The sequence below is a fragment of the Pelophylax lessonae genome, assembly GCF_965119305.1.
Source record: "Pelophylax lessonae genome assembly, chromosome: 4".
Lineage (NCBI taxonomy): Eukaryota > Metazoa > Chordata > Amphibia > Anura > Ranidae > Pelophylax > Pelophylax lessonae.
Window position 1 is genome coordinate 354,350,960 of NC_138771.1, and position 144,179 is coordinate 354,495,138.

Sequence of the window (144,179 nt, forward strand, 5' to 3'; positions counted from 1 at the left end):
TCACATACCACTATATTTCGTTTTGGCTGCTGATTTGGATATTTTTTATAGCTTGAATAAACACACTGTTTATTTATCATGCACTAATTTCTCAATGAGTTTTTACTCACAATAGTTGGTGACACTTTGATATTTGTTTTATGCTTTATTTCTCACTAATAATTTCACTCACGCCAGTTTGTGGCACTTTACTATTTAATCACCTTAAGGTAGCGCCGATACCAATCGTCACATCCTAAATCTCTCACTTTCACCCTTGCACTTAAGGGTTGATTGGTGGCAGTTTACACCTTTTTCTTAATTCACACTCTCTTCATATATAACAAATCCATAGCGCTGGTCGTTTCTCTTTAATATGGTGGTATTTGATCACCTGTGCGATTTTTACTTTTTGCGCTATAAACAAAAAAAGAGCATAAATTTTGAAAAAAATAATATTTTTCACATTTTTTTTATATGAAATTCCCCCCCAAAAAAATGTAAAAATGTAAATTTTTAAACATTTTAGGCTAATTTGTTTTCTGCTACATATTTTTGGCAAAAAAAAAAATCGCAATAAGCGTATTTTGATTGGTTTGCGCACAAGTTAGTGCGTTTACTAAAGGAAAGATTTATGTCATTTTTATTGTTTTTGTTTTTTAACTAGTAATGGCGGCGATTTACGATTTTTTTGCAGGACTGCGACATTGCGGTGGACAAATCGGACCCCTGACTAAAATTTTTGACACTTTTGGGGGTACCAGTGACATTACTACAGTAATCAGTGCTATACATATGCACAGTTACTGTAAAAATGACACAGGCAGGGAAGGGGTTAACTTTATTAGTGATTAAGGGGTTAGTGTGTCCCTAGGGGCGTGATTCTAACTGTAAAGGGGCGTGGCTTGTGACGTAACCACAGAGACATACGATCCTACCTAGCAGGGTCGTATGATCTCTGCAGTTACACCAGGGAGAATGACAGGCGGCTTTGTTTACATCAGCCGCCTGCCTTTCTCCCTCTCCAGCGGGGGATCGCGAGTGACCTGCGGACATCGGAGCCACCGGTCACTCGCGCGGGGATGTCCCTGAACAAGGGGCGGGAGCGCGCCTCCGGCAGCGTACGCTCGCCCCCTGCAGGCTCCTGGGCGAGCGACGTAGTACTACGGCGCTTTGCCCAGGAGGGGCTGACTGACGCAGTAAATATACTGTGGGCGGTCGGCAAGTGGTTAAGGGTCAGGTTCCTCCTTTCCTTTAAGGCTCATTCTACGAGGGTGCTCAGTTTCTCCTGGGCCTTCCGTCATCAGGCCTCAGTGGTTCAGGTTTGCAAAGCAGCCATTTGGTCGTCTGTGCACATGTTCACTAAAGGCCCGTACACACGTACCGATCGTCGGCCGAAAAGCTTCGGCCGACGACCGATCTGACGATTGTAGGCTTGTTAGTATGATGCTTCCGACAGCCGACAGCGCACTTTCGGCCGAAAAGAATCTGTCTTGCAAGCATGAAAATTTTTGTATGCCGACACCAGAGCGGCCGATTGTTCGCCAGTCAGTACAGAATTCGGCCGACAGACAGCAGATTTGAAAGACTGGGCATGCTCAGAAAAGAAAAAACACAGGGAAAGTTAACCATTACATGACATCACTTCTGCAGTCGGCTGTAGTCGGCGTGTGTACGGGGCTTTAGTTTTACAAAGTGGATATTTTTGCATCTGCAGATGCTGCTTTTGGTCGCAAGGTTTTGCAGGCCGTGGTGGCAGAGAATTCTGCTTCTTGAGGGTGTTTTTTTCCTGGTATGTGAGCTCCAGTTGTTCCTGGTTGATCTCCTGGGTTAACTGGTTGGCTATGTTTAGCCCAGTTGGGAATTATTTCTTGCTGTGTTTGTTTCCCACCCTTCATGCTGATACCTCTTTGGAACGTCCCATTCGACTAATGTAGATATGTCGCTGTGTCTGTCAATGAACGAAAGAGAAAACTGGATTTTTTCTTACCGTAAAATCCTTTTCTCTGATGTTCATTGACAGACACAGCATCCACCCCTCTGTGGAGTTGGGTTATGAATTCTTCTGACACTGCTTGTTACAAAACTGAATCCTAGAGCAGGAAGTGGGAGTATACCACCTGGGACTGCCCCATGGACGTAGTTAAAGTTCTGTTAACTTTGTTAACCCTTTTCCGCCTAGTGTCCTACTCCTAGGAAGCACAGCATAACCCGTTCAACTAATGATATGTTGCTGTGTCCGTCAATAAACATCAGAGAAAAGGATTTTACGATAAGACAAAAATTGAGTTTTTTCATGAGATCATATTGGCTGGCCCATGTACACACTTTACAGTAAGTGTATTCACCTCGAATAAGACTGGGGTGGCAAAGCACTTGCTGCATACTAACTGGGAGCCAAATGCTGTACAGAATGAAGCATTGCTATCTACCTACATCGCAGCTTGTTGTACACAGCATTTGGCAATTCAGGCATGCATATTTCTGCAAAAGGTAAAGCAATATGTTAGCTGGTCACTGTAAAGCCCAGCCCTGGGCAAAGGAAAAATTATCCCTTGCAGTGGGGGCTGTGCCTACGCTGCAAGAGTTAATAGCTCCCATTTTGTCTGGAACAACAGTTTTACTTACCTGATCTTTTGCTGGGCTTTAAAATCACATATACAGTACAACCTCCTTTTATATGTATCCTGCTTCATAGCTAAACATTTCTAAATAAGTAGTGTAATCCCGATTCCCTTCCACAAAGAGCTATGCATTTATTTAGATGCAGATACAAGCATTGAGAACAGACCACTATGAGTTAGTTTTAAAAGTTTTATTTTGCTTGGGTTAGGAAGAAACAATCGAAATACAGGATCTTATTCTTTATACCAGACACCTAACCCATCCTGGAATCATCCAGATCATTGTGATGCTTATGTAGCCTAACATCAAATGTCAAAATGTTACATTTTCTGAAGGGCTGATGGTTTTCTCCAAAAGGAAAATTTACAGTTGTCAGCATAATTTAGAACTCAGTGATAGAAAACTAAAAAAACATGTAATGGCCTTTTCCCCACCCGTTCTGTTTTATGGAATCACAGATCAACAATGTTGAGGAAAGCAAATACAAAAGCAGCTATCTAAAGAGGTGAGTAAAACCTCTCAGTCTTTTACATTTTGAACTTTTAAAAGATTTAAACTGAGCATGATGATGATCAACTTGAAAACAAAGGTTAGCTTTGGTCAAAACAGAAAGTGAAAATGATCTGTAGATTCAAATATGTGAGTAGCTGATATATGTGAATATGTACAGTAAATGTCATCGCTGCACCACAAACCAAGGAAAGTGCCTTAGCTATCAGTAATGATGCTCCTATAGGTTTGTAGGATGACAGAGCTATGGCAAAGCAAAGCTCAGAATTACATTTAAAATGTAGTTATATTTTCACTTCAAGATATGGCAAGGATTCCTCTCTACTCCTCATAACAAATACACTGTACATACACGATAGATGCAGCTCAGATGCACTGTACACTGCTGCAGCATCTTCTGCACTTGGCAATGTTCACAGCCTGTATGGTTCCGGGCACCTCTGATATTATAGAGACCATAGGAGCACCTTCCTGTGCCCAGATCCAGATGGACTGTAAACACTGCCCAGCGTAGTCATTATTTGGACTGCAGTTACCATGAATTAATGGGAGCAACAGCAGCAAGCTATCAAAGCTGAGCTGGCTGCAGGCATAAGGCAGTCAAAAGTGCATGTTAAAAAGGTGTTAATATACACTGCTCAAAAAATTAAAGGAACTCTTTGAAAACACATCAAATCTCAATGGGAAAAAATATCTTCCTGGACATCTATACCAATATGGACTGGGTAATGTGTTAAGAATAAAAGGATACCACATAGTTTGATGGAAATAAAAATTATAAACCTACAGAGGGCTAAATTCAAAGACACACCGAAAATCAAAGTGAAAAAATGATGCAGCAGACTAGTCCATTTTGCTGAAATTGCATTGCAGCAACTCAAAATGGTACTCAGTAGTTTGCATGGCCCACACTTGCTTATATGCATGCCTGACAATGTGGGGGCATCCTCCTAATGAGATAACAGATGACGTCCTGGGGTATTGCGTCTCAGATGTGAACCAGGGCATCACTGAACACCTGAACAGACTGACGTGCAACCTATCAGCATCGGATGGACCGAAACATAATGTCCCAGATGTGTTCTATTGGATTTAGGTCAGATGAGCGTGGCGGCCCTTCAATGGTATCAATTCCTTCATCCTCCAGGAACTGGTTGCATACTCTCACCACATGAGGCCGGGCATTGTCCTGCACCAGGAAGAACCCAGGACCCACTGCACCAGCATAGGGTCTGACAATGGGTCCAAGGATTTCATCCCGATACCTAATGGCAGTCAGGATGCCATTGTCTAGCCTGTAGAGGTCTGTGCATCCCTCCATGGATATGCCTCCCCAGACCATCACTGACCCACCCCCAAACCGGTCATGCTGAATGATGTTACAGGCAGCATAACGTCCTCCATGGCTTCTCCAGACCCTTTCACATCTGTCACATGTGCTCAAGGTGAACCTGCTCTCATCTGTGAAAAGCACAGTGCGCCAGTGGCGGACCTTCCAGTTCTGGTGTTGTGGCAAATGCCAATTGAGCTCTATGGTGCCAGGCAGTGAGGACAGGGCCCACTAGAGGATGTTGGGCCCTTAGGCCACCCTCGTGAAGTCTGTTTCTGATTGTTTGGTAGGAGGACTTTCCCACCAGTGGCCTGCTGGAGGTCATTTTGTAGGACTCTGGCAGTGCTAATCCTGTTTCTCCTTTCACAAAGGAGCAGATACCGGTCCTGCTAATGGGTTAAGGACCTTCTGCGGCCCTGTCCAGCTCTCCTAGAGTAACTGCTGGTCTCCTGGAATCTCCTCCATGCTCCTGAGACTGTGCTGGGAGACACAGCAAACCTTCTGGCAATGGCACGTATTGATGTGCCATCCTGGAGGAGTTGGACTGCCTGTGCAACTTCTATAGGATCCAGGTTTTGCCTCATGTTACCAGTAGTGACACTGACCTTAGCAAAATGCAAAACTACTGAAAAACAGCCAGAAAAGATTCTGTCTTGGAGGTTGTCTCATTGTTGCCCATCTAGTGCACCTGTTGTTAATTTCATTAACACCAAAGCAGCTGGAACTGATTAATAACCCCCTCTGCTACTTAACTGGCCAGATCAATATTTCAGGAGTTTAACTGACTTGATTCTATACTCTGATTAAAAAGTGTTCCTTTAATTTTTTTGAGCGGTGTAGAAAGGAGAAGATCACGCAGACAACCCCTAGAACTAGCCTTATCTTGAAGGGAAAACACTAGCTATTCAAAATGTATTCCTACCCAAAATAAGCTGACTTTGTATGATGCGGTTTAAGTACTCACTTCGGCAAAAGAAAAATCACTAGATCATTGGACAATTATCTTCTAGTTCAGTAGATGGCATGGTATTTGTCAGTATAGGTTTGATATCAACAGGTTCGCCTAAGCAGTAGACGCATTTAGCAAGAATGTCAAGTAAGTGTTCCTGCGAGCTAAATAGGTCTAGCACTTCTCTCTCGATATTACTGCGAGCGCAGCACTCTCTCTAAAGTGTAAATAATCAAAAAAAATTTAAGTAATGCCGTGCAATATAAAGTGCTCCAAAAACGTATACGTATGTATATGTGCAAAATATAATCAATAGGTAAAAGATATAAATGTGATTATATAAAGTGCCTTCAATAATAATAATAGTATTATGATAACTATATGAATAATAAAATATACAATAAAAGGTGGCTTCAATATTTTTGGTGCAAAGTGCAATTAATATTTCTACAGTGACAATAAATAAATAGTAAAGTATATCAATATTTATAGTGATAATCAATCAAAAAATAATAAAGTGCATAGCGTGCCTATATAATATATAGCGAATGATATAGTACAATACGTCCGGGCTTATCATATCCCCCTTAGAAGACACGGTGACCCTGTGTCGAGCGAGTAGGGGAGGGGCCCGGATGGTATCACTGCCAATTCCAATCAGGAAAGGAGCAGCACACAGAGGATCCCCATTCTCACCAGATCGCCATCACATCCAATTGATACTAAAGATGCTTGTATGATTGGTGCGCTTGAAGCACCCACTAAATGTGAGTACAATATTGCTTTTATTTAATAAAACTTGTTTGAAAGATATAAGCACTATCGGAGTCCCCCCATTTCTTTCATGTGACATTGCATGGTACTATGAGGGACATCAATTAAGGAGAAATAATCCCCTGGGAGACCAGCAGACCACCAACTCCACGAAAGGTGACCCTAAATAGGGCAATCCGCGCTATAAGACCTAGCTTAACCACTAGATCACACGAGTGGAGGTGAGAACCCAGACTCACAGGGTGTTGCGATGGAGGTCACTATAGATTGTTATTGGATGCACATTTTTAAATGGACTATTCTTCAGAAACCGATGGGAAGTGCAATATCCAAAACTGAAAAATAGCACTAGACACTTTTTCACTATTTATTTCTTAATAAAAGCTTTCACTTGGTTAATTTGCACATGTTTTCCAATTGTACTATATCATTCGATATATATTATATAGGCACGCTATGCATTTTATTATTTTTTGATTGATTATCACTATAAATATTGATATACTTTACTATTTATTTATTGTCACTGTAGAAATATTAATTTCACTTTGCACCAAAAATATTGAAGCCACCTTTTATTGTATATTTTATTATTCATATTGTTATCATAATACTATTATTATTATTATTATTGAAGGCACTTTATTAAATCAAATTTATATCTTTTACCTATTGATTATATTTTGCACATATACAGATCATATTTGCACATGTATACATACGTATACGTTTTTGAAGCACTTTATATTGCGCGGCATTATTTAAATTTATTTAGCAAGAATGTGCTGTTATAGAAGTCAAACAATTCCCACATTGGACTCTTTACTGACAAAATGACATGCTTTTCCATCCCCTGATTTAGTAGTAGGGTAAGAGCAGGATGTTTTTTTGCTGATATGCTTTACTGATATTAATAGTAAGTAGCAGGGCAGAAACAAGATTTTCCAAGAAGAAGAAACTATAAAATAATCTGCACCAGTATGACACAGCCAGGTTCAAATCTAAAAGGGTTTTTTTTTTAACAGCGAAAAGGCACTTGACAGGCAGAGGTAAACAAAGTGAAAAAGTAAAATGTCTGTACTTTAGCTTCATATGAGGACTATATGTATACTTTCAATTATCTACTGTCTTGTGATTGTAAATGTCTGAAAGAAGAAATGCATTGCCCTGTAAGGTTATCCCCTAAATTTTGCAATTGGCAATAGAAATATGAAAGGGAAAGTGAATTCTGTTAGCAACACAGTATTTTTTTCAGACACTTGCAACAATAAAGCGTGGTGTTTAATGATTTTTTTTTCCAGTGTAAATAAATGCAGGGCTCAAATAATTAAATTATCCCTTATGTTTTTCAAAAAAGTAAAAAAAAAAAAAAAAATCAAGTGAATAATAATCAATGATGTAGTCAAAAACTGTTGAGACGCAGTGTTACACCATATACATGGTGCGAGAAAAAATTGTTCACAGATAATAAAGTTCATAAGAAAACAAAGGTGATCAGCAATGTGGTAACCTCCACATTAGAACTATCTTACATGCCCGAGGTCCAGCCACCATTTTGTCTTAGGGTGGTGGCACCCGATGTAAGTTGTTTGTTACCAGCATTTACTCTGACTATACATATGAAGATGTTTTGATGTACTGTGATACGCCTGAGGTCCAGCCGCCATTCTTTCTGTAGTTTGGTGGCATGAGATGCAAGATGGTGTGACTCAGCAGCCTATGTCATAGCATTTTATTTTTGGGGACCACTGTGTGTTTGTTATGGTTTTATATACTAAGTAAGCGCCGGTTCACACTACCGCGACGCTACTTCCCGGGGCGACCTCCGAGATCGCGGTGCGAGCAGAGCGCCGCGACCTCGGAGCGGCCGCCACGGACTTCATAACATTGAAGTCTATGGCGGTCGCCTCCTGGTCGCCCCAAAGAAGCTCCGGACCCTTTTTCTAGGTCGGAGCGACTTGTGTCGCTCCTATTAGAACGGGTCCGCAGCTTCCCTATGGGAGGTGACCTGCGGCGACCTGTGAGGCGACCAGGTCGCCTCACAGGTTGCCCTAGTGTGAACCGAGGCTTAATGCTAAGCTATAAGCCTTTTCTCTCTGGTATTGGTGATTCACTGTCTAGATGTATGCAAATTAATTTTCCCTCTGATGTCCATGTCTAACGTCAGAAGAATGTTAATATCTAGTGAATGCTGCATATACCCCTTGAGAGGAGAAACCGATAGTAATGAACAAGTTTTGCTCATCTATATGCTGGACAGCAATTGGTTCTGGTGAGTTTGCATTCTTTATGTTTGGTAAAGACAAGAACACCAAGGTGGAGGTTTCCACATTGCTGATCCCTTTTCTTTTCTTAAGAACTTTATCTGTCAACATTTTAAAGAACAATTTTTTCTTGCACTATGTATATGGTGTAGCACTACGTCACTACAGTTTTTGACTACATCATTGATTATTATTCACTTGATTATTTATACTTTTTTGATACATGAGGGATAATTGTAATTATTTAAGTGCTGCATTTATTTATACCTATTATTTAGTGTTTGTATATTTACACATATTGCACGCTGCCACACATTGACTAACTTAGCGCTGACACACAATTTTTTGCAGTTAATGATTTCTTTTGCTTGTCTTTCCTTTAAGTGCAAACAATATCACTTTCAATGACTGTTTTAACAACATGAAACAAGTAAAAATTGTTGGGGTGAAAACTTGAAACCCACAGCAATCAGCAGTAAATTATTTGTTTTAATTGGTTATTGTATGATAAACTGAAAAATATTCTGTTTGCTAACGGTTAACTTTGTTTTGGAAAAAAAAAAAAAACAGCCAAAATCTTCTAAAGTCACCATGACACATTTTTAAGACAAAGTAAAACCTCTACATTTATCTGATGATTCCAGTGGGTTTTTTTTCTTTATTTAGCCTAATTCAGACAATTATAATAAAGTTGTATTCATATAAAAATATTATATATGATCTACATTCTTTTCTGTGCAAATAAAGTGACTTTATGGTTGGATCTCCAATCTCCTGCATGTCAGTCTTCTTCATCAAAAAAATCCTGATCCATGTCAACTCCACGAAACAAGCTGAAATATACACAAAAGTAAGGTTATCATCCACTAATCAGGCTTTGCCATTAGTAGGTTTGAATTACAGTATAAATTGGATACCACTCTTCAAAAAAGTTTTATTAATCCAGATAGTGTACTATGTTAAAAGGAGAAGTATTACCAAAGCTCTTTTGGCTGTACTTCTCCAGGGGATCAGAGGAGTGCACTTTGGCCCACTCAGCATCACTCATCTGGTCTAGGCTCTGAAGAGCTCCTATACACCAAAAATAAGTGTAGTGCCAGATAAATAACTAAATGATCGATGAATATTCAAGATGACTAAAAAACTACTAAAATATAAATACAGTGAACTGAAATAAAGTGTATAAATTACACAGTATAAGCCTCTCTAGTAAATATATAGTGCTAAAGGGCTCCGTCAATCTCCTGCTGCAATAAATCAATAGTCAAAAAATCAGATAAATCACTGTAAAAACATAAAAAAAAAACAAATAAATCAGAGTGAAAAAGTGTGTAAAAAAAGTCCACAATGTGATCCACTAAAGTGAATAAATTATGCAAAAGTGCTCTGTGCTTCTCCTTCACCCATGATGCTAAGCCTCTCACCTCACATTCAGACCCCTCAAGGTATGGATTGTCCTACCCACATAGTGTAAGCCACAGGGGCAAGATAGATAGTATATTACAAACTCTGTGGAACAATTTAAACAATTCTTAATAGGATAAGTACGATTTTTAACTATAAATTATTTTTGTCCATGGGTAACATGTTTGCATGTTAGGCACAGTGCTTTTCGACATTGGTACATGCCTATCAGTGGGAAAAGGCAGGGCCTAGTATGGTTCGGTCCTGGTGTACATTTCAATTTGCTGGGGGCCACTAAGCTTTTAATGTTCCTAGCTTTCCTGTAAGCTACTTTGGGTTTTGGTGCTAATGAATCTTTAAGATGCGGGTCCTCCATAAGTATTGGCCAATGCTTGGTCAGCAGTTTTTTCCATCTGTTTGAATTTAGCAGTTGTACTTATCCTATTAATAATTTTTTTAATTGTTCCACAGAGTTTATAATATACGGTCTATCCTGCCCCTGTGGCTTACACTACGTGGGCAGGACAATCCGCACCTTGGGGAAAAGATTTGGGGAACACCGACGCATTATAGAGGGTGGTAACGACAAGCACAGTGTTCCCCGACATTTTTTACAATACTTCCAAAAATCCTCTCTGGGCCTCAAGGTGTGGATCATTGAATCCATTCCAAACACATTCCCAACAGCAGAACATTTTAAACATCTCTGCCAAAGACAAACATACTGGATCTATTCCTTGGATACTTTGGTAAACGGGGAAAGGGAGGGGGAGAGGGGGAGGGGCGAACAAGGAAATCGAAACTAACACGTTAATTTAATTGCATATTCCACATTAACATCCATATTGATATTTAGAGCTAATTTTTAGACACCCACTCCATAAACATAATTAATGGTTCATTTGAGATGTAATATTTATTTCTATCAGTATTTTTTTTTTATCTTTTATTTTTATATTTATTTTAAATTCATTTTACTATTTTTTTAATATCTATATTTATTTGAATATACATACATATATATATATATATATATATATATATATATATATACACACAGCTGCAAGAAAAAGTATGTGAACCCTTTGGAATGATATGGATTTCTGCACAAATTGGACATAAAATGTGATCTGATCATCATCTAAATCACAACAATAGACACTCACAGTCTGCTTAAACTAATACCACACAAAGAATGAAATGTTGCCCTGTTTTTATTGAACACACCATGTAAACATTCACAGTGCAGGTGGAAAAAGTATGTGAACCCCTAGACTAATGACATCTCCGAGAGCTAATTGGAGTGAGATGTCAGCCAACTGGAGTCCAATCAATGAGATGAGATTGGAAGTGTTGGTTACAGCTGCCCTGCCCTATAAAAAACACACCAGTTCTGGGTTTGCTTTTTACAAGAAGCATTGCCTGATGTGAATGATGCCTCGCACAAAAGAGCTCTCAGAAGACCTACGATTAAGAATTGTTGACTTGCATAAAGCTGGAAAGGGTTATAAAAGTATCTCCAAAAGCCTTACTGTTCATCAGTCCACGGTAGGACAAATTGTCTATTAATGGAGAAAGTTTAGCACTGCTGCTACTCTCCCTAGGAGTGGCCGTCCTGTAAAAATGACTGCAAGAGCACAGCGCAGACTGCTCAATGAGGTGAAGAAGAATCCTAGAGCGTCAGCTAAAGACTTACAAAAGTCACTGGCAAATGCTAACATCCCTGTTAGCGAATCTACAATACGTAAAACACTAAACAAGAATGGATTTCATGGGAGGATACCACAGAGGAAGCCACTGCTGTCTAAACAAAACATTGCTGCACGTTTACAGTTTGCAGAAGAGCACCTGGATGTTCCACAGCAGTACTGGCAAAATATTCTGTGGACAGATGAAACCAAAGTTGAGTTGTTTGGAAGAAACACACAACACTATGTGTGGCAAAAAGAGGCACAGCACACCAACATCAAAACCTCATCCCAACTGTGAAGTATGGTTTAGGGGGCATCATGGTTTGGGGCTGCTTTGCTGCGTCAGGGCCTGGGCGGATTGCTATCATCGAAGAAAAAATGAATTCCCAAGTTTATCAAGACATTTTGCAGGAGAACTTAAGGCCATCTCTCTACCAGCTGAAGCTCAACAGAAGATGGGTGTTGCAACAGGACAATGACCCAAAGCATAGAAGTAAATAAACAACAGAATGGCTTAAACAGAAGCAAATACGCCTTCTGAAGTGGCCCAGGCAAAGTCCTGACCTCAACCCGATTTAGATGCTGTGGCATGACCTCAAGAAAGTGATTCACACCAGACATCCCAAGAATATTGCTGAACTGAAACAGTTCTGTAAAGAGGAATGGTCAAGAATTACTCCTGACCGTTGTGCACGTCTGATCTGCAACTACAGGAAACGTTTGGTTGAAGTTATTGCTGCCAAAGGAGGTTCAACCAGTTATTAAATCCAAAGGTTTGCATACTTTTTCCACCTGCACTATGAATGTTTACATGGTGTGTTCAATAAAAACATGGCAACATTTCATTCTTTGTGTGTTATTAGTTTAAGCAGACTGTGATTGTCTATTGCTGTGACTTAGATGATGATCAGATCACATTTTATGACAAATTTGTGCAGAAATCCATATCATTCCAAAGGGTTCACATACTTTTTCTTGCAGTTGTATATATATATATATTTAATATCCTTCCAATATTTCCTTAAAAATAACCTTACAAATAATTTTATATTTTCCACATTTCGTTTGGCATGTCTTCACATCTCTCTATATATGTTTTTAATTTTACTGCATAACTGTTATTTGGACAGTCCAGTTCTTCACTGAAACGATCATTGCCAGCTTTGATAGTTAGGACCCAGGGGACACTGCTCCAGTCCTATTCAAGCCCACAACAGACATGGCATTGTTAGGCCTGAAGAAGAAGCGCATGCTGCGTAAACGCGTCGCCTTGGCAACTCCCCTGCACCCAAAAGCGGATGACACGAGAAGCGACATGGACTCCTTGCCATACTACGGAAGGGCTGACATCCATCAGCCGTATCCTGCTCAGCTGCCGGGGCCATCCTGAGTCATCCATCCCTGCAGGGGAAAATTGATACATAACGCCACAAGCTTTGTTTCTTATTTAAGTGTGAGTACATGTATACTTTTGCCCAAATAAATACTTGATGTGCTACACAGTTACAAAGTTAGTCAGGTAAAAGACACAAGCCCATCCGGTTCAACCAAAAAAAAAAAAAAAAAACAGTATTGAAAACCCAACCATACAATCCCCTAAACTCAGATGGAGCTTGTGTTTCCTCCCCGGTTAGCCACAAGCCCCTTCTTGTTTGCACACTGAGCAGCTGTCTTAAAGAGCCAGCACACGAACATCATCTCCAATCAACCTTGAACGATTCATTTTTATTCTTTGATGGATTATATCTGAACCTTTATTGAACTTACCAATCCTTCCATTCCCATTTCACCACCTATAAGGACTAGCCCCTCTCTTCATTGCGCCAGTATGACCATTTTATGTTTACATATCTTCCACAGCTTCCACCTCTTCCTCATTCTGAGCAATTTCCCCAAATGCAACATTTTCACTCAAAATGGGACATAACTGTGCATGTGCACTGCCCTGGACTGCCCATTTTGCACTCCACTACTGCAATATGTCAATCCTTTAAAACTGTCTGGAAATGCCTCAATACAAGGAAACATGGTCCAAGGAACTCACACATTGTTCCACTATAAGCAGAGGCACTGATCACGCCCAGTCTTCTGCCATCATGGAGGCGCATGGCCTTTTGGGACTCCACTTCCCTTCAGAGAGATCACTAGCCTAGGCTTGCATAGCCATCTGCCAGCAAGGTCACTAGATACACTGTACACTGAAGATCTCTGCCCACAGGATGAAGAGCCAACCCACACTGTCCCCGCTCTTGTATGTGGAGTCCAGTTCCTTTTGGCCAGCTGCCAGTAGCAACTGACCTAGATAAAGCCTATCTCTGCTAGAAGGGGTGTGAGGAACAAGCTAGAAATCATAAGAACAGAGTCCACAAGAGAGATCTTCAGAAAGATCCTTACCTACAGACACCAGCTAAAAAATGAGGCTTAGATGAGCTTTTGAGGTGTTATGCCGAAGCAGATATTCTTGCCTTTGTTTCACTTGAAGTTGGCAGCATAGCCCACATAGTCAAATATAACTCCTCTGTTTCCTGAGATGTAGGTTTAAGAAAATGGATTTTTATACTTAAAATTATTTTCTTGGAGTCTATTGAGGGACAAAGTGTTTAACCTTTGGAATATACAGCTGCCAAAGAGGGACACTAGCAAACTGTAGATCAGCCCAACTACCAGCATGCATTAGGTTTGTAGTGGTGGGACATGTGTCTCCCAATGGTCTTGGAGATAAGGAATTTAATGGTAAGTAGAAAAATTATTTTGTGCTTTCTTGTCCATTGAGGGACACAGGAAGTCCTTAACATTTGGGACATGAAAAAGCAGTCCAAATGAGGAGTGGGAAACACAGCAAAGAAATGGTGAGGTCTTTTTTACATGGGCGGTGCCTGGGGAAAGTAAAAATAGGTAGTTGAGCCACTGTTTTACTGCCTCCGTACTGTTCAGCCACAGGTTAACATGGTCATCAGCTAAACTGTGGCAACATTTATACAGCAGGTTGTGTTTGGCAGCAATATAACCGCCAAATGTGACCTATTCAATTGAATGGGACCACGCCGCAATTGTGAGGCAAACAGAGGCACTATATTCCCATTCAAAATGCCCGTTAGGCTGCAAAATCTTTTTTTAAAAACAGGCATACGAGAGGAAGCAGTATTCCTGCCTGATTGCTTGACAGTCATTGCTCCTAAACCTACCTGAAAATTGATCCACTGCAGATCGCTTTTCAGAGAATATTGCTCATATAAACAAACCCTAACAGGCCCAAGAAGAAAACTGGTGACTGCCTGCAGCCTAAAAAGCTGCCTAAAGAACTTGAAGTGGCATCAGATGTAGCCAAAACAGCCACTTGGTAGAACATGCAAACAGAAGACCGGGTGGCAGCCTTGCAAATCTGGGAGATAGTTGGCTGCACAGCTCTAGTAGAGTGCGCCTAGACAGGAAAGGATGGAACCTTATCCTTGAGACCATAAGCTTGAATGATGGTTTGTCTGAGCCCCCTAAAAATGGTTGAATAAAAAACTGCTGCACCCTCTTGGGGGTCCATATGACCAAAAGGGAATCGGTCTTTCTTAAAGAAGCAGTGGTTGAGAGATAGACTTGCCATGCCCAAAACACATCCAAACAATGGAGGGATATTGCCTGTTCATGAAGGACAGAAAGACAGAAGAATAGTATCTTGGTTGAAATGAAAGGTTGAAGCTATCTAAGGCAATAAGGAAGTTCTGTCCTCAACACCAACTTGTCCTTTTGCAAAAACATATAATTCTTAGCAGGATAAAGCCACCAGCTCACTCGCCGTGTAGAAATGCTGGCTGGAAGAAAAACAGAGGTGTACGTGAGAGCGGAGAGAAGAGCATCTCTAATGGCTTCAAACGGGTTTCTGAGAAAACCAGATTCAGGTATCATGAAGTCATTGGGGAACAGATGATGAGAACTCCATGGCAGCCCACTGGTAGAAATCTTAATCAAGGAGTTGAAACCAGACCTTTGAATGTCCTGAGAGTCAAACAATGGTCCAGACCCAGCTGGAAGGAGATGATTTGTCCACCAGAGAAACTCCTGGGGTGGGAGCCCTGTGACTTACACTAGGTGATGTATGCCTACCACATCAATAACAGACCTTGTTATAAGTAGGCTTCCTAGCATTCGGCATTGTAGGAATCACAAATTTAGAGATGTCACTGCCCCTCAGAACCTGGGCCTTTAACAGCAACACAATTACAGTCAACCACCAAGTATCAGCCCTAGACACAGAAGATCCCGATAATATGCCAGTATCCACAGAGTCTTCCAGAAGTCTTACCCTCTCAGCTTGAGCCAATCTGGAACAATAAGGATCATCAAAATGCCCTCCATCTTGATTTTACAGGGCAGCTGAGGAAGAAGTTTTAAAGGAGAAAATGTATAGATCATGATTGTTCTGATCTCATGGAGACACTAGAGCATTTACTGCTTCTGCTAGAGCAGTGGTTCTCAACTCCTGTCCTCAGGACCCACTAACAGGCCAGATTTTAGGTACCTTGGGCAGATGCAGACTAGAATACTGCAATCACTGAGCAGCAAATGAGATCACCTGTGATGTATTTTAGTTATCTTGCAAACCTGGCCTATTAGTGGGTCCTGAGGACAGGAGTTGAGAACCACTGTGCTAGAGGATCCCTGTGCCTGGATACAAACCTATCCAGTTTGTTGTTGAGCCTAAAGGCCAGGAGGTCCACATCTGGCATCCCTCACCACTCATCCGGGTCCAGTTGAGGAAATCTACTTGCCAACGGTCTGCCTCTGGAATTTACATGGCTGACAAGGTTGGAACGTGAAATACTGATAACAAAAGATCAGAACTACCTCTCTTTCTACAGCAATTACTCTGGTTTCTCCCTGATCTTTGATGTTCCCCACCGCCATGGTTCTGTATGACTGAATTAGGTTTAGATGACCCTCCATTGGGATGGTACAATGCTGCAGAGAAAGCCAAAATTGCCCAATTCTCCAGGATGTTTATCAGGAGACAAGATTTCTCTGTTATTTCAGGACTCCTCTCCAGCACAATAGGCCGGTGTCCATTGGGAGGATCTTCCAAAAAACAGGAAGGTAGAACTTTCACAACTTCAGAATTGGATATCTGCGCCACCCAGCCAGGGATGTCCTTGCCATAGCCCAAGACTTGTCTCACAAAGTCAGAATTCTGTGTTGCAGATATATGGTGAGGAACTAGGCAAAGGAAACGGACTTGAAGGAGGTTCCCATCAGGCCCAAGAACCAATGCAAAAGCAGAGAGTCAGACAGCTTCTAGACTGAAGAGGTTGAGAGTTGAGGTTGAAGAGTTAGAGACAGGAGAGACTCAAGTTTTCCTTGGAGAAGGAACTTTCTGGTTTGAAATATGGTCAGGTCTAGAAACAGATACTCAAAGTGATAAGTCAGTTCCAGCAATGATTTCTGCAGCTTCAGGGCCGCCTGAACCACTGTTAACATCTACAGTCAGAGAAATGTTGAACAACAGAGCTTTCACCGACTGTTCCCTCAACAGGTCGTCTAAGTATCCTATAAGAGGAATACCAACAGAGCACTGTAGGGCTAATACTGGGGGGCCAGCCTCTTGGTGTATACTCCAGGTGCAGACAAAAGATCAAAAGGCAAGGCCACAAACTTGTAGTGTAAGGGTACAAAAAGCAAAAAACTGAATTTTGTAAAATCTTACCGTAAAATTCCTTTCTCTGAGTCCTCCGACAGTCGCCGCCCACACACAAGTCTTCAACAATGGGTATTGACCTTTGCTCCGCAGGAGTAGCTAGGCACAAGATTTGTTAATAACAAAAGCTTTTAGCATAGACACACCCCTAGAGGCTGTCCCCTTAGTCAATACCTCCCTGCACCAGCATTCCCAACTCAGTTTGGTAGCATAGCAGTAAGAGTACACAAAAACCCCAAAAGAGGGGCGGGGGGCGGCGACTGTCGGAGGACTCAGAGAAAGGAATTTTACGGTAAGATTTTACAAAAATTCAGTTTTCTCTTACGTCCTCCGACAGTCGCCGCCCACACACAAGTCTTCACCAATGGGATGTCCCAAAGAGGGGTAGACATGAGGGGTGGGAGACGCAGCCGCATATCAAGCAACGCAGTACCCACATCAGAGAAAGGAACCTTACCATAGTAAGAGAACCACCCGGGCAACAGGAAAAACGTGCTCAACAAGAGCAACAACCCAGGAAAACAAGTAACCCAGGGGCAAAACACCCCAACAGCCAAGGACCCAAAAACAAGGGTCCCTAAGGCACTGCCGCACTTAGAACTTTACGGCCAAAGGAGGCATCGGCCGATGCCTGAACATCCACCTTATAAAACTTGGAGAAGGTGTGAACGGTCCGACCAAGTCGCCGCCTTACACACCTGGGCCACAGAAGCCTGATGCCGGTAAGCCCAAGACGTACTCAAAGACCTGGTAGAGTGCGCTTTCACAGGGAAGGGTGGAACCCTCTCCTTCAAGGCATAGGCTTGCACAATGGTTTGTCGAATCCATTTGGCGATGGTCGCAGCCGACGCCGCCATGCCCTTCCGAGGACCCTCAGGAAGGACAAAGAGGGAGTCCGACTTGCGAAAAGACTTAGTGGACGACAGGTTAACCCTGATCGCCCGGACAACATCCAAGGAATGCAAGGCAACCTCCTTCGGATGCTTCGGTTTCGCGCAGAGCGAAGGCAAGACAATGTCTTCATTGAGGTGAAAATCCACTTCGGAAGACCACTTTCGGAAGAAAGGACGGAACAGGTCGCAAGACCACCTTATCCTTGTGAATCACCAGGTAGGGAGAGCTGCAGGACAAAGCCGCCAGCTCCGACACCCTGCGAGCCGAAGTGATCGCCACCAAAAAAGCCACCTTTTTGGACAACAGAGGCAACGAGATCTCCCTGATCTTTTCAAAGGGAGCCTGTTGTAACATGGACAGAACTAGGTTCAAGTCCCATGGAGGCAAAGGCTCCCTCCTAGGAGGGGCCAAATGTCACACCCCCTGAACGAAGGTGCGAATCAAGGAATTTGACGCCACAGGGTGCTGAAAAAGAACAGCCAGCGCAGAAATCTGGCCCTTAATCGTGGCCAGCGCCAAACGCTGGTCCACTCCAGTTTGGAGGAAAGCCAACACTCTCGACACCGAGTATGAGCGAGGAGAATACCCCCTGGACTCACACCAGTCAAAGTATGCTTTCCAAGTACGGTAGTAAATCTTCCCCGAAGAGGCTTTTCTAGCCTTGATCAAAGTGGGAATGACCTCAGGGGAGAGACCTCTATCCTTTAGGACCTGGCTTTCAACAGCCAGGCCATTAAAGCCAGCGACTGTAAAGCAGGATGGAATATCGGCCCTTGAGACAGAAGGTCTTCCCGAAGCGGCAGGCGCCACGGAGCTTCGACTGCTAGATTGACGAGGTCTGCGTACCAAGACCGGCGAGGCCAGTTCGGTGCCACCAGAATCACCGTATGCGGTTCCGAGGCTAAACTGCGAAGGAGCCTGGACAGCAGCTGAATCGGTGGAAAGGCATACATCAGACGATACTGATGCCAGGGCGCCACCAACGCGTCCGAGGCGTCCGCCCGAGGATCGCGCGTTCTTGCCACGGAACCTTTCCACCTTGTTGTTTAGACGAGACGCGAACAGGTCCACATCTGGGGAACCCCACTTCGCGCACAACATCTGGAAGACATCCGGGTGAAGGGACCATTCCCCCTGATCCAGGGTCTGGCGACTCAGATAATCCGCCTGCCAGTTCTCCACCCCCGGAATGTGAACAGCCGTTATCGCCGGGACGTGCGTCTCGGCCCAAGACAGAATGTCGGCCACTTCCTGAGCCGCTCGGGCACTCCTGGTGCCCCCTTGATGGTTGATGTAGGCCACCGCGGTGGCATTGTCCGTCTGAACCCGAACCGGACGGCCCAGAAGCCGTTCCGATCAATGCAGCAGGCAAAGCTTTATCGCTCGCAACTCCAGAATGTTGATCGGGAGGGAGGACTCCTCCTCCGACCAAGTTCCCTGGGCGGACAGAACGCCCAGGACACCACCCCAGCCCGACAGGCTGGCATCCGTGGTGACCACCGTCCACAACAACGGACGGAAAGACTTGCCCCCCGACACTGTCGGGGACTGGAGCCACAGAAGACTCCTTCTGGTGCGGTGACTCAACGAGATCCGCAGATCCAAGGACTGCGGACGCCCGTCCCACTTGGCAAGATTTTCCGCCTGGAGACCCCGCGTGTGAAACTGGGCAAAGGGGATCGCCTCGAAGGCTGAGACCATCAACCCCAGACATCTCATGCATGTCCGGAGGGACGAGCTTTGGCAGTCCCTGAGGGACCTGACCTCGTCCTGAAGCGTCCGGAGCTTGTCCTCCGGTAGGAAAACCCTCGCCTGAACAGAGTCCAGAATCATCCCCAGATAGGGAAGGCGAACCGAAGGACACAGAGTTGACTTCGGAATGTTTATGGTCCAACCGAACTCCTGTAGCGTCTGCACCGTGGTGGACAGGTCGGTCACCAGGCTCTGGCTGGCATTTGACCGTATCAGGAGATCGTCTAGATACCCCAAGACGGCAATGCCCTGTGCCCGTAACAGGACCGGCGCCAGCACCTTGGTAAAAACCCGCGGAGCCGAAGCGAGACCGAAAGGTAACGCCACGAATTGGTAGTGATCCTCCGCAATGGCGAATCGAAGGTATCTCTGATGACCCTCGAAGATGGGGATGTGTAGGTACGCATCCTTCAGATCGGTGGAGGCCATGAACTCCCCCGGACTCAGGGCAGCCACCACTGAGCGCAGGGATTCCATGCGGAACTTACGAACCCGCACAAAGCGGTTCAGAGCTTTCAAGTCCAGAATCGGACGCACCTTGCCCTCCTTTCTGGGCAGTGAACAGATTGGAGTAAAACCCCCGAAATCTGTCCCGATGAGGCACCGGAACCACTACTCCTTGGGCCCGCACCGCCAGGTGCAGATCCTGCAAGCGCTCCGGAGACAGCTGTAGATTTGAGGGAAAAAATCTGCCCGCCGGCCGAGAGAGAAATTCGATCTTGTAACCAGATCGAACGATTTCCTGAACCCATCTGTCCTGAATGTGGAGCAGCCAAGGCTGGAGGAAGCCGCGCAGACGTCCCCCCACCCCAGAAACGGGTGAGGGCGCCCCTTCAGGCGGAATTGGTGTGGGTTGTCGAACCGGACTGGCCGGATTTTTGCTTACCCGCCCACGGCCTCTTCTGGGGCGACCGAAAAGACCCCTGAGAGGGCCTAAACGAGGAGTTCCGTTTGCCACGGAAAGATTTGTGCTTGGGATTCTGGGGTAAGAGAGTACTCTTGCCCCCCGTAACTCCTTTGATCAGAGTATCCAAAGCCTCGCCAAAAAGGCGAGATCCCACGTAGGGAAAATCCGCCAACGTCTTGCGAGAAGATTGGTCGACCGACCAACTTTTCAGCCATATCAGGCGACGGTTGAGCACTGCCACACTAGACAGGCGTGCAGCCAAAGGAACTAAATTCAAGTCCGCATCACACAAGTACATGACTCCTTGATGGATTTGATCCACCATAGCCAATGTGGTAGGCGGAGCCGAATCAGCCACCAGAGTGCGCCTGAGCACCTTCGTCCAATCGGCATCCGCCTGGGCCGCCATAACCGAAGCAAAAATAGGTTTTAGCATAGAACCAGCAACCATATAGGCATGACGGGCAAGAGACTCTAACCTCCTGTCCGTAGGGTCCCGGAAAACCGGGGTATCCTCAGAAGGAACCGCAGTAGCTTTGTTTAAAACGGCTACCGCGTGATCCACCTGAGGCGCCACACACCAACGCTCGTCAGTGGATGGCGCAAAAGGATAAAGCAGTTTAAACTTATTCGGCACTGTAAAGGGCTTCCTTAAATTGCGCCACTGCTCATTAACAGTATGATGAAATTCTGCAGGGCAGGGAAAAACCTGCGCTGATTTGCGGGTCCTTTGCGTCCCAAAGGAGGACACCCTAGCAGGAGGAGTGGGCTCATCCTCCAGGTGCAACGTATCTTTAATGGAGGCAATCAGCTCATCCATGAGTGCAAGCTCTTCAGGCGAGCCAGGGGGAGAAACATCAACCCCTTCCACCTCCGCCTCCCCCTCAGACCCCATAAGGTCCAGAGATGAGCGAGACCCTGAGAAGGGCACGCCAGCCACATCGCCCTCTGAATCAGAGGAAATGGATAACCTGGCCCTTTTTGCGGATCGTTCAGCCATCAGCATATGCACCTGAGAAACTAATGACGCCACTACGGTGGCCAGATCAGCCCCCTTTGGGGGGTGCAGCAGCCCCCTGGTCCCCCACCAGGGCGGGGGGAAACTTGCTATCTTGAGAATCCATGCCCACAGCAATGAAAGGAAAAAAAGGTACTGGCCCTTTAACACCACGGCGAGCGCAGCCCACCGTACACTACTGTATGCACCGATCCTGCAGGGATAGAGAACACTGAACAAGGAATGACAGGACAATGAAGGAAAAACCTGGAGAGAGCACAAACAGGCTGCTGCCACCGATCGCTGTTCCAGAGAAAGAGGAAGTGATGCAATAACCGGCTGACTTATATAGCCTATGAAGGCTCCGCAAAAATAGCCGCTCGGCTGAGGGATAGAGGCTACAAGAAAATGGCGCCGACATGTGCTCGAACGAGCGCGGCCCGCCAAAATGGCAGCGATTGGCGCCAAAACACAGCGCTGTACAGGGACAGGGCCGTCCATAGTATTTCTGCAAAAAAATGGCGGACCGCAACAGCGGACGCCGCACAAGCATGTCTGCACCCAATCTGCCCCAGATAGAACTCACAGCAGAGCGGGAGGGCCCCCCCCCTCGCAGCCCACAAGGCATGCAAACCCATACAGGGAGACTGACAGGGAGCCCGCAATTTACCCAGACATGGGGGTACACACAGCCACAGACTGAAACCCACACAGATGGTCCCCACACAGAAGGTGCTTACCGTACCGGATGGCGTGGGGAGCCGTCTCCAGCGACAAACCGCTATCAGGGTGACAGGGAGTGCCGCAGCCAGGACGCTGTGGACTGCAGCACGAGACCGCAGAATGGCGTCCAGTGAGGTAGCCACCTCACAGGCAGCATCCCTGCAGCGAACAGGGATGGGTCGTTCATGGCGCCAGGGCGAACCGTAGCTGAACGCTCGATGGCAGGCTGGGGATCCATCTGGCCCTCAGCCCTGGGATGCAGGGCGGCCAGTCCGAGACCCAGCTCCGCATGATCATCTTCATCCGAAGATCCCTAAACTAAAGCTGACAAAATAACAGCTAGTAAAGAAAAGAAAAATACTTGAAATAAAATCAAAAAAGGGTAGAAGGCTGAGACTGAAGCCCCAGCACAGGAAAGCCTGCTACTCCTAAGCTAGGCAAGATCAAACTGAGTTGGGAATGCTGGTGCAGGGAGGTATTGACTAAGGGGACAGCCTCTAGGGGTGTGTCTATGCTAAAAGCTTTTGTTATTAACAAATCTTGTGCCTAGCTACTCCTGCGGTCAATACCCATTGGTGAAGACTTGTGTGTGGGCGGCGACTGTTGGAGGACGTAAGAGAAAGTAGGAATCGCTAATAGAAAGATGAGATCATAAAGGTAAGCATCTTTAATGTACACAGAAACCAGAAAGTCTCCCTGGTGACGGTAGGTCCTGACATATCTGGTGGATTCCAATCAGAATTTTTGGATGTAAATGAAGACATTTACAACCTTGAACTCCAAGGTGGTATGAATGCCCCCTCTGGGTTTAGAAGTAGTGAACAGGTTGGATTAAAAACCCTAAACCATAAGGAAGGAACTAAAGTAACCAAGGAAATGAAACCTTGATGCAGAAGACCTGAGAAGACTTGATAGTAAGAAACTCAACAGAAGGCAGGGACAGAAACTCTAGTTTGTAGTACCGGATGATTACCTCCTGCACCCAAACATCTGAAATGCAAGTTGTCCAAGAACCCACAAAGCCCCCCCCCCCCCACTCTGGAAAGTGGGAAACCACCTTCAAGCAGAGGAAGGCCTGTTTTAAGATTTGGCAGACTTTGATTTCCAGACTTTGTGCATGGGCAGAAGGGCTGAGCTGGGATGGTCTCGGCGAACAGGTCAAGAGAGTAGAAAATCAAAAAGGGACATTTAGCATTCATTTGGCTTCTTCCGCTTAGGAAGATGGGTGCTCTTGCCAGAATAGGCATCCTTGATAATATTTTCAAGAGCTGGTTCGAAAAGATTCTCAAAGTCCATGTGGATCAAGAGCTTCTTGCAGAATGGTTCCTCAGTACAGCACGAGTTTCAGAGTGTTGCGCATTCAATTACGAGTCAAAATAGTCTCCATTCATTTCAGAGTAACTCCTGCTGTCTGACATCCCCATTCTCCCCCAGTCATGTCCCCGAGCTCACCTGTCCCTCCTGGGTGCCAGGAACGTCATGGGGTGTGTCAGGGTTGAAAGCAGTGGGAGATAAGAAATCATTAGTTTGTTGACTTCTTATTTGAAGTATTAACCTGGAAGTGTTCACCCCTGAGCACTTCCAGGTACAGCGCTACCAAATCTCAGCTGCTTTGGCCAGGGAAGAAGCGGATCAATTAATAAAATAAAAAAATAACCTCACGCACATATGAGCACAAATGAGTAATTTGGGTGCACAAGCGCTATAAAACGGCAATGTTTCAAGCATATTAAATAGAGCAATAATTCTAGGGCCAGCAATCAATGGATGAGCTGTAAAAGCTTTTAAAGCCTTGCCTATGTACCATAGTGTTCTACTTTCATGCAATTTTGAGGCTTGACATATTTGGTATCTATTTACTTGACGCAAACTCATCTTTTTTATATTACCAAGAAACGAGGTATTATATTGTATTTGTGTGCACTAAAATCTTAAATGTACTCCTTAGTGAAAAATAGAATTTTTTGTAAGAACTTACCGTAAAGTTCTTTTCTCTGAGTCCTCTGACAGTCTGCACTTCTGGGTATTGGTCTTATCCACAGGAGTAAGCTAGGCATAAGATTTTGTTAGAAAACATTCACAAAACCTTTGTATAGACACACCTACAGGGGGCTGTCCCTCTGGTCTAATACCCCCAGCTAGCAGCATTCCCAAATCAGTTTGGTAGCAAGCAGTATAGAGATCCATGAAGCCCCCACCCCTCTTTTGGGGTTCATGGATCTCTGCGAGCAGATGTGATCGCCACCAGAAAGTCAACTTTCAGTGACAGCACCGGCAGAGGAATCTCCCGGATGTTCTCAAAGGGAGGAACAAATAAAAAGCTAATATTGTAAAGAAAAATCACTTTCTCAGAGAGAAAAAATAATAAGAAATAAAAAGGCTGAGACTGCAGCCCCAGCCAGGGAAAAGCCAGCCTGCTCCTATGCTAAGCAAAGACAAACTGATTTGGGAATGCTGCTAGCTGGGGGTATTGGATCAGAGGGACAGCCTCCTGTAGGTGTGTCTATACAAAGGTTTTGCGAATGTTTTTTAACAAAATCTTATGCCTAGCTTACTCCTGTGGATAAGACCAATACCCAGAAGTGCAGACTGTATGAGTGGGTGGCGACTGTCAGAGGACGTAAGAGAAAAACTGTTTCGATAAACAGTAGTCAAATTATGGCATAAAAAATGTAAGCTGCCACCATTTTATTTTCTACACGATCTCTAGTTTCAAAAAATATATACTGTTTGGGGGGTTACCTAATCTTCAAGCCCAAAATGGGCAAAAGGAGGCTCTGGCAGAAAATTAGTTAAAATGTGTGTCTCTAGTCTAACAGCTAAATCCACTGCCAGATTTTTTTGTTTCCCTCTGTATCCCCTTGAGGTTATTCCTTCCCAGAGACACAAGCAGTAAGAGGAAATCACTGCAAATTAAGATTAGTACCTCCTATAAAAAATCTCCCATTGGACAACCATAACATTTTACCCCCTACTTTTTCCAGCGACAACCATAACATTTTGGATTTCAATGACTTTCTGTCTCTGGTTATATTGGGTAGGAAGACAAATAGTTTGGGCTTTAGACACACTTTAAAGCGGAGATCTCCAAACTATGGCCCTGCAGCGGTTGCGGAGCTACATGAGCCCCATAGAGGCATTTTCAAGCTCTGACATTCACAGACATGACTAGTCATGATGGGAGCTGTAGTTCCTGAAAAACTGAAGGGCCATAGTTTGGAGACCCCTGTTTTAAAGTAAAACCGAGCTGAGAAACTAAAGCCTCGTACACACACATCGATAGTTGGCCGTGAATTTTCGGCCAACATCCGATCGGCCGATTTTCGGCTTGTTAGTATGATGCTTTCGACTACTGACTTCGACTTTTCGGCCGAACAAAATCTGGTGTGCAGGCTATAAAATTTTTATTGGCCGTCAACAGACCGGCCGATTTTCCGTCAGTCAGTACAGATTTCGGCAGACAAAAATCTGATGAGCAAGACTGGGCATGCTCAGAGAAGAAAAAACACACAGTAAGTAAACCAGCACATGACATCACTTCTGAAGTTGGTTTTTGTTGGCCGAGAAAATTTGTGTGCAGTCTACAGCACATTTCAACCAACACAACAACACTGGACAAAAGACGGCCGATAATTGTTGCGTGTGTACGAGGCATAAGTTTTGCTATGGTTAGGGGATTTTTTTTTAGAAATGTTAATGGTATCTAAGCAGTACCCTGAAAAAATGTCCCTTTTGTCCATACATCTTCTAGAAAAAAGAACAGTGCACTCCCTGGTATATAAGGGTGCCTAGGCAATTCTGGGTTCACAGCCTCATAGCAGTATATCTACAGTGTGATATTAATGTGCTGCTATCTTTGACTGCAGGTTTCACAAAATATAGAGTGAGATCTGGTGATGTCACTACTGTGCTGCTCACTGTTGTGCTTGCTTGAGGCTCTAACTAGAGGAAGCAAAGCCCTGTCTCTGCCATAATGGCAGCCCCACTTGTACAGAACAAGACATGTAATTTGGTAATGGAGAAAGATCACTTGTAGGGAGAAAGACAATACTAGGGACTAGCCCTTTGCCTTTCCTTTTTCAGGCACAGCTTCTAGAGTTCAATTCCTCTTTTAGTCTGGTGTGCAGATAACATTTAGACATGGTAGGGCAAAATATGGTAGCAATGTATACTATTCACAAACAACTTAAAATGAAGACATATACATACAGATTAAAACAGCCTGAAGAAGGGTCATTAAAGTGGTCGTATGGACTTCCTCTGGACAACATGTTCTTACACAGCCAGCAGAAGTACTGTTTACACCCAGTGCATGTCATTTTGTTGCACCCATCAATTTTCTGTAGGAAAAAAAAAACACATATTACTTTGTCATCTTGGAAAAATACACAAAATTACCTAAAAACTAACCATACACTATGAATCTACTTGCAATAAGGCTACATCAGAAAGATGGAGTCGCTGGCACATGACTATTACCCAAGCCAGATATATTGATGTTCATGAAGACAGCATAAAATTGTAAGAAAAATATATAAACATAAGCAGCCACAGATACGTTAAAATTTCTACAACCTCCTCCAGAATGCTGACCTGGATTTGCATCATATAACCAGTAGGAAATTTAGAAGACACCCATGCAAAGAACAGTAGACTTTACTAAAATAAAATCTGGTTACAGCCTGGCTATAATAGGTGGGGTAAGGCCAGCACTACTGGTTCAGGAATTACAACACGGGAAAACATGAGATCAGCTGTTTGTGTATTTGCCAAGCACGTGAAAAAATGAAGCGCTCGGCGGGAAGTTCGCCCTCCGATGAGCGCTCCATGATGCACAGTGAAATGATTGCTGATGACTGGCCAAAGTATGCACCTGACCTGTATGCTTTGGCCAATCACAGCACAATGTCCTGTCAGAGCCATGATTGGCCTAAGGCAGGGTGTCTTTAGCCAATCATGGCTCAGGGGCTAAGTCCACGCCCCACACTATATAAGGCTGCGGCTTACACAGCAGCCGTGTATAGTGTGTGACAATAGAAATTAGGCAGGTAGTTAGTGGATAGTGTGTTCAGACAGTTTAGTGTAGTGTACAGGTATACCCCACTTTTAAAATGTAGGGATATGTTGTAGTCCTGAGTCCCCTCTTGGTGCTCCCCAAACTTGGTGTCCCTGGCACTTATGGTCCGGGAGCAGTGCCATGTCACGCTGACCAATATTTCTACTTTTTTGGTGAATGGGTAGGGGTACCATGTACCTGATACCCATTCACATGGGGGGGGCGCGATGTGGGGATGTTCCAGATTCCGATAAACCCTCACCTGCAGACCAGGACAACCACAGCCCAGGGTTGTTGGGAAGAGGCCCTTGTCCCCATCAACATGGCAGTGCCCCAAAGCACCCACCCCCCCCCCCCATGTTGAGGGCATGTGGCCTGGTCTGGTTCAGGCGCTTGCTCGTCCCCCCTCTTTTTTGACCTGCCAGGCTGCATGCTCGGTTAAGGGTCTGATATGGATTTTGGGGGGGACCCCACAAGTTTTGTTTTTACATTTTTTGTGGGGTTCCCCTTAAAATCCATACCAGACCAGATGGCCTGGTATGGATGGGGGACCCTACACCATTTTTTTCATTTTTTTTATCTGTATTGCCAGTAGGCAGCAATACATTACAGCCGCGAGCAAATTTAAATTACATTTTTTCCTTTAGAAATATCAGTATTGCGGCAAAGCAGGCTCCATACATTGTACAGATGCGCCATTTTACAGGCACACTAAAGGGGACCCCAAGGCACAATATTTAATGGCAATTTTAATTTTTATTGTTTCACTTCAAGCATCAATAAAATCACTGCTCCTTTAAAAACGATAGTTTTAAAAAACTGAATTTTTGTAAAATCTTACCTGTAAAATTCCTTTCTCTGAGTCCTCCGACAGTCGCCACCTCTTCATATTCGTCACATATGGGGTATTAGACTTTGCTCCGAAGGAGTAGCTAGGCAACAGAATATGTTTACATTAAAGCTTTTAACATATCCCATCCTCAAGGGGTGGTTCCCTCAGTCAATACCCTCCTACTTCCTGCAACCATATCTCAGTTTCAGTGGAATAGCAGTAGAGTATACAACCAAACCCCAAAAGAGGGGCGGGGGCGGCGACTGTCGGAGGACTCAGAGAAAGGAATTTTACAGGTAAGATTTTACAAAAATTCAGTTTTCTCTTACGTCCTCCGACAGTCACCGCCTCTTCATATTCGTCACATATGGGGACGTCCCAAAGCAGTGCAAACATGAGGGGTGGGAAACGCATCCGCGCCGAAAGGCAACGCAGTCTCCGCATCAAAGAAAGGAACCTTACCAAAGGAAGGAAACCAGCTGGGCTACAGGAAAAACAAGTGCTCAACAGGAGCAACAACCCAGGAAAAGACAAATACCCAGGGGATAAAAAACTTATCCCAACAGCCAGAGGTCCCCAACAAGGGACCCTAGGGAATTGCCGCACTAAGAACCTTGCGGCCAAAGGAAGCATCCGCCGATGCCTGAACATCTACTTTGTAGAATTTTGTGAAAGTGTGCACGGTCGACCAGGTCGCCGCCTTACACACCTGGGCTACAGAAGCCCCACGACGACAGGCCCAAGACGTACTCAGAGATCTAGTAGAGTGCACCTCCACAGGCACAGGGGGAACCTTCCCCTGCAAAGCATAGGCCTGTTCAATGGTCTGCCTGATCCATTTGGCGAGGGTAGAGGCCGACGCCGCCATGCCCTTCCGAGGACCCTCTGGAAGAACAAACAAGGAGTCCGTCTTTTGAAAAGACTCAGTCGATTTAAGGTAAACCCTTATCGCCCGAACAACATCCAAAGAATGTAATCTCACCTCCTTTGGATGTTTAGGCTTCGCGCACAGCGAAGGCAAGACAATATCCTCATTAAGATGGAATTCCGAAACTCGCTTCGGAAGAAAAGAAGGATTAGGTCGCAAGACCACCTTATCCAAATGAACAACCAGATACGGAGACTTGCAGGACAAAGCCGCCAGCTCCAACACTCTGCGAGCCGAAGTGATCGCAACCAAAAAGGCGACCTTTTTGGACAACATAGACAACGAGATCTCCCTGATCTGTTCAAAAGGAGCACGTTGTAACACAGATAGAACGAGATTCAAGTCCCAAGGGGGCAGAGGATCCCTCCTAGGAGGAACCAGATGCCGCACTCCCTGAACAAAAGTGCCAACCAAGGAGTTGGAAGCCACGGGACGTTGAAACAGAACGGCCAGCGCAGACACCTGACCCTTTATCGTAGCCAGCGCCAAACGCTGATCGACACCCGTTTGAAGGAAGGACAGCACTCGGGAAACCGAGTACGTGCGGGGTGAAAACCCCCTGGACTCACACCAGGCAAAATAGGCCTTCCAAGTACGGTAATAAACCTTCCCCGAGGAAGACTTCCTCGCGTTGATCAAGGTATGAACGACCTCTGGGGAGAGACCCTTCTCCTTCAGGACCTCGGTCTCAACAGCCAGGCCGTCAAAGCCAGCGACTGTAAAGCAGGATGGTATATCGGTCCTTGAGACAGGAGATCGTCTCGAAGAGGCAGACGCAATGGGGCATCGACCGCCAGATTCACGAGGTCTGCGTACCAGGACCGGCGAGGCCAGTCCGGTGCCACAAGAATCACCGTGCTGGGCCCGAGTGTAACCTGCGAAGGAACCTGGACAGCAACTGAATCGGTGGAAACGCGTACATCAGCCTGTACTGATGCCACGGGGCCACTAACGCGTCCGACGCGTCTGCCCGAGGGTCGCGCGTCCTTGCCACGAACCTTCTCACCTTGTTGTTGAGACGAGACGCGAACAGGTCCACATCTGGAAGACCCCACTTCGCGCACAACATCTGGAATACAGCCAGGTGGAGAGACCATTCCCCCTGATCCAGGGTCTGGCGACTCAGATAGTCCGCCTGCCAGTTCTCCACCCCCGGAATGTGAACCGCCGTTATCGCCGGGACATGAGTCTCGGCCCAAGACAGAATGTCGGCCACTTCTCGAGCCGCTCGGGCACTCCTGGTGCCCCCTTGGTGGTTGATGTAGGCCACCGCCGTGGCATTGTCCGTCTGCACCCGAACCGGGCAGCCCTGCAGCCGGTCCGTCCAGCGATGAAGACAGAGATTTATCGCACGCAATTCCAGAATGTTGATCGGAAGGGAGGACTCCCCCTCTGACCAAGTCCCCTGGGCGGACAGAACGCCCAGAACACCACCCCAGCCCGACAGGCTGGCATCCGTGGTGATTACCGTCCACGAGATAGGACGAAACGACTTGCCCCCGGACACCATCGGGGACTGGAGCCACCACAGAAGGTCTCTTCTGGTGCGATGACTCAACGAGATTTGAAGATCCAGAGATTGAGGTCGCCCGTCCCACATGGACAGGATCTCCGCTTGGAGACCCCGCGTGTGAAACTGGGCGAAGGGAATCGCCTCGAAGGCCGAGACCATCAATCCCAGACATCTCATGCACGTCCGCAGAGACGAGTGCGGAACGTCCCCGAGGGACCTGACTTCCTCCTGAAGAGTTCTGAGTTTGTCTTCCGGCAGGAAGACCTTCGCCTGCACCGAGTCCAGAATCATTCCCAGGTAGGGAAGACGAACCGACGGACTCAGTGTCGACTTTGGAAAATTTATCGTCCAACCAAACTCCTGCAGAGTTTGCATCGTGACAGACAGGTCCTTCTCCAGACCCTGGCTGGTCGCAGACCGAACCAGAATGTCGTCCAGATACCCCAGGACAGAAATGCCCTGGGCCCTCAATAAAGCCAGAACCAGTGCATGCACCTTGGTGAAGACCCGCGGAGCCGAGGCAAGACCAAAAGGCAACGCCACGAACTGGTAGTGATCCTCCGCAATGGCAAATCGAAGGTACCTCTGGTGACCCTCGAAAATGGGGATGTGAAGATACGCATCCTTCAAATCGATGGAGGCCATGAATTCCCCCGGAACCAGGGCAGCCACCACCGACCGCAGGGATTCCATGCGGAACTTGCGAACCCGCACAGAGCGGTTCAGAGCCTTCAAGTCCAGAATTGGACGAACCTTGCCCTCCTTTCTGGGCACGGTGAACAGATTGGAACAAAACCCCCAAAATCTGTCCCGATGAGGCACCGGAACTACCACTCCCTGAGCCCTCAGGTCCCGCACCGCCAGGTGCAGGTCCCGTAAACGCTCTGGAGACAGTTGAAGATTTGAGGGAAAAAAAAAATCTGCTCTCCGGCCGAGAGAGAAACTCGATCTTGTAACCAGATCGAACGATCTCCTGAACCCATCTGTCCCACACGCGGGCCAACCAGGGCTGAAGAAAACCGAGCAAGCGTCCCCCCACCCCAAAACTGGGTGAGGGCGCCCCTTCAGGCCGCACTGTTATGGGCTGCGGATCCGGATTGACCGGACTTCTGTTTTCCAGACCAGGGCTTCTTCTGAGAGCCTTGACCTTTGAACGGTTTGCCCTTGTAGTGCGACCGAAAGGCATGAAAGGACCCCTGAGGGGGCCGAAAATTAGCATGCTTCTTCCCAGAAGCCCCCTTAGCCTTGGGGAAATGGGGCAAGAGAGTGCTCTTACCTCCGGTGATCCCCTTAATCAACACATCCAAGGACTCCCCAAAAAGGCGAGACCCATCATAAGGCAGATTGGCTAAGGTCTTACGTGAAGACTGGTCCACCGACCAACATTTCAACCAAACCAGGCTGAGAGACAACACCGCCACGCTGTGCACACGTGCAGCCAACGAGACTAGGTCCAAGTCCGCATCACACAGATACATGACACCCTGGTGGATTTGATCCACCATATCCAGGGTCGCCGGCGAGGCCGAATCGGCCACTAGGACGCGCCTAAGCATCTGCGTCCAACTTGCGACCGCCTGGGCCGCCATGAGAGAGGCAAACAGAGCCTTAAGCATAGAACCCGTAACAGAATAAGTATGACGGGCAAGAGACTCCAATCTCCTATCCGTGGCATCACGGAACACAGGGGAATCCTCTGCAGGAATCGCAGTGGATTTGTTTAAAACCGCAATTGTGTGATCCACTGGGGGTGGCACACACCACCTTTCATCAGTGGAAGGCGAGAAAGGATAACGCAGCTTGAACCTACTTGGTACAGCAAAAGGTTTGCGCAGATTGCGCCATTGTTCCTTAACAGCGCGCTGAAAATCATCATTGCAGGGAAAAACCTGCGGCGTCCTGCGTTTTCTCTGCGTCCCATAAGCCGCCAAGGCAGCGGGGACACACACTTCATCCTGCAAACGCAGCGTTTGTTTGGAAGCAATCAATTCATCCATGATTGCAAGCTCTTCAGGCGAGCCAGGGGGAGAATTATCAACCCCTTCAACTTCAGCCTCCACCTCGGACCCCACTAGATCCAGGGAGGAGCGGGACCCCGATAAGGAGGCCCCCGCCATAACAGCCCCATCACCTTCACCCTCAGAATCAGAGGAAAGAGAAACTCTGGGTCTTTTAGTAGATTGAGCAGCCACCAGCATCTGCACCTGAGCAGCAAGGCCAGCCACAATAGTGGCTAAATCCCCCCCTGGGGGGGAAACAGCGGTCCCCTGGCTTTCCACCAAGGCGGTAGGAAATTTGCCCTCCTGAGAATCCTTTGCCCCTATTACAAATGCCGGATAATAAAGGGTTAACTGCCCCTTTAACAAGCGCGGCGAGCGCGGCCCACCGCACCACACACAAGCACATTGAGACCCCCACAGGGACAATAAAACTGACACAGGCAATGGATAAGAAGGATATAACCTGAGGAGACCCTCGCCGCTGCTGCTGCCTCGATCGGTGTTCCTGGAAAAGAGGAAGTGATGCTGCCAGGGCGCTCTATGAAAGCCTATGGGAGGCTACAAGAAAATGGCCGCCATGCATGTAGAACATGCGGCCGGAGCGAGTGTAGGCAAAATGGCGCCGTTTGGCGCCGAAACCGCCGCTCCACAGTACAGTAATGCACACATGTCATCCATGTATAAAAAACATGTCAGATCGCCGCAGCGATCGCTGTATAGTGCCCAAACATGCCCAAAACATGCCCCACAGCACACAGCTTCTCACACTGACAAGGCTGACACACACAGTGTCACACAGCCCCCCCCCCCCTTGCAGCCCACAGCATGCAGCCGAGTGATAGGGAGACAAACAGTGTGAACAGAGGCAGGTTACACAGTCCCAGACTGACACCCCCCCCAGACAGACAGGTCCCCACATAGATACACTTACCTCACAATGGCGTGGGGGACCCGCACAGGCGAACAAGCCGCTGCACATGAGGCAGGGAGAGTCGCATACAAGACGCACAGAATGGGGGTTAAGAAACCGCACAGCGTCCAGTGAGGTAGCCACCTCACCAATCATCCCTGCACCGAACAGGGATGGGTCGTTCACTGTGCCAGGAGCGTTACCTGGCTGAACGCTCGATGGCAGGCTGGGAAGCCACTGACCCACGACCTGCTACCAGGGGGATCAGCCCGAGACCCAGCCCGCATGATCCTCTTCATCCTCTTCATACAGCTAAGTAAAGGTAGAGAGAAAACTCAAACAAAAAATCAAAAAAGAAGAAAGAGTCTGGGGCACAAAGCCCCAGCACAGAGAGAGCCAGCCACTCCTGACAAGCTAGACATTGAAACTGGGATATGGTTGCAGGAAGTAGGAGGGTATTGACTGAGGGGACCACCCCTTGAGGGTGGGATATGTTAAAAGCTTTAATGTTAACATATTCTGTTGCCTAGCTACTCCTTCGGAGCAAAGTCTAATACCCCATATGTGACGAATATGAAGAGGCGGCGACTGTCGGAGGACGTAAGAGAAACTTTTTTTTTGCATTGATACATGTCCCCCAGGGCAGTACCTAGGTCCCCCATACATTTTTTTATGGCAATAACTTATATTTAAGCCTTTAAAATGATTTTAGGTTGTTTCCATGTTCGTGTTCCATAGACTTTAATAGAGCCTGCATGTTCGCTAGAACTTTTTCTCTGTTCGAGATGATCTGGTGCGAACCAAACAGGGGGGGGGGGGGGGTGTTCGGCCCATCCCTAGTCAGACCTGTATTTTCCTCAAGAAGCTCAGTGAGTGCTTAAAGTGTTTCTAAAGGCACATGCACAGGGCGGCCCTGAACCTCCTCTTCTGGGGTCCCATGCTGGTGATCTTGGCTTCTCCTCTTCTTTATCTGCCACCAAATCAAGCCGCTTGCTATGGGGACAGACATGTGGGCTCCATCCCAAGCCTGGCTGTGTGCATCCACAGACACACACACCCTGTCCCCTGCTTGAGAGCAGCAGGAGCCTCGGTCCCTGTGAGCAGGGGGGGGGGGAGGGGAGAGAAGAATTTCAGCCGTGCAAAGCACTGGATCAATTGAAGACTCGGTTAAGCATTTAGGGATGTGGGGGAGCACATTCATTTAAGTTTTACCTTTAGAGCCACCTTAAAATGTAACTAAAGGCAAAACATTTTTTTTTTTTTTTTTAATTTTGGATAGAGTAAGGGGGGGTTAACACCATCGTCTTTTTTATTTTTGCCATCTGTGTCCAGATGGGAAGATTTCACATCCTGTCCCATAGCCAAATCAGGAAGTGAGTAGAAATCCCTACAAAGTTAGGGAATCCAATTGTGTCCCCAGAACTAAAGTCCCCATTGGAAGATGTCTCCTCTATAAGTGTAATGATGTCAACCCAAAATGTTGTATTTGATTTTACTTTGACTTTCAGTTTCATTGGTAAACAGGACAAATGCAGAGGGTGCATCTCCCTAATGGGGGACAGACAGCAAAAAAAAAACTGACAGAGGTTATAATCCCTCTCCACTCTATCGAAAAAAAAGTTTTACCTTTAGATGCACTTTAGGCCTATCTAAACCCAAAAGTAAAAATTAAATATATTGCAGCTTACCAATCCTCAAATAGAGTGGCTGCATTCTTTGTCAGCCTATGGAGAGGGTAATGTACTAGCAAATTTAGATGGACTTGAACAGTTACACACTAGTTATCTTTACGGGAGAAGTACAGCCATAGCTCGTTAGGCTGTACTTCTGCACTCCTGAGGTTCGTTCTGCACTCCTGTGACCCATTTTCAGCAGACAGCGGGCTGAAGCCCCTCTGTTTCAGTGCCATCTATGATCAGCATATCAGGGTCTGACAGGTAGAAAAATGTGAGAGGCAGGGTGTTTTTTTTTTTTGTTTTGAAAAATTATTTTCATCGATTTATGTAAAGCATACAAAACAGAGTATCAGAACTACCTCCAAACAAAAAAGAACAAAACAAAAAGCACAGTCAGATGCAGAGGAAAAACAAAACAACCAGAACAGCCTTTTTAATACCAACAACCCCCCCTCCCCTTTCCCTCACCTAGTGCAATACCCACAGAAGGAAACACATACAATTATAGTTAAGATACATCCTAGGAGAATTCAGCATGACAATGTCACCTTCACATGAGCTCACGTCTATGTCAGCATATTGACATCACCTGTCCTCACTAGACAGCTATCTAGGTACTTGACAAGATTGCTGCAACAGTCAGGAGGCATCCCCATCTCTCAACTTAAGTGACCACTTCAGGTAAGGGTGGATGAGTCCGAAATCCAGCTCTGCCATACCTTTTTGAATTTTTTGGGGCAGCCTCTATTTTGGTAAGTTGCCTTAGAATGGTAAGGACTTATTAATTAGGGTTTTCCAGTACGTTAGTGAAGGTATCTCTGCTTTCTTCCAGTATAGGAGGATAGCCTTATGCGCATAGAACAGAGTGATGGACAATAAAGTCCTTTGTGCCCTGAGGGGGCGCTAATTTTTCCACTAGGTCAAGCAAACACACAGTCAGTCATCGCCTTGAAAATTGGGTATCACAGACATTCACCACTCCCTACATTTGTTAATCAGCTTTGGACGTGTTGTAAATAATTCTTTGAAGACTAAGGACAGCATCTTAGGGAGTTGTTCCGATGCCAGCAACTGTTCCAAGTATGAGGATTGGATCAGTAGAGTGGTGCTTCCAAATTGGGAAAGGAGAGCATGGCGCAGCTGCAAGTAACTGAAAAAGTACAAATTATGAAGTTGGAATTTGGACTTCAGTTCATCAAATGTAAGCAGTTGCCCTCTTCCCACAATTCCTTTTAACTGCTTAATTCCCTTCTCTGTCCACACAATAAAATCTGGTATAGTGGCAAAATGGGGCAAATGGTGATTAAACCAAAGTAGCGTGGAGCCCTCTGGTTGCATAATATTTCGTACCCTATCATAAGCCTTAATCACGACCCTCATGGAACCAGTTAGTGCCCTATAGCTTTGCTGTCCCGGAAAAATGTTTGTAAGAACTTACCGTAAATTATTTTCTCTGAGTCCTCTGACAAGACGCAGTCACTTCCTCACAAATGGGTAACGCGCCACCTACAGGAGTAGACTAGGCAGTGAAACTATTTCGAAAAACTTTTCACTAGACACACCCTTAGAGGCTGTCCCCTTCGACATTACCCCCAGGCACATCCAGCTTACTTATCACGTCCCCTGACAGACGCAGCAGTCCCAAAGCAGTGTAGGAATGAGGGGTGGGAAGAAACGCAACCACTAAACGGTAACGATCCATCAAGGCTAGAAAAAAAACGTAGCCAACAGGGCAACAAAAGCTCAATCAACAGAAGCTAACCCCATAATTAAAATTCACCCCAAGAAGAGAAAAACAAGTCTCTTCAGCAAACAGCATCCTGCAAAACCTTGTGGCAAAAAGGAAGCATCCGAGGATGCCAATAAGTCAATCTTGTAAAATTTTGCAAAAGTGTGTACTGACAACCAGGTCGCCTCCTTACACACCTGAGCCACAGAAGCCTGATGGCGAAAAGCCCAAGAGGCACTCATGGCTCTAGTAGAATGTGCCCTCACAGGGAAAGTAGGAACCTGACCCTTTTGTGAATAGGCCTGAACAATAGTCTCTCTGATCCACTTGGAAATGGTTGCAGCGGACACAGTCGAACCCATACAAGGTCCCTCAGCAAGGACAAACAGGGAATCAGACTTCCAAAAAGATTCCGTGGCCGATAGGTAAACCCTGACCACATCCAGAGTATGCAGAGCAAATTCCTTGGGATGCTTGGGCTTCGCACAAAGCGAAGGCAACAGAATATCTTCACTGAGGTGATAAGCAGACGCCACCTTAGGAAGAAAAGATTGGTTGTGTCGCAGAGCAACCTTATCCCTATGAACGACCAGATAAGGCGAATGGCAATACAGCGCCGCCAACTCAGACATCCTGCGAGCAGAGGTGATAGCCACCAGAAAGGCAACCTTCTGGGACAACACAGGCATAGAGACTTCTCTGATATTCTCAAAGGGAGGTAGTTGCAAAGAGGCCAAAACCAAATTTAGATCCCACGGATGCAAGGGGGATCTCCTTGGAGGAGCCAGGTGACGCACCCCTTGAACAAAGGTGCGAATGAAGGAACTAGTCGCCAAGGGAAGCTGGAAGTAAATGGCCAAGGCCGACACCTGACCCTTAAGCGTGCCCAAAGACAAACCTTGTTCCACACCTTTCTGCAAGAAAGCTAAGACCCTCGCCACCGAAAAGGAACGAGCATGCAACCCTTGCGACTCACACCAGGCAATATACGCCTTTCAGGTACGATGATAAATCTTCCTGGAGGTAGCCTTTCGAGCCTTCAACAAAGGTAGGAATCACGGCATCAGAGAGACCTCTATCTCTCAACACCTGGCTTTCAACAGCCACACTGTTAAAGCCAGAGACCGTAAAGCAGGATGGAAGATCGCCCCTTGAGAAAGTAGATCTTTCCGCAGAGGCAGCCGCCTGGGAGGCTCGATGACCATCCATACGGGGTCCGCGTACCAAGACCGACGAGGCCAGTCTGGAGCAACCAGAATCACCTGCACCTGTTCCAATGCGAATCTGTGGAAGAACTTGGACAACAGTTGAATCGGAGGGAAGGCATAAAGCAGCTGATACCGGTGCCAAGGCACCACCAACACGTCAGGGTCGTCCGCCAGAGGATCTCGAGCCCTGGCCACGAACCTGTCCACCTTTCTGTTGAGATGAGACGCAAACAGATCCACGTCCGGTGTCCCCCACCGGGCACACAGGAGGCGAAACACCTTTGGATGCAGGGACCATTCCCTCTGATCCAAGGACTGACGACTCAGATAGCCTGCCAGTTCGCCACTCAAGGAATGTGAACAGTGGAGAGAGCTGGAATGAGCCTCTCGGCCCAAGTCAGAATCTCGGCCACTTCCCTGGCCGCCTGGGCATTCCTGGTGCCCCCTTGGTGACTGATGTAAGCCACAGCCATGGCATTGTCGGTTTGAACCCGAACCGGGTGACCGTGCAACTGAGACGCCCAATGTAGCAGGCAGAGTTTTATTTCCCTGAGGTCCAGGACATTTATCGGCAAGGAAGAGTCCTCCCTTCCTACCTTGGGCACAAAGAACTCCAGCCCGTCATGCTGGCATCCGTGGTGATCACTGTCCACAACAGCGGCAGAAAAGACTTGCCCTGGCTCAGAGTGGGCGACAGAAGCCACCACGAAAGCTCCGACCTCGTGAGACGGCTCAAACGAACCATGCTGTCCAAGGACTAAGGGTCCTTGTTCCATTTTGCAAGAATTTCCACTTGCAGAGTCCTTCTATGAAACTTGGCAAATGGGATCGCCTCAAAGGCCGACACCATCCGCCGCAGGGACCGCATGCAGGTCTTCAGGAAGAAGAGATTGCTGTCCCTGAGGACTCTGATCTCGCCCTGCAAGGTCTGAAGTTTCTCCTCCGGGAGGAAAACTTTCACTTGAGCGGAGTCCAAGACCATGCCCAGATAATTCAGACGCACTGACGGGGTCAGAGCCAACTTCTGGACGTTGATGGTCCACTCAAACTCCTGGAGCGTCTGAACCGTGACTGTCAGATCGCCCGACAGGGTGGCACACCAGCTGGCCCGTAGCAGGAGATCGTCCAGATAACCGAGGACCGCAATTCCCTTCTTGCACAGCAGAGCCAGCACAGGGGCCAAAACTTTGGTGAAGACCCTGGGAGCCGAAGCTAGACCAAAGGGTAATGCCACAAATTGAAAATGTTCCTCCACTACTGCAAAGTGGAAAATCCGCTGGTGACCTTCGTAGATAGGGATGTGCAGGTACGCATGCCTTAAATCGATGGAGGCCAGAAAATCCCCTTGATTTAAAGACGCCACCACCGACCGGACGGATTCCATCCGGAACTTCTGCACCCGTACAAAGCGGTTCAGATATTTGAGGTCCAGGATAGGACGCACTTTGCCCTCCTTCCTGGGAACCGTGAACAGGTTCGAGTAGAAGCCTCTGCCTTCGCTGAGGAACCGGGACGACGCCCTGTGCGAGAGATCCCTTAAATCATCCGGGGAGTACTTATACCCCCTGTGAGACCCTTGATCATCTCATCCAAGGAGTCACCAAAAAGGCGTTCCCCCTAAAAGGGAGATCAGACACGGCCTTTTTAGAGGCTTGGTCCGCCGACCAGCTCTTCAGCCAGATCATGCGGCAAATAGCAATCCCCACCGCAGACAATCTCGCGATCAGGGCCGCGTCACACAGATACACCATGGCATGCGCCATTTGGTCCGTGAACTCGATGAGAGTCAGGGGTACTGAATCCGCCAGCAGGTTGCTCTTAAGCACCTTAATCCATTCCGTGACCGTCCGAGACCAGCACGGATGCGAATACAGGCTTGAGAAGCGAGCCCGCCACCAGATGTTGGTGGCGAGAAAGAGATTCCAAGCACCTGTCCACCGGGTCCTTAAACCCCGGGGAGTCCTATACGGGAACCACCGTGGATTTATTCAACCAGGATACAGTGTGGTCCACTTTAGGTGACACAGTCCAACAAGTGGAAACTGCATCTGCAAAAGGGTAGCAACGCTGAAAACGCTTAGGCACTGCCAGCATGTCCTTAATGCGCCGCCATTGCTCGTTCACGGTCTCGTGAAACTCCTCGGGGCAAGGGAAAACCTGACCCGACTTCAGGGCTTTGCGTGATCTGAAGACAACCCGCTTTCCTGACTTTGTGGGCTCATCATCAATATGCAAAGTCTCCCTGACGGAGTGAATCAGTGCTTTCACCAAAGCGCGTTCCCGTGCTGCAGCGGAGGAGGACTCATCCTCCTCGCCGTCCGAGTGTGAGGACAGGGAACCCTCAGGGAGGGCAGTGTCGGTGGCAACCACTTCAAGCTCAGATTCAGAAGATTGAGAGGGCATCGGCCTTTTTTAATAGGAACTTGTGACATGACAAGATCAACTTTGGATGCCAGAGCTTCCACGACTGCAGACAGGGATGCTAGGGAATGAGATCCGGATGAACCAGATGCACACACAAGATCAGCGGGGAAGTTTTCACTCTGGGACTCCATTTTGACAAAATGACAAAAAAAAGTTACACTGGCCCTTAAAATTTGCGCTAGCGGCCTGCACCGCCAAATTGCGCTACCGCTGGAGTTCCCTTTTAGCAGGCAGACCCACTGACAAAGGCTAAATGTGTCTGAAGAATGCCCAAAAGGACTAAAAAACTCCCTTACAGTGTCCAGAGAAACAGGATGAGCAGCTGCTCTCCACGTTGTCAGCAGAAAGTGAAACTTCTGGGTGGAAGTGACCTCAGATCACTAGAGGCCAAACTCCCCCTGAGCCACCAGAAAATGGTGCCATAATAAAGAATAGTAGAAGCACAGGGAAAATGGCCGCTGCCCATACAATGCGGCCTGCCCACATCCAAGATGGCGCCCGAAAACGGCGCCAAAACACTCAGCAAGGCAGAAAATGGGTGCTGCCCTCACAGTGATGCAGCATGGCTGCCCACACCCAAAATGGCAGCCGAATATGGCGCCAGCGATCAGGAGCCCAGGGAACAAAGCCACCACGGGAATCCACCTCAGGGACCCCCTCCAGGACAAGGTAGTGGTCATACACCCCCCCCCCCAGGCATGAAACACCGCTACAGTGCCCCCATTAGGAGCAGGGAAGGCAGGACCTGTCCAGGGTGATCTTACAGAGACCGCAGCTCTGACATTCCAGGAGTGGGCCCAGACCCCCCCAACGATGATTGTCCCAGGGACACGGGGGGGGGGCAGTATCACTCACCATGGACCTCGGGCTGCGCTCGAGGCGGCTCGTCTCCCAGCTGGGGGTGCTGCCAGCCAAGAAGGGCACGCTGCAATCAGGGTGTTCCAGGGTGATGCGTCCCAGCGAAAAAAATCAGTTTGCAGGCTCGTCCCCGTCGTGGCGAGGCCTGGGTGGACCACAACCTGCACACGCTCGCTGGCCCGGCTGGGAGACCATAAGGATCTAGATTATTCAGTGCGAAACCTCAGCCTGGCTGTTGCTTGTAGTTCCCCAGGAGGACCCCCCTGACACTAGCTAGCTATAGTGAGTAAAGAAAAATAAACAGAAAAAATTCTCAAAGAAAATAAAAAACTGAGACCGCAGGGAAACCTAGGTCCTTCAGGGAAACCTAGGTCCTACACCTAACACTAGGCAGCAAGAAACTGATTAGTAAGTAGTTAGTAAGCTGGATGGGACTGCTGCGTCTGTCAGAGGACGTGATAAGTAAGCTGGATGTGTCTGGGGGTAATGTCTAAGGGGACAACCCCTAACGGTGTGTCTAGTGAAAAGTTTTTCTAAATAGTTTCACTGCCTAGTCTACTCCTGTAGGTGGCGCATTACCCATTTGTGAGGAAACTATGAAGTGGCTGCGTCTGTCAGAGGAGGTAAGAGAAAAGTAGATGATGCAATCCTTCATATAAACCCACCAGTGCCGCCTCTAAAACAGTGGCCGCATCTCGATCATCTTTCGTTAACCATCTACGTGCATATACCATCTGACTTGCCAAAAAGTACTTCTATAGATCAGGCAATGCTAGGCCCGTCTGATCTAAAGGTTCCTGAAGAACTTGTATTCTAGGGTAAAAAGAGGACCACAGAAAGGAGCTGAACAACCCCTCAATCCTTTTGAAGTATGAGCTAGGGATCCACACTGGTGATATTTGAAGGAAATATAAAATAATGGGTAGAATCTTCATTTCAAGTAAATTTATTCTTCCTAGCAATGACAGGGGCAGATTTTTTCACGCCTCCAAACTTCTTTTAAATGCAGGAATTAAGGGATGGAGATTAAGGGCCAAGAAATGCAGTACTCTGGCATCAGCAACACCAAAAAATTTAATTTGAGCCACCTAAGGTATGGGTATATCAGGAGCAGCAAGCACCTGAGCGCCACTATCAATAGGCAGAATACTGGACTTAACCCAATTTTTTTTTTTTCAAAATAGTTTAATTGGGTATAAATGTGAAGTATACAGCATTTTAAGTTAACAGATAACATAACAATCAAAGTTTGATTCGGCTAATACATAACAATTGTGTATCAAACATACAGGCAGGTATGATCATCTAAAGCTCTAGTAGTATTATGTGAATGATGCGACATCTATCAAAACCGGATTAATAGTATGTCACTTAGATCCAAGCAACAATGAACAGTATTAAACTTTCTTTCTCTTCCTCCTCATGATAGAACGGAAGGTCTCTTATAGTTGGGATTAGGGGAGGAGTTAATGAAATTAGTGTACTCTGATTGTACCCCAATTTACTCTTAGTCCTGAATAAGTAGAAAAGGTGTTTAATATCCCAAAACCCACCTGCAGGGAAGGACCAGGGTCCTGTAGGAATAGTAGAAGATCATCTGCATAGAGGGCTGCACATTCCCTGACTCCTGACACCAGCAAAGCTCCTACTGCAGTGGACTTCCTGAGAGCAATAGCTATTGGCTCCATGACAAGAGGAAATCAAAAGGGTGAAAGTGGGCATCCCTGATGCGTCCCCCGCCCTATTGCAAACGGAGCAGAAAGCCCATTACCTATCTTCAGTGATTCTTTAGGACACCGATATAATAAGGAGATCCAGGCCATGAAAAGGGGTCCAAAGCCCAAATGACCCAGCACCAAGGCCATATAGTCCCAGTCCACTAAGTCAAAGCCTTTTCCATATCCAAAGAGACCACCACCTGGGCCCCTGCATTATCATGTGTGCTCTGTAAATGGGTAAATAGCCTCCTAAGGTTGATATCAATGGATTTTCCAGGGATGAACCCAGTTTGATCTATATCCACTAGAGCAGTAATGACCTACCATTAAAGTTTATATGTATGTAAAGGCAAGCACCCCAATACTTTTGGCAATATAGTGTGGATGCAGAGAATTCTGCTTTTGTCAAATAGGCCACTTGTGTGCATGAAGAAGAACTACGATCAGATGCTGTAGCCGGTGGTAAGACTGGTTCCTGCTGCAGTGCAAGGGACGCATTGTCACTTTAAGGGTGTATGTTGGGCAGGCCTTCAGCAGAGCAAACATTCACTTGCTTTTTAGATTTAGCTCACTTTGCCTGGTATCTGCCATAGCTACCAGTGAGGGTATTCCCCTGTGGAATACTTAAAATAGTGTGGGAGATAGGGTAAGCGTGTCCAGAAGGAATACGAGGTAACCCAGGTGTAGACCGAATCCTAATGGTGGGAGGAAGCACCTGAGTACCTTATAAGGGCTCTAGGCAGAAGAGGCCTTAAAGTGTGAGACCAGTGGTGTGATGTCCACCACCATCCATCAATCCACCTGAGACAGAACTCTTCGTGGAAGAATTTTAGCACCAAGTTTGAAAAGTTTACACCATAAAGTGAATACACATAGCCCGGTTTTAGACAGTAGCAGTCAAAAATACAGGTTTGCCCTGTCTTACCTGTTCACGATGCTGTGTATAAAACCCAGGCTTCACCTGTCATGGTAGCATACCCCCAAAAGGGGTCTGCAGGGACTGGGTTCCCTAGCACGCTGTGGCAAACAACACCCTGCACTAAGTGTCAAGGTAAGCACCTCATGCAAGATCCAGTGCGTGAAGCAACATTACGGGGTCCAGGTACGGTTCCCAAGATTGCACTGATCTGGATACACTACTTCTGTCAGTGAGGTTGATTGAGAAATCTTTAGAAAAAAAATTTCCTGGGAAGAAGGGGTCTAGCACCTACAGACCCTAGTACAAAACTGAGGTCTCACAGAGTGGGGTTGAGTTATAATGGAGTAGCCCTGAAGGGCATGTCCTCAAAAGCTTGCCAGTGTCCAATCACCTAAAGGTAAGTTCCTATAACCTATGATGTATGAATATGTCACAGAACCTTTAAAAAAATATTCATACCCCTTGAAATTTTCCACATTTTGTCATGTTACAACCAAAAACGTAAATGTATTTTATTGGGACTTTATGTGATAGACCAACACAAAGTGGCACATAATTGTGAAGTGAAAGGAAAATGATAAATGGTTTTCCAAATTTTTTTACAAATAAATATATGAAACTGTGGCGTGCATTTGTATTAAGCCCCATTTACTCTGATACCCCTAACTAAAATCTAGTGTAACCAATTAGTAAATAAGAGTCCACCTGTGGGTAATTTAATCTCAGTATAAATACAGCTGTTCTGTAAGCCCTTAAGAAGTTTGTTAGAGAACCTTAGTGGACAAACAGCATCATGAAGGCCAAGGAACACACCAGACAGGTCAGGGATAAAGTTGTTGAGAAGTGTAAAGCAGGGTTAGGTTATAAAAAAAAAATGTCAAGCCTTGGACATCTTACGGAGTAGATTATCCGAAAATGGAAAGAGTATGGCACAACTGTAAACCTACCAAGACATGGCTGTCCACCTAAACTGACAGGCCAAGCAAGGAGAGCATTAATCAGAGAAGCAGCCAAGAGGCCCATGGTAACTCTGGAGGAGCTGCAGAGATCCACAGCTCGGGTGGAGGAAGCTGTCCACAGGACAACTATTAGCTGTGTACTCCACAAATCTCGCCTTTATGGAAAAGTGGGAAGAAGAAAGCCATTGTTGAAAGAAAGCCATAAGAAGCCCTATTTGCAGTTTGTGAAAATCCATGTGGAGGACACAGCAAACATGGAAGAAGGTGTTCTGGTCAGATGAGACCAAAATTGAACTTCTTGGCCTAAAAGCAAAACGTTAGGTGTGGTGAAAAACTAACACTGCACATCACCCTGAACACATCATCCCCACCGTGAAACGTGGTGGCATCATAATGTGGGGATGCTTTTCTTCAGCAGGGACAGGGAAGCTGGTCAGAATTGATGGGAAGATTGATGAAGCCAAATACAGGGCAATCTTAGAAGAAAACCTGTTAGAGTCTCCAAAGACTTGAGACTGGGGCGGAGGTTCACTTTCCAGCAGGACAATGACCCTAAACATACAGCCAGAGCTACAATGGAATGGTTTAGATTAATGCATATTCATGTGTTATAATGGCCCAGTCAAAGTCCAGACCTAAATCCAATTGAGAATCTGTGGAAAGACTTGAAAATTGCTGTTCACATCCAATCTGACAAAGCTTGAGCAACAATGCAAAGAAGAATGGGCAAAAAATGCCACTCTCTAGATCCGCAAAGCTGGCAGAGACATATTTAAAAAGACTTGCAGCTGTAATTGCAGTGAAAGGTGGTTCTACAAAGTATTAACTCAAGGGGGCTGATTACAAATGCACGCCACACTTTTCAGATATTTGTAAAAAAATTTGAAAGCCATTTATCATTTTCCTTACACTTCACAATAATGTGCCACTGTGTTGGTCTATCACATAAAATCCCAATAAAATACATTTACATTTTTGATTGTAACATGAAAAAATTTCAGGGAGTATGAATACTTTTTCAAGGCAGTGCATCTGTCCTGTACTGTGCAATTAAGATACATGGCTTTGAAACAGGAACAGAAAATTGGCAGGGGCCCTGCAACCCTCGCTGTAAGGAACCCAAGAACCCCAACCTTTTGGGGGAATGAGTTCAGGAAAGGAAGGGACACATTTCCTGAGGGCAGAGGTCCTAGAAGGGCAAATTGATCACTCAGCCAGGTGGAGAGGAGGGAGGAATTCCAAAGAGGGATCAGTTTGCAATGGGGTAAATGGCATGCTGCTAAGTCCTGACCTCAGCTATAAAGCGAATCTTAAGTGTGACATGCCTTTAAGGCAGGACACAAGGAGGGAGAATGACATTCCCACAAAAGGTAATAAAAGGAAACCCAGGAAAGCAAGGACAGGCTTCCAGGATACGTCATCCCTATATAGCATAAGAAAAAGAGGGGTCCCTAAGGAAGAATGCAGGGGGAGCCAAGGCAGAATTACGGCTGTTAGGGTTAATGGAGAGAAGAATGTCCCATTCTTACAGAGCCCCTTATAAATAGAAACCCCTATGAGCACAAAGGGAACCCTCTGCATAGGCAAAATCACCTGAGGAAGGTCCCAGAGAGGCCAACATCTTGCAGAATGGAGTGCACAAGGAGAATGAACACAAAAAGTGTTAGGAAGAGGATATACAAGGCCTAGCAAAAGTAACCTGGTAATCCTTGACAATGATACGGGAAAGGAGGGAGGGCATACTAAAACTAATGGCAGAGTCTGAGTCTGGAGGCCTGTGTAGGAAAAAGGAGGTCCGTGTAATGGAGATAACCTCAGCATATACAGGAATACAGTTTCAATGACCTAGAGTGGAGAAGTCAGAACTTCCTCTTTTTCTGTGGAGAGCTGCTCAGTGTCTGTGGACATTTCCATCCAGGATTATTCATACATCGACTTCATGGTATTCTTTTTTCCATCCATTTTTGATTATTTATTTGTTTTGTTTTTTCCCCTCCCCCTCCCTGCTGTCTACATTTAATCATTCACTCCTCATATGCTGGTGGTTCTTTTAGCGCTCTAGTATTGTTGTTTTAGAGTGGAGAAGTCAGATACGGACTGTCCCAAAGTAGTTTGCCAATAAAACCTAAGGGATAGTCTCTGAGATGCGAGTGCCAGTGGCTGTGTTCCTGAACATGAGTTCATTAACCCAAAGTACATTGAAATACAGGTGTAGCATCAATAAATAATGAATAAATAATATTGCTGCGCTAAGTGAATGCACATAAAAAATTGCTTAATATAACGTAATACTGTGACAAGAAATTAATATAATGATCATAAATTAATATGAATCAAACAAAACGTGATATTGAATGACCCAATAACACAGTGAAAATAAAGTGACACAGTAATATTGTGATAAAAAGTCCCAATACACAGTGCAACTACAGTGACAAAATGAATGAACGAATAAACAAATCTTCATCTGTGAATAAAGTGCTGCATGCTTCACTCCAAGTGCTCCACGTGACAAATAGTGAGATTAGCAGCTCACCTCAGAGGAAGACTCATAAGAGTCTAAACTGGCATTATGGTAAAATTCACAGTCGTCTGGTAAGCCCTTCTGCCTCCGCCTCCAAACAATCTCTCAGGTTGTATATGGAATCAGTGAAAGACATAAAGAAAGGAGATCTAGTGCTCTCTGTCTTGATAAGGGGCTATTTATTCAGAAAAATGCTGGAATCGCACTTACATTACAAGGCACTTAAGCAGTGCCAGCTCATAACAGCCTTCAGATGCTTCCTGGTACCTCTGGGATCGGCGTAATGACATGCAGGCTCCTCCCCTGTACGCGTTGCGTCATCGACTTAGGCTTAGCATCTCACCTTATTATGTCAATTGCATGCTTGTTTCTATGGCCAGATGTGTGCTATGTATTATTTCTTCTTTATTTGCATATACCGACTGGGACTGTTTTGAACTACTTTGCAATGTTATTGTTTTTGGGGTTCCCTACCCCTTTTTTGTTCATTAGCCTTGTTTATATTTTCAATAAAAATTACAATTATTAAAAAAAAAAAAAAAAAAAAAAGAATAGATGCTTTGAGGAGCATAATGGGACAAGTATTGTTGAGTGGAAAAGGGTCCATGTGCAAGATGTTTAAATATCCTTGTAAACCTCCTTAAGAGGGAATGAGATTACTACCCCCTATTATTTTAAGCTGCAAGGTGGTGTAAGAAAACCAGTCTGCCTTGTGAAGCAGCAAATAGGAAACCTGTAACAGAGGAAGAAGCAACAGAGAGGGTGGCAAAAGAGCTTCTTTGTATACCACCTCTAAGAACAGAGTGAAGTAAAAGGCCAGGATTTATTATGTCTAATGTGGAGCAACTGTACCAATACATTCCTCTCCCTACCACTTTTGTCAAGGGTGGGGGTTACTTTTAATGAGAAGAAGGTTTTTGAGCATGTCTGGTGGACTTAGCAGTGAGGGGTTTGCCATAAGGTAAAGGACCTGTAGTTGCTAATGACTCCATGGGTAGACGAACAGATCATATCTGTACGGTAGAGAAGGGCCTTAAGGGAAGTTCCAAAGAGGAGCTCACCTGAAAAGGGCATGCACAAAAGACACTTTGACAAGGGCATTCTGCCAACCAAGCTTTAAGCCAAAAATTCCTGAGCATATGCACAGAAAATAAGAACATTTTGGAGATCTGAATGATTACGTTCTCTATGGCATTTACAAAGCAGAACAGTGCTGAGAGAAAACATGGTACTCTTGCAGCAAGATTAGGATCATCTATAATCGTAGAAAGCTCACTATTGATTTCTCAAGTTCAGTTTGCCGTGACCTGGGCAATCAAGATGACAATAGCTGTTTGCAGGACTGGGCCTGCCAAGACAAAGGAGGGCTTCAAAAGAGTCTCTAGATGCCCATCAACAGAATCCCTAAAGGAGGGAATACCATTGATTGAAATGCTAGGCTGATCATTTAGTGCAAGAAAAACTGGGTAAATAGTGGAAACAGTCAAGCTCTTCCTAAACTCCCCTTTTATGGCGTTAAAATTATCAGGCATACATTAGGGGGAATAACCTCTCTGAGTTGGGCCAATCATTATATATGACCCACTCGGCTTGACCAAGAAAAGGAAAAGGCTTTCTGAATTTTAATTGCCTTCTTTTTTGTGCTTGAAAGAAAATGTGGGGTGTGAGCAGCACTAGATGTATCAATCCAGAGACTAGAACACTCCTTTCACCAGTGAGTCCAAAGTAGTAAGCATGTGGCAAGAAGCTGAAGAAGTAACTTCATGGTGGTGAAGAATCACCTGCAGCCTCTGCTAAAAAGTAATAATCCTCTTACATTCTGCAAATGGACATGAACTAGGCAGTTCAGGCTGTAATATAAGATATTACATCTACAGCGCATACCTTGTAGCAGGATGATATAGGGGATTGGGAATTTCCTGTGTTAAGTAGTGTGAAATTATGCAATTATTTTGGTATTGACACCAAAGGATCTACCTGTAATTCTAGGGATATGTTGTTACCAGTAGCCCTGAAAAGCACGTAGCCTCGCTTTCATTGTGGTACGTGGAACGCAAGCCGAGTCTAAACCCGGAAGCTCCGTGTAGACAGCGGGCGGACCTTCACAGGGGTCCCGCACGGCTTCCCTAAGCTCAGGTTTTGCGGTATTCCACCTTTTATTATTTACCTGTACCACCAACGCTGTATACTTTGAACCTTTTAGCATTACTTGCACATTTTTTTCGGTTGAAAATAAAACATTGGAATTTTAAACTACTACACCATGAGGAGTGCGATTTTTTATGACAACTAATAGGATCCAGGACCACCCGGACACGGACGGCTGGGACCCCGCTGGACACTCACCACACAAGCGCAATTGACCCACTTGCTGTATGGTAATGGGGGTCAACAACATCTGGTGAATTTGCACTACCTACCTCATACCCACAGGAGCACAGAGGGTGATAGCACCAATGCACTTTTCTCTTTGAATTTCAACATCAATTTTGATTAGTTTTCTTTGAACTTTTACCACTTCTTGGAACTAATGGACATTATTTCTTTGCACTGAGCACCATTTCCTGGTCCCATTGGACCTCGCTTTTTTTCACGGGAACTTTTTTATTGTATTATGAACTTTATATATCATCTTTTTATAATCAATTGAAATCGGCACAGTTGATGCACTTTATATATTGTGATTAGCACAGTTGATGTATTTTATATCTTACTAAGCACACACAAAAGTTTTCTATATGTGCAAGCTTACTGTTTCACAGACAAGTCATATATATTTTAACACTTGTATTTATATGTATTGGTGGTGTCACATACAGCATATGGGAAACATTTAGGGGACACAAAATACTCCCCACACCATAGTATATGCTGTAGGTACATAACACTACACTACCTAGTACCATTTGTACAATTTTGAGGGCTACTGGTAACAACATATCCCTAGAATTACAGGTAGATCCTTTGGTGTCAATACCAAAATAATTGCATAATTTCACACTACTTAACACAGGAAATTCCCAATCCCCTATATCATCCTGCTACAAGGTATGCGCTGTAGATGTAATATCTTATATTACAAATAACTTTCCAACTTTGCCACACATAGATGGTTTATCACAGCAGCAACCAATTTCCTCTAATAACAAATAATTGGCGCGAGTGTTTTTTCTATTCTCAAACAGTTCAGGCTGTAACATCTAAAGATAAGGGGGTGGGGAGGCAGAGGACCGTTTATGGACGTTATTGAACGTTATTTATGTTAATAAGCAGAGATGGTGATAGCCATTTGGAATAAATCCAACATAGAAGCAAACTATTCTGCTTTAGTCAGACAGGCCACAAGTTGGGTTTCTGTGGAACAGCCCGATTTAGGGGGCTGCAATGGTGTCAGTGTAGGACCCTGCTCCAGAACAGGAGCAGGGTCCTACACCCTTTATCAACATGAGAGGTACTTGGAGTTTCCTCAGGGCCTACTGTGGAATCACTATTGTTTGTCCCTTGTGTTCCAGCTCCCGAGTGCCTGTAATCTGCCATTGCTAATTAAAGATCTTCCCCTGCGGGGCACTTACAGAATGGATGTGGACTGAGGAGTTTCAGCGTGTTGGATATGAAGGAATCACAATAACTCAGTCGCTAACTAGATTCCTGTGACCAAGTACCTCTATCAATGTGAGAGGTGCTTGCAGTTTCCTCAGGGCCTGCTGTGGAATCACCATTGTGTGTCCTTCGTGCTCCAGCTCCAGAGGGCCTGTAATCAATCTGCCATTGCTAATTGAAGATCTTCCCCTGCGGGGCACTTACAGAATGGATGTGGACTGAGGAGTTTCAGCGTGTCAGATATGAAGGAATCACAATAACTTAGTCGCTAACTGGATTCTGGTGACCACGTCCTCTTGAGTATCAAGCAACAGGTGAGATGGCAAATTATCAGCTTGTGTCCCCGGCGGGCAGAAGTCTTAGCACTACATTACTAGCCAGAGAGGAACTTCTGGTAGTGAGATGGAAGAAAAGACGGCCAATTTTTATTTTATTTATTTTATAAGATAGGGCCAGGGATTATTCAGAGGATTCAGATATATTGGGCAGACTAGATGGGCCAAATGGTTCTTATCTGCCGACACATTCTATGTTTCTATGTTTAAATAGATAAATATTATAACAAGGTTTACCTACAGTGCCTTGCGAAAGTATTCGGCCCCCTTGAACTTTGCGACCTTTTGCCACATTTCAAGCTTCAAACATAAAGATATAAAACTGTAATTTTTTGTGAAGAATCAACAACAAGTGGGACACAATTGTGAAGTAGAACGAAATTTATTGGATATTTCAAACTTTGTTAACAAATAAAAAACTGAAAAATTGGGCGTGCAAAATTATTCAGCCCCTTTACTTTCAGTGCAGCAAACTCTCTCCAGAAGTTCAGTGAGGATCTCTGAACGATCCAATGTTGACCTAAATGACGAATGATGATAAATAGAATCCACCTGTGTGTAATCAAGTCTCCGTATAAATGCACCTGCACTGTGATAGTCTCAGAGGTCCGTTTAAAGCGCAGAGAGCATCATGAAGAACAAGGAACACACCAGGCAGGTCCGAGATACTGTTGTAAAGAGGTTTAAAGCCACATTTGGATACAAAAAGATTTCCCAAGCTTTAAACATCTCAAGGAGCACTGTGCAAGCGATAATATTGAAATGGAAGGAGTATCAGACCACTGCAAATCTAATAAGACCTGGCCATCCCTCTAAACTTTCAGCTCATACAAGGAGAAGACTGATCAGAGATGCAGCCAAGAGGCCCATGATCACTCTGGATGAACTGAAGAGATCTACAGCTGAGGTGGGAGACTCTGTCCATAGGACAACAATCAGTTGTATACTGCACAAATATGGCCTTTATGGAAGAGTGGCAAGAAGAAAGCCATTTCTTGAAGATATCCATAAAAAGTGTCGTTTAAAGTTTGCCACAAGCCACCTGGGAGACACACCAAACATGTGGAAGAAGGTGCTCTGGTCAGATGAAACCAAAATCTAACTTTTTGGCAACAATGCAAAATGTTATGTTTGGCGTAAAAGCAACACAGCTCATCACCCTGAACACACCATCCCCACTGTAAAACATGGTGGTGGCAGCATCATGGTTTGGGCCTGCTTTTCTTCAGCAGGGACAGGGAAGATGGTTAAAATTGATGGGAAGATGGATGGAGCCGAATACAGGACCATTCTGGAAGAAAACCTGATGGAGTCTGCAAAAGACCTGAGACTGGGACGGAGGTTTGTCTTCCAACAAGACAATGATCCAAAACATAAAGCAAAATCTACAATGGAATGGTTCACAAATAAACATATCCAGGTGTTAGAATGGCCAAGTCAAAGTGCAGACCTAAATCCAATCGAGAATCTGTGGAAAGAACTGAAAACTGCTGTTCACAAATGCTCTCCATCCAACCTCACTCAGCTCGAGCTGTTTTGCAAGGAGGAATGGGCAAAAATTTCAGTCTCTCGATGTGCAAAACGGATAGAGACATACCCCAAGTGACTTCCAGCTGTAATCGTAGCAAAAGGTGGCGCTACAAAGTATTAACTTAAGAGGGCTGAATAATTTTGCACGCCCAATTTTTCAGTTTTTTATTTGTTAAAAAAGTTTGAAATATCCAATAAATTTCGTTCCACTTTATGATTGTGTCCCACTTGTTGTTGATTCTTCAAAAAAGATTACAGTTTTATATCTTTATGTTTGAAGCCTGAAATGTGGCAAAAGGTCGAAAAGTTCAGGGGGCCGAATTCACAATGCACTGTATAAGGCGAGGCAATAACAGTTACGGCAGAAACTTTAGAGTAAAGTGTAGATTACCCTAAAAATCTCGAAAAATTGGAGAAACACATATAGGAAGGAGAAGGCTGCACACCCCAAACAATTACAAAAAAGGAAGAAGGAATTTCCACAGTGGTTTTTTTTTTTTAGCAGCAAATGAGTCTTAAAGACAAGATTGTAAAAGTATTGTTTTTTTATTGACGCGTTTCAACCTAATTCCGTAAGGGTTTTCTTCAGGGGGTATGTAATGTCTACGAAATATATTATAGAGTTAGAAATATGGTGTACATAGCATATCAAAAAGGCTATAAGGTTATGGCCTATATATTTACTATTGAAACAGATGGATGTCTTTCTACCAGAGATTTTTCCATTGGTCCAGAACTATTCCAGAGAAGTCCTCCCAGCGCCCAGAGCGGGTAAAGAAAGAAACTGACTTGCAAGGAGTCACGTTTGGAATACCCTGTGAATTAGTGGGGAGACCTATCTAAAAAAACATTCCCAGTATAATATATATAGAAAATTTGAATCAGTTAATAGAGGAAAGCGATTAATACAGAGTAATCTAGTGGATGCACATAGGGTGAGCAGCTTTTTAGGCCTTATTACTAATGAAATAGAAAAATTCACCAAAAAGTTATGTAAACCCATAAGTCTGGAAGAATAAAAATAGAAAAAGGGTGGTGCAAAAATAGTAAAGTGAGAATCGATTATATAAAAAAGTTACCAACAAAATAAAAATGGTATAACGTAGAAGGTGACTGTATCGTGCTAAATCAGAAAGTTAAAATGTAGAAGCTTGCAAACAAGTGACATTGAAATTGTGAATGTGAGAGAAAAAAAAATAAAAAGGGGGGGTAATGATGATAGTTTAATAGTATTGATATCTATAAGATTGTTAGAAACAAAAATGTGTATCCATTGCCATGAATGGCCTCATGGGCAGATTCAGTAGTGAATCCTGGATTTAAAAAATGAAGGTAAGAAAATCAAACAAAAGAGCTATGTGAAAAAAGTAAAAAAGGGGCAAGGCAATTATAAAGAAGCTTTTACTCACATGCGCGGCCACAGAGAGCACTCATCCACAACCTTCTTTGCTGGATCCCAAACAGAAATATTTTGCAGATATCTGCTCTACTATGGTTTATATATTCCCCAGGAGAGTTTAATTAATTGAATAGAAATGTAGTGCAGGTGTCTCCCACCTCTCACAGAGTCTAAGTCCGCATGTCGGACATTGCGTGGCTCCCTCGGCATTCTGGAAGGAGAACCTCAGTTTTAATTTCTGAGTAGCCGATGACTCGGCAGGCAAACCCGTTGCCAAGGATAGTGACGCCACGTAGTAGTCTAGGCAGGAAAATTTGAATACACGCGCTCAGGGGGCTGTCCCTCCAAGCATAAACCCCCACTGCACAACCCAGCTCAACAGTTTAGTTCAAAAGCAGTGAAGACAACAGAACCAACACCAAACAGAGGGATGGGTGCTGCGTCTGTTGATGAACATCAGAGAAAAAGATTTCACTGTAAGATCTTACAAAAATCTTATTTTCTTTATCGTCCATCGACAGACGAAGCCTCATCTCCATGAGCTGAGTGGGACGTACCAAAGCAGTATAGGCATGAGGGGTGGGAAAACACAACCAGACAGTAACATAAACTCGAAAAAGCTAAAGTTGCCAACTGGGCAACATGGAACGCAACCAAACAGGAGCTCACCCAGATATAAGACCCCGAAGAGAAGTACAAACAAACATTCTTTTATGAAACAGCAGCCTGCAAAACCTTGCAGCCAACAAAGGCATCCGAAGAAGCCAACAAATCCACCTTGTAAAATTTAACTTGTACAACAGAGGCCTGATGGCGAAAAGCCCAAGAGACACTCAGCACTCTAGTAGAATGTGCCTTCACAGGGAAAGGAGGAACCTGACCCTTGATCGAATAAGCCTGAACAACTGTCTGTCTAATCCATCTCGAAATGGTCGCAACGGACACAGTCAAACATTTGCGAGGACCGTCCGGAAGGACAAAGAGAGAGTCCGACTTCCTGAAGAACTCAGTAACCGTCAGATAAACCCTTATCACCCAAACCACATCCAAAGAGTGCAAGGCAACTTCCTTGTGATATTTAGGCTAATGACATAAGGAAAGCAACACAATGCCTTCATTCAGGTGAAAATCTGACACATCCTTAGGAAGAAAGGACGGATTAGGTCGGAGGACCACTTTATCCCTGTGGACCACAAAATAAGGCGAACGACAGGACAACGTCGCCAACTCATAGACTCTGCGGGCAGAAGTGATAGCCACTAGGAAGGCAACCTTTTGCGACAAAGCAGAGAAATCTCCCTAATATTTTCAAAAGGAGACTTTTGAAGAAGGGACAAAACCAGATTAAGATTCCACGGCGGAAACAGGGATCTTCTCAGAGGGGCCAGATGACGCACCCCCTGAACGAAGGTGTGAATCAAACTCTGAGTAGCCAACGGCTGTTGGAAGTAAATAGCCAAGGCCGAAAACCTGGCCCTTGATAGTACCCAATGCCAAGCGCTGCTCAACCCCTTTTTGTAAAAAGGCCAAAACCCTAGCTATAGAAAACAAGTAAGGGTGCAGCTGCAGCGATTCACACCATGAAATGTACGATTTCCATGTACGATGATAGATCTTCCTAGATGTCGACTTCATTGCCTTCAAAAGGGTAGGAATCACCAAATCAGAAAGACCTCTATCACTCAATACCTTGCTTTCAACAGCCAAGCCGTTAAAGCCAGCGATCGTAAAGCAGGATGGAAGATTGGTCTTTGAGATAGTAGATCCTTCCGCAAAGGAAGATGCCATGGAGGATCCACGACCATTTTTACCAGCTCTGCGTACCAAGACCACGAGGCCAGTCTGGTGCCACCAGAACGACTGGAATGCCTTCCATTGCCACCCTGCGAAGAAACCTTGGTAGGAGAATGAGCGGAGGGAAGGCATAGATCAGGCGATACTGACTCCAAGGAGCCACCAGAGCGTCTGTGGGATCGGCCAGAGGATCCAGAAACCTGGCCACAAACCTCTGAACTTTCCTGTTGAGGCTAGACGCAAACAGATCCACGTCCGGGGTCCCCTACCGGACACACAGGAGATGAAACACCTCTGGATGCAGGGACCACTCCCCCTGATCCAACACCTGACGACTCAGGTTATCCCCCCACCAATTCTCCACACCCGGAATGTGGACTGCAGAAAGAGCCGAAACATTGTGTTCCGCCCATACCAGAAGCTCGGCCACCTCCTTGGCTGCCAGGGCACTCCTGGTGCCCCCTTGATGATTGATGTAAGCCACGGCTGTGGCATTGTCCAACTGGACCTGAATCGGACTGCTTCGAAGGTCGAGACCATCAGACCCATGCAAGCCCGCAAGGAGGACTGATCGTCCTCCATCAGCAATTGGACCGCCCTTTGCAACTTCTGAAGCTTGTCCAAGGGAAGGAAGACCCTAACCAGAGCAGAGTCGAGGATCAGCCCCAGATAGGTGACCGGCAGATTTGGTGACATTGATCATCTACCCGAAGTCCTGAAGGGTCCAATTGGAGATGGAGATGTTTTCCAGCAGATCTGAATGGGAAACTGCTCGCAACAGGAGATCATCCAGATACCCTACAATGGAGATACCTCGTTGATGCGACAAGGCCAGCAAAGGGGCTAGGACCTTGGTTACAAATTTGGGAGCCGAGGCGAGACCAAAGGGTAACGCCACTAATTGAAAGTGCTCCTCTGCCACTGCAAAGCGGAATCGCTGATGCCCCTCGCATATGGGGATGTGGAGATATGATGGAAGCCAGAAAATCCCCCTGATTCAAAGATGCCACCACCGACCGAATGGACTCTATTCAAAATTTCTGCACCCGCACAAAGCGGTTCAGAGTCTTGAGGTCCAGGATTGGATGCCCCTTGACCTCCTTTCTGGGTACGGGGGAACAATTTGATAGAAACCTTGAGAGCGTTCCTGTTGGGGAACTCGCACAGCCTCCTGTTGATCCTTCAAACGCTCCGGAGACAGGCGAAGATTTGACTGAAAAAACCTGTCCCCTGGCTGGGACCAGAATTCGATCTTGTACCCAGAACAAATCAGTTTGCGAACCCATTCGTCCTGAATGAAGTCCAGGGTTCCTGGAAGAAGCGCAAACATCCCCCCACCCCTAAGACGGGTGAGGGCGCCCCTTCATGCTGAAGAGGACTTGTCTGTAGCACCGGACTGACCGTCCTTGGACTTGACCCAGGGTTTCTTAGCACCTCCAAAATCTCTGAACGGCTTACCTTTTTCTTGCGCCCCGGAGGCATGAAAAAAACGTTTATGCACAAAAAAGGAGGGACCCCGCTTAGGACGGGGTGTCTTACCCTTGGAGGATTGAGGAAGAAGAGTAATCTTCCCGCCAGTCAGGTCCTTGATCAACTCATCCAATGAGTCGCCAGACAACTGTTCACCCAAAAAGGGGAGATCAGCTAGGGGAGATCTTAGAAGCTTGGTCAGCCGACCAGCTCTTCAACCAAACCATGCATTTTAAAACAATGCCCACGGCCGAGACCCTGGCCACCAGGGGAGCCGCATTCATAGACGCATCACACAGGAACACCAGAGCCTGGATTACCTGGTCCAACAGTTCCGGAGGAACAGTCTCGGGGTCCAAAGACTCCCACAAACTCCTAATCCATTCCGTCACTGTCTGTGAAACTAGCACAGACACAAAAAATGTTTCAAAATGGAACCCACCAACACGTAAAGATGGCAGGAAAGGGATTCCACTAGCCTGTCCACTGGATCCGTAAAAACTGGGGAATCCTTCACAGGCACAAGAGTAGATTTGTTTAATCTGGAAACAGGATGATCTACTTTAGGTGGCACCGTCCAACGGTTAGAAATCTTTTCAGCAAAAGGATACCGGTGTTTAAATAGTTTTGGCACCACTATCACGTGCCGCCATTGGTCATTCACAATATTGTGAAAAGTGTCGGGACAAGGGAAAACCCTGTCAACTTTTGGAGACTTCTGGGGGCGTCCCTGCCGGCGCTGGCTCATCAGCCAATTTTAAAGTATCCCGCACTGAAATATCCATGGCTTCCACCAAAGTGTGTTCCCAAGCTGCAGCTGAAGAAAACCGGTCCTCTTCACCATCTGACTGCGAGGACAGTGACCCCTCGGGAAGGGGAGCATCCGGGGCAACCACATCAGCCACAGAATCAGAGGACACCTCCACAGAAGGAGAAGGCAGCGGCCGTTTAAGGCTATCAACCTTTTTCATGACTAAATCAACTTTAGTCTCTAGGCTTTCCAGGGCAGCTGAAATCGTGGCCAGCGACTGTGATCTGGACTGTCTGGGAGTCGCACAGTGTGGGTCTGAGGGTGAAATTCCAGTTTGGGAATCCATAGTGCAATTTGCAAAAAACAGAGTACTGTAGCTTTAAGAACGCCGATCGCGTTATTCACCACCGATCGCAGCGGTCTGCAGGGAGCCCCTTTAAACCAAACTGATAGCAGAAAGTGTAAGGATATGCCCGCAGGGACCCTCGATACTTTACCACCTCAGACGCACAGCCTCCTGAATCTTTCACATCATGGAGAGGGAAGCAGGAAGTGACCTTGGCTCAGCAGCAGGAAATGACCACACAGGAAGTGAGGTCGTCTGATAGGGATACACTGCCCAGTATAGCACCAGGGCTACACAAAGATGGATGCCCATACAAAACAATAGGAAGCTGCAGGGAAAATGGCTGCCCTATACAAGTCTATGGGGAAAAAATTCCATTGCCCACACCTAAGATGGTGGCGCCCACGGCACACCATGCGGCCAGGGACCGACATATGAAGGCCTCAGAAACCACAACAGGGACCAGCAAGCCCAAGGTACCATGTCACTCCCCCCCCCCCGAGCGCCAGAGCACTACAGACACACAGCCCCCGCAGGGACAGGGAGAGGGAAGGATACACAGAAAAGGGGGATCTCTTGGGAGGCACAAATCCCATTATCCCCAGGGGAGGGCCCACATCCCCCCAAGGCCAGCAGGGGCAGGGGGGGCAGAGTTACCATACCATGGACCGGGTGGGCTCCGCTCCCGAAGTGGGGGTGCTGCCAGCCAAGGGGTACACTGCGACTCAGGGCTTTCCAGGTTGTTGCGTCCCAGCGAGGCATCCACTCGCAGGCTCGTCCCCCTCCGGACAAGGGGGCACCGTCGCAGCTAGGCCTAGGTCGGAACTATAACCTGCTCACGCTCATAGGCCAGACTGGGGGGACCATAAGGACCTAGATTATCCAGTACGAACCCCCAGCCGGCATCGTTGCTTGTAGATCACTAGGAAATTCTTCCCTGAACAATAGCTAGCAAGTGAGTAAAGAGAAATAAAAGAAAATATTCTCAAAAGAAAAAAAAAACTGAGACCGGAGTCTCAGCAGGAAACCTAGGTCTACTCCTTCTCTAGGCAGAAAACAAACCGATGTGCTGGGTTGTGCAGTGGGGGTTTATGCCTGGAGGGACAGTCCCCTGGGCGTGTGTATTCAAATTTTCCTGCCTAGACTACTCCTGATGGGAGGAGCATATACCCACTCAGCTCATGGAGATGAGGCTGCGTCTGTCAATGAACAATAGAGAAAAGAGCTTTTGCCATACTTTTCCTTTTAATATTGTAAATTGCAATGTTTACTGTAATCCTAAATTCCAATGCACCATAATCTCTTTCTGCAATGGGTTAGGTGTGGCCATCAGTAGTCATAAAAGCGGCCCCCCTAAAGAATAAGTCCTCCCAATTTAGCCCACTGTTTCATTACAGCTTGGCACGTAAAAAAAATTATATTATTCTGTGGTACTAATTTAGAAACCTTACGAAAAAAAATGTAGAAGAATCTGCGCTCAGACAGCTAGATCAAGAACATTGAAGTCCAAACAAAGCAATAAGTGTAGGCAGCCAACTAAATAGCAGATTACAGGCTAAAATAGGCATAGAATAAAAATGTAGTAGCGCCAAAACACTATAAAAATGTAAAACATTCACATAAAGTCCCAAAAGTCCATAAAGAGTGGAGGAGATAGTGTAGACCAGTTCACAAACTCCAACTGTGCAGAAATGGAAAGCCGACACCCAGACGTGGAATAACACCAGCTGCTTACCAGATAATAGGTAATCATGAGCGATGGATAGGACACAAATACGGCATCAATCAAAGGATCAATCTCGCCTTATGGTCACATCAGCCCATTCAAATAAACAGCCACAATGTTGGGGTAACGATATGGGTAAGGGGCAAACCACCAGATGGAGTATATGGTCACATCAACTCCGATTTACCTCGATAAAAAAGGCAAGACGATAGTGCAGACCGTATGGATAGTTTATTCATTCATAAAATAAAATAATACTCACATTGAAGTGGATAAGTAAAAGCATTTAAATGAACCGCGGTATAGGATGGCGTGCTGCTCGTGTGTCGGGTCGCCTGACGCGTGTCGTCAAAACCATGACATCATCAGAGGCGGACCCGACTCCAGACGGCAGCACGCTTAAAAGTACCTCAGCCGGAAATGGCGTAGGCGGAAACTAGCCGCCGTTTGCGTTCCACTCGATCACAAAGCGGAACCGGAAGTGACGCGGGCGGAACAATCCGTCCCTGCGTCCTATCAGGCCCCATGTTAAAACCGGAAGAAGCACAGAGGAGACTTAAAGACTTAATAGGTCGTAACTATCCGAAAGGAAGTTAGTTGGTCTCCCCCGGCAAAAGCAACTGATTGACTCAGATCGCTATTCAACCGGTAATAATAAGATAACATACCAAGAACGAGTGGAATGCAAATAAAACATAGTATTCATGTTAAAAAACATAATATCGATGTGATGTTAACTAAGGCTACAAATTTAACCACTTAAGGTCAAAGAGGAGCCCATACACAATTAGACAATTAAAAACAAAAAAACAAAAAAACAAAAACAAGACAAGTGTTAATGATGCCACAATTGACGGAAAAATTGTGTACACATCAAACACACAAGTCCTCTTGATGATACACTCTAAAACCATTATAGAAACATATTCCATATGACATAAAAAGGAATATAAAAAATATGATACAAAAAAATTGTGATAACACATAACATAAAAGCCTGCTTTAGCTATTGTTGATGTAACAGTTCACATCCCACTCGACGTTCAACCCCCATGGGGCATAGGTTTTCATATTAAAAATCCAACGAGTTTCCAAACGGGAAATCTCCCGATGGATATGACTGCCCCTCCAATGGGGGGTGAACTTATCGATCCCCCAAATTTTTGTGCCCTTAGGATTTTTATCGTGACAACTAGCATAGTGTCTAGAGACACTATGATTAGGAAAAGCCTTCCTAATATTTTTTATGTGCTCCCTCACCCTCACTGTCAAAGTCCTTTTAGTGCGGCCTATATATTGTAGGCCACACGGACATTGCAGGAGATAGACAACATTGGTGGAGGAGCATCCAATAAAGGGCTTAATAGGATGTATCCTGGAGGTGGCTGTAGATGTAACCTCGCAGAATTTCCTGCCTACAAGGGAGTTGACCTTACAAACCGAACACCTTCTACACGGATAATATCCGGTTAGGGTGTGAAAGAAGGGTAGTTGTTCCGGTTTATCCAGAACATTCGGAGCAATCTGAAGACGTAACGGCTCCACACCCCTGAACACTACCGGTGGAACTTCAGGGAGTTGGGGGCCCAGCACCTTATCATTTTGGAGGATATTCCAATGTTTTTTAAAAATGCGTTTAACATCCCTGTACTGCTTCGAATAAGTAGTGATAAAGGAGAAACCAAAACGATTCGAATCATCTTGTTCTTTGGGCTGCTTCTGTAACAAGATAGACCTATCAATGTTCTCCACTTCCTGCAACACCATATTCAGGTCAACCTCATCATACCCTTTGTCAAGGAATTTATCTTTCAAGATCAGAGCCTGGTTGTGATAAGTATCTGTACTGGTACAGTTGCGACGTAGACGTAAGAACTGGCTCCTGGGTACAGAGCGCAGCCAGGAAGGGTGGTGACAACTTCCCTGCTCGATGTACCCATTCCGATCAGTCGGTTTAAAAAATGTACTAGTCACAACTGCACCATCCTTGATCTCTATGGTTAGGTCAAGGAAGTTGATCTTATTCTCACTAACCTCATGCTGAAGTACAATTCCCAGCATGTTGGAATTGAGTTCGTTGATAAAACTATCCAAAGACCCTCTATCGCCATCCCATAGGAGGAGGACGTCATCAATATAACGCCTCCAGAGAACCAATTGGGGTCTCGGTCGGCCATAGATGACGTCCTCCTCCCACTTGGCCATAAAAAGATTCGCCATGGACGGTGCATATTTGGCACCCATGGCGACTCCCCTCTTTTGCAAGAAAAAGGAGCCGCCAAACCAAAAGTAGTTATGTTGCATGGCGAAACTGAGTAATGAAAGGATGAACTCCCTTTGTGATGAAATCAGGGAGTCATCTCTTTCCAAAAAGGTCTGAACAGCTTGATGGCCATGTTCATGGGAGATGATAGTGTAGAGGGAGGTGACGTCCGCTGTAGCCAGCAGATATCCCTCCCTCCATTCAACCCGTTCCAAAATATTCAAAACTTGAGTGGAATCTCTTAAGTAAGAAGGGGTATTGGTAACGATCGGCTGTAGGTACCCGTCTATATACCTCCCAACCCTACTAGTGACGGAGTCTATTCCGCTCACTATAGGGCGTCCAGGCGGATTGAGGGCGTTCTTATGCACCTTTGGGAGGTAATATAGAACGGGCACCCTCGGAGCCACAGGTACCAAAAACGACCTCTCTTTTTTGTTGATAATATTGTCCTGATACCCCTGATCAATAAGAGTTGATAAATCCTTTTTGTACCGGTTTGTAGGATTAAACAGGAGAGGACTATAAGTGTCCGTATCAGAGAGTAACCTATTCATTTCAGCATAATAGGAGGATTTGTCCAGAACGACAATACCCCCGCCTTTGTCAGCAGGCCTGACAACGATGTCATTTCTTTTCTTGAGGGATTTGAGACCCTCATTGAACCGAAATTCATTCCTGTCTTTCCTGATTTGTAAAGCCTCTACATCCTTAAGGACCAAGTCCTTAAACACCCCTATAGATGGAGCCATGAAACCAGGGGGGTTAAAGAGTGAGGCATTGGAAAGTCCTGAGTGTCTAATCCCCCCGTTGACAAGTCTATTATCTCTGATAGGCTTAGACATGACATACCTTTTAATGTTCATTTTACGGATGTACTTATGTACATCCATAAAAAGTCCAAACCTATCTAAAGGTTTGGTAGGGGCATACTTCAGGCCGTGTCCAAGAACCAATTTTTCATTATCGGAGAGGTCAGCAGAACTCAGGTTAAAAATCCCTGCATCCCTCAATGCATTTTTCTTTTTTTGCCTGGTCCGCCTCCCCCCTCTGGTCCCTCTCTTTGTTTTCCGTCCTGTTGTCTGTATTGACTGGGATTGTGAAAATCCCCCTGTGGTCTTTGTTGTTGTACCCCACGTCCACCACCATTCCACTGATGTTGTGGATGATTAGTGATGTACCTATCATCATAATAATCGTCTCCTTGATCCAATGGAGCGAAACGATTATATGATGCCCTATCATCTCTACGTGGTGAACCATAATAAGTGTGACTCTGGCGATAATCATTCTGTTCATGATAATAACCATCGCGTTGGTACTCCGTCACTTGGGAATTGTTTGGGGGTCTGGCACCTTTGCCCCTCTTATTTTTACCACGTCCTCTACCCCTTCCTGGGATTTGCACCCATTCACGTCGTGTAGGCGTCAGGGGTGTACGCGGTGATGCTACTGTGGGAAAAACTGTTTGAGAGAGGGGAACAGGCAATGATGCAGTGGGTTGACTCGCTGCCTCAGCCTGCATCTCCTCCTGTTTTTTCTGCCATTTGAAGATTAAATTGGACTTATAATCACCTAAGTCCCTAAGGTACTTCTTTTTCTTTTTGGTTTTCTGGTCAGATTCTTCCTTTTCAAGAACCTTTTTCAGGGCGTTGGATCTGTTGACAAATTCCAAACTTTCGATGGAAGAGGCCATAGAAGTTTTCAAGGCCAGGATTTCCTCATCCAATCTGACCAGTTTAACCTTTTTTCTGCTGACTAAGAACCTAAGCATGTTCAATCCAGCGTCATTGAAATACTTAGCCCAAACCATTGTATCTTTTTCATCCTCCTGTGGGCTGACCTCCCACCTGAGGCTACGCGGGACCATGCCCAATTCTAGATATTTGTCGAGAAGGGCTATGTCCCATTTTGTGTGTATTTCGGAAATCATGATGTTCTTCAATCTAAGGAAGGACCCCCCTAAATCCGTCACAGAGGGTTCCTCCAAATCATTGAAGACATCACTGGCATCAACAACACATTTACTTCTAAATGTGAAAATATCCATATTGCCGTCCAGCTGCAAATAATTGGGTAATCAGATAACAATACGAAAAAAAATGTAGAAGAATCTGCGCTCAGACAGCTAGATCAAGAACATCTATCTGTCTGAGCGCAGATTCTTCTACATTTTTTTTCGTATTGTTATCTGATTACCCAATTATTTGCAGCTGGACGGCAATATGGATATTTTCACATTTAGAAGTAAATGTGTTGTTGATGCCAGTGATGTCTTCAATGATTTGGAGGAACCCTCTGTGACGGATTTAGGGGGGTCCTTCCTTAGATTGAAGAACATCATGATTTCCGAAATACACACAAAATGGGACATAGCCCTTCTCGACAAATATCTAGAATTGGGCATGGTCCCGCGTAGCCTCAGGTGGGAGGTCAGCCCACAGGAGGATGAAAAAGATACAATGGTTTGGGCTAAGTATTTCAATGACGCTGGATTGAACATGCTTAGGTTCTTAGTCAGCAGAAAAAAGGTTAAACTGGTCAGATTGGATGAGGAAATCCTGGCCTTGAAAACTTCTATGGCCTCTTCCATCGAAAGTTTGGAATTTGTCAACAGATCCAACGCCCTGAAAAAGGTTCTTGAAAAGGAAGAATCTGACCAGAAAACCAAAAAGAAAAAGAAGTACCTTAGGGACTTAGGTGATTATAAGTCCAATTTAATCTTCAAATGGCAGAAAAAACAGGAGGAGATGCAGGCTGAGGCAGCGAGTCAACCCACTGCATCATTGCCTGTTCCCCTCTCTCAAACAGTTTTTCCCACAGTAGCATCACCGCGTACACCCCTGACGCCTACACGACGTGAATGGGTGCAAATCCCAGGAAGGGGTAGAGGACGTGGTAAAAATAAGAGGGGCAAAGGTGCCAGACCCCCAAACAATTCCCAAGTGACGGAGTACCAACGCGATGGTTATTATCATGAACAGAATGATTATCGCCAGAGTCACACTTATTATGGTTCACCACGTAGAGATGATAGGGCATCATATAATCGTTTCGCTCCATTGGATCAAGGAGACGATTATTATGATGATAGGTACATCACTAATCATCCACAACATCAGTGGAATGGTGGTGGACGTGGGGTACAACAACAAAGACCACAGGGGGATTTTCACAATCCCAGTCAATACAGACAACAGGACGGAAAACAAAGAGAGGGACCAGAGGGGGGAGGCGGACCAGGCAAAAAAAGAAAAATGCATTGAGGGATGCAGGGATTTTTAACCTGAGTTCTGCTGACCTCTCCGATAATGAAAAATTGGTTCTTGGACACGGCCTGAAGTATGCCCCTACCAAACCTTTAGATAGGTTTGGACTTTTTATGGATGTACATAAGTACATCCGTAAAATGAACATTAAAAGGTATGTCATGTCTAAGCCTATCAGAGATAATAGACTTGTCAACGGGGGGATTAGACACTCAGGACTTTCCAATGCCTCACTCTTTAACCCCCCTGGTTTCATGGCTCCATCTATAGGGGTGTTTAAGGACTTGGTCCTTAAGGATGTAGAGGCTTTACAAATCAGGAAAGACAGGAATGAATTTCGGTTCAATGAGGGTCTCAAATCCCTCAAGAAAAGAAATGACATCGTTGTCAGGCCTGCTGACAAAGGCGGGGGTATTGTCGTTCTGGACAAATCCTCCTATTATGCTGAAATGAATAGGTTACTCTCTGATACGGACACTTATAGTCCTCTCCTGTTTAATCCTACAAACCGGTACAAAAAGGATTTATCAACTCTTATTGATCAGGGGTATCAGGACAATATTATCAACAAAAAAGAGAGGTCGTTTTTGGTACCTGTGGCTCCGAGGGTGCCCGTTCTATATTACCTCCCAAAGGTGCATAAGAACGCCCTCAATCCGCCTGGACGCCCTATAGTGAGCGGAATAGACTCCGTCACTAGTAGGGTTGGGAGGTATATAGACGGGTACCTACAGCCGATCGTTACCAATACCCCTTCTTACTTAAGAGATTCCACTCAAGTTTTGAATATTTTGGAACGGGTTGAATGGAGGGAGGGATATCTGCTGGCTACAGCGGACGTCACCTCCCTCTACACTATCATCTCCCATGAACATGGCCATCAAGCTGTTCAGACCTTTTTGGAAAGAGATGACTCCCTGATTTCATCACAAAGGGAGTTCATCCTTTCATTACTCAGTTTCGCCATGCAACATAACTACTTTTGGTTTGGCGGCTCCTTTTTCTTGCAAAAGAGGGGAGTTGCCATGGGTGCCAAATATGCACCGTCCATGGCGAATCTTTTTATGGCCAAGTGGGAGGAGGACGTCATCTATGGCCGACCGAGACCCCAATTGGTTCTCTGGAGGCGTTATATTGATGACGTCCTCCTCCTATGGGATGGCGATAGAGGGTCTTTGGATAGTTTTATCAACGAACTCAATTCCAACATGCTGGGAATTGTACTTCAGCATGAGGTTAGTGAGAATAAGATCAACTTCCTTGACCTAACCATAGAGATCAAGGATGGTGCAGTTGTGACTAGTACATTTTTTAAACCGACTGATCGGAATGGGTACATCGAGCAGGGAAGTTGTCACCACCCTTCCTGGCTGCGCTCTGTACCCAGGAGCCAGTTCTTACGTCTACGTCGCAACTGTACCAGTACAGATACTTATCACAACCAGGCTCTGATCTTGAAAGATAAATTCCTTGACAAAGGGTATGATGAGGTTGACCTGAATATGGTGTTGCAGGAAGTGGAGAACATTGATAGGTCTATCTTGTTACAGAAGCAGCCCAAAGAACAAGATGATTCGAATCGTTTTGGTTTCTCCTTTATCACTACTTATTCGAAGCAGTACAGGGATGTTAAACGCATTTTTAAAAAACATTGGAATATCCTCCAAAATGATAAGGTGCTGGGCCCCCAACTCCCTGAAGTTCCACCGGTAGTGTTCAGGGGTGTGGAGCCGTTACGTCTTCAGATTGCTCCGAATGTTTTGGATAAACCGGAACAACTACCCTTCTTTCACACCCTAACCGGATATTATCCGTGTAGAAGGTGTTCGGTTTGTAAGGTCAACTCCCTTGTAGGCAGGAAATTCTGCGAGGTTACATCTACAGCCACCTCCAGGATACATCCTATTAAGCCCTTTATTGGATGCTCCTCCACCTCCTCCCTATCTCCTGCAATGTCCGTGTGGCCTACAATATATAGGCCGCACTAAAAGGACTTTGACAGTGAGGGTGAGGGAGCACATAAAAAATATTAGGAAGGCTTTTCCTAATCATAGTGTCTCTAGACACTATGCTAGTTGTCACGATAAAAATCCTAAGGGCACAAAAATTTGGGGGATCGATAAGTTCACCCCCCATTGGAGGGGCAGTCATATCCATCGGGAGATTTCCCGTTTGGAAACTCGTTGGATTTTTAATATGAAAACCTATGCCCCATGGGGGTTGAACGTCGAGTGGGATGTGAACTGTTACATCAACAATAGCTAAAGCAGGCTTTTATGTTATGTGTTATCACAATTTTTTTGTATCATATTTTTTATATTCCTTTTTATGTCATATGGAATATGTTTCTATAATGGTTTTAGAGTGTATCATCAAGAGGACTTGTGTGTTTGATGTGTACACAATTTTTCCGTCAATTGTGGCATCATTAACACTTGTCTTGTTTTTGTTTTTTTGTTTTTAATTGTCTAATTGTGTATGGGCTCCTCTTTGACCTTAAGTGGTTAAATTTGTAGCCTTAGTTAACATCACATCGATATTATGTTTTTTAACATGAATACTATGTTTTATTTGCATTCCACTCGTTCTTGGTATGTTATCTTATTATTACCGGTTGAATAGCGATCTGAGTCAATCAGTTGCTTTTGCCGGGGGAGACCAACTAACTTCCTTTCGGATAGTTACGACCTATTAAGTCTCCTCTGTGCTTCTTCCGGTTTTAACATGGGGCCTGATAGGACGCAGGGACGGATTGTTCCGCCCGCGTCACTTCCGGTTCCGCTTTGTGATCGAGTGGAACGCAAACGGCGGCTAGTTTCCGCCTACGCCATTTCCGGCTGAGGTACTTTTAAGCGTGCTGCCGTCTGGAGTCGGGTCCGCCTCTGATGATGTCATGGTTTTGACGACACGCGTCAGGCGACCAGACACACGAGCAGCACGCCATCCTATACCGCGGTTCATTTAAATGCTTTTACTTATCCACTTCAATGTGAGTATTATTTTATTTTATGAATGAATAAACTATCCATACGGTCTGCACTATCGTCCTGCCTTTTTTATCGAGGTAAATCGGAGTTGATGTGACCATATACTCCATCTGGTGGTTTGACCCTTACCCATATCGTTACCCCAACATTGTGGCTGTTTATTTGAATGGGCTGATGTGACCATAATTATTCTAATTTAGAAACCTTGTTTCTATGTAAGATCTAACATTTCCTGTGTACAATGTGTGCAGCCATATTTGCTCATTACTTTTTTAGTCCCTGTTTGTGCTGCTACACAATTGTTGCGCTTTCCTGCTTCTTCTCATTATCTAAGTTTACAAGCTAGTTGACCTGTTGTCTAGAAACTGAATAGAGGACAAATGTAATGAAAAGTTCAAGACGGATATAGGACTTCTACAGTCTCTAGTCTGCCCTGTATGCCTTTAGCAGATTGCAGTCACTTGCCTGAATGTAGGTTCCACAGCGAGGACAGGGCTTGGAGTTCTGCTCTAGCCACTCAACGCTCTCCAGTTCTTCCACTGCCTTCTGGAGTACTCGCTTCCCATATCTCTTCTCCAGAAATTTCTTACCATCCTCATCTGCAGCCAAATATTCATCACGCAATGCAAGTAGCTTCTCTGAAATCAAGTCATAAAAAAAAACACTGGAATAAAGAGTGATTAAAGAGCTAACGAATATTTAATTAGCTTTCTAAAAATGAGAGAGGTTATTAATTAGCTTAGTAATTTTAGATTAAAATAATGCATTTTTGTTTACATATTAAAGTAGCTATAAACCCAAACTAAATGACATTTAGCTTGCTAAAAAGGGGAATTTTTAGTTATCTACAGGTTCCATATTTTAGAGTACAGTACAGGGCACAGGGAGAATATTCATACACCATAGGTTAAAGACATCTTAAGGCAATTGGACACTGGCAAAGCTGTAGAGAAACCTTTCTCAACCAGTGTGCTATGGCACACTTGTATGCCGCCAGAGGTCCTCAGGTGTGCCGCAGGATCATGGGAGAGAAAGGCTGTCAGATGAGCCTAATCTCCCGATCCCCTGCCGAATTGTACATCGGCACTGTGAGTCAGCTCTGTCAGCCTCAAAAGTGAAAGTAAAGAGAAGAGGAGTGTTCTGTGCTCTCTGCTTCCCCCTACAGTGCAGTACCCAGCTAAAAAAGAAAGGTACTGTGCTACAATGTTTTAAAGTGCTTTTTACATGCGTCTGTGTGTGTATGTATGTGTGTACCTGTGTATGTGTGTACGCGTGTGTGTGTCTGTGTATGTGTGTACGTGTGTACATATGTTTGTGTGTTTTTGTGTGTGTGTGTGTGTGTGTGTGTGTGTGTGTGTGTGTGTGTGTGTGTGTGTGTGTGTGCGTGCGTGCGTGCGTGCGTCATCAGAACTGCCTATGTAGGGCTTGTTCATGATAGCACCAAGGGCTGATGCTCCTCTGAAAAGCAATCCATGATCAGATCACTTTTAATAGGCATTTAACAGGTGGTAAAGAGGCAATATGTTGCCTCCTCACCACCTGTTTTAAGCCCATAAATGCAGCATTACCACACGCAGCACGCAGCCACAGAGATGTGAACCAAGGGCTTATTCACATGTCAGGTTGAACAGTTTTTACCTCCCCCAACTTCTCCCCCCTTAGCTGCAGAGGCAGCAGCTGGGGGGGGGGGGGTGCACATGCTGTGGCTTCAGCTGGAAGTATACCCAGGGTGAAAGGGGCTGCACTGCAACCTCCCTGCAACTGTGTGCATTGCACGGTTACGGGGTGGTTGCAGTTCCTCTGCAGCTAAGGGGGGAGAAGATGGGAGTGGTTAAAAACAGTTCAACCTGACATGTGAACAAGCCCTTGGGTCACATCTCTGTGTCTGCGTGCTGCGTGTAGGGCAGCCCATTCATTTCAATGGGCTTCCCTATCCGCAGAAATGCAGGGAAATATGTCCCTGACCCTTTTTTTCAAATTGCACCGCACCAAAAGCACCCTATGTTTGCCAATCTGTGGGTACCATTAAGAGTTAATGGCACCTCCTAAAGAGCAGAGTATTTGTCTGTGTGTCAGTAACGAGCGTGATTTTGTGCGTGTTACGCGGCACACAGTAACGTGAACCAAGCCTTGGACAGGGGTGCCTCAAGACTGAAAATACTTTTCAAGGGCGCCCCGACTGGATAAAAGGTTGAGAAACACTGCTGTAGAGGATACGCCCCCAGACAACCTCCCCTATAACCCTGCCCCACACAGTGAGTCCTGTTTTAATGCAAGCAATGGAGAGTAAACTAAGGAATGGAAGGGAGGATGGCCTGTGTCTTGTACTGTACTATGAAATTTACATGTAAGTCAAAATTCCTCTTATCTTAATTATACAGTACAGGACACAGGCAGAGTATTTATACACCATAGGATATCCTCAAGCAATCAATCGATTAGAAGGCTGGGCAACAATGAGACAAATAGAGACTGTGCTAACAGGTCTAATAGCAGGGGTCAGAAGACCCAATTTCAGAGTGTGGTTGTGAACCGAAAGCTGCATCAGCAAAAATTGAACATCCACCTGATAAAACTTTAAAATGTATTCATGAACATAAAAACAGGTGACAGCCTTAAACAACTGAGGCTTGTTGCAAAAAAAGCTCAGGAAACTCACACCAATTTAGAATTTAAACACTTGCGATAGGATTTCTTATTCATTGTGGTGGACTTTGAAGCAAAGTGTCCCTTAAGAGGTCCCAAGGACATAAAAAATTGGGAATCCATTCATCTGATCAGAATAGTAGCTTTGAGGTATACTCTAGTGGCTCTGACTATGTCCAGGTAATGTGGAGAGATTATCTTTGGATGCTTAGTAGAAGGGCATAAGAATGGGGGGACAATTTCCTCATTGTGGTGGAATGCTGAAATCACCTTTGGGAGAAAGCATGGTCTTGGGAAATATGCCTCATAGGTTCAAATGGTGGTTTCTGCAAAGCAGAGCGAATCAAGATGAGCTTCCAAAGAAGCAAGGGATGCTGCAAGGAGATACACCTTTAAGAAAAGTTCTTGTTAGGGAAAATGAAGCCAGAGGCCTTTGAAAAAAGAATGGACAAGGCTAAGACCTAACCTCAGAGTGCTTAAGGTCAGGTTCTTGTCAATACCTGTTTGTAGGAAGGCCAGCATGTGAGGTACAGTGTAATCTTTGGGACTGAAGTGCCTGTTTTCACACCTGGCAAAAAAAGGATTTCCAGGTACAATGCTAGATATTCTAGGAAAAGGCTTTTCTTGCTTTCAGCAAGGTAGGAATCATATACTTAGAAACCCCTCTATCCTTTAATTCATAGCTTTTAAAGCAGTGTTCAAGCCTCCAGCCCCCCCCCCCCCTCCACAAATTAAAAGTCAGCAGCTACACATACTGTAGCTGCTAACTTTTAATATTAGGACACTTACCTGTCCTGGAGTCCAGCAATGTCGGCACCACAGACGATGTTTCCATTGGCTGACGGGTGCTCCCGCCGCCATTGCCGGTCAGGGAACCCGGCAGCGAAGTCTTGCGGCTTCACGGGCGGGTCCCTACTGCGCATGTGCGAAGCGCGCTGCGCATTCGGATTGGCTCGGCGGCGGAGGAGGTCTCCTCACTTCGCCGCGGCCCCATTCCCGGAAGAGGGGAAGGGTACCTGTCAAAAACAGGTGCCCATTCCCCCTTCCCCCTGAAAGGTCCCAAATGTGGCACCGGAGGGGGGGAGGAAACAAATGAGCGGAAGTTCCACATTTGGGTGGAACTCTGCTTTGACAGCCATGCCAATAAAGCCAGAGACTGAGAAGCAGGATGGAAAAGAGCGCCTTAAGACAGCAGATCTAGCCTTTGGGAATAGCCCAAGTATGGTCTGCTAGAAGTCTGAGTATGTCTGTGTTCCAGATTCTTCTAGGCCATTTTGGTGCAATTAGAATTACTGTTCTCCTCTCCTTTTACTGTTCTCCTCTCCTCTCCTCTCCTTAAGCAAACTGGGTAAATTCTCACTGGAGGGAAGACATAAGTTCGTAGAAAGACCAGGTGATTATTAAGGCATCTGAGGCTAGAGCTAGAGGATCCCTGGTTCTGGCAACAAACAGAGGTGCTTTGTTGTTAAGTCTGCAGGCTAGGGTGTCCACATCTGGAGTCCCCCATTTTTGGAATATCAGACTTTTGAGGATATACAACGCTCCTCCCTAGCATGGGCGACTTAGGTCTGTTGTGATAACTTTCCAGTGATACAAAATAAAGGAATTCCTCACTGTTAGGTAATTCTTTGGTTGGCTGGACAGAACATTGGGTAAATAGAGAGAAGGAACCTGCTTTTTCCAGGTCGACAAGATGTTTTGTTGGAGAGTTCTTGAATGGAATTTGGTTAACTATACTGCTTCAAAGGAGGCTACCATTAAGCCCAGAACTCTCATGAAGAATCTCAATCTGGGATGACTGTTGGATCTAAATTCTCAAGCATGTGTACTTAGAGAAAAAAATTGGATTTTTGACTTAACGTAAAATCAATTTCTCTGATGTTCATTGACGGACACAGCTCCTGATCTTCTTAACCACTGGGTTATACTGCCCCTTACAGGAGTAGGACACTAGGCAGAAAAAAAAGTCTGGCTATGCCTATGGTCCCAAGGGATATAATCCCTCTCTCTGCTATAGGTACTCAGTTTTGTTACAAGCAGTGTCAGAAGAATTACAACTCCACAGAGGGGTGGGTACTGTGTCCGTCAAGGAACATCAGAGAAATGGATTTTACAGAAAGTCAAAAATCTTTCTCTTTCGTTCATTGACGGACACAGCTCCTGATCTTCTTAACCATGTGTAACGTCCCAAAGGAGTGTTAAAAAGGAGGGGTGGGGACAGCGAAAAATAAATACCTAAGGCTACTGGAGCTCACCTGAAAAAAAGAATACACCCTCAAAGAGGACCAGGTCTTCTAAACAGCAGCCGGAAAAACCTTGCGGCCAAAGGAAGCATCCGCAGATGCCAACACATCCACTTTGTAGAACTTTGTGAAATTGTGCACCGACGACCAGGTCACTGATGCCTGATGACGGAAGGCCCAGGAGTAAATAGGCGCCCAAGTAGAGCGAGCCTTGAATGGGAAAGAAGGAACCTGACCCTTGATGGAATAGGCCTGAATCACCGTCTGTCTGGTCCATCTGGAAATGGTCGCAGAGGAAGCGAACAACCCTTTGCAAGGCCCATCCGTAAGCACAAATAGGGAGTCTAATTTCCTAAAAGACTCTGTAGCTGCCAGGTACACCCTAATTGCCCGGAACACATCCAAGGCATGCAAAGCAATTTCCTTCGGATGTTTTGGCTTGGGACACAGGAAAGGCAACACAATATCTTCATTCAAGAGAAAATCAAAGACAACCTTTAGAAGGAACGACAGATAGTGACGAAGAACCACCTTATCTCTGTGAGCCACCAAGTAAGGTGAACGACAGGATAATGCAGTCAATTCCGGCACCCTGCGTGCAGAAGTGATAGCCACCAAGAAGGCCACCCTCTGGGACAGTGTAAGCAGGGGAATCTCCCGAAGATACTCAAAAGGAGGCTTCTGAAGGACTAAAAGCAAGGTGGCAATGGAGACCGCACTGGAGGGGCCAGGTGCCTAACTCCCTGAAGAAAAGTATGCAGTGTCCACACAAATAATCTACACCGGGCACTGTTATTTTTATATCATCGAAGATGCATAAATCTATGCACTAAGACACAACTGCAAGAAGACAATCACAAACCCCTTTGCTTGTTCTCGAACTATGCTACATATAAGGGTAGTAATCTTCTTTTAAGATATCCTAATTTTGTTACAAAATCAACATAGACTTACCTGCTGTTAACTTGCATGGGGAGACTCCATGGTAGGTCATTCTACAAAGGGTACAAAAAGCATACTGACAGCTTGAGCAAATACCCATTGAATCCCCTGGCTCTTGCATTACAGGGGTCTCACAGCCTGGGCGAGGACAATAAACAACATCACTCATCAAGTCCAAAGTAGATTGCAAGAGGAGACGATCATAGCGGCTGAACAATTGTTCTCCCACCAGCATCTTTACCTGCAAAATACACACATTTACACTCTCATGGATTATTAACGTCAACTGACTTGAGATTCTGCATTTACAAAATTCACAGAATATTAAAGGTCCATGCACACTGAGCTTAAAAGAAAGGCCAGTTCCTTAGGCAGAAAAAACACTCATAAAGAGCGTTTTTGTACACGTGTTTAGGCATGTACGTTTAGCATTTTTTGCTGACAGAAAACCCCTCTCAAAAATGTACACCAGAAGGGTATTTTTTCTGCCTCTAAATGCTGAGCTCAAAGTGGAGTTCCACCCTAAAATTATGCTTACCTCCATATTCTCGCTCCGGGTCCCCTGAAAAACAAATGGATAATCGCAATTTTATTTTTTTTTTTTTTACTTACCTCGTTAAGAAGAAAATATACTTACCTTACTTCCTCTTCCTCCCCACGGCGGCCGCGGCGAGTCGTCACTTCCTGGCATGCAATGATTCCTGGGAGCTGAACGTCATCGCTCCCAGGAATCAATGCGCCTGCACCGGCCCTGACGTCAGTTCCGGTGCAGGCGCCGTCATACCTTGCAAAACAGCTTCTGGGCATGCCCGGAAGTGACGGCAGGGCCGGTGCAGTGCATCATGGGACCGAAGAAGACAGAAGAGGACGCAGAAGAGGATCGCGCTGGCTTCAAGCTGCCCACACCTGAGATGGCAGAGCTGGAGAATACATTTTCAAGGTAAGTATTTCGTCTAAAAGGTAAGTGCAACCCGGGACAGATCAGAGGCTAGCCATTGTGGAATGCACTAGCCCTGACTGTCCCGGGGGTATTTTTATTAAAAAAAACGTTCACTGGGTGGAACTCCACTTTAAAATATGCCTCTAATCATCCTAATGTGCATGGACACATAGGATAACGTTAAAGCGGAGTTCCACCCAGTGAACGTTTTCTTTAATAAAAATACCCCCGGGACAGTCAGGGCTAGTGCATTCCACAATGGCTAGCCTCTGATCTGTCCCGGGTTGCACTTACCTTTTAGAAGAAATACTTGCCTTGAAAATGTATTCTCCAGCGCTGCCATCTCAGGTGTGGGCAGCTTGAAGCCAGCGCGATCCTCTTCTGTGTCCTCTTCTGTCTTCTTCGGTCCCACGATGCACTGCACCGGCCCCGCCGTCACTTCCGGTGCCGCTGCGTCATCCCTGCACAGCTTCTGGGCATGCCCAGAAGCTGTTTTGCAAGGTATGACGGCGCCTGCACCGGAACTGACGTCGGGCCGGTGCAGGCGCATTGATTCCTGGGAGCGATAACGTTCATCTCCCAGGAATCATTGCATGCCAGGAAGTGACGACTCGCCGCGGCCGCCGAGGGGAGGAAGAGGAAGTAAGGTAAGTATATTTTCTTCTTAACGAGATAAGTAAAAAAAAAAAAAATTGCGATTATCCATTTGTTTTTCAGGGGACCCGGAGCGAGAAGATGGAGGTAAGTATAATTTTAGGGTGGAACTCCACTTTAAGCTGCTTCTACAGGCAAAACACAAAACTCCTGTGGAAGCAGAGATTTTTTTTACCCAATGTGCTTGGACCCTCAATCTGATATCTGGGCTGAACATCCAACATGAAACAACTTCTTCACAATGCCTCTGTACAAGAATTCCCTAGAAGCAGTCACTGCTGCTCTCTCTATATGCAGGGTGACTTCATACTGGTCCGCCCTTCTATAATTTTCTGTAGGTAGCTTGTAGTGGTGGACCTGCTGTGTTACACAGGCAAATTGCAACACAGCAATGATGTCACCACTATTTTTTACAAGGGAATACCTGGGCTTGGAAAGGCATTTGGCACACAAACTGGTTTTAAACCTATTGTGACTTTTGAGGTATATATTTAAGGCTTCTGTGCCCAAAGTTCAGCTTTAATGTCTAATATGCACTAAATCTTTACTAATGGCAGGTTAACTGCTTATGCACATTTCATTCCTTTACAAAAGTTCTTTCCAATTTAGATACTCTGGGTATATCACAACACAATTTACTAAAACTAGTTTTGCTGGTGGTTTTAATTGGGGGGGGGGGGGGTTATGATTAGCTGTATAGTTTATATTACCTATCTACCTTGCTACCTGTACCATTTAGAAGCGGTCACTACAGCTGTCTCCACATAATGAATCTACTTTGATGAAATGCAGAAACTGTGTTTATACTAAAATGCTAAAAGCATTTTAAGGTGATAGTCTTCTTTTTGACTTGTACCTACTGATAAGCCTATAATAAGGCTTACCTGTAGGTACAGTTAATATCTTCTAAACTTGCACTGTTAAGGAGGTATTCACACTGCATGCAGCCGGTGACATCACCGGCACGTGCTCCCACGGGATGACATATCCGTGCTGTTCCTTTCAGAGCTCCATCCCGTGGCCGTGACTCCAGTGTGCATATACGGGGAGTGACGGCATCGTGAGTCAGGAAATCAGACAGCACTCGAACCCGGAAGGAAGACCGGGTGAAGATGGCAGCCCTGTCGGCGGTGACAGTGAGCCACCGGAGGGCTTGGTTCTAAGGTGCATACTAGCACATTATAGCATTGTCTTGCAGGGTTTTTTTTTTCTTTAAAGCTGCGGTTTACTACCGCTTTAATCTATCACCAGAAATTAAAAGGGGCTATTAAATACTTTTTCGGCATGCAGCACTTGTCCCTGCTAAAACAGTGGATTATAGGCTAAGTTTACCCTTTGTAAAAAAAATAAAATAAATAAATGCTCATGATTTTGCAGGTAAAAAAATGTGCATTTATTATTTTTTTTACACTGCACCAGTATGTGTGTGGGAGGGAAGGGGGAATAATGGTATGGGCAGGTGCTGTATAGTAACATGTTACATGATCCCCTGCAGATTTTTTAAGTTTGCCCACTTACAAAGAAATGAAGGGTCTATAATTGTTATCATAGGTATACTTTAAATGATGGAGACAGAATATCAATCAATAATGCAAAAAACACATGATACAAATGTTATAAATTGAGTTGCAGTTCAGTGAGTAAAATAGGTATTTGTCCCCCTACCAACTAACTATAATTCAGGTTCCCACAGAATGGCTACAGTATGTTCCCATGCGGTACACAGATTGGTCCTGTCAGTTTAAAGTGGTTGTATACGCATGAAAAAAACAAAAAAACAAAATAAACCCTTCAGGACAAAGGCATAATGAGCTAGTATGCATCACATACTAGCTTATTATAAAATACTTACATTAGAACTAAGCCCCGACATGGACGTCTGGACAACGCTAAGGGAGCTGACATGCTCCCTCGGCGTCTCTTCCTGGTTCGGCGGTTCGGCGGCTCCGGCGCTGTGAGTGGCACAAGTGAGTTTCCGGCAAGGAGCTCTGAAGGTCCGCCGAACCTTCAGAGCGCATGCGCCGCTGACGTCAGCGGCTGCATGCAGGTTGAATATCTCCTAAACCGTGCAGGTTTAGGAGATATTAATTGTACCTACAGGTAAGCCTTATTATAGGCTTACCTGTAGGTAAAAGTCAAATAGCGGAGTATACTACCGCTTTAAGAAGGTGCTCCTAACGACAACTCCTTATGTGTATAAAAGACACCTGTCCATAGAATCTCTTTCTTCCATTCAAACCTCAGCATCATGGGCAAGAACAAAGAGCTGTCAAAGAACATCAGGGACAAGATTGTGGACCTGCACAAGGCTAGAATGGGCTACAAGACCACCAGCAAGAAGCTTTGTGAGAAGGACACAACTGTTGGAGCGATTTTTCGCAAATGGTAGAAATACAAAATAACCATCAGTCACCCTCGATCTGGAGCTCCATGCAAGATTTCGGCTCATGGGGTACGGATGGTCATGAGAAAAGTGAGGGATCAGCCCAGAACCACACAGGAGGAGCTTGTGAATGATCTCAAGGCAGTTGGGATCACAGTCACCAGACAAACTGTTGGTAACACAATACGCCCTCATGGATTGAAATCCTGCAGTGCCCAAATGGTCCCCCTCCTTAAGAAGGCATATGTACAGGGCCGTCTGAAGTTTGCCAATGAACATCTAAATAAATCAGATTAGAATTGGGGGAAAGTTCTGTGGTCAGATGAGACCACAATCTCTACAGTCAAGCACGGAGGTGGAAAGATGCTTTGGGGCTGTTTCTCTACTAAAGGTACAGGCCGACTTTGCCACATTGAGGGACCAATAGACAGGGCCATATATTGTAAAATCTTGGATGAGATTCTTCTTCCCTCAGCCAGAACACTGAAGATGGGTCGTGGATGGGTCTTTCAGCATGACAATGACCCAAAACATACCGCAAAGGCAACATCTCCATACCTTAATCCTATAGAAAATTTATGGAGAAAGCTGAAACTTTGACTTGCCAAGCGACAGCCAAAAAGCCTTAAGGATTTAGAAAAAGTCTGTAAAGACGAGTAGACCAAAATCCCTCCTGAGATGTGTGCAAACCTGGAAACCAACTACAAGAAACGTCTTACCTCTGTGCTTGCCAACAAAGGTTTCTCCACTAAGAAAGTCATGTTTTGCTTGGGAATCGAATACTTATTTTACTCACTGAACTGCAACTCAATTTATCACATTTGTATCATGTTAGACAAAGAGGTCAGCAGAAGAAACAAGTGAAAACTGTTGGGGACCTAGGGATCCACACTCCTGCAAGTGTCTGTTTCTTTACAGACTTCAGCAGACTATTACTACCTTACAGAGAGCCATTCTGGCCACGTTCACAGCCGCAAAGGTAAGTATCGGGATTTTTTTTGTTTTACAGGTACGTTTCTTGGAGTTATTTTAATTTTATTTTTTGTGTGTGTGTGTCACCGGCACAAACCAAATACTGAAAATGTAACCAATATGTGGTTTGCTGCAGCTAGGGTGACTTCATTAAGAAGTGTGTACAAATAAAAACATATAAATAGCTGCACTAACCAATACATAAACTGTTATTACCCAAATCAACATACAACACAAATATTTTTAACACCACTAGTGATGTGCAACAAACCAAAAAAATGGAAAATAGAGTTGTCAAAATGGAAAATTAAAATAAAGTGTCTATTGATAAATTCATTCCCTGCCAATAGTGATAACTTGCATATAATCGCTCATATAGTGATTCACCCAGCTTTAACGTGCCTATATCCACCACCTTCCAAATTTCACACTCACCAAATGGCAGTGTAGTTTGAGCCTGGTCAATATGTAGGCCTTTTAATCTCCTGTATGGATCTTTCCTGTGGTCCCAGGTGCATACAACAATACTCCACTGGCTTTATGATCACTCCAACAAGCTCCCCTCTCATGCTCTCATTTAATCAGATAAATAGCCATCATTACAAAACATCCAAATTCATTTTATTAAAAAAACAAAAAAAAGTTACACTCACATGAAAAAGTCCCCTTAGACCGGCACTGAGTCTATCCGGCAAACCACTAAGTCTGTGCAGCCACCGCTCCGTCCAATGGAGCTGGCTTGTGTTCCAAGCCTCGGTTTCAGTGCGGGTCAGGAGCCTGAAGTAGTGTAAGCTTCACTCCACTAGCCTCAATGCGTTTCTCAATAATTATGCGTCATCAGGAAGCTTCCTGATGATGCATGATTATTGCGAAACGCGTTGAGGCTAGTGGAGTGACGCTTACGCTACTTCCGATTCCCGACCTGCACTAAAACCAAGGCCTCGATTGGCAACGCCAGCTCCATGGGACGGAGGGGTGGCCACACAGGCTTATTGGATTGCTGGATAGACTTAGTGTTGGGCTCATACTACACTGCCATTTGGTGGGTGTGAATTTTTGAAGGTGGTAGATACAGGCACATTAAAGTTCGCTCATATTACCATATGAGCAATTATATGCAAGATATGAATCACTATTGGCAAAAAACGGATTTATAAATGGACACTTTATTTTCATTTTTCATTTTAAAATTTTTCGGTTCATTGCACATCACTAGTGGTGTTGAAAATATTTGTGTTGTATGTTGATTTGGGTAATAACAGTTTATGTTTTGATTAGAACAGCTATTTATAGATTTTTATTTAATGTCAGGTTAAGGTTAAGACACAATTCGCTCCGACTTAGAAAAAGGGTCCTGTACTATTTCGGGGCGACCTCGGAGCGACTTGCATAGACTTCCATTATGTGAAGTCCCTGCAAGCTGCTCCGAAGTCGTGGTGCAATGTAATGCACAAGTCGCCCCCGAAGTAGTAAGGAGTCGTGTCGCGCTAATGTGAACCGGCTCTTAGGCTTCATGCACACTGGGCTTTGAAAAAAAAAAAGGTTTTGTAAACATGTTTAGGCAAGTTTAGGAATGTCAGGCGTTTTTCTTCCGCCAGAAAGCTCCAATCAAAAATGTACACCAGAAGGGTTGATTTCCTGCCTCTGAGCACTGATCTTAAAGCGAAGTTCCGGCCTCGGAAACTTTTTTTCAATAAAAATACCCCCCGGACAGTCAGGGCTAGTACATTTCATAATGAATAGCCTCTGAACTGTCCCAGGTTGCACTTACCTTTTAAAAGAAATACTTACCTTGAAAATTTCTTGTCCAGCACTGCCATCTCAGGTGTGGGCAGCTGAAGCCAGAGCGTCCTCTTCGGTGTCCTCTTCCGTGTCCTCTTCAGTGCCACAATGCCCTGCACCAGCTCCGCTCGTCAGTTCCGGTGCAGGCGCGTCATTCCTGTTTGGCAGGGAATGGCGCGCCTGCACTGGAACTGACGAGCGGGGCTGGTGCAGGCGCATTGATTCCTGGGAGCAATGACGTTCAGCTCCCAGGACTCAATGCAAGCAGGAAGTGACGGCGCGACCCGTGGCCACAGAGGGAGGAAGTGGAAGAGAGGTAAGTATATTTTCTTCAATAACAACGTAAGTAAAGAAAAAAAAAATCGGGACTATCCATTTGTTTTTCAGGTGAATGTCAGCAAGCGGATGGCCCAAGATCGTTTTTGAGGCCAGAACTCCTCTTTAAAATATGCCTGTAATCATCCTAATGTGCATGGACACATAGGATAGCATTGACCTGTTTCTACAGGTCAAAACAAAACTCCTATAGAAGCAGTGATTTTTAAGCCAGTGTGCATGGAACTTTAAGCTTTAGAAATTATTTATGCACTTGCAACTCACATATCTAAACACCTATCAGTATACTGTTATAAAAATACAAAAGCACTATTATTCACTGTACTGTATTCAACATTAACGTTTCCTGGGGTGGAAAAAGAACCAGAAAGGCAGAGCTAAATACTTGTAATTTTCTAGAGAAAAGGCTGATTTATACCTCGTTTCCACTGAGTGGATCGGTTCGGTACGCTATTTTGAATGTTTCCATTATGAAAGTGGCCCATACAAACAGCGAATCAAACCGCACCATTCCTGGTCCTCCTTCAGATGTAGGGCCATAGGAAATGGGCCATAGGAAATTGTACGGTTAGGGTGGAGCTACTGGCGTCACATGATACATTCCACTGATTGGCGGACAGGAAAATGCCAATGCTCACGTCAATTGAAACAGCAAAAAAAACATGCATGGCCGCTGGCAGTCTGACTTGCAGTGGAAACCCTCACACCTGAATAAGCCAGACCATTCTAACCCTACCAAACTGTACCGACCCGAACCATTCCACTCAGTGGAAACGAGGCATTAGTCTCCTTTCTGTGCTGGCCTTAAGTCTGAAGGTCTAGGTATTTAGTTAATTGATCTCTGCTGAAGGTGAGGATCAGAGTGCAGACTGCGTAATGTTTTAATTCAGCAGCCACTGTGTGACAAAGTCTATGCCTTTAGACAGGAATCAAATGGCTTCATGTTCGGAGTACAAAAAAGTGCTTCTATGTTGCTATGGGAAAAATACCCAGTACTGAAGCCAAAGATTTAACATAACACCTAGGCTATAAGCATTATCAGAATGAAAAATGGAAAGCAAGCAATCGTAGTCTCCATATTTCTCTCAGTAAGGCCTCATGCACACTTGAGCTCAAAAATGCTGCTTTTACAGGAGTTTGAGCTTTTTTTTTTCTGCTTCTAAATATCCCTTCATGTGTCTTTGCATACTACAGGCATTTACAGGTATTTAGAGGCAGAAAAAAAAAAAACCCATCACTTGTACGTTCAGGAGAGGAGCTTTTGAGCATAAAAAACACCTGACACGCCTAAAAGTGGGCAAATGGGTCAAAACACGCATTAACAATTGCCAGTTTTAGCACTTGAGCGTTTTTTCATTTTAATGGCCAGAAAAAAATGAATATTCTGGCCAATGATATGAATAGACATGCCTAAACGTGATTTAAAATAATGCAGCTTAGGAGTGTTTTTTGCTGCCAGGAGAAAAACATTTAGAAGAGCCCCAGAGCGCATGAGGCCAAAAGGTTTCCTTTGACTAGACAGATTCGCAAGCTGTAAGCTTTACATACAGTCCACAATACAGCAATTATTAAAGTAATGGGATGTGATGACTAATAATACAAAGAACAGCTTTCTTGGCTGTATGTGGCATAGCAATAGACAACCATGCACATGCCAATCCTGTTGATCATAAATTGCAAAGAATGTACACAGTGGGCAAAGAAAAATAAGCAATGGATTGTTAATGATTTAAAAAATTCAGTTTGCACTTCCACCTTTCTGCACTGCATAGTAGTGCCCAGAACATTCACATCCAGGCAGTGCCATTCCACTGATTTCATTTTCCTAGCCTAGAGCATTTAGCGTGGTCAGAACGGACCCTGTGTAACACAACTGCTGGATGCTCTTCTGGGCGCTAAGGCTTACTGTGCCTCTGACTGGACCCCCACCACCAGCAGTTAATGTACGTGCAGAGTGCACTGAGCAAAGAAGTGCTTGATTCTTTATTGCAGAGATGCACAAAGAAGTTGCAGGATGCATGATACAGTGACAGTTCTCTGTGCTTCTCATATCCTTGACCATTTGACCGTAGATCTCAGTGCCAAGCACAAGGAACTAATGGCTAAGTATCACAGCGCAAGCCCTGTAACTTCCAGGAAGCTCTTGTATTTCTCCATTCAATGTGCTCTGCATGAAGGCAATGTCATAGCAACTGGCCTAAGCTCAATAACTATGGCTAACTAAATATGGAGTTTGAACAAAAATAAAATAAACAACAGGTTACCTGGGCAGGTGTAGCAACTGATGTGCACTTGGGCTCAGGACAATTAAGTGCATGGACCTCTCCATCCCTGATTTGAATTTCAAAGTAGTCTCTAAGACAGCTATTACAGTAAACATGACTGCAGTCCTTGAAATATGTACACTCACTGCCTAGCTTCTCAGAGAAACAGATATTGCATAAAAATGGTTTGCCTTCAAAACATTTCTTTTGTTGACTCTCATTAAAATTCAATATGTGTTTGATAAGGGCAGACACTGATTGGACATCTTGGATAGCACGTCTGTCAACTGCTCCCTCTTCAGGTGTGGCTATGCAGTGACTTGCTTTTTCATGGGTCTTCATCAAGTTTTGTGTTGCATTATTGTGAAGTTGAATTTCATAAGGTGATTTTATGTTCAAGTAATCAAGAGTCTCCTCCTTAAGAAACTGCATCCAAGCAAACAAAACGACACATCCTCTGTTCTCTTCCCATAAATCGTCTAAATGCTGGCACAAAAGTGTAAGCTGAAATATTGAGGACAAAAGGATTAGAACATTCTAATATTTTATAGCAGTATAAGTGTAACAAGCAGTATACAGTTGAGCTCAAAAGTTTGCATACCCTGGCAGAAAACATGACATTTTGGCATGCGTATTGAAAATATGACTGATCATGCCAAAAGCTCTCTTTTATTTAAAGATAGTGATCATATAAAGCCTATTATTATCACAAAGTTGCTTGGCTCCTTTTTAAATCATAATGATAAAAAATCACCCAAATGGCCCTGATCAAATGTTTACATACCCTAGAATGTTTTGTCTTAGTGCAGATGCACAAAGTAACATGCCCAGGTTAAATTGGCAATTAAAAGGTTAATTTCTCTGTGGCTTTTTAATTTGCAATTAATGTATGTGTATAAATAGTCAATGAGTTTGTTAGCTCTCTCCTGAATACACTGAGCAGACTAGATACTGAGTCATGGGGAGCAGAAAAGAACTGTCAAAAGACCTGCGTAATAAGGAAAGGAAACTTTTTAAAGATTGAAAAGGATATACAAAAGATATCAAAAGCCTTAAAATTGAGAGTACGTACTGTTCAATCACTTATTAATTAGTGGAAATTCTGGGATCTATTCACACCAAGCCAAGGTCAGGTAGACCAAGAAAAATTGCAGCCACAACCAACAGAAGAATTGTTCAGAATACAAAGAAAAACCCACAAGTAACCTCAAGAGAAATACAGGCTGCTCAATATGTTACTGCAGTGCAGTCAGTGCAAAACCGCTAGAAAAAAAACTAGGCAACAACAACAGCTACACAAAATGCACATACAGTAGATTGGATGGACTGGAGTCAGTGGAAGAGGACTACCTCTGCAGTAAGGTACTGACTGCAACTAATGCAGTGCAGTCAGTGCAAAACCGCTAGAAAAAGAGCAAGGCAACAGCTACACAATGTCACAGTGGATTGGACTGGAGTCAGTGGAGGACTACCCTCTGCAGTAAGGCACTGACTGCAACTAGTGCAGTTCAGTCAGTGCAAAACTGCTAGAAAAAAGCTAGGCAACAGCTAGACAGTGAATTGTAGTCACTCAGGGGACTACCTCTGCAGTAGGGCACTCAGTGCAACTACAGCAGTCAGTGCAAAACTGCTAGAAAAAAGCTAGGCAACAGCTAGGCAATGGATTGGATTCTTAGCAGTAGGGCACTCACTGCAACTACAGCAGTCAGTGCAAAACTGCTAGAAAAAAGCTAGGCAACAGCTAGACAGTGGATTGGATTGGAGTCAGTGGACTACCTCTGCAGTAGGGCACTCACTGCAACTACAGCAGTCCGTGCAAAACTGCTAGAAAAAAAAGGTAGGCAACAGCTAGACAGTGGATTGGAGTGAAGTGGACACTTCTCTTTTCAATACTCCCAGTTAAGTAGAACAATATTATAATGCAGAAAGCGGAACATTTCAGCATGTCCATGGTCACCTGTTAAAGGTCTTCTGTTTTGTTCAAACAATGCTGCAACTTCGTAAACATGCTCAGGAGTGGATGACAGATGAGAAGAGAGAGGTAGCATGGGAAGCAAGTCTTTTGTAGCGTGCCTCATTTTCTCTCCACCACTGACGAGGATGACGTCTTCTGTCAATTATGGCTTCTTTCAAATAGAGATGAAGTTCATCATCCAGGCTCATCGTTGCAGATTCAGAAGAAATTGAATCCTCCACATGAGGCCCCAATAAAACACAGAAAATGTCCTGATCAATTCGACGAAGATGAAGCAGATTCTCTTCTGTTCGTTGATGTATTTTTGGACATTTGTCTGTTTTTTCAGCATGCTGCTCTTCATAAAAGTACTGTTCTGGACTCTTCTTTTCGGCAGGAACCTCTTGCACCTCAATATCTTCTGTAAGCCATTGTTTCGCCTTAGCCAATACATCATCAGAAGAGAAAGCATGGTTCTTGTATCGAGGATTCAAAAGACTTGCAAGCACAACATGTTTAATCTCTTCATCCTTCTCAAAACATATATCAAGCAAAGCTCTTTGGCTTGACAGACCATCATTTAGTTGGAGGCTGTTGTGTGCCATGATGACACAGAGGTCTGACGTATCAGCAAGCCTCACTCCTTTAGGCATGTTTGCTCCACTCTCTCTAAGTTGCGCAAGCATCACTCGGTTCTTTGCTGATTCCCCATTCTTCAAGCATGCCTAGAAACATTTCTCTACTGTACTCAGCTGTGTGGAATCCTTGCTTTACTTTTGTATTCAACACCAATTGCCTTTTTGTCCATCCGCTGTCAATGAAGTGGCATGTAAGAATAAGTAGTGACTCGGACTCTGTTTGTGACCAGCAGTCCGTCTAGAATGAGAGCGAGTTGCAAGCATTCTCTGGTTGCAGCATAGCCTTTACTTTGTCAACTACCTTTTGGTGTAGCTTTGCCAGCATTTTGGTTTGATAATACTTCTCACTCTTCAGTGTGTGGCTTGGCTCAAGCATGGACATCAACCGCTTAAATCCTGAGTCAGACACCATTGTAAATGGCTGGTTATCAGTGACAATCATCTCTGTGATTACTCTGTCCAGCAGTTGGGATCTTCCATCTGAATCTAGACAGTGACTTCTGTTTTTTTCACAAACATCTCTCTTATTGTTGCCTGGAATAGTGGAGGAGGTATTTCAAAATCACATTGATATTCATTTCGTTTTTCTGTGCTGCACGATATAATTCAATATGATGAACTCTTAGATGGGCCCAAAGATTTGAGGTATTTTTGTTTTTTGCAGTTACTGATCCCATGCTTATGTTGCTTGTACATGTGTTGCACACTGCTGCTTTTCCTAGAGATGGTTGAGACGAGAAATAGTCCCAGACCACACTTTTACTCTTTCTCTCATCATCCATCTCCATTTAAACTTGAAAGACACAAAATAGCTTAAAGAAATGCCTTGCTGAAGCTGAAGTTGCTGCTGATGCTGGCACCCTGCTGTGGGTTGGTGGTGGCTGACGCCTGGCAGTGTGGCTGGCTTGGTGTCACCCTGTTCTGGGTGGCTGGCTGGCTTGGTGACTAATGTCACCTTGTTATTGGTGGCTGGCTTTCAGGAACAGTCTGTGATGTGGTGTGGTGTGGTGGCTGGTTGGCTAGCTTGATGGTGTCACCCTGTTATGGATGGGTGGCTGGCTGGCTTGGTGACTGGTGTCACCTTGTTATTGGTGGCTGTCTTGCAGGAACACTGTGGTGGGTAGTTGGATTGGTGTCACCCTCTTATGGGTGGATGCCTTGCAGGAACACTGTGATGGGTAGCTGGATTGGTGTCACCCTCTTATGGGTGACTGGCTTGCAGGAACACTGTGGTGGGTGGCTGGATTGGTGTCACCCTCTTATGGGTGGCTGGCTTGCAGGAAAACTGTGGTGGGTGGCTGGATTGGTGTCACCCTCTTATGGGTGGCTGGCTTGCAGGAACGCTGTGGTGGGTGGCTTGATTGGAGTCACCCTCTTATGGGTGGCTTGCTTGCAGGAACGCTGTGGTGGGTGGCTGGCCTGCAGGAACACTGTGGTGGGTGGCTGGATTGGTGTATTGGTGTCACCCTCCTATGGGTGGCTGGCTTGCAGGAACACTGTGGTGGGTGGCTGGCTTGCAGGAACAGTCTCTGTTGTGCCTGGTTGGCTTGCTTGGTGTCACCCTGTTATGGGTGGCTGGCTTGTAGGAACACTGTGGTGGCTGGCTGGATTGGTGTCACCCTCTTATGGGTGGCTGCCTTGCAGGAACACTGTGGTGGCTGGATTGGTGTCACCCTCTTATGGGTGGCTGGCTTGCAGGAACACTGTGGTGGGTGGGTGGCTGGCTTGCAGGAACACTGTGGTGGGTGGTTGGCTTGCTGGAACACTGTGGTGGGGGGCTGGCTTGCAGGAACACTGTGGTGGGGGGCTGGCTTGGGGTCACCCTGTTGTGTGGAAGGCTTGCTTGGTGTCACTCACTCACCCTGGCCTTTGTGGCGGGTAGCTGCTGGCTTGCTGGAACACTGGTCACGGTGGCGGGTGGCTGCAGGTGACTGGCTTGGTGTCATCTGGGTGGCTGGTTGCTTGCTCGCTGGGCTGGCCCACTGTTGTGGTGGGTGGCTGAGGCCAGGGACTGTGGGTAGATGGATGGGTGGCTGGCAGCGTGACAGGACCGGACTGCAGCTGGCTGTAACAAGAGGCTGTGGGAGGCGGCCTTAAGCAGTGAAATGGCGTCACGTATGGACCGAGCAGGCGTGGGAGGCGGTGTTACAAGGTAGAACGTGTGCGTGCAACATATCGAATGACATCTCGTAAATAATGGCAATAATCGGTCGATCTCTAAATATGACGATACTTGAAAAAAAATTATCTGCATGGTTGAGTAGCCAGAAATAAGCTTTTACAGTGCCAATGCCACAAAAAAGCCTGGTTACAAAAAATGCTCGACAACGCCTTGACATGCCTTACCAGGCTTTTTAGTAGAATTGGCAAAGTAAAGGCTTCTTTCTGGCTACTTGACCATGTAGATAATTTTTGTTCAAGTATCGTCAAATTGTGCTCCTTAAAAACCACTACACCGTCTATTTCCAGAGAAGCTTGCATTTCTTTTGAGGTTTTCTGTGGGTATTTTCTTTGTATTCCTAACAATTCCTGTGAAAGTTGTGGCTGAAACCTTTCTTGGTCTGGCTGACCTTGGCTTGATATAAAGAGATCCCTGAAATCTCCATCTCTTAAAAAGTGACTGAACAGTACTTACTGGCAAATTTAAGGCTTTTTTTTAATATCCTTTTCCATCTTTAAAAGTTCTATTACCTTGTTACGCAGGTCTTTTGACAGTTCTTTTCTGCTCCCCATGGCTCATTATCTAGTCTGATCAGTGCATTCACATGGGAGCTAACAAACTCATCGACTATTTATACACAAACACTTATTGCAATTTAAAAAGCCACAGATGTGGGAAATTAACCTTTAATTGCCATTTTAACCTGCGTGTCACCTTGTGTGTCTGTACCAAGGCCAAACATTCCAGGGTATGTCAACTTTTGATCAGGGCCATTTGGGTGATTTCTGCTATCATTATGATTTAAAAAGCAGCCAAACAAATATTTGATAATAAATGGCTTCAAATGATCACTATCCCTAAATAAAAGAGAGCTTTTGGTATGATCAGTCATATTTTAAATATTAAAGTGATACCAAAGTAAAAATTACAGACTTGTTATACTTAACTTTGCTGTGCAGTGGTTTTGCACAGAGCAGCCCAGATCCGCGTTTCTCAGGTTCCTCTTCGGTGCTCCTGGCCCCTCCCTCCTGTTGAGTGCCCCCACAACAAGCAGCTTGCTGTAGGGCCACCCGTGCCAAGCCACAGCTCCCTGTGTCCATTCAGACACAGAGCTGTGGCCCGGGCCTAGCCCCGCCCTCTTTCTCTCCTCATTCTCCACGCTGCTGCCTTAGCCAATGAGGAGGGGAGTCGCAGACAGCCAAGTCTCTCATACAACATTGCTATATTGAGATGGGCTCAGGTATCGGGGAGGCTGAGGGGGGCTGCTGCACACAGAAGGTTTTTACTCTAAATAAAAGAATGCAAGATTTCACAATTTCTGCCAGGATATGCAAACTCTTGAGCACAACTGTAAATGTACAAGTTTAAAGTGTCCTGTGCCCATGCTATGGGCATTATAGTATCGGGGAGGGCGGCTGCACACAGAAGGTTTTTAATCCAAATGCACAGAATGCAAGAGTTCACACAATTTCTGCCAGGGTATGTAAACTTTTGAGCACAACTCTAAGTGTATAAGTATAAGGTGTCCTGTGCCCATACAAGTGATTGTAAAATTCTGAAATGAAAAATGAACAAAGCATATCTTCATATAGTGTGTACTTGCATCAGTCCATAGCACTTATTGTGCTATGGACTGATGCAAGTCACTCTGTACACAGAGTGAGAGGAACTTCTGTAGTTCTTCCCCCTTTGTGACGTCAGAAACCAGAAGTGACTTGGATTTTGTTAAAAGATAAGTTCACCTTTAAAGCAGCGGTCCCTAACTTAAACTGATTGGAAGAAAATTGTGCCAAGGCCCAGGGAGTGGGGGGGGCAGGCAGGGGGTATGCGATTTTTTTCACGGGCAATTTGTCGGGGCAATCGCTGGTGTTAGCGCTTCAATCATCACTGCACCATGGTTGATACGGTGTCAGGATGATTGAAGTGCATTATTTCTTTTATTACATTCTGGTATAAAATTAAATCATTCAAATCATCATATTGCAGAATCAGTGGGAGCCCTGAGCGTGTCACTTGCCACGTCGCCTGCCACCAGATGCAGCTTGTCACTTGCCACATCACCTGCCTTCATATGCAGCTTGTCACTCTCCAGTCACCTGCCTTCAGATGCAGCTTGTCACTTGCCACGTTGCCTGACCCTAGATGCAGATTGTCACTTGATCAAGAAGAAAGTGACCGCACTCCGAGGTGAAATCAAACAGGAGTATATTTATTCCACATCAAAAATAGGCATCACAATTCCAAACTGTGAGACATAGGAAAGCAGGTAGACGCGTTTCCCGACTAGAAATGTCGCTTACTCATTACCAAGTGATTGTCACTTGCCATGTCACCTGCCACCAGATGCAGATTGTCACTTGCCACGATGCCTGCCACCAGATGCAGATTGTCATTTGCCAAGTCACCTGCCGCCAGATGCAGATTGTCACTTGCCATGTTGGCTGCCACCAGATACGGTTTGTCACTTGCCACGTCACCTGCCACAAGATGCGGATTGTCACTTCCCACCGTTGGTGGCAGCACTGGTCCATTGAGCACAGAGGCAGGCCTCAGTGCAGTGGTGGATTCTGAGTGAGGGAAGGAGAGCGGTGATGCCAGAACAGGGGTGTGTGGGGCAGGCAGTGCGAGATTATGTCACCTCTCTGCTCCCCACCGCACCCTCAACACTGAAGAGGCCTGGTTGTTAGGGCGGAAGAGCCGTGATGTGGAACGGGCGGGGAGAGATCATGTCACCTCTCCGTCTCTGTCGCACACTGCATATCTGACATCAGCTCCGTGGCCCGGGGGTTGCGGACCCCCGCTTTAAAGTATACGTAAACCCTAACCCTCTTATTTGCTACCCTTTTGGTCTGCTAAATATACCATTAAACTTTTTTTTTTTCAAGTTCAAGAAATACCTGTTGATTTTGCCAGAAAATCGTGCGAGCTAATAATTTCCTGCGCTCTTTGGCTGTACACAAGCAGGGTCTATGGAATGACAAAGAGGGGCATGTTTTTTTCAAAACATATCAGAAATAAAGAAGGCAGGACTGAAAACACGTGCTTTAGAATTTAGAGGCTAAAATACACTGTGTTATGTCAAAGAGCAAGGTAGGAGAACACTATATTTCTGGCACATCAACAGTAAAACTTGCTGCATGTTCAGTGGGATAAAACACAGGGAAATGTGCATGTATTTCATATATAGGTAATATTTATTTTTACATTACATTTTACATTACTGAGTTGGACAGATACTTTATGTTCTCAACATCCAACCAATCACAGGATGTACTACATAATAATTAAATCCAAAATGCTTATAATGTCTGATTTTGCTAAAAGGAAATAGTACAAACTTGATATTATATGAGTAAATTATTACCTGTCTTGATGAGAGCCACTTGCAGCTGAGTGTAAATATGGGACAGGTAGTGGAGGGGTATCCTGGAGGAAGTTCAAAGTTCAAAACGATTGGTGGTAGAAATAGAACCGTTCCCTCAAAGCTCTCCACTATGCTGTTTGCTGCAGAGTTGGCTAAAGGTAAAAATAAAAAAATAACCTTATAAGCTATCAAATGCAGGGTTTTCTTGTTTGGTTGTAGGTGTGAAAAAACAACTTTTACTTGTCACTAAGGAACATATTTATACAGGTATTTCTATAACAATATATTAAAGGGTTAAAAATGCAAATCTATAATAAGTAGATAATATACAGTACTGTCAAATTATCAATCTACTCAAATGAGCTTCCAACTGCAGCAGAAATCCCTCTTCCAGGTACCAGGTCTATACAGTGCCATTATAGAGTGATACATCTTCAAGCATGATTAGCTGTGTCACAAGGGGAAGGCAGGGAAGGCTGACCATTGTTCAGTATGAGCCAGCCAAAATCACTTCCTTCCACATGTTGCAGAGTATACTTAGGCAGCTTTTTTTCGTACACCCAGCAGGCTGAACGAAAAAAAAAAAAAAATGACAGATCCCTGCATTCACAGAAGCATGTGAATGGAGGGATCTCCCTTGCAATGCTATTTTATTATGGCAGTGGTAACTCCCTCATTACTGTCAGATTACACAGATCAGTACTGCAGCTATTAGCTGCAAGCGCTTAACGAATGCTGGTTTTCCAACATGACCATCCCACAGGAGCTGGTCTTTAGACTGGCTTCTGTTGAACAGAGAGGAGTACCCACAGAACAAAATCCATCCAGTTTCTGCTGAACTGGCTGATTTTCAGTATGTGTGTGTAGCCTCAGAGTACACTTGTCAGCCTTTGTGACACTTCATAATTGTCACTACCTTGTACACAAGGGAACTGGGGTGTTCTAAAAGCTGTATGCGTATAAAAATCTCCCAAAGATGCAATGTCCTGCTTGTGGGATTGGTTTACAACCTTTTCAACAACTCTGATCAAGCAGCAGAAGGTTAAAGCAGAAAATTAATTTTGCCAGTATAGTATAACAAACCCCCTGTCAGTCTGGAGTCAGGCTCAGAGGCTAGTGGGTGTAGCCGTTGAGAGATGAATGAGTAGTCAGCTGGACTGATACATAAACAGACTCGCTTAGCGAGGCTCACCCAAGGTGCGAGGTCTAAACACCAGCTGGTCTTCACCAGAGCTCTTGATGGTGCAGATAGTTTTCGCTGCATGCTGCCAGGTTGTGGCCCTCAGCATTGCCCCAGCAGTAAGAGAGCAAGCCAGTGTCAGGTAGTAGATGAAGCAAAGAAAGGAACAAGCAGAAGTGTAGTCCATGAACAAGCCAAAAGAACAGTAATGAGTAGTAGCTGGGTGGGATCTGATGGAAGCATAGTCAACGGCAAGCCAAGGGTCAATAACTAGTGGTAACAAAGATAAGGACAGCTGCAGGTATGCAAAGGAGCAAGATATCAGCTGGAGAGAGCACAAAAAATCTGGCAAACAGGAAGTGCAGAGACATGGCTTAACTCAGGAAGTTCATGGGAGGAGCAAAGAGTTCAAGGTTCACCAGTACAAAGATATAAGCCAAGGTTGTCCAAGGGATCAGGCAAAGAGCTGTCTAGCATCTCAGGTAGCTTAGCGAGAGGAGCTACAGCCAGACAGTGCAGAGGTCCCAGGTTCAGATCCTGACACCCCCCCAAACCCCTAATCTAGCTGCCCCTGCAATAAAATATAAGATAAATACTTACTTCTCAGACAAGCAACAAGTGAATTATTTGCTGTCTTCATCAAACCCTGGGTGCCGTTGCTAGAAGGCACTTCAGGGTGTGTGATAGTGTGTCCCCTGCTAGACATCTTGGTTCTTCCAAAAAGCTGCTGTGTGCTGTATAATTTATTAATTCATATATATTTATTTTTATACTGTTACTGTAAATATTTTTTTGATCACTTTTATTGCTGTCACAAGGAAACATCTAGCACTAGACCTCCTCTGTAACTCTGGAAAGGTATAAAAAATGTGTCGCCTATGGAGATTTTTAGGTACCGTAGTTTGTTGCCATTCCATTTTAAAGCATGACATGTTAGGTATCTATTTACTCGGGCGTAACATCATCTTTCAGATTATACAGAAAATTAGGCTAACCTTACTGGTTTTCTTTTAATTTATGAAAGTGTATTTCTTCCAAAAAACTGCATTTGAAAGACCGCTGTGCAAATACAGTGGGAAATAAAATATTGCAATTTTTCTTTCTCTAGGGTCTCTGCTAAAATATTTTTTATGTTTATGTTTAGGGGTTCTAAGTAATTTTTTAGCAAAAAAATAAAAAATGGATTTTTGTAAGAACTTACCGTAAAATACTTTTCTCTGAATTTCATCGACAGACGCAGCTCTGCTTAATCATAGACAATAGGGTTATGCTCCTCCCACTAGGGATAAGCACTAGGCGGAAAAAAGGCTTGTCCACGCCTATAGGGGCTGTCCCAGCAGGCATAACACCTCAGGCTCTGCTAAACTCAAACAGTTGTGTTGCAAGCAGTGACAGAAAAAGATCCCATAACTCAAAAGTAGAGGGGCAGTGCTGCGTCTGTTGATGGAAAGGATTTTAGGGTAAGTTCTTACAAAAATCCATTTTTCTCTATCGCTCATCGACAGATGCAGCTCTGCTTAATCATAGACTATAGGGATGTCCCAAAGCAGTAAAAACACGAGGGGTGGGAACAAGACAGGGACAAAAAACCTGAATGCCCCAATGGCCAAACGTAGCCAACCAGGTAAAATTGAGCTCAACCAGAAACAGGAGCTCCCCGAAACAACGAACCCTCAAAGAGAAACCAAAAAAAGGGGGGTTCTCTCTTAAAACTGCAGCCTGAAAAACCTTGTGGCCAAAAGAAGCATCCGCTGATGCCAACAACTCTACCTTGTAGAATTTTGTAAAGGTATGCACAGATGACCAAGTTGCCGCCTTGCAAACTTGTAGCACCAACGCCTGATGGCGAAAAGCCCAGGAGGCACTCAGCGCTCTAGTAGAATGCGCCTTCACTGGAAAAGGAGGAATCTGACCCTGAATAGGCCTGATCCATCTGGAAATGGTTGCAGCAGACGCAGCCAGTCCCTTACGAGGACCATCCGTAAGGACAAAACGTCTGATTTTCTGAAGGACGCAGTGATCTCTAAGTAAACCCTGATGGCCTGAACCACATCCAAAGAATGTAAAGCAAACTCAGGATGCTGAGGTTTAGGGCAAAGGGAAGGCAGTACAATGTCTTTATTTAAATAAAAATCAGAAACCACCTTAGGAAGGAACGACTGATTAGGTTGTAGTACCACCTCATCTCTGTGAACCACCAGATAGGGTGAGCGGCAAGACAACGCCGCCAATTCAAATACTCTGCGGGCAGAAGTGATCGCCACCAAGAAGGCAGCCTTCTGAGACAAAGCAAGCAGTGAAATCTCCCAAATTTTCTCAAAAGGGGGCTTTTGAAGAACAGACAGCACCAAATTGAAATTCCATGGCTGTAACAGGGAGCGCCGCGGAGGCGCCAAATGGCGCACAGCTTGAATAAACGTCCAAACAAGGGCGTGCGTGGCTAATGGGCGTTGAAAATAGATAGCCAAAGCCGAAACTTTGATAGTACCCAAGGTCAAACGCTGTTCAACCCCTTTCTGTAGAAAAGCCAAAACCCTGGCGATAGAAAACAAGCAAGGGTGCACTTTCAGCGATTCACACCATGAAATGTACGATTTCCACGTGCGATAACAGATCTTTTGAGGAGTCGACTTCCTAGCATTCAAGAGAGTGGGGATTACAGACTAAGAGAGACCCCTATCTCTCGATACATGACTTTCAACGGCATATGCCGTTAAAGCCAGCGACTGTAAAGCAGGATGGAAGATCATACCTTGAAACAACAGATCTTCCTTAAGAAAAAAGCCACCAAAGGGTACCGGTGGCCACACTTATGAGGTCTGCATACCAAGACCGATGAGGCCAGTCTGGAGCCAGCAGAATGACCGGAATGTTTTCCACCTCTATCCTGCGCAGAAAACGTGGCAGAAGTTTCAAAGGGGGAAATGCGTAAATCAGCCGATACTGACCCCAAGGAGCCACCAGGGCGTCTAATGGCGTCGGCCAGAGGATCTCGAGACCTGGCTACGAATCTCTGCACCTTCTTGTTGAGGCGAGAGGCAAACAGATCGACCTCGGGGGTCCCCCCCAGAATACATCCAGGTGTAGGAACCGCTCCCCTTGATCCAGTTTTCCACACCTGCCAGTTTTCCACTCTTGGGATGTGTACAGCAGAGAGGGCTGGAACAAATCTTTATGCCCAAGTCAGAATCTCAACCATCTCCTTGGCCACCAGGACACTCCTGGTGCCCCCCTGGTGATTGATGTAAGCCACAGCTGTGGTGTTGTCTAATGAACCCGAACATCTCATAGGCGAGTCGTCCAATGACTCAGACAAAGTTTGTCCGAGGCTAAATCCAGACTCAGGACCGGAGTCAATGTGGATTTTTTTAAATTGATGTTCCAACCAAACTCTTGTAGAGTTTGGACAGTGACCTCCAGATTCTCCCACAGAACCGAATGAGAGACATATCTCAACAGGAGATCGTCCAGGTATCCCAGAACCACAATCCCCCTCCAGTGCAGCAATGCTAACACCGAAGCCAGAACCTTGGTTAACACCCTGGGAGCGGAGGCGAGACCAAAGGGTAACGCCACAAATTGATAATGCTTCTCCGCTAGCGCAAATCGAAGAAACCTCTGTACCCGCACAAAGCGATTCAAGGCTTTGAGATCTAGGATGGGGCGCACCTTGCCTTCTTTTCTGGGCACGGTGAACAGGTTTGAATAATGCTCCTGAAAGTGTTCCGAAGCTGGAACGGGCACAATCACCCCTTGCGACAGCAAGTCATGTCCAGAGAGGCTCCAAATAGCTTCTCCCCCGCAAAAGGGAGATCAGCAACATCTTTTTTATAAGCCTGGTCAGCCGATCAGCATTTCAGCCATATCAGGCGTCTAATAGCAACCCTCACTGCTGATGTCCTGGCCACCAATAAGGCCAAGTCCAGGGACGTATCACACATGAACACCAGGGCTTGGACCAACTGGTCTAACAGTTCCAGAACCGCAGGGGGAAGCTGTGTCATTATTCAACAAAAAATGATAGGAAAGGAAAGATGGGGCTTTGCGGGCCAGTGGGAGTAGAAGGATCAGACGCAAAACCAATTTATAAAACCAAATAACATTTTATTGGTATATAAGATAAAAAGCATGGGCTACCATGCATATTTAGTGCAAACAGACTAACATACAGAATGGTAAAATCAAGCAAGATGAGTCATTCACAACATAGAAATACATCCCATGAGGGAAACAAAACCAAAGAGCCTGTGTAGGATGGAGGGTGGGTCTCAAGATGGATTTCGGTCAATGTAGGTCCCCAGCAAGCCGACGCGTTTCGCTCAAGGCTTCCTCAGGGCCTGAGAGACCATGACAGACCGGTATTTCCTTATTGGTAATGACTCAGAGTAGATGACAAGGTTGTGGCGACACAAATACTGATTAGGGATCACTGCTTCCGTATTCAGAATATAAACTCCATGTTGGCGTCATATATATTCTCATTACGCTGGATTCAAAAGTTTAGACCCTCGTATACCACAGAGGCAAGGCTTATAATCTCCACTGATGGTAGTCTCCTGGGAATCTCGACTACCCGTACCCTCTCCCTGGTATATTCAAAATTATGGATACTCAACATTAGGTATAAAAAAATCTATTGTAGTGTAGGGATAGCCTCAAGCGGACGGGGGCAGGCACTTTTTATGCGGTCAAGGAAGGCAACATATCCCAGACCTAGAAGTCCCGGAAGACAGCGGTGAATAACCTATTTGTGGTGCAGGGATGGCTCCAGGCAGGAAAGAAGTACATATATGTATCGCTATTTCTGATAGAAGGGACAGTAAGTCCCGAGCTCCACAGGCCCTTAGTAGCCGTAGTACGCCAGCAACCTGCCTAAGGTTGGCGTACATAATACATATATGTACTTCTTTCCTGCCTGGAGCCATCCCTGCACCACAAATAGGTTATTCACCCCTGTCTCCCGGGACTTCCAGACACCTGTGTACCTGACGCTGTGGGTTCATCACCCTCACGTGGTCTTCGTCTGCGGCAACCATATCTGTGTCAGAATCTGAAGACCTTGCAGATAGAGAGGAGGACGGAGGACATTTATGGGGGGCAGCACCAGAACAAACTGACTGCACTTTTGACATCAGGCTTTGCAGAAAAAAATGCAATTTCTGGCTTCAACTGCGAGCCGGAGGGTCCCGCAGTAATTTCCAGGGGATTTTCAGGGGATATTTTATCCTGGGACTCCATGTGCACTATACCTTTAAGACCACAAAAAACGCGGTCTCCCCGTTATTACTGCGAACCCCAAAATGTCTAAATATAGCAGAGCAGGAGAGGTAAACCTACAGGGGACCCCCCAGAAACGTTCCTGGTCAGTGTCAAAACAAAAGTAACACAGAAGAAAAAGGAAGAGGAAGCAACTCTGCCTCAAGCATAGAAAAAAATGTGCTTCATGCCAGTCCTGCCTCCGGACCACAAGAAAATGGCTGGTATACATTCTCAATTTTGAATTTCAGAAAATGGCTGCCCAAACAAACGAATGGCAACACAGAGGTCATGAACCACGGCGCCATGCAGTCTCCGGGACCCCTGAAAGGGGTCCCAGAACAAAAGACAACTAAGGGTCCCCATTCAAGGACCCCCCCACGATCAATCCCCTGCAAATATGTGCCAAAAACCAGCCGCATTACCGCCCCCCCCCCTCCACAAGGGGGGGGAGGAAGCAAGGGGTATACCAATTAGGCTTCCGAGGTGCTAGTGAGCCCCTAAGGTCCGACCATTCCAGGGAGGGGCCCATGCCCACCCCATGACCTCCAGGGGTAGTGGGGAGACATATTACTCATCATACCGCGGTACCAGGCGGGCGCCACTCTGAAACAAATCACCTCCCCCCTGGGATGGGGGTGCTGTTAGCCAAGGGGAGGCTGCGACACAGGGCCTTCCAGGTCGTCTGCTTCCTGGCGAGATGATCCACTCGCAGGCTAGTCCCCATCCATCGGGGGACGGTCATGGCGAGGCCAAGTTTTGGACTATAACCTGCTCATGCTCGATGGCCAGGCAGGGAGAACTTAAGGATCTATATTATCCAGTGTGAAAAAACCACAGCCGGCTGTTGCTTGTAATTCCTCTGGATCTTGGTCCTCAGGAACTAACTAGAAAATAAAAAAAAATAAAAATCACAAACTTTCCCTGTTACAGCTAAGACCGAAGTCCCAGACGGGAACTAGGTCCTATCCCTGTCACTAGGCAGTACAAACTGTTTGAGTATAGCAGAGCCTGAGGGGTTATGCCTATAGGCGTGGACAAGCCTTTTTTCTGCCTAGTGCCTATCACTAGTGGGAGGAGCATAAACCTATAGTCTATGATTAAGCTTAAGCAGAGCTGCGCCTGTAGATGAACGATAGAGAAAAGACAATTTATTCTTGAATCTCTACAGTATATGCAGTGGTAAATATTAATAACCAGCTATATGGTTGAGGATCAAAATATCTAATCCACTCTAAGAATACTAGACAGAAGAGATATAAGTAATATTAGAGGTTGAATCTGGTACATATCATCAGAGTCAGAGATCAAAATTTTTATTGAAAGAAAAAAATAAATAAATAAATGTAAAAAGAACTAAAATGCTGTTTTGCATATTTTCAGCCAGGAATGTAATGTAACACTATGCATGACAGCATTTTCATACACAGGTACCTAGATACAATCTGCCCCTGCTGTCCCTTATGCTGGCCAAACACATACAAAATTTTCCCTTTGAAAATTCTCGTTTAAGAACGTTTACTAACCGTTAGTGGGGTCAAACCGATGTTCGTTTTTGACCACAGTGAAAGGAAAATTCCAAGGAGCAGAACAGAAAACATTTCTCGATCTAACACATTTTTGGACAGTGTATGTGGTTTTCATTCAAAAATTACATTAATTTTAAAAAAAGAAACATTTTTAAAAATGCAAGTGACATTTTCAAACAACATTCGTCCATTTATCGAAAGTACAAAGAATGTTTGTACAAATATTCTCGTCCAAAAATCGATACGCACAGTATCTCACAAAAGTGAGTACACCCCTCACATTTTTTTAATTATTTTATTATATCTTTTCATGTGACATCATTGAAGAAATGACACTTTGCTACAATGTAAAGTAGTAAGTGTACAGCTTGTATGACAGTGTAAATTTGCTGTCCCCTCAAAATAACTCAACACACAGCCATTAATGTCTAAACCGCTGGCAACAAAAGTGAGTAAACCCCTAAGCGAAAATGTCCAAATTGGGCCCATTTAGCCATTTTCCCTCCTGGGTGTCATGTGACTCATTAGTGTTACAAGGTCTCAGGTGTGAATGGGGAGAAGGTGTTGTAATGATATCTTGCGTTGGCACTCTAGTTTGTCAGGCCGCCATTTTGTTCAAACGCTGTCCCAAGCATCCATCTTGTGTTGCAAGCTTAGTTGACAGTGTTAAAACCAAATGGGTCATTCTTACTAGCCTCATCCTCCAGCCTTTTGGCAGTTTAATGACCCCCTGGGTCACTATATGCCAAGTTTCTGCAAAGCTGACATTTTTCACACCTTTACTATACACAAGCAGCTTGACCAAGCAGAAGTTGTGTCTCCTAGGACAGCAGGGGGTAAGATTAGATGTCCAGTGAAATTGCTTTGTACATTCTCAAAGCCAAATTGTTAACTTACATCTCACAATCCGTGCTCAAATCATATCTTTTTAACCGAACATAACATATTAACAAACAGTAGATATTTGGGTGCCCCATAAAATACCAATCTAATTAAGTCCCAGCACGGACACCATCATGCCTAGGAAAGGCAAGCCAGCGATCCAATGCCGTACAGGTCAGAGGTTATTCCGTGCTAACCCATGTTTCGTGTCTAAAGATAGGACATTCCAAACCGGACCATGAAATATCGGTTTCACGCGTGTCACCATTTCATATCTCCAGATATGAGTGCTTTTATGAATCTGTTAAAGCGGGAGGTCATTTAGCAGTTTATAGACTCAGAGCCATTGGCTGAGTACATCTGGTGACACCCCCTGGAGGGTCAGAGAAAAAGACAGGGACTGAGAGAGTTCTCAGTTCTCATTCTACCATTGAGGCAATAACATCGCTTTAAGAGAGGACTGACCGCATGTTCAGTTTCTGAAACTAAGGTAATACCAGGACTGTTTTAATGCAAGTATTTTCATTCTTTTATTCTCCTATTTCTAAATTGCTGTATTGTGTCTCTATTTCATTGTAACCCATTTTTCTGTAAATATTTTTACTCGCACCAATTTTAACCTTTCTTATAATTAAACCTTATTTTGAAAAGTGTTAACTTTGTCTCTAAGCTCTTAAACGCAATTTGACCCAAACAAACCTGCCTCCTGAAGTGCGCTACTGTGTGTTACAGACGGTTATTTTAAAGTCATAATTGATATTTGTACTGTTTAGGCTAATGTATCTGAACCATTCTGGTCTGAGGTGACAGTGGGTGTGTTACAGATGGTTATTCTAAAGTCATAATTGATATTTGTAAAATCACGAGCGTCCGCTAAGCTCAAACGTAGCGGTGGTGGCAGCGAAAGGGTTAATCGTTTAATTAACCCGGTGACAAACGCTCTCAGTCTGCTGGCATCTAGATTGTGGTCCCGCAAGCTGGACAATCTGTGCGCTGGGTGCAGCTGAGAGTGGCATTGTTACGCAAGTGACGGCAGGGTGTGAGATTGCTTGGTCTTTGGTCACGAGTTGGATGAGAAGGCCAGGGGTCTGATACCCGCCACCGTCACATATTGGCTGGCAGCGTACGTGGGATAGTCTTGCATTTAAGAGCATTCAGTGCACTGTTAGGAATTAGCTCTGCACTGAAGGATTGTAACGGTTGTGGAAAGCAATCCTTAGAGACAAACTGGTGCCTATTTTTGTTTTTTGAAAAACACACAGCAATCTCTACTTTCTACAGCTCCTTCCTATCTTTGCTTTCTGTTCTATCTTTTCTGCTTGCAAACATGCCTGGTTTATCGGAATATAAGAAAATGAACAAAAATGAACTTGCTACGGAGTGCACATCGAGAGGACTTGACGTCAGTGGCAAAAGTCATGAAGTAATGATTCATGCCCTGCAGGAGTATGATATACAGGCGATCAAGAACCTGGCGGAACCAGGAGACGGAGTGTCCATTACTTCAGAGCCCAGTGATACAGGAACGGCCACACAGGATGGGCCAGCAGAGACTGACACTGGAATACCACTGGATGTCACCTCCACTCCACAGCATGAGCAGACCAGCCCCAGCTTGCCTGCAACCAGCATAGACTCTCCTCTAATGCAGGAAACGCTGCAACATGTTAAGGAGGTGGATCCTATGGCTTACCTGCAGTTTCTAGAACGTCAGGCTGCGGCTGAGAGAGAGGAGCGCCAGGCTGCGGTGGAGAGAGAGGAGCGCCGGGCGGCGGCTGAGAGAGAGGCTGCTGAGAGGGAGAGGGAGGCTAATCGTCGGCACGAACTGGAGATGGATAAGCTCCCGCCGAAGCCCCAGTCTCAGAACCTCGGATCCCTAGAGCACAGGGACACCTCTTTGCTTGTGAGCCCGGCAGCCAAATTTCCAGTCATGGAAAAGGACAGTGACATTGATGTGTACCTACTGTCGTTTGAAAAGACTTGCCGTCAGTACCAGCTGCCCCAAGCACAATGGGCCCAGTACCTGACGCCAGGGCTGCGAGGCAAGGCCCTGGAACGCTTACGTCGAATTGCCAACGGAACAGGATGGTGATTATGAGGCCATCAAGGCTGCAATCACCCAAAAGTACCAGTTAACCCCGGAAGTGTACCGGAAGCGATTTAGGTCCCTGCAAAAGGGACCTGGGGACTCATATATGGATGTGGTAAGCCGCCTACGCACCACGTTCCGTCAGTGGACTAAGGGCTTGAAGGCCATTACGTTTGAGTCCCTGGAGGATCTCATGATTGGAGATCAATTGTTTCACATCTGTCCTACAGACGTCAGACAGTTTGTGCTGGAACGAAAGCCAGCCTCTGCCCAAGAAGCAGCAGAACTGGCCGATACCTACATCCACACTCGGGTATCTGACCATCGCAAGGCTCCTCCTCTGTATGGCGCGAAAGGAGGGAAATCACACATGGAAACACCTCCTGCACCTAGGAGTCAAGCTCCCCAGCAACCAGCCCCTGCAGTTCCTGGTGTCACCTTCCCTACAACTGACACCTGCAGATGCTACACATGTGGAAAAGCGGGACATCTCAGGACACAGTGCCCTGAGCAGAAGCAGATGACATCACCTGGTCAGCAGGCCAGCAACTCTTCCTCCGTGCTGTTTGTCCGCAGGAAATCCCGGGTGACCGCCACCAACTTGCAGCCCGTCACCGTGGGCAACCGGACTGTCACTGGTTTCCGGGACACAGGAGCTGAAGTCACTCTGGTCAAACCAGAAGTGATAAGAAGAAGGGACATCATCCCTGGAAAGTTTTTTACCCTCACTGGAGTTGGGGGGACCCGCTCACAGGTACCCCGTGCCCGTGTTTTCCTTGATTGGGGTGCTGGGAGTGGGATGAGGGAGGTGGGAGTCTCTGAGGAAATCCCCACAGATGTTTTGTTGTGTGCTGACCTAGGTACCCTTGTTTCTTACTACACCCCTGCTAAGAGCACCCTGGATGCCTCCACGGAACTCTCTGGACTTGAAAAGGTACTGTGTGCAGATATTGGGTTAATGTCTGGGCAACCTATGGATGGACAGAGGTAGGGGGAGGGGTGGAGTGGTGTTGAATTACCAGGTCCTCCATCTTTTGAAGAAGGAAATAGGCCCTCTTGCCTGTGAAGTTACCAGGGGTATGCTGTAGTAATGCTAATGATGATGCAAATAATGTTGATGATGATGATATTAATGATGGAAATGTTGATGATGATAATTTTGATGCTAATAATGCTGGAAATGATGTTGCTGATAATGTTGATGGAAATGATGATAATGCTAAAGATGTTTTGTCAATGTTGGTGGTCCATCGCAGTGTGGCAAAGGCAGGGGAGATGCAGGCCCTGGTCGCAGAGCAGCAGGAGGAGGTCTCTATGTCCTCTCCTTGTTCTGACCCAGTGGACTCCACCTCTGTTAGGCCTCAGCAGCTGTCTTTGTTCGCCACAGGACAGCTGGCTGGGACTTATAGTACTGCCTGTCAGGCAGCACTGCGGATCGACCAGGCTATCCGATCACTTAGGACTGGAGCTGAAAGGCCCCCAGCTGTGATGAGTAAACACCAGCTTGACTGGGACAATGGGCAGATAGGTGTGACAGGACAACAGGCAGGAGGCCTGGAGACTGAAGGGGTTAAACAGCTGTTCATTGTGTCCAGGCAACCTCACAGACATGTATTGAAGGTGTCACATGATCTGTTTTGTAAGGATCTCTGTGAGATCAGGCGGGCAGGGCCTGGAGTGAAGCACCAGGGTTTGTGGCTTGACCTGATCCTCACACAGCATCCTAGCCCAGCACATGCCAGGGACAGAGTTAGTACCCCTGAACTGGGAAAGACAGGTGTCCTGTTAGCAGTAGCTGACACTCAGGGCGTGGGTTTGGGCCTTCAGCTAAAGCCCCCCTTCCCCCTCCAGGTATCTATGCTGCTGGCAGGGCTTACTGCATGCCGCATCAGAGATATTGGAGACCCTGGGAGGACACACCCTGACGTCCACGAGATGGGCGCCTGGGTGTCTGCTCCCCCCATACCTGCGACCTCTCCTGTCTCACAGGAGGTGCAGGCCGATGGGGAACAGGAGACCGAGAGAAGGCTTTGTGGAGCCTTTAGCAGGCTGAATGTCAGCCCTGCGATTGTGGCCTACCCTGTGCCCAGGAACCATGAGGTGTTAAAGCAGCTGGCTGATGCCCGCTGTCTAACCACCTTGAACCTCAGCAGGGGGCGTGGACCAAACCCTCTAATCTGGAAGGCTCAGAACGAGCCAGCCTTCCCCAACCCATGTGGCTTAACTGCGTCTACGGCAATGCTAGATGGGGTTGGGAACGCATCAGACACCTCCCTAAGGGTCACGTGTGATCCACGGGAAGAGGTCGAACCTGGTGCTGTGGCCTGCTTTAGGGGCCTGGTAGTGTTTGGCCCTGCCTGGGTGGAACACCCAGAGCTCTTGTCCACAGTCCCAAACGTTCTGGCACGGCCTAGTTTGACAGTTCTGCATAGTAACTGTCAGATGGACCTGTCAGCAGTTTTGTACTGGGAAAAGCAGGGAGGAGTGGGCACCCAGAGATCTGGAACTGAGGATACCAGGACCTGGCCTACTCCTCACACCACCACTTTGGTTACGTCATTCCTGGACAGGAGGATGCTGGGATGCGACGAGAGTGGCTCAACTGAACCGGTGACTGGCTTAACCAATGGTATCCTGGTTAAACTGGCATCCTTGACGCCAGTGTGGCAGAAGGACCGTCCGGCCCTGACGGAGGTACTGGCTCGTGCACCTGGGACATGGGGCCCGGAATTTAAATGCCCAGTCCCGGCACCACCCTATGCCATTACCTTTGGGCCAGATGCAGCCCTAGGCCGGCGGGATGCTAAAGGAGAGGAAACTCTCATCCTCTATTTGAGCCGGAAGCTGCTCCCCAGGGGAGTAGCCTCTGTCAACCAGCAGAAGAAAGGTAGCACCCTTGGCAACGCTGATGGGTTGTCGTGTCAAGCCGAGCTGCAGGAGATGGGTGCGTCCGGAGGGGAATTGTGCTTCCCCTCCTATGCACCCACAAGAGGGGGAGGTGTAATGATATCTTGCGTTGGCACTCTAGTTTGTCAGGCCGCCATTTTGTTCAAACGCTGTCCCAAGCATCCATCTTGTGTTGCAAGCTTAGTTGACAGTGTTAAAACCAAATGGGTCATTCTTACCAGCCTCATCCTCCAGCCTTTTGGCAGTTTAATGACCCCCTGGGTCACTATATGCCAGGTTTCTGCAAAGCTGACATTTTTCACACCTTTACTATACACAAGCAGCTTGACCAAGCAGAAGTTGTGTCTCCTAGGACAGCAGGGGGTCAGATTAGATGTCCAGTGAAATTGCTTTGTACATTCTCAAAGCCAAATTGTTAACTTACATCTCACAATCCGTGCTCAAATCATATCTTTTTAACCGAACATAACATATTAACAAAAAGTAGATATTTGGGTGCCCCATAAAATACCAATCTAATTAAGTCCCAGCACGGACACCGTCATGCCTAGGAAAGGCAAGCCAGCGATCCAATGCCATACAGGTCAGAGGTTATTCCATGCTAACCCATGTTTAGTGTCTAAAGATAGGACATTCCAAACCGGACCATGAAATATCGGTTTCACGCGTGTCACCGTTTCATATCTCCAGATATGAGTGCTTTTATGAATCTGTCAAAGCGGGAGGTCATTTAGCAGTTTATAGACTCAGAGCCATTAGCTACTGGCCACTGAGTACATCTGGTGACACCCCCTGGAGGGTCAGAGAAAAAGACAGGGACTGAGAGAGTTCTCAGTTCTCATTCTACCATTGAGGCAATAACATCGCTTTAAGAGAGGACCGACCGCATGTTCATTTTCTGAAACTAAGGTAATACCAGGACTGTTTTAATGCAAGTATTTTCATTCTTTTATTCTCCTATTTCTAAATTGCTGTATTGTGTCTCTATTTCATTGTAACCCATTTTTCTGTAAATATTTTTATTCGCACCAATTTTAACCTTTCTTATAATTAAACCTTATTTTGAAAAGTGTTAACTTTGTCTCTAAGCTCTTAAACGCAACTTGACCCAAACAAACCTGCCTCCTGAAGTGCGCTACTGTGTGTTACAGACAGTTATTTTAAAGTCATAATTGATATTTGTACTGTTTAGGCTAACTTATCTAAACCATTCTGGTCTGAGGTGACAGTGGGTGTGTTACAGATGGTTATTCTAAAGTCATAATTGATATTTGTAAAATCACGAGCGTCCGCTAAGCCCAAACGTAGCGGTGGTGGCAGCGAAAGGGTTAATCGTTTAATTAACCCGGTGACAAACGCTCTCAGTCTGCTGGCATCTAGATTGTGGTCCCGCAAGCTGGACAATCTGTACGCTGGGTGCAGCTGAGAGTGGCATTGTTACGCAAGTGACGGCAGGGTGTGAGATTGCTTGGTGTTTGGTCACGAGTTGGATAAGAAGGCCAGGGGTCTGATACCCGCCACCGTCACAGGTGTGTTAAATTTGGTGTTATCGCTCTCTCATACTGGTCACTGAAAGTTTAACATGGCACCTCATGGCAAAGAACTCTGAGGATTAAAAAAAAAAAGAATTGCTGCTCTACATAAAGATGGCCTAGACTATTAGAAGATTGCCAAGACCCTGAAACTGAGCTGCAGCACAGTGGCCAAGACCATACAGCAGTTTAACAGAACAGGTTCCACTCAGAACAAGCCTCGCCACGGTCGACCAAAAATGTTGAGTGCACGTGCTCAGCGTCATATCCAGAGGTTGTCTTTGGGAAATAGACGTATGAGTGCTGCCAGCACATTGTCAGCCCTGCGATTGTGGGTGGGTGGGGGGCCAGCCTGTCAGTGCTCAAACCATACACTGCATCAAATTGGTCTGCATGGCTGTCATCCCAGAAGGAAGCCTCTTCTTAAGATGATGCACAAGAAAGCCCACAAACAGTTTGCTGAAGACAAGCAGACTAAGGACATGGATTACTGGAACCATGTCCTGTGGTCTGACGAGACCAAGATAAACTTATTTGGTTCAGATGGTGTCAAGCGTGTGTGGTGGCAACCAGGTGAGGAGTACAAAGACAAGTGTGTCTTGCCTACAGTCAAAACCATGGTGGTGGGAGTGTCATGGTCTGGGGCTGCATGAGTGTTTCCAGCACTGGGGAGCTACAGTTCATTGAGGGAACCATGAATGCCAACACGTACTGTGACATACTGAAGTAGAGCATGATCCCCTCCCTTCGGAGACTGGGCCGCAGGGCAGTATTCCAACATGATAATAACCCCAAACACACCTCTAAGACGACCACTGCTTTGCTAAAGAAGTTGAGGGTAAAGGTGATGGACTGGCCAAGCATGTCCCCAGACCTAAACTCTATTGAGCATCTTTGGGGCATCCTGAAATGGAACGTGGAAGAGCGCAAGGTCTCCAACATCCACCAGCTCCGTGATGTCATCATAGAGGAGTGGAAGAGGTCTCCAGTGGCAACCTGTGAAGCTCTGGTGAACTCCATGCCCAAGAGGGTTAAGGCAGTGCTGGAAAATAATGGTGGCCACACAAAATATTGACACTTTGGGCTCAATTTGGATATTTACAAAAAATGTGAGGGGTGTACTCACTTTTGTGAGATACTGTATGTATAACATTTGATATATATATATATATATATATATATATATATAATAAATATACTCAGAAGTCAGATATACAGGGTATTGGAACCTCGAATCAGACACGAAACTACATGAAGGGTGGAGGGGAGATATAAATCTTTTATACAAAGTAGTACTAAAGGCTGAGACTGTTTTTCCCTGCACAGAGGCCTTAAAGTGATTGTAAATGCTGGATTTTTTTTAACAACAAATATGTTATACCATGAAAAAAAATATTATGCCTTTAGAATGGACTCACTTCCTTCTCCTGCCCAGGACTACATTGCTCATGAGGCATTGCTCCTCACACATTCACATGTTCTCAGGTATTTACTGACATGTAAGGACGGTGTACTGAGCTGTACGTGTGCTGCACTGTATTTCTTGATATTTAAACAAATAATGCATTCTGTATACAGGCCAACTAATCGGCTGACCAAACAATCGATTATAAAAATAGTTGACAACTATTTTCATAATCAATAATGTCGATTAGTTGTTTCAGCCATGGAGAATTGACAAGCCAGGGTGAAAGATTACATACCCGGCATCCCTTTCGACATGCATGTTCCTCCCTGCTGGCCACTGCATGGTACAGAGTTTAGCTGTGCTATCCTGATCATTCGCTTGATTACTGTTCTAGAAACAGGCCTTATAAAATGTAATCAAGCAGCTGATGGTCAGACTGTACAGCTGAAGTCTACACCATCCAGTGGCCAGCTCTATCCCTGGAGCATGCACATATAAAAAGGGTGCCCAGTGTTCTTTTGCTCAGTCACTGGAGATACTAGAAGAAACCATGGAAGACGTTGTTTTGCAATCAGCAAAGAGATTATTTATTTCCCCACACCACTGGCTGTTATAAAGAGGTGGAAATACTTAAAAAACCAAGAGCTGCAACTGCGGGGATGAACTGAGGATATGATCAAATTTTCAAAGTAAGAAAAAATATTTCAACAGTAATATTACAGCATTTTGAGTCAGTGATATAGTTAATTTTAGGACTATTTTAAGTGCATTTTGTCAGACTTACATTTAACAGATATTTTAAAATTTGGAGGAAGTTCCAGACACACTTGGATCTCCCCTCCCGGAGCAGTGTCGGCTCTCTTAAACTCATCTTCAGAGTATATACTACTGAGAGCTAGCAGTTCATCCTCCTGGGCTTCCTGATTTTCAGTGGACATTGGTTATCTGTGAAGGTCATTGCTATGTTAATCATTTTAGTGAAGCTGCAATTGCTCTAAACACATTATACAAGTACATTAAATTTAAAAACCAAATATCAGTTTAATAAAATGCAAAAAATACAGTCAATTTCACAATAAAACTTCTAATAAGTTTAGGAACATTACTTAATGCATTTCTGTTTTCAATATACTGTATGTACACTGCTCCAAAAAATTAAAGGAACACTTTTTAATCAGCATCAAGTCAATTAGACTCCAGGGATATTGATCTGGTCAGTTAAGTAGCAGAGGGGGTTGTTAATCAGTTTCAGCTGCTTTGGTGTTAATGAAATTAACAGCAGGTGCACTAGATGGGCAACAATGAGGCAATCTCCAAAACAGGAATGGTTTTACAGGTGGAAGACACTGACAATTTTTTCCCTACTCATCTTTTTTGACTGTTTTTCATTTGTTTTGCATTTGGCTAGGGTCAGTGTCACTACTGGCAGCATGAAGCGATACCTGGACCTTATAGAGGCTGCACAGTTAGTCCAAATCCTCCCAGATGGCACATCAATACGTGCCATTGCCAGAAGGTTTGCTGTGTCTCCCAGCACAGTCTCAAAAGCATAGAGGAGATACCATGAGACATGCAGTTATTCTAGGAGAGCTGGACAGGGCCGTAGAAGGTCCTTAACCAATCAGCAGGACCAGTATCTGTTCTTTTGTGCAAGGAGGAACATGATGAGCCAGGCCAGGGCCCTACAAAATGACCTCCAGCAGGTCACTGGTGTGAATGTCTTTGACCAAACCATCAGAAACGGACTTAATGAGGGTGGCCTGAGGGCCTGATGACCTCTAGTGGGCCCTGTGCTCACTGCCCAGCACCGTGGAGCTCGATTGGCATTTTCCATTAAACACCAGAAATGGCAGGTGTGCTTTTCAGATATGAGAGCAGGTTCACCCCGAACACACGTGACAGGGTCTGGAGAAGCCATGGAGAACGTTAGGCTGCCTGTAACAACGTTCAGCAGGACCGGTTTTGTGGTGGGTCAGTAATAGTCTGGAGAGGCATATACATGGAGGGACAACACAGACCTCTACAGGCTAGACAATGGGACTTGGCTGCCATTAGGTATTAGGATGTAATCCTTGGACCTATTTTTAGACCCTATGCTGGTGCAGGGGGTCCTGGGTTCCTCCTGGTGCCCGACAATTCCCAGCCTCATGTGGCGAGAGAATGTAGCCAGTTCCTGGAGGATGAAGGAATTGATACCATTGAATTGCCCCCCACGCTCACCTGACATAAATCCAAAAGAACACCTCTGGGACATTATGTTTCGGTCCATCTGATGCCACCAGATTGCACCTCAGTCTGTTCAGGAGCTCAGTGATGCCCTGGTCCAGTCCTGGGAGGAAATACCCCAGGACACCATCCCTCGTCTCATTAGGAGCATTCCCCAACGTTGTCAGGCATGCATATAAGCATGTGGGGCCCTTAAAAAATCCTGAGGACCATTTTGAGGGCCCCACATGCTTATATGCATGCCTGACATGCATAATTTTTTTCACTTTGATTTTCGGCATTTCTTTGAATTCCGCCCTCTGTAGGTTGATAATTTTCGTTTCCATCAAACAATGTGGCATCCTTTCATTCCTAAGACATTATCCCGTCCATATCAGTATAGATATCCAGCATGATATTTTTACGCATTCAGATCTGATGTGTTTTCAAAGCGTACCTTTAATTTTTTTGAGCAGTGTACTTATGATAATTTCCCAAACAAGGCCACAGAGTTCCCCTTCACACAAAACGAGTTAGCTCTAAATAGAATTTTTCTTTAAAATTCTTCCTTAGTTATAAGTTGAACCTGGTTGTCTAAGTCAGACCCTGGTTAATCGTGACATGGGTAACCCAAAAGCAAAATCTCCCAGCCAAAATTCCTGCAACTTTTTTCTGTCTAGCAAAGTTTTGGGTGTCCCTGCCAACCACTATATGTTCTAGTTCCACCTGTTTCAGTCTTCCTAATAAAAACAAAATCAAGAGGGAGAAAGGGAACCCTTCATATCAATAGAGAGTCCTAAAGAAATGGAAGAAATCGTTAGGTAGTTTAGTTCTTCAGCATCCACCAAAAACTGAAATATCAATTTTGGGTGAACTGGCTTTTTATTGTTTTACTGTGAGGTGTCCTTGGAAAAAAAAAAAAAAAAGATAACCCTTCCTGCTAATACACTTTCCCCATAGTTCCAGAATAGCACCACAGTGTGAGTATGTATCCTTCTTGATAACCAAGGATCAGGATATCAAAAGACAAATAAAAAAACGCATCCTTTAATTTAAAGCTGAACTATCCGTATGTTTTTTTATTGCATAGTTATAATGATCCAGCTTGTAAGTGTACATATTCTATAGTGGGCAGTGCTAGTACAGGGATTTCCCCACCTGCCCTTTTTGCATAGTGAACACAGGGGTTGCTCCAACATCACGGCCACTATTAAAAGAATGCCTTGTATTTTTCAATGAATGCAAATTGTTCTAGGATTTGAAGAGGTGGAGAGGACAGATGGTGATGTCAAGATCTCATTCTTGTTCAATCAAAGAATACCTTGTATTTACTGAGAAAAATACAGGGCGCTCTGTGAATGGTGGTCGTGCTGAGCGAGCAAGTAAGCTCTGTGTGCACTATGCAGAAAGGAAACTGCTTGGCACAGGACCTGGAAGACCAGGCCGACAACTAAAGTGATCCCCCACTTCCACAAGGAAGTTGAAGATGTATATTTACATGGTGAACCTGGTCAAAAATAACTATGCAAAAAAACTGTATCTAGAATTCAGCTTTAACCTCCAGCTCATTTTATTTAATCAAAACCTCCAGAAATAAATACGATGAATATAAATAGTATAGGTGAAAAAGACATTGTTTTATTCAAGTCAATTACAACATTGCAATTAGCTCCAACAAAAGACTACCAGAGGGTTGGAAAATAGCCTGGAAAGGTTCATACCAAAACAGCTTGTGCGGGTCTAAATGCATAACCAGTCAGTATTGTTTCTAGGCTTGTGACGGTATCAGATTTTCATGCTGCGATTAATTGATTAAGGTTTTGCCACGGTATACGGTATTATCACGGTATTCTATTATTAAATTTAAATTATTAAATTTCCACCTCACTTCAATTTCATTGCTGAATTTAGGGGCTTTGGTTCACTTATGCACATTATTATATAGTCAGTCAGTACAGACTCTGTGAACCAGGCCTAAAATAGGTCATCAAGCAGTGTCTGGCCTAACTGGTGATAACTGGTCCTGGCGCTCGGCTCCGATCCGATGGCCTGGTCATTAAGAGGGCAAATCCTTGTGGTCAAGAAGTGGTTAAACCTGAAGGAGGTGTTGTTTATAAATTACTTTACTATTGCTTTAGGCCTAGTTCACATGTATGCGGGTTGGTGGTTCACATGTATGCGGGTTGGTGGTTCACATGTATGCGGGTTGGCGGTTCACATTTGCACAGGCATAGCAGCCCATTGATGTGAATGGGCTTGAGCTGCTATGCCTGCGTTTTCAGCTGAAAAAAGGTGCATGCAGAATTTAAAAAAATGCAGTGGCCATGAAATCCATTCTTCTTTTGCACCATGCGACTTACCTGCCTTTGCTGCACACGCAAACTGTTTTTAAATGCTGTGCCCACGTATACAAAAAATGCAGAAAGCTTGCCAGAGCAGGAACTGCAGGTTAGTCGCATGGTGCAAAAGCAGGATGGATTTCAAGGCCACTGAATTTTAAAAAAATGCTGCATGCACCTTTTTTCTGCGGAAAATGAGGGCAAAGCAGCCCGTTCAAATCAATGGGCTGCTATGCCTGTGCAAATGTGGGCCGCCAACCCACATACATGTGAACCGCCAACCCGCATACATGTGAACCGCCAACCCGCATACATGTGAACCGCCAACCCGCATACATGTGAACCACCAACCCGCATACATGTGAACCAGGCCTAAAGCAATAGTAAAGTCATTAATAGATAAAAACACCGGTCCTCCTGCAGGTTTAACCACTTCTGGATCGCAAGGATTTGCCCCTTTAAAGACCAGGCCATCGGATCAGAGCGCCAGGACCAGTCATCACCAGGTAGGCCAGACACTGCTTGATGGCTATATAATAATGTAATGTGGGCTGCTATGCGTGTGTGTGCGTGTGTGTGTGTGTGTGTGTGTGTGTGTGTGTGTGTGTGTGTGTGTGTGTGTGTGTGTGTATATATATATATATGTATATATATATATATATATATATATATATATTAGAGCTGCACGATTCTGGCCAAAATGAGAATCACGATTTTTTAGCTTGGAATAAAGATCACGATTCTCTCACGATTCTCTGTGTAACAAAAAAAAAAATTGGGATAACTTTACGGTTACGTTTTTTTTTTATTATTCATTAAAGTCTATTAATTGCGTTTGAAAGACTGCTGCGCAAATACAGTGTGACATAAAATATTACAACAATCGCCATTTTTTTTCTGTAGGGTCTCTGCTAAAAAATATATATAAAATGTTTGGGGTTCTAAGTACTTTTCTAGCAAAAAAAAAAACTGATTTTAACTTGCAAGCAACAAGTGTCAGAGAAAGGTCCAGTCTTTAAGAGGTTAAACTTCCTTTCTCCCTGGCAGAGGGAAGGAAAAGATACAATGTAAACATTTTTGTTTATAGTTACTGGGAGAGCTGTGTGATTGAATGAGTCATCCAGCTCACTGAAATGTATCAATTCACAAGTCAGGCAGACTTGACAGAGAAACTCGGTATTTTAAAAATGCCACAATAACAATACCGTGGCTATGCAATACCGCGATATATTGAATTACCGAAAACCGGCATATGTCTAATTGTTTCATATAGATAAATCAACACATGCAGTTGGGAAAATATTTATTTGATCCCCTGCAGATTTTGTAAGTTTGCCCATTAACAAAAAAATTAAAGGTTTATAATTGTTAGAGAGGGAGGGGGAGAGGTAGAGGGAGAGGGGAAGGGAGGGAGAAAGAAAGTCTCAGGCGGATGTGTATATGTACAGTGAGGTCCCATCAGCTCTATGGTGTGTACAGAGGAATCCTCCATAAGTGTGGCACTCTCCCACCTCCACCTTCCTCACATACACACAGAAAATGGCCTGCTCTGCTCCCCCCACAAACGTGTCTATGGGGGGGGGGGGGGGTCTCCCACAACTGGCCAGTTAAAGGCAAACTGTGCCCCCCAACTATTTGTAGGTGGCTCCCTTCCCTCAGCCACGGCAGGATGGGCTCGGTCCGCACCCCCACCTCCTCCAGGGGCTGAGGAAGCAGTGACACCCAGGCAGGCTGGAGCAGTGGGATGGGGAGTGGCTGACAAATGAAATTCTGTGCAGAGCCCAGGCCCGGCGCACCATACCCCCGCCTCACACACTGCTCAGCCGCGATGACCGCAAAGAGGACAGCTGACAGTGGCAGAAGTCGAGCAGTGCCTCCTATGGATGTGCTGAAATTGGAGAAGAGGCAGCCGGTTCTGATTGGTCAGCCCCATCCATGTGACTGTGCTAACCAATTAGAATGCCTCTTGTTAGTACACTGAGAAGTATGGATAGAAGCTGCGGGTATTTCAAATCTCTGGATCAGCGAAGCGGCGTCCCGATGTCTGACAGCAGATGGCTAAAATCCTAAGCACCGGGACTCAATTTCTAGTCGCCAATGTGATCTGGCGCCTGAGATTTGTCGAGCCCCAGGCTACAGTATGTGCTCATGTGGTACACAGATTAGTCCTGTCAATTAAGGAAGGTGCTTCAAACGACAACTTGTTATGTGTATAAAAGACACCTGTTCACAGAATCTCTTTCTTTCAATCACACCTCACCATCATGGGCAAGACCAAAGAGCTGTCAAAGGATATCAGGGACAAGATTGTAGACCTGCACAAGGCTGGAATGGGCTACAAGACCATCAGCAAGAAGCTTGGTGAGAAGGACACCACTATTGAAGCAATTATTAGCAAATGGAAGAAATACAAAAAGCCATCATTCGCCCTCGGTCTGGAGCTCCATGCAAGATTTTGCCTCATGGGGTGAGGATGATCATGAGAAAAGTGAGGGATTGGCCCAGAATCACAGTCACCAAACAAACCATTGGTAACACAATACGCCACCATGGATTAAAATACTAGAAGTGCCGACAAGGTCCCCCTCTTCAGGAAGGCACTTGTACATGCCCGTCTGAAGTTTGCCAATGAACATCTAAATGATTTAGAGAAAGATTGAGGGAAAGTTCTGTGGTCAGATGAAAACAAAATTTAGCCCTTTGGCATTAACCCGTCACTCCGTGTTTGGAAGAAGAAAAATGCTGACTATGACCCTAAGAACACCATCCCTACAGTCAAGAATGAAGGTGGTAACATTATACTTTGGGGCTGTTTCCCTGCTAAAGGTACAGGCCAACTTTGCTGCATTGAGGGGCCAATGGACAGGGCCATGTATTGTAAAATCTTGGATGAAAACCTTCTTCCCTCAGCCAGAACACTGAAGATGGGTCATGGAAGGGTCTTCCAGCTTGACAATGGCCTAAAACATACCATCAAGGCAACAAAGGAGTGGTTTAAAAAGCACATTAAGGTCGCCACCTACTGACAGGATCACCAGGTGAAAATAAAAGAAAAAGCTTAAAAAAGAAAACTGATGCAGCTTTCACATCTAGCAAATTACTAGGTTACATAATAACAAATGTTTGGGTTTAGTACCACCTTAAAGTGGAGTTCCAGCCATTTCACTCACCTGTCCAACGGTCCAGCGATGCGGCCGCCCGAAGCCTCGATCCTTTCCCTCGGCGCCAGCATCACTGCTGTGGGCACCCGGCTGTGACAGTTTGCGGCTTCACAGCCGGGTACCCACTGCGCATGCGCGAGTCGCGCTGCGCGTCTTGATTGGCCGGCAATCTTCTGGGACCTCTGACATGTCCCAGAGGATTGGAGGGAGGGAGGGAGGGAGGGGGAGAGGAGAACTTCCGCTCAGGGTGCCGCGGCGCTCCGAGCGGAAGTGGGAGCGGGTACCTGTCAAAACTAGGTACCCGCTCCCCCCTCAAAAAAATGACATGCCAAATGTGGCATGTCAGGGGGTTAGAATATCTAAAGCGGAAGTTCCACTTTTGGGTGGAACTCCGCTTTAAGCGCACTTGAAAAAAAAAAAAAGGAAAGATTTCCCCCAACCATGCAGGAGGGAACTCTTTCACTTCTGTCTGCAGCACTGATTTCAAATTGCAGGCTTAAGGAACATCTTGTGTGAACTCCATGCACAGTGATATTTTTGTTCATGAATTGCTATTATTACAGCAATATTAAAGCGGTAGTAAACAGTAAAAACAGGAAACAACAAATAAACTGTTCCTTCTGCAGATTATAGTCATAATGTGCTAGTTTGCACCACATACTAACATATAATGACAGACTCACCTATAAAAACAGATCCCACCAGTGGCGAATTGTCACTGCTGACAGGGATTCCATCTTCACTTAGTCTTCCCTCCAGGACTGTGGGCTATATCAGTTTAAATGGCTGAGCCGCGATGACATCACATGTGCGTGGGTCATGGTCACACTGGAGTGTTTGATCTATTCAGAGTGAAGAGCACATGCACCAGTGAGGTCACTTACTGCTACATATCTGAATATCTCCTCCTAAACGGTGCATGTTTAGGAGATATTCTTCACTGTACCTAAAGGTAAACCTTTTTATTGGCTCACCTGTAGGAACAAGTTAAAAAGCAGAGTTTACTTCCACTTTAACTCATTACCTTTGTGCATGTACACTGGTGTCCATTTTGTTGGTCAGTTTGATGCACTGTTTCAGTGCATCACGCTGTTTACTATTTTTTTTTGTGAGCGTACAAAATTACACATATTGCTTTTTTTTTTTTTGGCCTTGGTTGAGTTTTAATGTACACTGAAATTTAATATGATTTTCACACGTACACACAGTAGAAAAAGTGTATTACAAATCTAAAAGGCTATGGCCCTAAGCCTAAAGTGATTGTAAACCCACCTTTTTAACTTTTACCTATAGGTAAGCCTTTAATAAAGCTTACCTATAGTTACTGTAAATGTCTCCTAAACTTGCACCATTTAGGAGATATTTACATTGCATGTAGCCGATGACGTCATCAGCGCATGCACTCTGAAGAAACGGCCACCCGTGCCGTGACCGGCGGCTCCCGCGCGCATTGCGCGGGAGTGACGTCACGCGGCTCCCGGCCAGTAGCATAGCCGAAGTCCACAGACCAGGAAAAAAGAACGCTGAAAATGGATGCGGCCTTTAACGGGGACGACGAGGACTGCGTTTGAAGGGAAGGGTCCCATAATGTGCTAGTATGCAATGCATACTAGCACAGTATGCTTTTACTTTTCAGGGGAAAAAAAAAAACACTGGGTTTACTTCCTCTTTAATGCAAGTTCAATATAGATAAAAAAAAATTGGAAAACTTGTAACTTATAATAACAGGTTGAGGGAAAAAAACACAAATAGAAAGCCTTGCAAAATGATTCACAACAATCCAGACCTCTCATTACCTTATATATAAATTGGCTTCAAACGTACAAAACGTACCTCGATGATGTAAGACTGAAAAGAATATTGAGGACTAACTAGAGGAATTCTTCATGAAGTTGAGAGAAACACAACGCCATTCTGAATCTAGTAACAGTAATGGAAGGACAATCAGTTAGTTATGCTCCTAAGCCTATAACAACTATGCATTGTACTTTTAAATCTACGATAAATATTAATGCTGTTTGCTGGTTTAGTATGATAAAGGCCAGTGTGCAAAGTATAGTAACTAATCAGAATTCATCTTCATTAACAACTCTATTCAATTTCAGAACAGGCTTTAAGGTTAGTAATAACCAGGAACACATTTTTCTTTGCTCCATAATCCCAAATCTGATAAAAAGTAGGAGAAAATGGGTTGCTAGGGGTTATGCTTTTTCCACATCATTGCTGCTCTTCATCTTGAGTTTCTTGAGTTATAAAAGTGGAACTTCGTTATTTCGTTGAGAATTGCTGTGATCTATTGGCCTCTAGGCTTGTGACGGTATCAGATTTTCATGCTACGATTAATTGATTAAGGCTTTGCCACGGTATACGGTATTATCACGGTATTCAATTATTACATTTAAATTATGATATTTCTACCTCACTTCAGTTTCATTGCTGAATTTAGGGACTTTGGTTCACTTTTGCACATTATTATATAGTCAGTCAGTACAGACTCTGTGAACCAGGCCTAAAATAAGCCATCAAGCACTGTCTGGCCTACCTGATGATGACTGGTCCTGGCGCTCGGCTCCGATCCGATGGCCTGGTCATTAAGGGGGCAAATCCTTGTGGTCAAGAAGTGGTTAAACCTGAAGGAGGACCGGTGTTGTTATTTATAAATTACTTAACTATTGCTTTAGGCCTGGTTCACATGTATGTGGGTTGGCGGTTCACATGTATGCGGGTTGGCGGCCCACATTTGCACAGGCATAACAGCCCATTGATTTGAATGGGCTGCTATGCCCTCATTTTCCCCAGAAAAAAGGTGCATGCAGCATTTTTCTAAAATTCAGTGGCCTTGAAATCCATCCTGTTTTTGCACCATGCGACTAACCTGCAGTTCCTGCTCTGGTAAGCTTTCTGCATTTTTTATATACGTGGGCCCAGCATTTAAAAACACAGTTTGTATGTGCAGCAACTGCAGGTAAGTTGCATGGTGCAAAAGAAGGATGGATTTCATGGCCACTGCATTTTTTAAAATTCTGCATGCACCTTTTTTTCCCCCGAAAATGCAGGCATAGCAGTTTAAGCCCATTCTAATCAATGGGCTGCTATGCCTGTGCAAATGTTGTGCCCCAACCCGCATACATGTGAACCAGGCCTAAAGCAATAGTAAAGTAATTTATAGATAAAAACACCGGTCCTCCTGCAGGTTTAACCACTTCTGGACCGCAAGGATTTACCCCCTTAATGACCAGGCCATCGGATCAGAACGCCAGGACCAGTCACCACCAGGTAGGCCAGACACTGCTTGATGGCTATATAAGATTGTAATGTGGGCTGCTGTGTGTGTGTGTGTGTGTGTGTGTGTGTGTGTGTGTGTATATATATATATATATATATATATATATATATATATATATATATATATATATATAATGCTGCTATGCCCATGTATGTATGCATGTATGTGTGTGTAGATCTCTCTCTCTCTATATATATATATATATCTATCTATCTTTATCTATCTAATTCTATCTATCTATCTTATTCTATCTGCAGAGACTTGCTTGTATTAGGCAGTCAGTGTTTGTTTCTGTCTGTGTCTGAGTCCTGGAAGAAGCATGTGGGTGTGTGCTGGGAGCCCTGCGAGCTCTGAAGAAGGGGGCTTGACTCCCGAAACGCGTTAGCGGTCGCATCTTAAGGGACATGTTCCAGCACACGTGTGATGGGAATTTGTAACACGATTTTATTTCTGCATGTTTGTGAGTATGCATTTGGCATTTTTTATTAAAAATTGTATACAGTACCACGGGTAATGCACTAGGTGGTTGCGCCTCCTTTCCTTTCTTTCATGTACCCGATTTGGAGTTCCCTGCCTGAGGAGAGCAGCACGCCAGTCTTCCCCTTTGAAGTGAGCGCTTGGTTGAAATATTTGTTTGGTGTGCTGGGAGCCGTCTGATTGGTTACAGGGAGGAGCTAAGCTCTCTCACTCTAGGATCATATTACCAGAGCTGTTTCTATTGAGTGAGTGAACTGTTGAGTGGGTGAATGAGTCATCCAGCTCACTGAAATGTATCAATTCTAAAGTCAGACTTGAGGAGCAGATAAACACAGTATTTTAAAAATGCCACAATAACAATAACGTGGGTATGCAATACCGCGATATATATCGAATTACCGAAAACCGGCATATCTCTATTGGCCTCCTGGACCAGTATCAGGCTTCCTTAATTACTTCTCTGCCTGGCTACCCTACTTTCTGTCTCCTGAAATTCCCACAATCATTCTTGGTGACTTCAACATCCCTGTTAATCTTAACACTCCTGCTACTTCTAAACTTCTGAGCTTAACCTTGACCTCATGTTTTCCTACCTATGTACTCCTCGCAACCTCTTCAACATTCCATTCCCTCTCTCTGATCACCACCTCATTAGTTTCACTTTCTCCTTGTCCTCCTCCTTGCCTTCCAACTACTGAACAATTACCCATAGAAACCTTCACCATCTTAACCCTTCACTTTTTTTTTCTGCTACAGATTGTCTCTACAACACAATCTCATCCCTGTCCTGCCCCAACCTGGCCACTTCTGTCTGCAATAGTTCACTGTCATCAGTGTTGGGGGTAACTAGTTACAAAGTAACTGATTACAGTAACTACATTACTTTTTTTGGTAACTAAGTAAAGTAACTAGTTACAATACTAATATTGGTAACTACACTACTTTACTAGGCTATAGGAGGTAACTACACTACTTTACTACCATGCGATTCAATCGTTATTTAGAAGAATAGAGAGGGATGAAGTTTATGACTTTTTGTTGCACTTTATGTTTTATTCTGTTTTTTTCAGGTTTTGTTCTCATGTTTCCCAAAGCCTGTGTTTATACAATAAACTCTATGCAGAAAGAGTGTCATGTATCTTCTTCTACACGGTCAATTAAGAAAGAGGAAAGTAAAGTAATAAGTAGTGAAGTTACTTTTCAAATGCAGTAACTAGTAAAGTAATCTCATTACAATTTACAGAAGTAACTAGTAACTAGTTACATTTTTTGAGTAACTACCCCAACACTGACTGTCATCCACCCTGGATACCTTGGCCCCCTCACTACACAAAAAATCAGGCCCCGACCGCTACAACCCTGGCAGAGAGACAATACCAGAAGCCTCAAAAAACGTAGCCGCTCTCTTGAGCTTCTGTGGTGTAAGACTAAGTCACAGCAGGATTTCAGCCAATATAAATAATGAAAATACAATTCGTGCTTCCACACTGCCAAACAGACCTACTTTATCACTCTCATTAACACCCTCTCACACAGTCCCCGTCAACTGTTTTCTAACTTCAATGCTCTTCTTCGTCCTCCATTACCTCCACCCACTAACTTACTCACTACTTAAGAGATTGCCAATCACTTCAAAAAAAAGATTGATACAATTTGTGACGCGATCTCTACTCTACAGATATCTCCCTCACCTTACACTCCTTGTCCTCCTGCACAAGCAATACTTCCCTTGTTTAATCCAAATACTGTAGAGGAAGTCACTAAACTTTTTTCTAACCCCCACCTAACTTCCTGCCCCCTGGACCCTGTTCTTTCTCAAATACCATGGTCACCCTCTGGCTCCATCCTACACTCTTTAACTCATATCTTCAACCTCTCCCTCTCCACTGGCATCTTCCCCAACCCTCTAAAACATGCACTAGTCACTCTCATACCAAAGAAAGCCTCGCTAGACCCCACCAATCTTAGCAACCTAAGACCCTTCTCCTTACTCCCTTTTGCCTCCAAACTCCTTGAACGTCTAGTCTACAACCAACTGAGCAAGCAACTCATTGAGAATAACCTTCTTGATCCCCTTCAGTCTGGATTTCGCCGGCAGCACTCCACAGAAACTTCTCCTAAAACTCACAAATGACTTACTAACAGCTAATGCCAACTGTCACTACTCAGTATTCTTACTCTTGGACCTCTCTGCTGCCTTTGATACAGTTGACCACCCCCTGCTCCTCAAAAGACTCAATTTGCTTGGTCTCCGTGACTGCGCTCTCCGTTGGTTCGAATCTTACCTATCTCACTGCACCTTCAGTGTCACTTACAATTCCACTTACTCCTCTGCAACTCCTTACTGTTGGGGTTTCCCAAGGTTCTGTCCTTGGACCTCTACTATTCTCAATCTACATCTCCTCCCTGGGTCAGCTAATATCCTCCCATGGCTTCCACTAACATTTCTATGCTGATGACACACCCAAATCTATCTCTCTACCCCTCAGCTCACCCCATCAATCTCCCCCCGCATCACTGATTTACTAACAGACATATTATTCTGAATGTCACACCACTTCCTCAAACTGAATCTATCTTAAACTCAGCTCATAATATTTCCTCCCCCACGTGTCCCTTCCCCTAAATTCTCTGTCAAGATCAGTGGAACAACTATCAGTCCTTCCACACATGCCAGGGTGTTAGGGGTAACCCTGGACTCTGCACTGTTCTTTCAGGCCCACATCAAATCACTGTCCAAATCATGCCGCCTTAACCTCCGCAACATCTCTAGAATACGCCCCTTTTTAACTGACGACACTACCAAGCTTCTAACTCACTCCCTGGTTATCTCTCGCCTCGACAACTGCAACTCCCCCCTCACTGGATTACCTTTACATAGACTATCCCCCTTTCAGTCCATAATGAGCGCTGCTGCAAGATTCATCCACCTTACTAACCGTTCAGTGTCCTCCACCCCTCACTGCCAATCCCTTCACTGGCTTCCACTCACCCAGCGAATAAAATTCAAAGTACGAACAATAGTTTGCAATGCCATCCACAACTCTGCCCCCAGCTACATCACTAACCTGATCTCAAAATATCAACCAAGACGCTCTCTTCGGTCCTCCTAAGACTTTCTGCTCTCTAGCTCCCTTGTCACCTCTTCCCACGCTGGCCTCCAGGATTTATCCAGAGCTTTGGAACTCTCTACTCCAATCTGTCTGACTGTCCCCTAATCTATCCATCTTTAGATGATCCCTGAAAACCCTTCTCTTTAACCACTTTACGCCTGCCTGCAGTAATATTACTGCGGCAGAGTGGCTCGTTATCGTCTGACGACGTACTACTACATTGTCAGACACTCCCCTTTCTCTGCGGCGCGCGCGCGCCGCCGGAGGCTGCTCATCCCCGATCGTCTGGGATCTAGTGTGGAGATCCGCCCGCCTGTGTAAACACAAGCGGGCGGATCTCCTAAGTGACAGGCAGGGTCAGATTGCAGGGTTCAGTATAGCTGAACCCTGGATCTGTCCTTGTGTCACACAGTCACCTCCCCCCACACACGTCAGTAAGCACCAGGCATACATTAACCCCTCCCTCTCCAATAAAATTAACCCCTTCCCTGCCAGTGTCATTTTTACAGTAACAGTGCATATATATAGCACTGATTACTGCAGTAATGTCACTGGTACCCCCAAAAGTGTCAAAAATGTCAGTCAAGGGTCCGATCTGTCCGCCGCAATGTCGCAGTCCTGCAAAAAAAAAAACGCAGATCGTCGCCATTACGCGTTAAAAAAAAAACACCAAAAATGACAGAAATCTTTCCCTTTGTTAGTAAACGCAATAACTTTTGCGCAAACCAATCAAAATACGCTTATTGTGAATTTTTTTTACCAAACATAGGTAGCAGAAAACAAATTGGCCAAAAATGTAAAAAAATTTTGATTTTTACATTTTTTTGGGGGGAATTTCATATAAAAAAATGTGAAAAATATTGTTATTTTTTCAAAATGTACGCTCTTTTTTTGTTTATAGCGCAAAAAGTAAATATCACACAGGTGATCAAATACCACCAAAAGAAAGCTCTGTTTGTGGGAAAAAAAAGGACATAAATTTCGTTTGGGTATGGTGTCACACGACCGCGCAATTGTCAGTTAAAGTCGCACAGTGCCGAATCACAAAAAGTGGCCCAGACATAAGACAGCAAAATCATCCGGTGGTAAAGTGGTTAAAGGAGCCTATCCAGCTTCTAACTAATACACTGTTTCACTTTCTCCATCAGCTCATCCCCCATAGCTATTACCTTTTGTATCAAATGACCTTCCCTTTTAGATTGTAAACTTTAACGGGCAGAGCCCTCGGATTCCTTTTGTACCAAATTGTATTGTTACTGTAATGTCTGCCTACATTTTGTTAAGCACTGTGCAAACTGTTGGAGCTATATACAGTCAGGTCCATAAATATTGGGACATCGACACAATTCTAATCCTTTTTGCTCTATACACCACCACAATGGATTTGAAGTGAAACAAACAAGATGTGCTTTAACTGCAGACTTTCAGCTTTAATTTTAATGTATTTACATCCAAATCAGGTGAACGGTGTAGGAAATACAACAGTTTGTATATGTGCCTCCCACTTTTTAAGGGACCAAAAGTAATGGGACAGATTAACAATCATAAATCAAACTTTCACTTTATAATATTTGGTTGCAAATCCTTTGCAGTCAATTACAGTCTGAAGTCCGGAATACATAGACATCACCAGACGCTGGGTTTCATCCCTGGTGATGCTCTGCCAGGCCTCTACTGCAACTGTCTTCAGTTCCTGCTTGTTCTTGGGGCATTTTCCCTTCAGTTTTGTCTTCAGCAAGTGAAATGCATGCTCAATCGGATTCAGGTCAGGTGATTGACTTTGCCATTGCATAACATTTCATTTCTTTCCCTTAAAAAAGTCTTTGGTTGCTTTTGCAGTATGCTTCGGGTCATTGTCCATCTGCACTGTGAAGCGCCGTCCAATGAGTTCTGAAGCATTTGGCTGAATATGAGCAGATAATATTGCCCGAAACACTTCAGAATTCATCCCGCTGCTTTTGTCAGCAGTCACATCATCAATAAATACAAGAGAACCAGCTCCATTGGCAGCCATACACGCCCACGCCATGACACTACCACCACCATGCTTCACTGATGAGGTGGTATGCTTTGGATCATGAGCAGTTCCTTTCCTTCTCCATACTCTTCTCTTCCCATCACTCTGGTACAAGTTGATCTTGGTCTCATCTGTATAGGATGTTGTTCCAGAACTGTGAAGGCTTTTTTAGATGTTGTTTGGTAAACTCTAATCTGGCCTTCCTGTTTTTGAGGCTCACCAATGATTTACATCTTGTGGTGAACCCTCTGTATTCACTCTGGTGAAGTCTTCTATTGATTGTTGACTTTGACACACATACACCTACCTCCTGGAGAGTGTTCTTGATCCGGCCAACTGTTGTGAAGGGTATTTTCTTCACCAGGGAAAGAATTCTTTGGTCATCCACCACAGCTGTTTTCCGTGGTCTTCTGGGTCTTTTGGTGTTGCACCGGTTCACCGGTGCGTTCTTTCTTTTTAAGGATGTTCCAAAGAGTTGATTTGGCCACACCTAATGTTTTTGCAATCTCTCTGATGGGTTTGTTTTGTTTTTTCAGCCTAATGATGGCTTGCTTCACTGATAGTGACAGCTCTTTGGATCTCATATTGAGAGTTGACAGCAACAGATTCCAAATGCAAATAGCACACTTGAAATTAACTCTGGACCTTTTATCTGCTCCTTGTAAATGGGATAATGAGGGAATAACACACACCTGGCTATGGAACAGCTGAGCAGCCAATTGTCCCATTACTTTTGGTCCCTTAAAAAGTGGGAGGCATATATACAAACTGTTGTAATTTCTACATCTTTCACCTGATTAGGATGTAAATACCCTCAAATTAAAGCTGAAAGTCTGCAGTTAAAGCACATGTTGTTTGTTTCATTTCAAATCTATTGTGGTGGTGTATAGAGCCAAAAAGATTAGAATTGTGTCCATGTCCCAATATTTATGGACCTGACTGTAAATCCCGTATAATAATAATAGCAATAATAACTTCAGGCAAAACATTTTTTTTTTACATTTAGCGTAGAACCTATGTCAGGTTTTTATTACAGTCTATGACCCATTTGGAAACCCAGTTTCAGAGACACAAAAAGGAAAAGAGAGGAAATCTTCCCAAAATGAGAATAACTGCCAACATGGACAGTGGTCACTAGAACAAAGGCTCCCAGAGGGTTTAAACTCTTAAATTTTACATCTCAATTGTGTCCCCGGGAAAAGTTTTTTTTAACAGTTCCATTTTGATATGCTTTTGATATCCCACCACAAAGGAAAACATTTTTTGTTTCAGATTCATTTGTAAAAAGTAAATCATTTGGTTTTGTCATATTCGATATGTTAGAATGATTCATTTTTGTTGTTTCGAATCGATTCATATCTTCAGAAGTTACTTCAGAAGATTGGTATTCGTTTTTATGTGTTAATTTGTTATTTTGGGAGATTACTCATGCACCCTGAGTCATCCAACCCACGAAGAGAAATGGAATGAGCTGATTGGACTAAACTGTTTGGAGCCACGTGCATCCAAAAGTAACAAATGGAACAAAAATTTATTTCAGATTCATTTGCTATGTTATGTTTTATAGAAGCTGATGGATCCACCTTCATCCAACCCAAATACAATAGGGAGGAATAATTTATCCCACTTTTAATCCTTACTGTAACTATTGCAATAAATACTCTCAAATTCAACCCCAATACAAAAAGAATCTTATTAAAATATTCGCGCTAAATTCACTAGAATAAAAGCAAAAGGACCTGAATCAATTTGGATAATTTGCTATGCCACTATGTTATTTGGGATGCTTCAAACATTAACAAAAGGCCCAAACTATGGTATCATCTCATCCGTTATTATATATTTTGAAATTCGTTACTTTATTACTGTGATTTGGATATATCAGAATCTGTGAATAAAAACATTTTTGTCCGAAATTCAATCCACAATGAAACAAATCGCACACACGTCTAATATCAACTATCATGCTGCGATGGGTGGGCGATTGTCACATCGCCGAAGATACGATATTAAGGCATAGGCATTAGGCAGGGAGAAGTCGGGACTCCGGAGGACTCACACTGATTGTAGCAGAGCACAGCCCGTCCCACACGTTCAGAGCCCATTCACACTAGCACGACTTGTGAGGCAACTTGTGTTGCCCCAGGTCGCTTGACATAACAAAAGCAATGTTTATCAATCAGTGCCGTCTTAATTGGCACTACTGAAGTTGCTCCGACTTCAGAAAAGGGTCCTGTACTACTTTGAGGCGACCTGTGATCCGACTGTCCCATATACTTCAATGGGAGTCGCCTCCTTATCTTAATTGACACGACTTGTTATCAGACTTTCCAGGAAGAAGAAAGAGATTCCAGGAAGAAGCCAGGCATTCCCCACATTGCAGCCTTGCCTATAATGGAATATATATATATATATATATATATATATATATATATATATGTAATGGTATATATATTCCATTATCTCTGCTTGGTCTGTGTGAGTGGCACAGGTGGACACAGATAAGTGGCACTGGTGGACACTGATTCATAGCACTGATACGTGGCACTGGTGGACACTGATACGTGGCACTGGTGGACACTGATACGTGGCACTGGTGGACACTGATACGTGGCACTGATATGTGGCACTGGTGGACACTGATACGTGGCACTGGTGGACACTGATACGTGGCACTGATACGTGGCACTGATTCGTGGCACTGATGGACACTGATTCGTGGCACTGGTGGGCAGTGGCACTGGTGGACACTGATACGTGCCACTGGTGGGCAATGAGGAAATGAGTAAAAAAAAAACAGAAAAGAGGAATTAGGTCACAACACATCATATTCTGATTGGCCAAACACAAAGTCATCTGTCATATAAGCCGCAAGTCGCACTGAAGTCCCGGTAAAGTCGTGGTAAAGTCGCAGTAAAATCGCGGTAAAAAGTCGCTCCGACATGGGGCGACTTATGGTCGCGGCAGTGTGAACCGGCTCTCAGTCTGCCTGCAGCTAGGCTAGTTCTCCAGCTGAAGGTAATATGATCCTAGAGTGAGGAGCTCAGCTCCTCCCTGTAACCAATCAGCGGCTCCTAGCTCAATGACACTGAAGAACTGGATACAAACTTGTACATTTGTAACCGTGTGTGTGTGAAGAGTCAGTTCACTGAGTACACCATGGACGGATGTCATGTCAGGCTGTGTTCTTCTATCTTCTGCCACCACTGAGTCCCGACTGTGCCTAATCCACACTGACTGTCACTGTCAATCCCTACAATAACATTAACCCTGGCCTGCCCTGGCTGTATGGTGCAATCTGCAATACAATCAGAAGAAGGCTGTGCTGCTGCAATACTTCCATGATTTCCTCTCAATATCGCAATATATATAGTTGAAATAAAAATATCGCAATGTACTTTTTTTTCCAATATCGTGCAGCCCTACACACGTCTATCCCTCATCAACATTAAGGTCCCTTTTACAGGGGCGGACTGATTGGGTCAGCCTGCCAGCTTTTAAGGCAAACCCAATCAGACGATCTTTTGCCCTCAATGGAGCAGCGGATGTAAACCGACGTGTTTATTTACACCCACCAATATCGGATCCGAAAAAAAAAGACAGATGGGGGAATCCGTTCCCAATCCGTCTGGTGGGTTGGGTGACAGTTGGATGTCAACGGACAGGCAGTCTGTTTCCATCTGATCATCCAGAGAGAACAGCGGGATGTGTCTGTTCTGCATAAGAAGAATGGACACGGACCTGCAATCCGCCTGCTCAGTGGACAGATCCCCCGCTGAGCAGGCAGATCTGCTGGTGGAGTCCGCCCAATGTGAAAGAGCCCTAACTGGCTTCATAGGGGAATCAAGTGATTTTCTTTCCCACAAACACAGGTGCGCCTATGGAGAATGACTGTTATTAATTACAACTAGCTGCACCTATCTATAATTTCAACTAGAGGTACTTAACAATTATAAACCAATTGTTGACTGCCCTATAGCAGTTTTACTGTTACAGGGTGGCAGCTGTTCCCTGGATTATGTATGTATGTATATATATATATGCAGTTGTGCACATCCGCCAGCAGGGGGTGTGCCACAGAAGTCGATCTGCGGGTGCTAGGCACTTGATGTCCACCGGCACCCACTGATCGTCGATAAAGAACACAGGTGTGGATTCTGTGAACTAGAATCCATTTCTTCCCCTAGAAAAAACAGCACACAGTGTACACCAAAACCCAGGCTTGATACACAGTTAAATATTTGATCGCCCCTGGTGTTAACCCTTTCTCACCCACTGTCATTAGGACAGTGACAGTGCATATTTTTAGCCCTGATCACTGTATTAGTGTCATTGGTTCCCAAAAAGTGTAAATTATGCCTCGTTTTCAGTGAGCGGTACAGTTCAGTACGGTACAGTACACCTTGATCAGGCTTGCGTTTCCACCGCCAACAGTACCTAAGCTCAACAGTACCTCAACAGTATTGCTCCACCCTGTTGGTATGGTACTAAGGTGCTTGGTACCCCAACGAAAGGGTACCAAAAAAGTGGTACGGTACGGTTCGGAATTAGGGTACCATTTACAACTTTTGAAAATAGAAACGGCAAAGAAAATTGCGTACCGAACCGTACCATACTGCTCAGTGGAAACGGGGCATTAGTGTCTGATTGTTCACCGCAATATTGTAGTCCTGCTATAAGTCATTGATTGCTGCCATTACTAGTAATAAATAAATAAAAATTCCAGTATATATCCCATAGTTTGCAGGCGCTATAATGTTCATGTAAACCAATCGATATACGAATGTTGGGATTTTTTTTTTACCAAAAACAAGTAGCAGAATACATATTGGCCTACATTTATGAAGAAATTAGATTTTTTTAATTTCTTTCATTTATTTAGTGGATATCTATTATAACAGAAAGTTAAAAATATAGGGTTTTTTTTTTTTTTTTTTAAATGTCGGCATTTTTTGTTTATGCCACAAAAAAATTAAACGCAGAGGTGATCAAATAACACCAAAAGAAAGTTTTATTTGTGGGGGAAAAAAATTACAAATTTTATTTGGTTACAGCATTTCATTACCGCGCAATTGTCAGTTAGGCTGCATTCACACTTGAGCGTAGCGTTTTTACCGCGATTTTTACTGCGATTTTACCGTGATTTTTTCAGGCGTTTTTGGAGGCAGGCATTGACATCTATCAAAAACGCTGGTAATCAGCCCAAAAAAAAGCTCATGTATTTTTTTCAGCTACAGGCGTTTTGCAAAATGCTCAGATGTGAACAGGGGCCATTTAAATGAATGGAGTTTTACTTGTTGAGCGTTTTGGAACGTTTTATTTTAGCGTTTTTGGAGCTGAAAAACACTCAAAAACGCCCAGGTGTGAATGGAGCCTAAAAGTAACGCAGTGCTGTTTCGCAAAAAGTGGCCTGGTGATCATTGGGGGAGGGAGGGGGAGGTACATCTTCAGGGGGTCAAGTGGTTAAAAAGGTGTAGCGCCATGTACTCTATAAAAATAAGAAATTGAGGCAAATAAAATGGAAAGAATTGAAACTCTATGCTGTGACCGCACATCTGATCGTTTACATACAGGTACGGATGAACAACCCTGGAGGCAAAGTTCTTCGCACATCCAGACTTGTATGTATGTAAACGATAGGATGTGCAGTGAGCAGCGTAGAGCCACTGTCTGTCATTGGTTGGTGCTGGACGTTGGTACACAAGATCTGGGAATCCCGGGGGGCCATTTTTTTATAGCATACGGACCTATGCGCCCATGCGATTGTTCCCATAAAGGGGTTAAAAAAACAGAAGCTGTTTGTAGCATACTAAAGTTAGGACTGTGTTTTATTTAACCACTTGCCGATCAGCCACCGCAGATAAATAATGGCAGGTTCTTGCAAATCGACGTACCTGTATGGCGGTTCATGGGAGCGATCCTTGGGGCCCATTTGCCAGCGAATGCAATTGCCGCCGGGCACCCGCGATTGCTCCCCGTGGCGAGAGAACAGCGGTCTGCTGTTGTAAACACAGCAGACTGTTGTTCTCTCAGCAATCAACCCAGAGCTCCTGTGCTCCTATTTAGGATCACAGGTCTCTGTGTTGATTCCATAAGCCCATCCCCCTCACAGTTAGAAAACGCCCCCTAGGGACACATTTAACCTTTTGATCATCCCTGGGTTAACCCCTTTCCTCCCAGTGTCATTAATACAGTAAGAGTGCATATTTTTAGCACTGATTACTGTAGTAATGTCACTGGTCCCCCCAAAAGTGTCAAAAATGTCAGGGGTCCGAACTGTCCGCCGCAATGTCACAGTCCTGCTAAAAATCACTGATTGCCGACATTACTAGTAAAAAAAAAAAATAAAAAAAAAATATATATATATATATATATATATATATCAAAATGACATAAATCTTTCCCCTAGTTTGTAGATGCGATAACTTTAGAGCAAACCAATGAAAATACGCTTATTGGGATTTTTCTTTACTAAAAATATGTAGCAGAATACAAATTGGCCTAAAATGATGAAAATTTTTGATTTTTAAATTTTTTTTTTTCATTGGGAATGTTATATAGCAGAAAGTGAAAAATATATAATTTTTTTTCAGAATTGTCGCTCTTTTTTTGTTTATAGTGCAAAAAATAAAAACTGCACTGGTGATTAAATACCACCAAAAGAAAGCTCTGTTTGTGAAAACAAATTGACCCAAAATGTTAAAAAATTTTGATTTTTACATTTTTTTGGGGGGAATTTCATATAAAAAAATGTGAAAAATATTATTTTTGCAAAATTGTCACTCTTTTTTGTTTATAGCGCATGACCAAAAAAATCGAACAGGTGATCAAATACCACCAAAAGAAAGCTCTGTTTGTGGGAAAAAAAGGACGTCAATTTCATTTGGGTACAGCGTTGCACGTCCGCGCAATTGTCCGTTAAAGTCACGCAGTGCCGAATCGCAAAATAGGCCCTGGTCAGGAAGGGGGCAAAATCTTCCGGGGCTTAAGTGGTTAAGGGGGGAAAAACATCTTCCGGTGCAGAAGTGGTTGAATGATGCAGAAAAGAGGGAAGCAAAAAATATGCATTGGGGTCAGCATAGAATTTAAAGGGGATATGATATGCATTGGGGTCAGCATAGAATTTAAAGGGGATATGATATGTATTGGGGTCAGCATAGAATTTAAAGGGGATATGATATGCATTGGGGTCAGCATAGAATTTAAAGGGGATATGATATGCATTGGGGTCAGCATAGAATTTAAAGGGGATATGATATGTATTGGGGCCATCATAGAATTTAAAGGGGATATGATATGCATTGGGGTCAGCATAGAATTTAAAGGGGATATGATATGTATTGGGGTCAGCATAGAATTTAAAGGGGATATGATATGCATTGGGGTCAGCATAGAATTTAAAGGGGATATGATATGCATTGGGGTCAGCATAGAATTTAAAGGGGATATGATATGTATTGGGGTCAGCATATAATTTAAAGGAGATATGATATGCATTGGGGTCAGCATAGAATTTAAAGGGGATATGATATGCATTGGGGTCAGCATAGAATTTAAAGGGGATATGATATGCATTGGGGTCAGCATAGAATTTAAAGGGGATATGATATGCATTGGGGTCAGCATAGAATTTAAAGGGGATATGATATGCATTGGGGTCAGCATAGAATTTAAAGGGGATATGATATGCATTGGGGTCAGCATAGAATTTAAAGGGGATATGATATGCATTGGGGTCAGCACAGAATTTAAAGGAGATATGATATGCATTGGGGTCAGCATAGAATTTAAAGGGGATATGATATGCATTGGGGTCAGCACAGAATTTAAAGGAGATAGGATATGCATTGGGGTCAGCATAGAATTTAAAGGGGATATGATATGCATAGGGGTCAGCATAGAATTTAAAGGAGATATGATATGCATTGGGGTCAGCATAGAATTTAAAGGGGATATGATATGCATAGGGGTCAGCATAGAATTTAAAGGGGATATGATATGCATTGGGGTCAGCATAGAATTTAAAGGAGATATGATATGTATTGGGGCCAGCATAGAATTTAAAGGAGATATGATATGCATTGGGGTCAGCATAGAATTTAAAGGGGATATGATATGCATTGGGGTCAGCATAGAATTTAAAGGGGATATGATATGTATTGGGGTCAGCATAGAATTTAAAGGGGATATGATATGTATTGGGGTCAGCATAGAATTTAAAGGAGATATGATATGCATTGGGGTCAGCATAGAATTTAAAGGGGATATGATATGCATTGGGGTCAGCATAGAATTTAAAGGGGATATGATATGCATTGGGGTCAGCATAGAATTTAAAGGGGATATGATATGCATTGGGGTCAGCATAGAATTTAAAGGGGATATGATATGCATTGGGGTCAGCATAGAATTTAAAGGAGATATGATATGTATTGGGGCTCCTGTATAGCAGCCCAGCCGCCCTGTAGAGAGCAGGAATGACTCACACAGGACAGTCCTGCTCTACCTGCTATAGGAAGTGCAATGAACGATTACACATCACACTGGCCTGCCCGGGACACTCAGGGATCATATAACACAGCCGGGGCTATCTATCTATATCAGCACACAGGATAAGCACACGACTCTGCCTGAGCACTGAGCTGTTCTATAAACCATTCCCAACACACAGCCTGCTAACTACACGAGCACCAACCTGACATGAACAGACAATGTAATCTTCACGGCCACACAGGAACGTGCAGGTCAGGAAGTTCCAATCTGATACAATCCGGCCACAGCGCCATGTAGCGGCCCAGAGGACTCAGAGCGTTTCCTCTTGATTGTGGGACAGTGACTCTGAGGCGCTTCATTGTACAATGGCAATAACTCCTTCATGCCTGAGCCTTTTTCTGACACTTGTTAATTACACGTTGAAATACATAGAAAATGACCTAGAACCCCCAAACATTATATATATTTTTTTAGCAGAGACCCTAGAGTAGGGTGACTAGACGTCCCCGGACTGAGGACACTTTCCGGTCTCCGGTTTTGTCCCTGGATTGGATTGGAATTTTGCCACCCCATCCCTCCCTTTTCAGCCTGAGTCACCGGGTTTGGAGCCTTGTTTGCAGTGCAGGGTCCTGTTATGCGTCTGGGAGAAGGCTGGCTGTAACTTTAACCACTTGCCAACTGCGGCACGACTATATACGGCGGCAGTCAGCCCCTCACATACAAAGTGACATATGGGTACGTCACTAGCCTGTGAGGCTCTAGGGAGCGAGCGAGCGCGCGCCGCCGGAGGTGCGCTCACGCCCCCCCCCCCCCCCGTGCGCGTGAGCGGCGGACCCGATGTCCTCTGCTCACTCGCGATCGCCGGTTACACCGGGAGAAAGGCAGGTGGCTAATGTAAACACAGCCGCCTGTCATTCTCCCCTGTGTAACAGCAGAGATCATACGGTCCTGCTATGTAGGACCATAGATCTCTGCTGTTACATCACAAGCCACATCCAATCACAGTAAGAAGCACGCCCCTAGGGACACACTTAACCCCTCCTTCTCAAAAAAAGTTAACCCCTTCACTGCCAGTGTCATTTTTACAGTAACAGTGCATATGTATAGCACTGATTACTGTAGTAATGTCACTGAAAGTGTCAAAAATGTCAGTCAAGGGTCCGATCTGTCAGCCGCAATGTCGCAGTCCCGCAAAAAAAAAAAAATCACAGATCGTCGCCATTACTCATTTAAAAAAAAAACAATAAAAATGACAAAAATCTTTCCCGTAGTTAGTAAACGCAATAACTTTTGCGCAAACCAATCAAAATACGCTTTTTGAGATTTTTTTTTATCAAACATATGTAGCAGAAAACAAATTGGCCTAAAATGTTAAAAAATTTAGATTTTTACGTTTTTTTGGGGAATTTCATATAAAAAAATGTGAAAAATATTGTTATTTTTGCAAAATTGTCACTCTTTTTTTGTTTATAGCGCATGATCAAAAAATCGCACAGGTGATCAAATACCACCAAAAGAAAGCTCTGTTTGTGGGGGAAAAAAGGACGTCAAATTCGTTTAGGTAAAGCATCGCACGACCGCGCAATTGTCCGTTAAAGTCACGCAGTGCTGAATCGCAAAATAGGCCCTGGTCAGGAAGGGGGTAAAATCTTCCGGGGCTTAAGTGGTTAAGGGATGACAGATGAATCCTGGTCCTCCTGACCTTGGCGCACGCTACGTTTCCACTTGATGATGCGCAGTAATAGCAGGAAAGTAGTAAGTGAGAGGAAAGACGCTGCCTGTCAAGTGTGTGTCAAGCACCGACCCGTCCTATTCCAGAGGTTAGAAGTCTGCAGAGCGGTCAGCTGACGCTCTAAACCAGGGGTCTCAAACTGGTGTCCCTGCAGCTGTTGCAGAACTACAATTCCCATGAGGCATTGCAAGGCTGACAGTTACAAGCATAAGGCCCCTTTCACACATGTTCGATCCTGTCCGTTCCGTTTTCTGCTCAGCGGGGGATTGATCAGCCGATACCCCGCTGAGCAGGTGGATGACAGCTCCGTCTCCGCTCTGTGTGCGGAGACGGAGCTATCAGATTCCCGCTGTCCTCTATGGGGGAATCGGATGAGAACGGACCGCCTGTCTGTTCTTATCCGATCCGATTCGCCAGACGGATGGAAAATATCCATCCGTTCCGGATTTGACGGCTAGGATCGGATGTCATAGAGATACATGGGGCATCCGTTCAGATCTGCCTGAAAAACTGACAGGCGGATCTGAAGGTCCGCATGTGTAAAAGGGGCCTAAATGTCAGAGGCAGAGGCATGATGAGGCTTGTAGTTCCCGCAACAGCTGGAGGGCCACCAGTTTGAGACCCCTGCTCTAAGCCATTCAGTGACTCCCATTCATAAAACTAGCTTAACCACTTCAATACAGGGCCCTTTCACCCCCTTCCTGCCCAGGCCAATTTTCAGCTTTCAACGCTCTCACACTGGTCATGCTACACTGTACCCATATGAAATTTTTATTTTTTTCACACAAATAGAGCTTTCTTTTGGTGGTATTTAATCACCGCTGGGTTTTTTATTTCTTGCTTAAAAAAAAAAAAAAACAGAAAATTTTGAAAAAAAAAGTTTTTCTTATTTTCTGTCAGTAAATTTTGAAAACAAGTAATTTTTCTCCTTCACTGATGTGCGTTTATGAGGCGACGCTGATGGGCACTGATGAGGTGGCACTTATGATCACTGATGATGTGGCACTGATGAGGAGGTACTAATATGCCACACTGATGGGCACTGATAGGTGGCACTGATGGGCGGAACTGCTGGGCACTGACGAGCAGCACTGACGGGCGGCACTGATGGGCAGCACATATGAGCAGGCACTGATGGGCACTGACTGGCAGCACTTTGGGCACTGATTGTGGGCGCTGATTGTTGGCACATGGGTAAGTAGCCAAGTCATACCAAGATCGGAGTCGTTCCGTGTCCTAGGAACAAGGCGCTGCCAAGATCGCGGCACTGCATTCCCCCCTGCGGGCTCGCGAGAGCGGCTGTCCTAGGGCGCCATCATATGACGTCCCAGAACGAGAGTCGCACCACTCTGCCGTCATTTGGCGGTGGCGGCAAGTGGTTAAAAAAGAAACATACCTTTTTCAAGCCAGTTTTTGAATGGGAGTCACTGGTTGGCTGAGAGCGTCAGCTGACTGCTTTCGGCCAATCAGAGATGCCCGCTGGGAGATCGAACACAGACTTTGGGGTTAAACCATTCGAGAACAGTTTAATCCCATAAGGTAAGACAGTGCTCAGAGACCTCCTGACACCATAAAAAATATAATTTCAATAAAGTTGTTACGGTGCCTGCTGTTCCTAACATTTCGTAGTCTTATAACAGTTCGCAATGCAATCTTTTACTGTTCTGTTCATTTATATTGTTATTGTTGAACCAAAATTTTTTGGCAAGGTTAAAATACAAAATTTGCATTGAAAAGTTTTTTCTCTATCTCACCTTCTTAACATTTGGTAGTCATATCCCAAAAAATGTAAATTAATGTGTAGTAACCGCACTAATGGAAAATACTGGTAGCTGCAACTTCAAGTGTGACCACACCCTAGGTAAAAATGCAAATAATCAAGTGGCGCTATTCATTAAATAGACCAAATTAATTTCCATAAAAGTCCAAAAATGTATGAAATATATAATTATAATTTCATCAATTTTTGGACTTTTATGGACATTAATTTGGTCTATTTAATGAATAGCGCCACTTGATTATTTGCATATCCCAAAAAATGTTAAAGAGGTTGTAAACCCATAGATTTTTTTTTTTTTTTTGCAACCTGAAAGAGAAACACATAATGAGCTAGTATGCATTGCATACTAGCTCATTATGAAATACTTACCTTAGAACGAGCCCCCGCCGTGCCGCCCGCTTACCTATATGACGGGCGACATGTCCAGTCGCCCGTCTTCTGGGATCGCGGCATCCGGCCATCTGATTTGCCGGAGCCGCGGTGACGTCACTCCCACGCACGCGCGCGGGAGCTGAGGGTCACGGCACGGGACTCTGAAGGAACGGCACCAGCGGCCGTTCCTTCAGAGCACATGCGCCAGTGACGTCACTGGCTGCATGTAAGGTAAATATCTCCTAAACGGTACATGTTTAGGAGATATTTACAGTACCTATAGGTAAGCCTTATCATAGGCTTACCTATAGGTAAAAGTGTCAGAGGAGGGTTTACTTCCTCTTTAAGAAGTATCTTTTTTTTTTTTATCTGATGGAGGAAATGTGAGAAATAACTAGGGATGCACCGAAATGAAAATTTTGGGCCGAAACCGAAACCGAAAATGCAGGATGCCCTTGGCCGAAAACCGAAACCGAAACCGAAAATGACTTTTTCCCCCAAAAAAATTTGAAATGGATAGAACAGGGACATAAACCAAAAACAGGCAGCGACGTACACCTACACCTGTCGCTGCCACCCTGTCACAGTATATGTACTGTGATGGGTTGGCAAGAGGTTAATTTAATTACCAATGGTATTTGTATTATGAGGCATGAGGGGTTAATGTATTGTCACTGCTGGTCACTCATCTATTAGTGACTGACCAGTGGCAGGTAATTAACCCCTTTGTGCTGCATTAGTGCAACCAGTGTTAATTAACACTGACACTGGTTGCACTAATGCAGCACAAAAGGGGTTAATTAACTGCCACTGGTCAGTCACTAATAGATGAGTGACCAGCAGTGACAATACATTAACCCCTCATGCCTCATAATACTAATAGCATTGGTAAGCTGCCTCAGCTCCCCTCCCCCCTCCCCCACTGCCTCAGCGTCCTCCTCCTCGGGTGTCCTCTCCTGCATTCAAAAGTCCCGCCTCTGGCCGGCGGCACCGCCTCTCAATGATGTCCCTACTACTCTGTGCATTATGAATGGACATACTAGGCGGGGGGCGGGGCGAGCGGCCGCTATAGAGAGAACTATTGTGATCCTTCACTGTCAGCTCCTCACGTCTATGTATGAATGAGAACTGAACTGAGCTGACACCGGGCGGGGGGGCGGGCGGAGCGGCCGCTATTAGCTGTGACTATGTGAGAGCTTCTCTTCCTTGTCAGCGGAGATACGTGCCTGTCAGGGAAGTGAAGCTCTCACATAGTCACAGCTAATAGCGGCCGCTCCGCCCGCCCCCCCGCCCGGTGTCAGCTCAGTTCAGTTCTCATTCATACATAGACGTGAGGAGCTGACAGTGAAGGATCACAATAGTTCTCTCTATAGCGGCCGCTCGCCCCGCCCCCCGCCTAGTATGTCCATTCATAATGCACAGAGTAGTAGGGACATTATTAAGAGGCGGACGGCCGGCCAGAGGCGGGACTTTTGAAACCTGCCCTGCGCTGCGCTGCGCCCTCCTCCTTCCCCACGGCGGCCATTTTTATTTTCGGCACTGTTAACCCATTATCGGCCGAAATGAGAGAGGCTCATTTTCGGCCGATAATTTCGGTGGCCGAAATTTCGGTGCATCCCTAGAAATAACGTATATATCATGCAATCATTCCATTAAGGAAGTTTTTACAGCTACTGTTTTTATCGTCAGGTGTTTTTTTCTGCAGCCAGTAAACTCCCCAGCATGTTATCCTATGTGTCCATGCACACATAGGCTGTTATCAGCAGTTTTTAGCAGGGGCATTTTCTGGCTGTAAAACAAACCTAGAACTAGTGGGTTTTAAGTGGTTTTTAGCTGTAAAAACGCTCTAACTCTGATAAAAGCTGAAAAAAGCTTAAAAACGCCAAAAAACACGGATATTCTGCATTTATCAGCTTTTTTGAGCTTTAAGCTTTTGCTAAAAAAAAAAAGCTAAAAAAAGCACATGCTGAAAAACGCTACTACAAAAATGCTGAAAACTCCTACAGCTACAGCTTTCTACTGGCGTTTTGATAACGTCCGGTGTGCATTAGGCCTGACACATACCGCATACACTGCTTATATAATTAGAGGAAAATATGCTTAAAAATAGTTTACCATTTGCCAATAAAAACAAAAAATATGTCCCCAGATTTCATTTTTGAAAATCTGATCACCTTACCCTAGAGAATAAAATAACAGTCGTTGCAATATTTTATGTTACACTGTATTTGCACAGCAGCAGGGCCGCTGATAGGGGGGGACCCGGGCTCACAGGGGGCTCGGACAGCAGGAAGATCAGTGGAGCAGAGAAGGAACAATGTCCTCTGCGTCTCTCATCCAGCAACTAAAAGCCAGTTTCTCCCCCTCTCCCTCCCATCGGCTTTCAGTTGCTTGGTGAGAGATAAACATGACCGGATTTAGGGGGTGCTTGGGTGGGTTGCGCCAGTGGTATTTCAGTTCTGCCCCACTGGGCGACTATCGCTGAGCTCCTTCTCCTGCCCCCGCTCCCACCCGCACTCACAGCCAGGAAAAGGAGATGGCAGCCTGGAGCGGAGAGAGAAGAGGCAGAGAGAAAAGAGCAGGGAGGAGGTGCGCTGTGTTGTGCTTTCCCTCCTATCAGAAGAACGTTCCTCTATACAGCACATGAGACCTGATCACTCTTGCTGGGAATCGCACTGTACTCGCACCTCCCCTATCCACATTTCCTGCTGCTGGGAGGTGAGCAGCCCTTGGAGGAGATAGGGGCAGTGTGTGAGTACAGTGCGATCTACAGAAAGAGCAATCTGGTCTCATATGCTGTATAGACCATCTTCTGATAGGAGGGGGGAGCACAACACAGCGCACCTCCTCCTGGCTTTAAGTGGCTTCCCCCTGTAAGTTGGGGGAGGGGAACGGGCGGCTATCTGTGTTGGGAAATATAATGGTGGACTAATAAGAGGGATTGGGGGGATTGGTGCAGGCAGAGGGGATTTGGGGGATAAGATTTGTGCTAGGATAGAAAGTTTGAGAAAGAAAATATGTGCTAGGTGGGTAATTTTTTGGGCTGAGGGAGATTTGTGCTAGGAGGGGATATTCGGGTGGGATTTGAGCTGGGGGGGCAGGATTGGGGGTGGCACAAATCGTATCCCCCCAAATGCCCCCTGCCAACACAAATCCCCCCAATCCCTCCTATTAGCCCAAATGTTCCCACCCCCTCCTGGCACAAACATCCCCTCTCCTGGCAGGGGGGATTTGGAGGATAAGATTTGTGCAAGGATAGAAAGTTTGAGAAAGAGAATATGCGCTAGACAGGTGATTTTTGGGGTGAGGGAGATTTGTGCTAGGAGGGGGGATTCAGGTGGCATTTGAGCTGGGGACAGGATTGGGGGTGGGGCAAAGATTTGTGCTAGGAGGGGGATTCGGGTGGGATTTAAGCGGGGGGCAGGATTGGAGGTGGGAGTTGGTGGAATATGTGCATTGTTATTTGGGGAGAATTTTGGCTTGAAGATGGAATTTATGTATGACCGAATGCTTGTGTCCACTAATAATGATTTTCATGTATTTTTTCTGAAAATATTGTTTTGACATTTTCACAGGGGGGGCCAAAAGGCTGTTTGGGGATCTGTGATTGCTAACAGCAGCCCTGCGCAGCGGTCTTTCAAATGTAATTTTTTGGAAAGAAATACACTTAAAAAAAAACAGTAGAGTTAGCCCAATTTTTTTTTTTGTATAATGTGAAAGATGATGTCACATAGAGTAAATAGATACCTAACATGTCACGCTTTAAAATTGCGCACGTGGAATGGCGACAAACTACGGTTGTATGAAACCCAAAAGCACACATATGTAATATTATATTGCATCTCACCAATTTTAAATGTGATAGCTGTATTCGTTTTCTTCTCTTTTCATCTGGTGAACCAGCCAGCTTGTCTGTTGTTTTTCAAATGTACGGCTTTTTCAGCGCTCTAGCACAATGTTTCTCAACCATTTTTCAGTTGAGGCATCCTTTAACCTCTCGCTGACCGCCCCACTTATGGAGCAGCGGTTCCTGTGCGCAGAATCACGTATCTGTACTTCATTCTGCTTTTCGGGTCTGGAGCTCACCTGCGCACAGCCGGTGTCCCGCTCCAGCGATAATTGGACACAGCAGGAGCCAATCAGCGGGTATGGCGGACTCGATGTCCGCCGGCACCCGGCGATCGTTTCTGAGAAAGACAGAATGGTGATCTGTAAACAAGGCAGATCGCCGTTCTGTGACAATGGAAGGCAGTGATCTTGTATTTCTGCTAAGCAGCAGCACAGATCTCTGCTTTCCCACCTGAAAAGCACCCCCCACAGTTAGCTAGCACTCCCTAGGAACCAGTGGCGGCTGGTGCTCAAATTTTTTTTGGGGGGGGGGGGGCGCAAAAAGAAAAATGTAATAGGTATTGCTTCACGGCAAAAAAACGCGGTAAAAAATTGCGTGACTTTGAGGTCATGGTACAGGTGATGGTACAGGCATGGCACAGGTCATGGTACAGGAGATGGCATAGGCATGGCACAGGTCATGGTAAGGGTATGGCACAGGTGATGGTACAGGCATAGCACAGGTCATGGTACAGGAGATGGTATAGGCATGGCACAGGTCATGGTACAGGCATAGCACAGGTCCATGGTAAGGTCATGGTACAGGTCATGACACAGGTCAGTACAGGCATGGCACAGGTCATGGTAAGGGCATGTCACAGGTCATGGCACAGGCATGTCACAGGTGATGGTATAAGCATGTCACAGGTCATGGTAAGGGCATGTCACAGGTCATGGTATGGGCATGTCACAGCCTATACAATAACAGGTGGGCACTGGGGTCACAAGTAAAAACTCATAATAATAAGTCACAAAGATAAGTCACAAATAATGTATGGCACATTTATTGAAAACTGGTGGAGATGCTGTTGAGCAGGATACATCCAAACAGTGAGGCAGTACCTGTTGTAGGAGCCAGGGGGGTGGATGTAAACGTCTCTCCAGCCTCTCAGATGGTGAAGGAGCCTGAGGTGTCAGCTAAGTATCAGCCGTACAAACCTATTGAGGACATCTGCACTCACCTATTGGCAACGATCCCCGCAGTGTAAACTTGTGTATGTGCAATAATAAACAATTCCCTCCTGAACCATGGATCAGCTGAGTGTCTCTCGTGGTGAGGAACCGGCTCAGGTACACAGTATCAAACAGCCACAGGGGGGGGGGGGAGAAATCCCTTAGGGATGGATGGATGGGCTGAGCCACATCAAATGCAGGTGGACTGGGGGTGGAAGCAGACCGAGCCCAAGCAGGGCAGTGTTGTACTCACCGTTCCGTGGGTGAGATCACCACAGATGGAGGGATCACTCTGGCTGGTGCTGCAATCTGCAGTTCAGAGAGTCTCTTGATCCATGCTAGCCGACATCACTGAAGCAGGGGGTGAAGGCAGCCTCACAGGGACGTAGGATCGGGCGGTGACGGTGAGTGACTTACGCACGCACCGGCACCGCCTCCAACGACGTCAGCAGGGTCAGAATGTCCTGAATGATGATTGGTCCAGGCTGGAGTCTGGACCAATCACAGCCAGGACATCACAAAAGTGGGGAGTGTCGGAGCGCAGTGCTCTGCGCCCAGGTGACCCCCCCAGAAGGCCGCCAATCGGCGTCTCTGCCGGGTGGAAACCCCCCCCCCCCATAGCCACCACTAAGTCCGGCGCCCCTAGTGGGCTAAAAATTGAATTTTTTTTGGGGGGGGGGGTTTTTTTCAGCGCCCCTGCGCCCCCTGTAGTCAGGACGCCACTGGTATACTCCCTCTCTCTGTTATGGCCAAGTTTGTTACAAGCAGTGTCGGGAGAATAATAACTCCACAAAGGGTTGGGTACTGTGCCCGTCAATGAACACATCAGAAAAATGGATTTTACTGCAAGTCAAAAATCCCATTTTCTCTTTCATTTA

At 45.0% G+C, this 144,179-nt stretch overlaps 1 protein-coding gene across 1 annotated transcript; it reads right to left on the reverse strand.

Annotated features, from left to right (window-relative positions):
* Nucleotides 1-9,120: 9,120 nt before the first annotated feature.
* On the reverse strand, nt 9,121-110,209 carry RNF14 (ring finger protein 14). The gene is made up of 7 exons (XM_082256856.1): nt 110,050-110,209; nt 92,483-92,634; nt 84,366-84,869; nt 75,047-75,275; nt 69,669-69,841; nt 26,689-26,819; nt 9,121-9,264 (listed from the first exon to the last, which is right to left on the reverse strand). The coding sequence occupies exons 1-7, from the start codon at nt 110,201-110,203 to the stop codon at nt 9,213-9,215; spliced, it is 1,395 nt and encodes a 464-aa protein (XP_082112982.1). The 5' UTR covers nt 110,204-110,209; the 3' UTR covers nt 9,121-9,212.
* Nucleotides 110,210-144,179: the final 33,970 nt, after the last annotated feature.

Excerpts from the sequence above, each read along its gene's own strand:
- RNF14 (XM_082256856.1), bottom strand. The coding sequence starts at position 110,203 with ATGTCCACTGAAAATCAGGAAGCCCAGGAGGATGAACTGCTAGCTCTC. Across the intron at positions 92,635-110,049 it reads TTTTAAAATATCTGTTAAAT|CCAACTCTGCAGCAAACAGC; the intron begins GTAAGTCTGACA and ends TTTTACCTTTAG. Across the intron at positions 84,870-92,482 it reads AGTGGCTCTCATCAAGACAG|CTTACACTTTTGTGCCAGCA; the intron begins GTAATAATTTAC and ends TCAATATTTCAG.